The 144,179-nt window shown below is 40.7% G+C and overlaps 1 protein-coding gene across 3 annotated transcripts; it reads left to right on the forward strand.

Annotated features, from left to right (window-relative positions):
• Nucleotides 1-7,690: 7,690 nt before the first annotated feature.
• Nucleotides 7,691-83,009, forward strand: PIK3R1 (phosphoinositide-3-kinase regulatory subunit 1). 3 transcript variants are annotated; one of them, XM_034774808.1, is made up of 16 exons: nucleotides 7,691-7,805; nucleotides 12,592-13,489; nucleotides 52,080-52,172; nucleotides 54,724-54,798; nucleotides 58,054-58,185; nucleotides 59,053-59,254; nucleotides 59,426-59,505; nucleotides 70,683-70,785; nucleotides 71,469-71,567; nucleotides 71,692-71,872; nucleotides 72,354-72,479; nucleotides 73,915-74,057; nucleotides 74,303-74,479; nucleotides 74,577-74,645; nucleotides 77,809-77,979; nucleotides 78,490-83,009. In XM_034774808.1, exons 2-16 carry the CDS (start codon nucleotides 13,156-13,158, stop codon nucleotides 78,677-78,679), a joined length of 2,175 nt encoding a protein of 724 aa, XP_034630699.1. In that variant the 5' UTR covers nucleotides 7,691-7,805; nucleotides 12,592-13,155; the 3' UTR covers nucleotides 78,680-83,009. The 3 variants fall into 3 exon arrangements, with proteins under 3 accessions (XP_034630699.1, XP_034630702.1, XP_034630701.1); XM_034774811.1 differs by lacking the exons at nucleotides 7,691-7,805; nucleotides 12,592-13,489; nucleotides 52,080-52,172; ... (2 more) ...; nucleotides 59,053-59,254; nucleotides 59,426-59,505 and adding an exon at nucleotides 66,637-67,188; XM_034774810.1 differs by lacking the exons at nucleotides 7,691-7,805; nucleotides 12,592-13,489; nucleotides 52,080-52,172; ... (2 more) ...; nucleotides 59,053-59,254; nucleotides 59,426-59,505 and adding an exon at nucleotides 68,824-69,302.
• Nucleotides 83,010-144,179: the final 61,170 nt, after the last annotated feature.

The raw sequence follows: 144,179 nt of genomic DNA on the forward strand, positions 1-144,179 counted from the left end.
ACACTCTTCCACTCCCTTACATCCATTACTATCTCAGTTTTATGAAACAACCCTAATGTTGTCAAAAAAAAAAAAAAAAAAGGTAACAGCAAAGAATCATTCTTGTCTGGTGCTTCAGCACAGGATATTTCCCCAGCCCAAGCAGCAGAATGAAACTGATTAGATTCTGCATTCTTCCTGAACCTTAAACTCCCACTGATTTCACAGGATGGGGCCCTAATTTCATGTTAGCTTCAAGCTACTGATATCTCTCTAGGAGGCATTTTATGCATGAACATTTTATGTACATATTACTGTCATGCAGAATTTGGATCATTCATATTTATATTGAAATATCTTCACCCCCCTCCAAAAATAATTCTGTTTAAATTGAAAGATCAACCTACCCCAAAACTTTCAACATCAAGCTGAAAATATTGCACGGTAGGGCATTGTGCCTTGCATGCTTTGAAGACATGAAGGTGCTGCCTATCTGCTAGGTGTATCACTATTTAAAGTGATCACTGACTGCTATGAATAATTGTTTTACGGGGAACTGGGTGCCTCAGATGACTGGAGTCCATAGAATAAACTGGAGAGCCTTTACCATATGAGAGTTTACACAAAATGAGTTGTAGTTCATTTAAATCTAACTGGCAAGGTGGCATCCCAGAGCACAACCTCTCATGGACCAATGTGATCCTGCAGGCACCTGTCCTCTTTTCCCTCCTGGTTCTCCGAGTAACTTATTCATAGTCCTGAGTACTTCAAGTGACCCCTTTTGGGGTTATGATGTCTTTACAAAAATCAGTTTCCTTTGGCCCTTTCAGGCCCAACCCTTCCCTCTTGTTGTTCCATATCACCCTTATTCCAAGGCTTCAAGTTCCCAGTTCTGATGCAGTTCATCCTGAGTCAGGGAGCTCTGCCAGTCTCACTGCAGCCTCTGGCCTCTCTAGAGCATCTTTTCCACAGATCTCCTCCTGCCCTGGTCTCAGTTGGTCCTTCCCATTGGTTCAGGGGCCCCGCAGCTCTTCTTCTTGGGGCTGTCCTGTGATTCAAGATGACTTCCCCAGGTCATCAGTCTCTCTTCTGGTTCCCATCCCAGGGAACTTTCTCTCCTGACTCAATATGCCCTGCAATTCTCTTCTCCAGGCTGTCTGCCCTCTCTCCCCTTCTGAGAGTCACTTAGCCGCTGGGTTTTATCATATTCAGGAGATGGCTACCTGATTAAGACCTGGTCCCCATCCCCTATCTTGTCTGCTGCTCCCTTGAACACCTGTTTCCTTAAAGGGGACACGTCATGGAACTGGGGTTGGCTGTTCTTCTCCCCCACTACTTCTTAAAGGGGACACACCACCACCCTGTTATGCAAATCTATCTGTTTCTTGCATAGTGCCCATCATCATGGAATTTGAATCCCCCCAAGGTCAGCTGTCTGTATTAAAACCCATCTCACAACTGTCACCTCTATTAACAGTCTCAAAAGAAAAGATATAAATTTGATGGCTATAGAAATTTAATTACATTTTCTAATTCCTAGGGGAGTCCCTCTAAGACAGTGTTGACTTACATTGGGTGTATCAGTTATATGGTAGTTGTAAAAACTTGTAAGACTCCTACTCTTGATGTATTTGCTGTCTACACAGAACACTTTAGTCTGCAGAGCTATCTAACCTATACCTTTCATGAACATGAAATAATCTGTACAGGACAGTGGGAGGTGTTGTAATGGAACTTCAGCAACAGAAAAAGAATTACTCATATTTAATAAGAGGCAGAATCTATGTTTATATCATTTTACTTGGCTGAAAAATAAACACAGATGTCACAGTTGCAGATATGTTGTTTGTAATACATTATTTTACCACTTTCTGCGATGTCGCAGCTAAGAGAACCATTAAATATCTCTCTCAGTGCGTTGTAGTGCTGGTCAAAAACATTCCACTGACGTTTTGTTTTTAACAGAAAATAGCTTTTTGAGAAAATGAATTTTTTGCGAAAAATGTTTTTGTTGAAAATTTCTAGGGTTTTGTAGAAAAAATAAAAAATTCAGTGTTCAGTGGCTGAGAAATGAAAAACCCCCACAATGTTTGGGTTTTGACATAAAACCTAAAAAATTTCAAAGAATTTTGTTGACAAGAACAAAACAATTAATTTCAATTGACATTTTTTGCAGGAACAAAATAGTTTCCCAGCCCATTCTAGTGTTTCGTAAGTTTGCTCATCACCATAATATTGGAACACCTTCTAGTTAATAGATTAGCCTATCAAGGTCCCTAGTGAATGTAAAAAATTCTTTGGCTTTTCTCCTTTTACTGATTGTAAAAAACTGCTCATGGGGTAAGGGTTTTTTTGGGTGTATTGAACTTGGGTAATTGCTCTAAGAGTCATTCTGAATTATTCTAATTATTGCGGAAAAGTTTAACCAAAAAGGAAAGTCTAGCAGTATGACTGGTCAGGATTTTTGGCTCCTTCAGATGAGTGATATTCATGTGCTTTTTCTATGTGCCTGGTCAGGTTGGGGTTATCTTGGTGGATTGAGGAAAAATCTTGGGAGCTTCGGAGATATTGTCATCACAGCCATATTCTGTCGACTGCAGAACAAAAGTCTCATACTTACCTCTCTAAACATTCTTGCTTTTAATCAAACAAAGCAAGTAGGTACTGCAAAAGCTCTCCATTTGCAATATGTAGGGACTATAAGTACATATGACTTTGTTATCTTACATGGAATTGTAAAGATATACAACTAGCAGCTAGCCTTTGCTCTCTTTAATATCAGTATGAGTCATAAAACTAGTCCATTCTTCACCTCTTTTACTTGCAGCATGACTGTTACTCATGTGCCAGTTCAGCTTCTTTACAGTCTATTTAATATGTATTTGGCTGGGTTTGCTTCCATGCATCTCAATATGATAGCAAGCTTCGGCTTTTTCTTTTATACATTCCTGTGTAATTTTTAGCATCCCCTTCATCTCCGTAGGTCATGGGTGGCAATGTATTGGTGTTAAAAACACTTTTAAGCAAAGAAGCAGCTTGCTTTTCATGTTGCTGTTTTGCCTTCCAAAGGCTGTCCATTAAGCTTGATTCTTTGGAATATTATATGCCCTTTGTCCGAGCTCTGACAGGAATACATCACAGTTCACAGCCTTTAATTCCTTCTCTTCATTGTGATTTTTTCTCCCTTCTTTCATGTTTGCAATGAACTTGGCTTGGTTTTCTGTGTTTATCCTGACTCCACATACTTCTCCTTAATCTTTTACATAAGTAACTTAGCAAAGACAATGTGAACTGTGCTGGTACAGCCACAGACTTGCTATATACACCTCTACCCCGATATAACATGACCTGATATAACACAAATTCAGATATAACGCGGTAAAGCAGTGCTCCGGGGGGTTGAGGGGGGGCTGCGCACTCCAGCAGATCAAAGCAAGTTCAATATAACATGGTTTCACCTATAATGCGGTAAGGTTTTTTGGCTCCCTAGGACAGCATTATATTGGGGTAGAGGTGTATATATATGTACACACACACACATACATATATATATGGAACAATGAATAAACAGTCTCTTTTACAGTTCATACACGGACTCACTTTCAACCAGCACTTCTCAACTGCATTTAAATCTGCTGGTTGAAATCTATTCCAGAATAATATGATATCATCTCAAGTGTCCACAGGACTCAGTCAGTTGATGACAAGTGATGCAGACACTTCACTCCTCCCAAAGCACTTTCCAGCAGAACTTCCCTACACACAGACACCCCTTACAATCTGCCCCCATGGGCCAAATTCATCCCCACTGCAAATCCACTGAAGTCAATGGAATTACCCGGAGATGAATCTGACTTAAAATATAAAAGATTTTAAAAGCAGAAGAATTTTGAAACTTCCCTGCCCCCCAAAAGTAATCGGACAGTGAATACACAAAAGGGATTTCTCAGGGGAAATTGAAGTGAGGGACTTGATGCTGTGGGAGCTCTGGCTTCCCCATGAATCCTGTTTGGTAGATGCTACTCCCCTCATCTCAGATCTTTTAAACAAATACAACTCTGGTTTCCTTTCTCTCACCTCAGTTTTTGTTTTTTTGAATTTCCAACTTGAGATCAGGCTGAACCTCTTTGCTACAAGGAAATATGCTCCCTGGGCTAATTTCAATCAAGTACTGCATAGGCAGGGCTTTTGTAAGCAGAAAGTCTACCCAAAGGTGTAACGGCTCAACTCAGCTAGTTGCTAACAGACAGCAAGCACAAACCTCAAAGTAATCAGCACCAGCTCTAGAGAATGGTATGCTTACGGTAGATGGAAATTCTGCTGATTTATTGCACCCCCTTAGGCAGCCTTTGCCAACAGTCCTTCTGTGGAGCCCCTGATGAATGAAGATTAAAGATGTCCTTTACAGCAAACACCTCTTGTGAATGTGGCTTGCACCTTGCTAATCCAGTTTTGGTGAATTGAGTTCTCTTTTATTTCACCCTTCCCCCACTTCTGTCTTGACTTCTTTTCCCCAATCGCCTGGTTTGACAATTTTCCTTGCTTGTTATGTTACATTGTGGCTTTGCCTTTCAGTTGGTTAATGAATTTTTTCAGGAGAAACTTTGGGCCTTATCAAGCAAGTCCTCCACAAATGTAACTCCCACTGAAATTCATGCAAGCTTTACATGCAGAGGGCTTGCAGGACTGGGTCATGTATTTCTTTCCAAGCAGCTGTTCAGAGGAGAAGCACCCACAAATAGAATTTTCCCCACCTCTGCGCTCACATTTCAAGGCCCCAAACTGCAGAGGCTTTTGACGTCTCTTTAAATCCTTAATTAACTGACCAATGCCTGGAATTGGCTTTCCAACCAGCCTTCTAACCCTCTTCAAAATTCATGTGGTTTCTGCCCTCGGCTACAGAAAATGCCAGAGGTAGCAGTCTGGACAGAAGAGATGTACCTTTCTTTTCTTTCTTTACTCTACCTTTGCCTTTAATGCTGCACTTTTAAGCCCTCAACAAATGTATGATGGATAGGCCTGGCAGTTCCTTCAATATCCCTCAATTTATTGTATTTCATATATAAATTACAGTAATGTTCAGGCAGGTCCCTATTAGGATTGGAGCCCTGCTGTGCTTGTTGATGTACACAGAAGCAGAAAGCACCAGTGCTGAGATAAGTCAGCCTAAAGAACTGATGAAGTGGTGCTAATGGTGTTCAAAGGGAGTCCATTCAGTTATCCTTGGATGCAAAGGCAGAGGTTGCAATGAGGTTGGGGATTCAGAGAGGAGGAAAAAATTTTAAATAATCCACAGAACCCTAGAATGAAATCATGGGAAAACTTGTCTCAGGAGAACATCTTTGAAAAAAAAATAGTTTGATTTTATGTTCTAATTAGAAACGTGTGGTGTCAGATTAGTGAAAAAATGCTCCTGCTACAAAATACACCCCAGCCTAAAGATCATTTGTTTAATACTGGGCCTACATAACAGTAGTAACTAATTTAACATACCAAAGAGAAATGTAACATTTAATAATAAAGTTCAGGATTTTCCAGAGTTTTATGATTAAAAATTCCTTGATTAAAAAGAAAAATATAGGGTCAAAAGTAAGCCAGAACTCAAAAAATATTTAGTTTCCTCATGTCCACTAACCTTTTAGAAAGAGTGAAAACTAATTAGATTGTACTGAAGTGAATCTGTTTTGCTTCCTACCAAAAGTGGCTACAATCAGTCGATGAACAGATTAATTTTTTAAGGAATGAACCACTAAAAACAGGGCAGTTTCCTATAAAAATGTACTTTTGTTTTAATCATCAGGCTCCACACCATATACCTTTTTGGGCATCTGCATCACTTTATCAGTTTTAGTCTTGCTGTTTCTTCTACCACATTTCAAAGATCTGACCTTTTCCCTCTGTCCAGATAGGCAAAACTCTTATCCAGGCCCTTATGTCCTGTCTTGATTACTGCAACTGCTTTTTCTCTGACCTCCTCCACACTCACATCACTTTCTTCAATCCATACAAAGCACAGCTGCTAAAATCATCTTCTTAGCGAGTCAACCTGACAATATCCCGCCCTTCTGAATCCTTCCACTGGCTCTCCCTGTTCCACCACATCAAGCTTATATTTCTTGTCCTTGCTTTCAAGATTCTGCATAACTCCACCCATGCCTACACATCCAGCCTAGTCGCTTATCTCATGACTGTGTCCACTCATACCCTCCTCCCTCCCCCCATGACATGGCCTTGATTACCTGTTTGCTTTTTGCATGGCTGTCTCTGTATGATTTTCCATGCTGCTGGTCTCTATGCATTACCTGTCCTCCCAGAACTGACCTGCCAAGCCACTCTCTCACTGAAATCTCTCAAGACCCACTTTCACACTGATACCCACAAGTGAATCATAACATTTGTATACCTATTTATTATTTACAATCAACTACCTGTTCTAGCATGATGTGTACATGCCTTAACTGCATGATCCTGTTGCCGCAACCCATGTGCTTGTTGTCACATACAATTTAGAGTGTAAATTCTTTCAGAGCAGGGACTACGTCTTTTTAATCTGTACTGGGTGGAGCCTAGCATACTTTGGCACTGTAAAATTATAATTAATTATACCTGCCTAGTATTTTGGCTCCTACTGCTTCCCATTTTACTGTGCTTCTTGCTTTATCCTCCTCTTACCCCATGCCAGGGCTGTTCATAGTAGTGACACTTAGGTCCCTCGCAGCTCTGGGTTCATTACAGCTTAAAGTATGTACCACGGGATGGAGGTGAGCAGTGCACAAGGGTTCATTATCATCTGTCCCAGATTTTGCAGGCTAACCTTGTTTTTTTAAATTGGACTGTCCCATAGTCAAGTTTGAGAACTTGGGAAATTTCATCACATTGTGACAGGATGATGTTTTGACACAACACCATGCTGTTGGTGCAGTCACCAATGAAGAAGCACTGCGTTGCAGTGGGTACCCATAATACACACGGGTACAGCCAGGCCTGTCTTCTGGACACTCTCAACCCGACCCTCATATATTACATTATAAAAAAACACATCCAAAGAGGATCAGGATGCTGAGAGGACGGTGATCTCTCACTGTCCCAACTCTCGTCCCCCGTTATCCTTCCTCCTCCTTTGTGCCTTGGCGTCCTTTGCTGCGCTGAGTCGGCTTCACACTGCCACTGGCTTGCCTTGGGGGCCGCGGCTGTGTGTACAGCGCCACGCACACTGCGGGGCGGCAGGCACAACAGTCACAACTAGGCTGCCCCGCCAGCCCCCCGCACCCTAACCTGCTTTGTCCCTACGGACAGGAAAAGCCAACGGGCCCCGGGGTCCCTGCGGGGTAACCGAGTGGCAGCTGCGGGCCTTGATTTCCTTCTGCTGACTTGCCGGGGGCGGGGGCAAAGGAGGGCCCCAATTTCCGCCCTCTCGGGGCTGCAGAGGGTCTCTGGGCAGGCGGGGAGAGCGGTTCCGGGGGGGCGGCCTCCCGCTGAAAGCGGCGCCCGGCCGGCCGGGAGAAGCCGCCGGGTGGAAGCGCGGCGGCGGAAGGACCTGTGCCGGACTAAGCGGGCGCCCAGGGCGGCGGCCAGCGCAGAGGCTGCCCGCCGCATGACAGCGCGGCCGGGTGGGCGGTGCCCGGCCCTCGCAGCCGCAGCGGGTTGGTCGGGCGTGGGGAGGCGGGGCGCACGCCGGGCCGGGAGGGGGCAGCGAGCGGAGGGGCGCTGGGGCGGCGAGTGGAGCTGCAGGAGCCGAGCGGGACGCGACGGCTGTGCCGGGTGCAGGGGCTAGAGCGGGCTCCCGGCCGCAGGGAGCGAGGGACGGCGCGGAGCCGCTGCGGACGGTAAGGGCTGTACGCGCCCGGCCCCGCCTGCCAGCCGCAGCCCCGGGAAAGAGCGAGCCGGGCGCTGGGCTCCTTCCTGCACGGCCGGGGCCTCTCAGAGCGGGGCAGGAGCTGAGCCCCGCGACCCCGGGGTGGTGTCAGACAGGGCAGGAAGCGCTGCCCCGTGCAGCGCGGTGGGACTGTGCTGCAGGCGGCCTGTGTCCCCGCAGCGAGGGGCGTTGGGCTGTTAAAACCTGGCTTAGCCCTTAGCCCTGCCCGTGGCCGAGATGGCGAGAGAGCGCTCCGGGTTTGCCCTGTGCAGTCAGCCTGGCTCTTTGTGTGCAGCGGCTTGTGCAGTTGCTGGGGGAGCCTGCTCCCCTGTTAGACCGTGCCGCGACCTGCCCCGGAGCTTGGGGACGGGAGAGGGGATCGCAGGACGCTCCCAACTTTTAAACTTCTAAGTTTATTAACTTGGAACCAAAGCAGGCATGATGTCCCCAAACTGTACTAGTGATTCTTTTTCAATAAAGGAATTGGCTGATTTAGCAAACCAAAGAGTGGACGACACTTCCTATTTCAATGTTACAGTGTATGGTGTATGAGCATAGCAAGATGTTAAATTTTTATATTGTTGAAAAGATTTTATGGCATTGCAACTTTAGATTTAAATGTCAGTATTCAATCTCTTATTCGTGGCCAATATGAGCAATCCCTACAACTTCACATGAAATACTGCCCCGTTTCTTCTCATTAGAGCTCTGGGGTATATGTACATAATGCATTTATTCCTGTTTTTTTTTTTAAATGAACTGTGTTTAGAAACTTTTTAAAAAGAAATTAATATTTACTTGCATTTATGTTGAGAGATTTATGGTAAGAACTATGCTTTGCCTTTCTTTCCCTGTGATCTCTCAAAACTTTCCCCTTATATTTAAAAAACAAAACACAAAACCCTTTCAGAGTTACTTAGTAATATAACTAATGTCCTCAATTTAGCAGGTTTATTTACAGATTTCTACAACAAACTTCTTTCACTGGAGACATTTAGCAGCTTGGTATGGGAATATTTTATACTACTTTGAGAAACTGCATTGCTTTCTGAATCTTAATGAATCTTATTTGAAGAAAGAATAGCTTTTGTTAAGTGTATTGCGACTTTCCTGTCTGGTTTGTAGAAACAATCTTATGGTTCAAGGATTCTGGTCCATAAGTGGGAGGAAAAAGTACACTTGGTTGCCAAATCCCTGCCTCCAAGCAATGGCTGTACTTGCAGTATGTTGTGCTGACAGTTATTAGTTTGTCTCCCAATCCTACACCTGTAGGGACAGAATTCTGTCCCTCTGGCTGATGGAAAGCTGATTTCCTTGCAGAAGTGATTTCAGTCTATGGGTGACCTCTTAACTGCCTGTCAGAGGAGGATTCTAGAGGGGATTACTTATCCTTCCTCTTAATAGGATGGAAAGACACTTAGGTCTGGCTGCATTATAAGTTGGTAAAAATACAAAAAAAAAAAATTCATTAAAAAATCCAAGACGCTGTCATTTATCTCCAGCATGGCCTTGCAGTCAGTGTATATATAATATTTGATGGAATGTCTGCTTAAATTTCAGAATGGCATTCCTTGCTGGAATCTGGGATTGATCAACGTAGTTTGTCTGTGTAGAAATATTTGAATTAATTCAGTGCAGGAAACCACAGATGCTTAAACTGCTTCATCTAAGGATAAGGCATTATAAATGGTGTGATAAATCATACACAATACATTTTATGATACTTCATTGGTTTATTATATTAACTTTACTTTCTTTAGCGAAATAACATCCAAACAAGCTACTTATCTTGCTTATTTTTATTTAGAGAATGGTAGCATCACACTCTCATGGTAGAGATAACTGAAATTTGAATTGTACCTTGTAGACACCTAGTGGGGAGAAGTTAGTCAAGCAAATATCCATTGTTAAACTTCTATTTCAGTTCTTTCAGTGCATTGCACTGCCTCTCTACATTTGTTGATCTGGTCTGTTGACAAAGCTCATGTGATAATTAAAGAAGGAAAGTTTTTATGCTAGGCAGATTTTTTTTCTAGGAATTTTCTTTTTCCCCACAGTAGATTAGGGAATCTTTGGAAAGAAATGTCAGATGAATGTATGTATGATAGGAACAATTGTATCGTGTGTGTAGTCTATCGGGTCAGGGAGGGGATGGATTTTTGTTACCCTGATGATATAGAAGTATTTTGTGGATACATGTGAACATGACCAAATTGAAGCAAGTCTCCCTCCAGCGTGGCAAAGATTGAAAGCAGCATTTATTCATGGGGGTGGAAGGCAGATACATTTTCTTTTTAGTTAGTCAACAGAGGAATGCTGCTGTGGGAGGAAATGCTTTGGTACCACAGGTGTGAGTGCCAGAACATTATTTTTTGGATATGGGGAAAAATAGTTAAAAATCTGAGTGGAGGATGATGTGTAGGAACCTCTAGCAATCTAGAGTTGAATTTTAAGTAAGTGTTGTTAGCACAACACAAGGCATATCATAGAGTGAGTGGAATTCTGCCCAGAATTAGGAATACTTGTAACCCTTATCAATCCCTATCTCCTCAGGATCAAGCCCTTAGGCTGCAAATAGAACAAATTAGCATTTGGTATGTTTACAATCCTTCTACCCCATCGCACCCTACTCCACTCCGTCTGCCACCTGACTATTCATTCATATTTCCTCCCTAAATACAACAATGTTTCTTGCCAATGGTATGTCTTTTTTTCTCCTTTAAAACTCCCCTTGCTGAATAATAATTAAGGCAGTCTCTTAGCTATTTATTTTTAACTCAAATGTCTGAAGATAGAGACAATGTAACTCCATTTGGAATAAAGATAGTCTATTTATGTAACATCTTAACAGGACAAAATAAAGAACTAGTGACACCGTTGATTTTTCTAAAGAAAGTGTTGCTGTACAGCATTGAAGATTCATTTATTGCTGTTTTTTTAAACTCTTTAACCACATTTGCACATCAGTGTATAAAGACTGACTGGGCTTTATGTGAGGAACTTTGGTAGCGGGACAAAATGGCTGCTGTCCCCCCATCCAAAATTGACTGATGTTGTGGTCTAACCTTGCGGAAACCGTTATTCCTGGCAGACGCCACTTCTACTCCAGCATGCTATCTGCAACTTCTGTGTCATTGTTTGGGCTACTAGTTATGTGCAAGTGTGGCTTCAATAACTCCTTCCCGGTCCAACTGCAACGGTGTGCTAGTCTCCAGGTGCCATTATAGCAGCCAGAAATTACCAGGAGCAAGGATTTTATGTTCCCCCTCCCTTGGTAAGTGGGATGGAGGGTGATGCAGCAGCCACTATGACAGTTCTGTGTTTCTTGAGAATTCTACTATACAGGATGAATCCAGCAGTGCCCAGTTAAATTGGGTTTAGGGCAACCTGAGCAGGGCAAAATTTTTCTAACATAACAGTGAATTGGGCCCTTTGTTCTGTTATAGGACTATTCAGTCTTGATTTTTTTTCTACTACATTAAACTGGTTTATAACCATTTCTTATACTTGCACAGCACTTCAATATACAGTAAAACTATTGCCTACTCATATTACATAATTCTTAAGACTTTTTTCTGCTGCGTTCTAAAAGTTTTTCATTGCGACACTGAATAGTTTGCACTCTTTGTTATCCTAACACAGCCGTTCAAATTACGATTGGACGTAAGTAGATGCAAAGGAATAACAGTTGAAATAATAAAGTTTAAAAGGATTCTGTTCTGTCTTCTTATTGTATATTAAAAGGTTATTTTTCAACAGTGTTTTTTACTCATTGCTTTCTAGTTAGACTTGATTGAACTTTCAGACCTGGAGTTTCTTGTATTAAGTAATTTAAGCACCCAACCTCTCAACGCTGCTCAACTGCTCCTTCTTAGGTGGTCTGTGTGTGTCATTTTCAGTTGCTGAGTAACATACTTTACCACTGGAAAAACAAATTAAAAATTGAGGAGGAAGACCCTCACCTAACCAAAAACACAAAGTAGCATAATTTAAGAAAAATTGAGAGAGGGAAGGATTACTTCTGACTTCTATTGCACAGAGCATGAAAATTAAAGGAAATGGTGCTAAAAGGGCCCAAACAATTTGTTGGAGGGAGGGAATCTTAGCCAAAGTAGCATCATTCGTCACCTCCCCCTTCCTCCCCTGGCTGTTTCTCAAACAGCAAGTAAGCTCCTCTATGCAAGCATGCATGGAGGTCCCTGCGGTTACAGGAAAACAATTCTGCACATCCTCATTTTCTATTAAAACCTCGGGGGAATACCCTGGACATGAATTCTGACCATGTCATCACTAATTCTAGTGGGTTACCATTCTGTCCTGGCATATCTCCTGTGAAAGGTTGGGGCCATGTGCTAGCAGAAAGGCATTAGATGGAGTCCTGCTGCCAGGTTAGACAGTGTGCTGAGGGAAGAAGCGTGGAGCAGCTAGCCCTCTAGATGTGCCCCAATATCCATAGTGTATGCCATGTGTCTTGAGACATGGAGGTTCAGAGGGACATACCTCCTATTTGACTGAAGGATTTAAATTGGTCTCTTCTGACCAGGTAAGACTTTGGAAAATTAGCATGTGTAAATGGCCATAGTTTTGGTGTGACTTTAACCCTCTTTTTGGCCTTTCCATGGGAATGTATGACCTATCCCATGTTTTGAGAAGTATGTCTTGCATATAACTTAAATGTAACATAGTTGAATTCTTGCAAAGTTAATGAAGTCTGAAACAATGTCATTAATCTTGTGGTTTTTTTTTTCTTTTTATAGGTACAGCATGTGTGCAGAGCTCAATAACGGATGTTAAATATATGGAGATATACCTATCTCATAAAACTGGAAGGGACCTTGAAAGGTCATCAAGTCCAATCCGCTGCCTTCACTAGGAGGATCAAGTACTGATTTTTGCTCTAGATCCCTAAATGGCCCCTTCAAGGATTGAACTCACAACCTGGGTTTAACAGGCCAATGCTCAAACCACTGAGCTATTCCTCCCCCATGTTCTATGGCAAGTACATCAGAAGAAGGTGTAACAGGCTGTAAAATTCAGCTAAACTTGAATTCTTGGTCCCAGGAGTGCCAGGAAACTCAGAAAAGGAATTAATTGGAAGAATATTGATCTAGACTTGAAGAAGTGGAACACATCAGCAACATAATACCAAATCCTGGTGCTTTTTGAATCTTTGGAGGATTGTATTCTTTAGGAATTCCTATTGACATTTTAACTATCCCATTTAGTACATTTTTAATCTGTTTGTACATAAAGATTAATCTGGACAACTTGAGTTTTGTTATTGTTTAATTACGTTATTGAATGTTAAAATATTTGCCAAGATGAGTGCAGAAGGATACCAGTACAGAGCTTTATATGACTACAAAAAAGAGCGAGAAGAAGACATTGACTTGCACTTAGGGGATATATTAACTGTGAATAAAGGTACCTTAGTAGCACTTGGATTTAACGAAGGGGAAGAAGCGAAGCCTGAGGAAATTGGTTGGTTGAACGGCTGTAATGAAACCACAGGGGAGAGGGGGGATTTTCCAGGAACTTACGTAGAATATATTGGAAGAAAAAAAATATCTCCCCCGACTCCAAAGCCTCGTCCTCCTCGACCCCTTCCTGTAGCACCAAGTTCTGCAAAAGTTGAAGCAGACAGTGAGCAGCAAGGTTAGTGCTGTTAGCTCAATAATTGTTTTTCTTGTGAGTTTTTTCTCTTATCAGATTTCTCTCTATTCCATAGTTTTCATTTAAATATAAGTTTGTGTATAGGACAACCTGGCAAATGTACTGTAGTCAGCAATTTATAGAAATCCTATAAAGATTTCATATAGAGAATGAGCAGATATTGTTTAAGTTTTAAAAAGCTGAAGGCAGTTTTTCCATTTTTGGTGCATCCAATTCACTAGCAGGAGTTCTCTGCAAATATTGCATTCCCACTGTAAAATTATTTTGTTAATGGCTTAAAAAGACAGATATAACCCTGGGTGAAAATATTTCTAACATTTTCTCTTACAGTAAGATCAGATATTTATAAAATAAGTAATAGAATGATCATAGAAGAAACTCCAGTTATTTTACCGTGTCCCCTGTCCAGAAAGCATCTAGTTTAGTTCTGTATAAAGCAGAAAGAACTTCCTTCGTTTAAGCACATACTTCCCTAAGTTCTGCAATATGGTGGTCAGAATGAAAGTAGGATTTGGCCTATGGTCTGTAGCTGACATTGGAAGGAGTTTTAATTGAAAATTGTAAGTAAATATCTGTGTCAGGGTGATTTTGTCTAATCTACCTACTAAGATTCAGACTTTTAGGCTATGTTTACACTAACGCTTTTGTCGGCAAAACCTTTTTGTTGGTCAGGGATGTGGAAAAAAAACACCCCTTACCAAGAAAAGACTCACCCATAAAAGCATCGGTGTCAACAGTGCTATGTTGGCGGGAGAGTGTCTCTTGCCTACATAGCAACCATCGCTCATTGGGGGTGGCTTAATTATGCAGGCAGGAGAGCTCTTAGATATTTGCCTTAAACCAAAAGAAACCAGGCAAGCCCAGCAGACAGTATTTTGATATTTAAATTGAAGGACACTTTTGCATTAGTCCTTATTTCAAATACAGAACAATTACTTAAGTGGATTTTTTTTGTTTGTTTTAAAGCATTTCTGCAACAGTTTCCTTTTATTCTATTTTATTTGTTTTTACCAGTAATTAACTACATGTAGTAGCATTTTTGTTTAGATCACCATGATTTGTATGGTGGCACAATCCTCCTATACAATGACATCACATTGTGCTACCATGGACGTGGTGGTGGCAGTGTTACTCGGAATCGTGACCTCAGTTAATCAGATGGAGTGGGGATGGAAGCTGGTTATGAGAGGTTCTGTTTATACGTAGCTGCTTTGATAATCTACAATGACCAGAAAGGGAATTCAGAAAATCGTATACAACTAAATTGGAATTTCTAAAACACACTCTTAAAATGTGGTGGAGGCTTAATAAAGAACTCACGTGACTTATTCTTCACAGTACCTCATCCTCAAATATTTATGAATTACTTGTAACTCTTAGTGTTTTGATCATAGGTACTTAGACCCCAGGTAAAAATTTTAAAAGCATCTATATCCCACTTTTAAATTCTGGCCCGAAGTGCCTAAATCACTCAAAGTATTTAGTCGCCTAGTGGGATTTTCAAAAGCACCCAGGCCCAAGTCTTTAAAACTACTTATGCTTTGCTCTGCTCATTGTTGTAATGCCTAATTCCTAGGTGGCCTGCCCCAGACTAGGCACCCAGCTTCCCGTACAATACGTGTAGAGAATTTAGGCACCTAGAAAGGGATTTTCAGAACCTGACCAACTGGGCATGAACTTTCCTAAACTATTCAGAAGTGAAGTGGTGGGAACGAGGGCTTAGGCATCTAAGTGGCTGACCTGGGGCACATGGCTGATAGGCCAGAGATAGTCACCTCTCCACTCAAGATCATCAGCTGTGACTCTTCTGGAGTTAGGTACCTAAGCCACGTCAGCTTTTAGGTAGCCCATGCCCTAGCATCCAGAACTGTATCTCCTGCTTATGCTTGAAGCCTGTCTTATGCTTGCCATGTGCACTCGTTGCCTTTTCTGCATGTGCTTTGCTGCCCCTGCACCTATTGGTAGTCTGCCTCTGACCCTCCTGATGCAGGGGTTGACGGGTAACAGGTATTAGACTCTGAGCATACCTACAGGATTGGGCCCCACTGGTGAGATAAGTGTTCCCCTGCCTACTTTAAGAATCCTATTTTGGTGTCTCCGGGGCTTAGAGCTATGGCTCCAAGCCCCTCTTTGGCTATAGAACAGCATCAGCGCTCAGGTGGCTTTACAGAGGTTGACTTAGGTGCCTTGGGAACTTAGATGCTGGTGCCTATGAAAATGTCAGTGGTGCCTAAATGGTGAATGTGGGCACCTAAGAGGCAGATAAATGCCAACGTATCTTTAAGGATTTGCGCCCTAACTCCCATTGATTTCAATGGGAGTTGGGTGTCTAAACACTTTTGAAAATCCCATTAGGCACCATATCTGTATCTTTATTTAATATTTAATCTGCTCCAGCCTCCTAAATCCCATTGGCTTTCAATGGGATTTAAGCTCCTGACTCAACTAGGTACTTTTCAAAGTCCCAACCTTTCATTGTCTTTTTGGCAACTAGAACATGCTGATTTTGATGCGACTACCAAGTCTGGTAAAGATTGGTTATTTCTGCTCTAAACTTGTTACCTGCAGAATAACTTACTTGGGTTGGTAGTAAAAACAAGAAGCGAGCACTCGGAACACAGGTAGCAGGCAGTGTTCGTTTGAAAATACAGCAGGCTAGGAGTGGAATACATTTATTGCCTTAAGTGCTGAGGCAGTCACCATTAACGGGCAGTGATTGCTGAGTCAGAAATTTAGGTGGTGCGCAGTAACTTGCCTGAGCTCCACACGTCTCCTCCCCATTTACTTTAGAGCAATTTAGAAAGCTACCCTCAGAGCTGTATAGTGACTGTCAAACTTTTCAGAGAAGTCACACAGCTAATGTTGATGCTTTGGAGCCCCATATGGAATGTGCTCATTATGGGCACTTCTGCAAGCTATGACTCTGGCTCTTCAGTGAAATTCTGCCATTGCCTTAGAGCCCATTGTTGGCTTGAATATGAGTGCATTGTGCTGGTAAAAATCCCAGACAAAAATAAGTATCTCCCTTTTGAGTAGGACAGTGCCCAGAGCTCCAGTGGCAGAATCTCCCCTAGCTCTTGCCTCAATCCAGAGTATTAATTAAATGTGAGATTAGCCTTCTTTGATTACGTTGGAGCTCTGGTGACTTAGAACTGCCAAATTTAACAGAGAATTTAATAATTTGAAAGGAGATTGGCCAACAGCCAGAGTGAGTTTTTGCAGAAACTTTTAAAAATCATTTTTGCAGTCCTAGACCTGTAACTTCCTGGTAAAAATCCTTTATTTCTCTAAGACTTCTTTGAATTCAGGGGTTTCTGTGTATCTTGTAACAGTTGACTATACAGTTAGCACGTAAAGATGAGTGAATGGTGTTCTCTGCACAGTTGTGAGGGAAACACAAAACTTTGAACTCCAAGTGGCAGTGTGAAGAGTTAAGTTTGTATGTTCACTTGAGAAAAATTTGAAAAAAGTAAAGATTGAAAAGGGATCTGTTTTTTTTGTTAAATAAAATACACCATACAAACTTCTTAAAGAAGTAAGGTATGAGTATGTGCACCAAATACTGGAGACAAAAGAGGATGGGTTGAGGGGAAGGGGGAAATCAAACTGAACGGAGGGGATAGAAACCAATGTTAAATATAAACACAAGAAAAAAGTCATTTGGACCCACCCCCCCCAAAAAAAAGGGGGCCAAAGGGTGTCACTGGAATGAGACCTGTAGGTGAAAGGGGAGATACAGTCTAGTTACAGTAACAGACGAAAATAAGAGTAGTTAAAAATGCATGTGATTTTCAGATGGCTAGTTCTGGTTTAAAAATTGCTGCAGGGAATGGAATAGTTAGTATTGTCTACAAGCCAAACTAACATGGCAGCAAGCCAATGAGATTCTTCCCAGGATGATAAAGTATTGCTCTGCACACCCCTAAATGCATTTTGAATATATTAATGCTTGCTGAGAAACTTGCTTGACTGTATTTGGTCAAGTTTATATTTTCATCGCTTAACAATTTGAAACTGCTGTAAATCAAAGCGACAGACTGGTGGGGGAATTGGAAATAATGACATCTTTCTTTACTGCAATAGTCTGTCTATAGTTTGTGTGCTTTTTATTTGTTCTGTAATTTGAGCCAACTGTGTGTGTATATCGACACAATGATAGTCGTTTTAGTGAGCTTATCAGAAAGACAGTTCTTTATACCATACCAGTTCCTTAAAATTAATTTTAATATGTCAGTGTCTAAAGTTGGGAGAATTTTTAATAATCTAATGTTTGACTATTAACATTTTATGTTTTTTTGTTGTTTTTGTATTTTTCTCATTTTAGTCAACTTCACTTTCAGGTTTCCATGCACTAGACCGGGGGTAGACAACCTGTGGCATGCGTGCCAAAGGCGGCACGCGAGCTGATTTTTCAGTGACACTCACACTGCCCGGGTCCTGGCCACCGGTCCAGGGGGCTCTGCATTTTAATTTAATTTTAAATGAAACTTCTTAAACATTTTCTATAAGTCTATAATGAAACTATTGTTGTCTGTAAAGCAAATAAGGTTTTTAAAGAGACCTTCTAAAAACGTTAAAATGTATTACTGGCACACGAAACTTTAAATTAGAGTGAATAAATGAAGACTCGGCACACCATTTGTGAAAGGCTGCCGACCCCTGAACTAGACCATAGCCACCATTTTTGGCCCAGATGAATAACTGCACATGTTAGTAGTCCTATTAAATTTAATGGCACGAGTAAAATTAAAATTATTCCTAACATTTGCAGTATCAAAGCCTTTGTTTATAAACTGCATAGAAATCTTTATTTTTCAAAATTATAAGCTATTAGAGTATTTGTCAATCTTAAATTCTGTAAAAGCAGTTTTTACTAAACTTAAACTATAATTTTGGGCACCGTTTGAACTGACTGTCCCATTTAAGTTATTTATAGGAGAATGGGGAGGGCTGGAATTCTGGTTAGTTACATGAAATTTTACGACTTTTTTTCATTTTGCGTATCTTCTCTCCTCCTTCCAGTTTCTCTGAATTCAGAACATGTTTGGTTTGCATGGGGTTGATTTTTCTACTGCATCTGGGTGGGATCATGGTTTGGGGGAGGGTGGGAGGAGGAGCTACAGGGCACTGATTTCAGTGCTGGTCAGGGCTATGCTGCACAGAGCCAACCTTACCTTATGTCACTGGTACAAAGTTCCTGCCCTGACATGCACCTGGTGTACGAAGGAAAAAGGGAAGCATAGGGATGCTGGCACTGTAGATAGCAGAGCCACTTCCACCAGGGGAGCATTCCCCAGCACAGTGTGGATTCTCTCTCAGCCTTCTGTAGCCTCTTGAAGTTTACACATTGCAATATAGCCTTATCAGGCAGGAGAATCCATCCCTATGACTTCAATGGAAATAATAAGTTCATGTTTTACAGTTTAGGTGAGCGATTCCCTTCCTCTGCCCTACAAATCCTTCTCTAATTCCAAAATTAACAGGTTACTTGTAGCCCTATTAGGTTCCCTGGTTTTTTGACTCAGCTATCTCATCTGACCAAATGTATTCATAGAATATAATTTAGGCATATCTGAATCAGTTTGCTGAAAGTGGATCTTAGACTCTGGGGTCTGAAGTTTCATTAAATTATAGAAATGTTTTTCAGATTGCATTTTATATGCTAAGTTGTTTTCATTTTTTAAAATTGCCCACCTTATTCTGCAAACTCAATCAGACCAGAATTTCACCTTAGCCATTTGTTTCACTTTTACTATTCTAGAAAGCTTGGTTACTTCCTGTTCAATTTAAAATGGTCACATCTGTTAACAATGAACTCGCTCAAAGGGTATGCAAAGCATTAATAATCACGAGAGGCCATTCAGCGTCATCACAGAAATTCAGCATAATTTTTTAAACCCTTCGTTCTCTATCCTGCTATATAGATAAAAATCAGCAAGTCAAACACGATGGCTGTGATGGGGTACACTCATTATAGGGGGCACCTCCTTGTGCCTTCCTCTGGAGACCAGCTCCTGCGTGATGTGGTGCCCTCTTCCATTGGCTATTCAGGCTGTGACCCTTCTCTCTCTTCGATTCAGGGTGCTCCCTCTTTGTGACTCAGTCATCCGGCCAGGACATTATATAGTCCTCCCAGGATAACAAAGTGCCTCCAGACTAGCTGGCATCTCCAACAATTCTTTGCCATTTCCCAGGAGCTGGTAGGGGAACCCAAGCCTGCTCTCTACACAGGGTCCCTGGGCTGGAACCCAATAATGAGCAGCCAAGATCTGCTCAGTTGTACTCCTTTTTTCTGTTTACCTAGACTCTTCCTACTCAGCCCTCTCAGGCATTCTTTCCCCACAATTCCTCTGGGATTGACCTTTCTTCCAGGGCTAGGATCCCAGGGCTTATTCTCCCTCTAGGTTTTCTCCTCCCCTCTCTCTGGTCCCAGAGAGTGACGGCACACTCCCTCTTTGCAGCCGCCTTCTGCTCTCAAGTTCCTGACTTTAAGCTAACCGGCCTGCTCCTGCCTACCTGGGCTTCATGTTCAGTTAAGCCTGGTATTCCCTCCAGGTGCAGCCAGATACTATAATTGGCCTCTCAAGCACACATTAAGCCCTTCAGGGCCTGAGTTAAAGTTTGCGCATGGCACAAAGTGTTAGGACTCCCTTTCCCCATACTCCTTAACCTGTCGATGACCAATTGTGGGATGCAGTGTGTGGCAAAGACTGAAATGCAGGGAGACTAAAAACTTTATTTATGCCTGAAAGTTAAAATGCTGTAGGATTCATTCCTTTATTGTAATTAACCTCAATGCAATTATTTCTTTCCAATGTAAATAATGTTCAATAATAGCAATGAGGGAGACACTTTGTGTGGAATATAGGTAATTTGGGGACTAAAATGAGTAATGTCCTTCAAAGTAAGGGGCATTTGAGAAGTATGCCTGGAGCACCACTTCCTAGAGAAGTGATGGCTATCTGATGACCTGCAAGCTCAGGTATACAGATCTTAATGTTGTATGAGCTGTAAGACTGCATAGTTCTAAGGTTCCTCTATCCAGAAATAATGTTGATTTGGTGCTCCACTCGCGTTGCTGCACTGGAAAGCTGAGGGGAACACTACATCAGCACTTTCTGCTGGCAGATAAACCCTAGTGGTATGGGGAGAGGAGATGCCAAGGGCTCATTATTTCCTTCCTTCCTTTTTCCCTACACAAACACACTCTTTGAGGATGAGTCTCCATCCTCCTCTGCAAGGTGTGGAGGAAATAGATCATGTTCCTCCCAACCCATCATGGGTTGCCAACTTTCTGGCTGAACAAAACCGAAAACCCTTGCCCCTCCCCTTCTCCGAGGCCCCGCCTTGCTCACTTCATCCCCACTCCCTCCATTGGTTGCTCTCCCCCATCCTCACTCACTCGCTCATTTTCACCGGGGTAAGGAGGGATCCTTTTCGACCGAGTGTTTGGTTGAAAACTGGACACCTAGCAGCCCTACCATGCGGGTGGAAAAGAAAGGAAGTTGTCAGGAGAAGGGAAGAGTCTTTATCTCATTCAGTTAAAGTATTTGAAGGCTTCTAGGAAGTTGTCAGGCTTGCTCCTAGTGCCTTAATACTGGTCATAACAACCTTAGAGTTGTGAACTTCATTTTTGAAATGTTTACTCATGGGGGAATTCTGCACCACTGCGCAATGCACAATTTGCGCAGAAATTAATGTTAGGTGCAGAATTTCCTTTTCTTCCCACAAAAATGGGCTGCAGAGTTGTTGGCCACCGCTATGGGGCGCTGGACCTGACAGAGCCTAGCTCACAAATAGAAGACACTGCCTAGGGGAGGGGGAAGAAGCTGGACGGTTCCCAGCAGCTACAGTACCCAGCCTGCCCTGAAGGAAGGAGGCGGCATGCTGGAAACTCCATACAAAACTAGGACCCAGCATCAGGCTGTTTCTCCTTCTGGATCCTGGGGGATGTGTGTGTGTGTGTGTGTGTGTGTGTGTGTGTGTGTGTGGCAGGGTGGGAGGAGGGGGGGGTGAGTCAGGGCTGGGGAGGCACAGCTAGGCTCTGGGAGATAGGGGGTATGTGCAAGTGTCTGGGCTGGGGGGGGCCTACAGCTGGGTTCTTGGAGAAGGGGGTGTGGGTGTCTGGCTCCCCTGCTGGGCTGGGGGGGCGGGACAGAGAAGCAGACACTGGGTTGTCATAGGGATTTCCTTAGCGCTCTACTGCTGAGGGAATTTTTTTGTCTGTATTGTTATAGACACAGTTGTTAAGTATTTTGAAATAAATTACAAAATAATTGAAACTGGCCTGATTATATAGGGTTATTTTGACAAAGTTTGCAGAACTTTAAAATATTGTGTCTAGACTTTAATTTTTTAGTGCAGAATTCCCCCAGGACTAAATGTTTCACCTACCGTACTGCTGTAAACAAAAACATGACAGTAAAACGATAATGTGGTAGTGCATTGGTGACTTCATTAATTTACAAATCTAAATATTTTCTAACTGTCAGATCAGCCAATGTATCTGAAAATCAAGTTCACTACCTGTTACATCATGAACAGGAATGAAAGTTCTCCAGTCTACTGCCACCTAGCGGAGGCAGAACAGAACACGGCTTACTTTCACAGCTATAGTGGCTCTACGGTGCTAACTGTAGTTAAAACAGGAAATGGCTGGCTCAGTAGGAAGGTGTCACTTTATTGACCATGGCTTTTGACTATTAACACACATTTAGATTTGGTTAGTTGTAATTTAATGTTTTCTAAAACTGCATTTAATAGTTGAAGAAAGTTGCCTTGCCAAGTGCCTAGTTTCTGAACTATTAAATTATATGGGCCCTTGAAACTTCATAGCAGTGAATCTTTTATATCTTCTTGCTTTTCTTTGCTTCTTCCTCCGTTTAAAAAAAAATGTGAAAATATCCCCTCCATTACATTAGAAAATTATTAAGAGGGGAGCTCTATCTGCAGATGGTACCTGTTGTGAGATACACTTGTTGGGCTATTGATTTTTAGATGGAGTTGCTAAAAACAAAATGTACAAAATATGCAAACTGAGTATGCAAAATAGCTATATATTTTGCAGAACAGATCTACTCTGAAAATTGTGAGAGGCTTCTCTTAGGTGCTTTATATTTGGTCAGGATCATCTGCAAGTTAGAAAGGCTAGTGTAGTTGTCAGGTCCTTGCAGCATAGCAACAAGGCCAAGCAGTTGGCCGTTATGGTAAAGATTAAAAAAGATCAGCATCAAAGTTGAACTTCTGAAAAGCCCACTTTTCATATTGGATTGCTGGCTTCTGGTCTCAAAAAAAGCTTTTCACGGGTGTTTGTGTGTGTGTTTTCCCCACCTCCAAGTCTGAAGTGCTCTTGTGAATCTTGTTTGTTTGTTCCTCAAAAATGTGTTGCCTTACTATACAAAATGTTTTAAAACAACAAATACTGGGGGAAATGTCAGGTTTTTCCATAGTTATGGGCATTTTTGTGAGCCTTTTTCTCCATAGGATCAAGGCATTTGGCCTACATGATGATGATAAATGATCTCTTGTGCCAAATTCTGCCTTGGCTTACACTCTGTGTGCAATCAGTTTCATTGGGTGTAAGTCACTAAAGTCAAGGCAGATTTTTCTTCTTTATGACTTTCTTTGTGGATACTGTTGAATAATTGCCCTCTATTTCACATGCCATGAGCTCTGTAATGTAATAAAAACCATAAAGACAAATGTCTAGCATGAGGGAAGCTAGTCTGTCTGTCTGACCTATTCTTGCAGTTAATGTGAAATGCTGAACAGATAGTTGTCAAAGGACATTGTCTTCAAGTGCCCTTTTTAATTAGCTCAAAGAGTAATCATGCTTCACTTTTCACAAACAGCCTAGATATTTTTTAAAAGAATATGGAAATTGTATCCTTAGTAGACTTGTAAGGATAAAAAATCCTAACCATGTTCTTGTTTTATTCAAAACAAGAAAAATGACTCCTTAAATCCAGTAATCTATACATTTTTATGTTTGTGCATGCCAGTGCAGCTCGTAATTGTTCAATGATCAGAGATTTTATACTGAACTGGTTAGTTTTCAAGTTGTATTTGCATTGCACAAAGTATAGTGGTATATCTGTAAAATTTAGCTTAAATTGTATGTTAAACACTAAGACATGAGGAGGTGCATGATTGTTGCCTGACCCCACTGGCTGGTAGAGGGAAGTAAACATGCTAGTATTGCAAAAACGCAGATTGACAAAGAAACTACCTGTTTTACGCTGTAAGGAATACTCACCTGTTAGTTTGGTTCTGCAGTTATTTTAATGATGCTATTTTAGTCAAATCTGTTATTTAGCTCATTATATTTGTGTTTTAAAAGTACAAAACAATCATTTTGACTAATCTTTAAGTGACTTTGTCTTTTATACTACATATTCTCCACTTTTAATAGCTCCATATGTTACACATGCACAGCAGATTTAAACTTTGGCAAATACCAAGTGGCCTCCACATCTTAATCAGGATCATCGTAATCTGTTCTAGCATCTATAACTCATGGCTGTCTGAAACAGACACTAGACTAGTAAATGCTTTTCATTTAGGCTGTACATGAGAAAATTAAAACTTTGAGATTCTGCAACACATGGTGTCTTACAGCTGTTGAGTACTTGCCAAGAAAGAATAATTCTGTACCACCAGCAAATGACCATACCCTCTTAAATAGTTGCATGGTGCCAATTACACATCCGCATTTTCTTGTGTGAAAGAACACAGATGTTAGCAATACAGCTGGCCATCAAATCCTTCACATGTATATCTTTCTTCCAAGCTGGTTTCCATGATAAACTACCATGAAATCAGCCTAAAGGCTGAAATCTGATGAATTACATTATTTTAATAGCTAGGACAATTGCATGATAAGTACTTAAGAATAATGAGGCCTTATGTATTCAGAGCACTTGCAATACTTCGGACATTAGATTGAAATCACCCTAAACTTGAGAACTTAGTTACATTATTTTAACACCAAAGGGAAGAAAAAAATGTAATCTTAGATTTTATTTAGTAATGTAATTGAAATCAATATCCCACTGTTTGGTTAGTAAGACTGATTTCTGTTTGCACATTTTACTTTAAAAAGAACTATTAAAACTCTGTCATAACTTACAAAATGCTTTAACTGTAACTTCATATGTACCTATTAAATTTGTCTTCCTATATAATTGCTGTTTGTTTTCAAAGTTAAAATACTTTTTTCACCTTAATTGACGTAGTTAAGGAAAGGTGCTATGTCTATAACTTATCACCTGAAGTCTTGTGATGAATTACAAGGAGGTACAACTGCTTGTACCAACTCAACTTCCCTTTGTCACAACTGATGTTTAGATTCCATAGTGCAGTCTGGAGTAAGAGCACCGATATGTTAGTCTGCAGTTTCATAGTTTGACCATTATTACAAAATCATTTACAATTGGATGGTATCAGAAGTTATTAATTATGATGGTAATAAGTGTTTAATATAAGTAGGAGCACAGGCTTGATATAAGTATTTAAACTCTTGAATAGTTAAACTGAAATGCAAGCTTCACTGGAGATTTAAACCTTTATTTTGTTTTTAAAAAAATCTAAAATGGCAAAAACCAAGACATAAAAATGTAAACTTTGAATGAACAGAAGCTTGATGAAAAATTAAGTGAGGGAGAATGAGTTTAAAAATCACCCTCTTTGGCAGTCTTTTTATTGGATTATTTTTTATCCCTTTTACAAGAAATCTCAAACACTCTGGGATCTATCATTTGTCTCCATTGTTGCTCCTTCTGTTTTCGATTATGTCAATATCAGTTACACGGTATGGACAAGTGCTACATTTATTATCTCTATTTTTTGGGAGGGGGTTAATAATGACAAATGGGAGCACTAAGACAAACCAATGTATTTGATGAGGGTACCGTCACTGACTCACTTTAGCGGGAGGGAAAAAGACCAAACTCCTACCTCTATAGCCTAGGAGAACGTTCCTGCGCTAGGAATGGTGAGTCCTGGGGTTCAAATCTCATCTCTTCTAGCTACTGTTGATATTTCCATGCACTTTACTTCCCTTACCGTTGACTAAAGCCATGAATTCCAACCCTGGAAAGTGCTGGCGAAGAGCTGCTGAATCTCTGCTAACATTTAAAAAAATGAAGGTAAAGAGCTTATGTTAAGTCATTTCATGCAGTCAGGAATAGAACCCAGGCAGGTGTCTAATGTGACAAACCTCAATCTTATTCTCTGCACTATATTAGCTGTCAGTATGATTATACCAATTTTGGACAGCCTATCTCTAAGCACAGTCCTCTCCCGGAAACAAGGGTGGAATCCAGGATTCTTGATCACCAGTATTCTACTGCTGACTAGTAATAGTTGTGTAACCCCTTGGAAAGTGTGTGTGAAGTCCAGCTCCAGGGGATGGTAATGAATACTGTAACTCAAGTAGTTAGGTTCTAAACTAGAGAGCTAAAGGTAAGGGTGTTCAAAACCTATTGCTGACCTACTGTGGGGGATGATTTGACTGCATGTGATTCACACAGTTGGAGAACCTCTCTAAAACATATTTGGTACATTAAAAACTAATCTGTAAACTATTGTGTGAATCACCAAAATGTGTTTCACATTTCAGTAATTTGTCAAGCATTCTACTTGTGTAATTGACCGTCATTGTGTGTTATGCCTCCTTTTTGGGACCCATTTGATCCAAAGAGGATATGAGTTTGTGGCAGCTCCTTAATGTGAGAGCTCTGGGGCTCCCTGGTTCAGTCGCTGAGGGTGGCCGTCACACGTGACGTGTTGAGGGGTATGCTTCATAGGGGCAGGGACAGGAGCCTTCCTGCAGTGGTTAGAGCTGCTGCTGGGATGCAGCTGCTTCTGGCTGCATCCGGGATTCAGAAGTCTGATTGGCCATGGAGTGATGACTTGGGATGGTTGAAAAATTTCTATCAAAAATGTGTTTTGACATCAAATTGGGTTTTTGACCTAAAAAAATTATCATGGAAAGTTTTTTGCCCTCCGAGGAAAATTCTAATAATTTTGCCATAAAACTTTGTGGTTGACAACCAGTGCAGTGCCTCATAGGACTTGTAATTTTGATGGCTTATGTGACCTTTCTCCTCTATGGGCCAGCTTTTCTGGCCAGGCTACATCTGCTATGATGCGGCACAACCAGGGACTCCTATGAGACACACCTCACCACGAAGGGAGAAGGTGGTAAATCACAGGATTTATAGTTCAGCTGGAGAGCATGGCCCATAGAGGAGAATGGAAGCAAAAAATGCCCCCAAACTACATCACCCATGCCATGAGACACCCTTGCCCACTTTCAGTGGAAATACTTAATTTTTTTAATATTTTGGTAAAAACTCAAAATTTTCAGGGGGAAAATGGACTTTTTTTTTTTAACTTAAGTTCTCGTGATGATATGAACTCCTTCAGAGGTTCCCCTCAGCTAACAGGTTATGTCATTGGTGCTAAATAGGGAGGGTTGCTCTTGATGCACTTACTTCCAGTAACTTTTAAATGGATAAAATGTTAGACCTACAGACCTTACTGCAGCGTGTCACAGCCTGATATCTTCTGTCACTGGGTTTTTGGTTAGGCCAGTGAACACAGAGCTCTACTCCCTCACACTAGGGAGCTGTCCCCTGGAGGTTCACCAAACTTGTATAAAAATACTAGTAAATTAACAAAGTAAAACTACATATAGTGACAGTTAAGGTTGCATCACATGACAATACCCCAAAAACCTTAAAAACTCTGAAATAAGAATCTAAGGTGAAAGATTCTTGCAGACTTTTCCACTTTCATATTGCCTACAGCACTGTCAATAGTGCATCCCAATGCTCCATTGCTAGGTTTTGGTTTCTGTTGCTACCTGATGGTGTTAGATGGAGGAGTAAAAATGTCTACATTATTTAAAGAGTTAGGCCCAGATTGCCTCCAGCTTGGGAATGGTTGTCGGAGAGTGCATTATCACTCCCTGATTCTCTGAACTGGTTGGTGCTGGCCCTCCAGGCTTCAGTGCCAGCTAATGTGGGTTGGAGGTCTCCCAGGTACTGTAAACTGTCTGGGGAGGGGCAGAGTGCACTGTGTTGCAGCCATGTCCTCTCCCTGTCCCAACCAGCCCCATATGCAAGCCAGATATAGGGGGTGATGCAAGGGTCAGCTATGTTGACTTTGCAGCAATTGAGAGCTCCACCACACTGGGGGAATTCTTAGCTAGCCAGATGTGGTTGCTTTTCAGCCCCGTTGTGCCTCTCATAGCAGTACAAGCAAGATCTGGCCATTCCTTTTTCACTTCATGTTTATTTTACTTCTTTGCAGTGTACTTTTTCCCTGGAGAGAAACTTCAGAAAATGTCATCTCTTGACATTTTTGAGGCAAGTTATTTTGAGTAGTTTGGAGTGGATTCTGTACAATGGTTTGAATTTAATTTAAACTATGTTCCTGCCAATCCAAATCTAGTCAATTGTTCTAAAGCCAGAATAACATAGTTACTCATTAGCCTACATAAGCAATTTTCTTATGAAAAGCAAGCCTTAGCGAGGGTTTTTTCCAGTATAAGCCTGTTCTGAAACTTAAATTCTCTTTGTGGTCTTCACTTTCTGGCCTGTTAGCAAGAGAAAGTGTTGAGGAATACATATTCAGTTACACAATGGTAAGTAGCAAAAGCTTGCTTTGTATCAAATATCTGGAAATAAAGGACCTCTGTTCATTTAGTAAGGGGTCCTCGAGGGCACTGGGAGTTGTGCTGAATTCTTTTTGCTCTGCTGTATTTGTAATTTATTACCATTAGTTGAAGGATTAGCCTGCATTCCCTATTGCTTTTATGTGTTTCTAACTTCCTCTTGGGTTCAAATTTAGGGCTGACATCTACTAACCCCGTTGTTGTTTAATCTGTGTAACTTGCAGTCCCAAATTTAAACTGCTACATTTTCCTAATCTTATTCTTAGCAGGATACTTTCTTTTTGGTATAGTAAATCACTGGGTTAATAGCATTTACCACAGAACGTTTTAAGATCCCCGGCTTCTTTTGAGCTGGTTATTGGCTGACTGTAGAATTCTGTTGCTCTGCAGAGCTAAAGGAACATTTTGCACCCATCTGTTGTATAGAATATTAATTATTGTCCTGGACTATGCTAGTTTAACAATCAGATCTGCAAATACCAGATGTGTTTTTCAAACTCATGTTAAATCTCACAGTGAAAAACAAATTGATATCTCGATGATGACTGAAGATAAGAAACTTTGACTAGCTTTTATAGCTTAGTGAAAAGGGGAAGACCGTTATAGGCTGGTATGGTTTTTCTCCAGATGTTTCCTCCAAGACAAATATCTAGGGTTTTATTATGACACGGTAAGGGCGCACCAACCAAATAATGGAAAGCAAAGAAGATTCTTATCTTACTGTTGTAAATATCCAATCAGTCAAACACAGTGGTAAACAATGTATGTCAAAACATTCAGATGGAACATACATGTGCTTGTTAAAAAGATGTGAGCAGTTCTCTTCTAAATGAAGAAATAAAATATTTTATTCAAAAGCCTATCAGATGCAATGAGAAGTTCTTTTTAGTACTAGAGTGCTTGTAAATGTTGCACATAAGTTGGGGGTGGGGTTCTTTGCTTGTTTAAAGGAATAGTAATATAAGATAGAGGAGGCCCTGATCCTACTCCTGCCTAGATCAGCGGCAAAACCTCCTTTCATTTCATTGGGACTAGCACCCAATTTATAGTCAAGGATTAGCAGCACTGGGACACATCCTGCAGTCCTTTAATTTGGTCAATGGACATTTTGCCTGAGAAGTACTATGGGATTTGGACCACCAAAGACATAATTATGCCAGCTCTGTGGTGTAGAACCACCATATTTACAGTACACCAAATTAGTGAATAATACACTATATACAATAATTTAAAAGAAAACAATTATTCTTTGTCCTTTCTGAGACTTTAAAACCATTATGGGACCATTATGATCATAGCAGAGGGCACAGAATTTCACCCAATAATTCCTGTATCAAGCCCATAACTTCTGGTTGAGATAGTCAGTCTCTCTCTCTCTCTGTCTCAGGGTATGTGTACATTGCAATTAGACACCCGTGCCTGGCCTGTGCCAGCTGATTTGGGCTCAGACTAAGAGGCTATTTAATTGTGGTGTAGATGTTTGGACTTGGACCTCAGCCTGAGCTCTGGTCCCTCCCACCTTGCAGGGTCCTGGAGCCCGGACTCCAGGCAAGCCTGAATGTCTACACTGCAGTGAAGCAGCCCTTAGCCCACGTCCTGTGAGTCCAAGTCAGCTGGCATAGGTTTTTATTTGCAGTGTACACATACCCGTAGTCACCCCTGTCCCCTCTTGCTGGTACACATTTAATGAAGTTGGTTTAACTTTTTCACCATGCATATTTCCTGTACAAATAAAGATTTACTGGAGTCATGGTACTATTGCCACCAATTATGGTCCACAAACTTAACTTAATTGCAGCTGGAGCTTAAAACATGGCACTTTATAAGTAGATGCTGTTTAGCCAAATTGCTGTCTCTTTGTATTCCAATATCTTCACTAACTAATGTAAATAAGAGAGATCCATAAAACTAGATAATCTGGCAAGCACACTTGGTTTCTTAGGTTACAATTGAGTAACTAGTATGGCAGTAACTATGGTTTCTCATAAGTGAGGAAATGAAATGGCCACAGTTTAAATTTAATACTCTGTAGCAATAACATTACTGTACTAGAGTAAACATGGAGTTTTACAATTTTGATGTAGGTGCGTACTGTACATAGAATGTATTACACACAGACAACTATGTTTAAAAGAACATTAAGGTTGAAAAGTCAAGAAATGCCAGAACTAAGGTTGCCTGCAATCTTAATTTAGCCCTGTTGAGTGTATGCATTGCGATTGGGCTTGGTAGGATTCGGTATTAATTGATAACTGTTGGTAAACGTCGATTTCAGCTGACACTAAAATCAATGGAGAAAAAATATTAGTTGGTAACAGTTGTCGTGCCTGCAGAGACTGGGTGTCACCACCCCTGTGGTAGTGCAGGGAGCCTTCTGCAGCCCTGCTGTCACAGGAGTGAGGGAGCAGATCTGTCACAGTGGAGCTGCAGAGGGCTCCATGAACTGCTTCAGGGTAAGAGACACCCGATCCCTGCGGACGCAAGGTGTGGGGTGGAGGGAGGGAGGCTGTGGTTCTCGCAGGCCAGAGCAAAGACCCTTGGCCAGGACTGCAAGGAGGAGGAAAACGAGCCCCTGGCCATGGGGGAGGCCACCCCACTGCCTATGGTGTAGGTGCAGTGAGCTCTTTGCAACCCTGCTGTCACAGACCCTCTCTCACTCACTACATGGGAGTGCTAGGGGTCTCTGCTCTGCCGCACTAGGAATACAACTGTCCCTGCACTTTATGCCAGCAGTGTGGCTGTGCACCAAGCCCTGTTCTACAGTCCCAGTGTAGCAGGAGTGTGGGAGCAGGGCTGTGACAGCGGAGCTGCAGAGGGCTCCCTCACAGCCAAAGGACAGGTGACACCCGTTCGGGTGTGGGGAGGCTTCAGTCAGGCTGGCCCGGCAGAGCAGAGACACCACCTCCCCCACCTCCCTGCCAGGATTGAAAGGGGGAGGACAAGTCTCTGGCTGCGGGGGAGGTCACCCTGCTGCTGAACAGTTCCTGCCTGGGATGGCTCCCACACTCCTGGCAGTTGAGTGAGTGGGGCTGGTGACACATGATCTCTGCAAGCACAAGGTGCAGGGAAGTACTGTGTGCATGTTCTCTTTCTGAGATTGTTTGCACAATCCTCCTAGTTGTCATTCCTTTGACGTCTCATGTTTTGCTGGATCTTTGGCATGTAAAGAAAGAGTGCGTGCAAATGAAAATGTCTGTGGGGAGGGGTGGCGCGGGCACAGGACTTACGAAGAACCACAATATTTCCATTTTTGAAAACCAAGGGTGAATGAATATACGTCCTTATGAGAAACCCAAATTACAGGAATCGTTGTGTTAGGCTGTAAAGGCATCTGACAGATTACGTGCGAGTACATACATGTGTGTTTCATTATTTGATTGCCGTAGGAGACTGGTGTTTAAATTGGCAGATCTACTTATTAAAAGCAAAGCTTGTCTGCTGGCAAGATTACAGAATGCCAAAAGAAAAATAAATGGACCAAATAATGCCAAGGAAGGAGGAAGAGTATGTAGTGTGTTTAAAGCATGGGGAAGCTATAAAGTGAACAGGAAAAAGTATAATTAAATGTGGTTTCAGTCTGTTCTACTGTGTTCAAGATGATAGCAGTTCAGCAGTAAATGATGAAACTTTCTTATTTCAAGATCAAGTTAATATACTGGAAAATCTAGAACTCTCTATTCTATTAACTGTTAGTGTGATTTAACTTCTCGTTTGAGGCTGCAAAGAAGGCTGTGTTGTCTTCTCTCAAATAAGAGTAGGAAACTCACTTTGGGCCTGATCCAGACCCACTGCAGTCAGTGGAAAGGCTGTCATTGACTTAAATGGACTTTGGAACAGTCCCTTAAGTTTTTGTTCTGATTCTATTTTACTGGTTTGTAAGAAGTGATGATATCAACTCCCAATATGTCTTAAATATATACAGGTAAATTGGTCCCTATTCAATCACACCAGTTTAGAACAGGATTGGTCCCCTTTAAAGCTGACATGGAGACAGAAGCCAAACAGGTTGAATTTTTACGTCTCCACCTTTTACCACATTTTCTCATTCTGGTCTATTGCTGGAAAACTTTGCACAGCAACTTCAGGCAGCATAGGTAAGAAGCATCATATTCCCTTTCACTATTTTCTCTTAACTGGATGTCATCAACACAGCCATCATTTACCCACTTCTGTGCATTGGACCAAGTACAAACCCTAGGCTGTGATGTTAAGGTTGCAGGTTTATATAACAAACAGTCCTGCATACCTGCCTTAGGCTTTGTCTCCCAAGTGTCCTCTGATTTAAGCATTGGTGGAGATGAAGTGCAAAGCTGACTAAAGTGCGATGAAAAGAAGCAAAAGAACTGGATGACTCCTCTGAGAAACAATCTAATTCTTGGTTTAAGAAATCCAGTGTTTCGGTTTAAAACAAGGCTGTAGTCTTAAGTGAGTTCCGTTTAGTGTCTCTTCATTGAGACAGTCAATAGTGTAGTATGAAATACAACAACAAAAAACCCATTTTTGTACTATGTTACAAAAAATGACTGAATCCTGAAAGAACCACAGTTCTGGTGGTGGTGATATGTGGATAAGGTAGTTTATATAAGCATCTGCAGTATCAACAGTTTTTAAAGTAGCTCAACTTCATACAACTTTATAGAAATCCCTACAAATGAAAGGGTACAAGTTAGTTCCAGCTGCATGTTCACGTTCAATAAGGTAAAACTAAATGGATATGGATACAAAGATTAGAGTGTTCTGGAGCTGCATGGGGACATCTGCAATATCCTTAGGAATAAGGGATCATTAGCCCATTAAAGAAAAATGAAGTCTACTTAAAAGACAGGTTCTTCCTCTTCTTTGGGCAGGGTACAGTTTTTTGCAATGAATTAATTTTGGCAAGCAGGAAGGAAGTTCTGTTCCTGCCTCAGCAGGGTCCAAATAAGCAGCTCCCTTTATTCCTCCTTGTAAGTAGGGAAAATAAAGGGGGGGAGGTCCCCTTTTAGCAGGGTCAAAGAAAGTCACTGGTTCTGTCTTTTGGCAAGAAGAAAGCCAAGGGATTTCCTCTTGGGCACAAAAGCAAAAACAAAGTTCCGTTTTTCACAGGGTAGCAAAAAACAAGTAGAAAGTGTCTGGCCTCTTAACATAAGAGCAGCCAGAGAGCCAAATCCTCACTAGCCAGCATGGAAGAAGGCAAGCTCTCTCCAGCCAGAAGCCTCTCAACTCAGCAAACCTCCACCCGTTTTATAGCTGCGTCTTGTTGAGTCATAGCTGGAAGACCTTTTCGTGTACATTTTTATCATAGCTTGTGCAACTGTGGATATTTTACTAGTCATTAATTATATATTTGAAGAAGCAGCTAGAATATTTTGCCCTTCCTCTATTTATTAATTATAGAGTATTTTTTAATTATGTTTGAAGAGGTGAGTGGGCTGGTCAAGGTAGTGGATAACATAAGTGGGGAGGCAGCTGTCAGACTTTCCACCGTGATCTGTGGAGATGGGGAAGGAATCTGCCTTATGCTTGCAACACTTTAAACAAATGTATGGCAGATTTGTATTTTTTGGCACTCTGAGTTGTACGCTTAGTGCTCCCGTAGGCTCAGATGGAGCCAGTTGACTCAAGCTCCTATCCTGCTCCTCTGAGGTTCTCTCAGTCTGGTAGGGAAGCACCGGAGCCACCACAGCTACTCCCTCTGCCATCCCCTGCAATATGCTAGCAGAGGAGCTGCTGATCAGCTACAGCAGATGCTCAGAGTGCTCCCCTATCCCACTAACACCTGCCCTGGCAATGCAGGAGTAGCAGTGAGAAGCAGTGCCCCCTACCTCCTCCCTGTAGCAACGAGGCTGATTCAAACACTTGAAATCAACTTAGCAGGGAACACCTCTTCAGTTCCTAATCAAATACAGGTGGCGGTGTGTTTGTTTGTTTGTTTTTTAATCACAACCACCCTCAAGCACTCCAGTTCAGCACCGCCAGGGTCCTTCATGTGATCTTTGGTTACTTCATGTGATAAGTGGTTGAAATGAAAATGAAATATTCTGTCCCCGCAATTGAACCTTGCTGCTTTTGTTTAACATGTTATGTTTGATCTATAATCTGACCCTTTAAAAATATTACATTACTTATAGAGGGCCAAATTCTATCTTAATTTATATCCTAGGGAAGCCCATTGAGCCCATCGGGGTTGCATGGAGTGGAAGTCAAGCCTTTTCCCAGAAGCTCAATTGTTTAAAATTTGGATTTCCTTAAAGAGAAAGCATCTTCATGGTATTCCCATTGTCACCTCAACTTAGCAGCACCAAAACATACAGGGTGAAATCCTGGCCCCGTTAAAATCAATTGGAAAATTCAGGAGGGTCAGGATTTCACCTGTGGGCACAGACATACACTAATATCTGCTAAAGTATGAAACTTCGAGCTTTTCAGTAGCTCCAACCTAGCTATTCTTTCCCGTTCTCCATCTTTTCTCTCTTACCAAAAATAAACTTTGTGTTGTTTGTGTCTAAACTGAGCACTACTCTGCAATATATAGAGAAAGACAAGTTGTTGTCCCAGTTTAGATTAAAGGGACAGTACAATTCAGAGACTTACTGCTTTGAATTAATCCAATTGCTAACTTAGCAAATAAGCCTGAATAAAATAAGTCAAGCTTCTAGCAGTCATTCAGACAGTAAGGTTTGAACAAATTTACAATGGATTATGAAGGCGCTAGAATAGATTACTTTGAACTCCTGTGCAATACATGCCAGTACTTCATATTCTTCAGAAGGATATTTGGACAGCACCCGGTATGGTATGTGAGGAACATGAAGCATATTAAAATGAGAAATCAAATACATGTCTACACTGTAATTAAAAACCCATGGCTGGCCTGTGCCAGCTGATTCTGGCTCAGGCTAAGGGGCTGTTTAATTGTAGTGTAGACATTCTAGCTCTGAGCTCTAGGACCCTAACAACTTACAGCCTGAGCCTACATGTCAATTAAACAGCCCAAGCCCCGCAAGCCTGAGTCAGCTGGTACAGGCCAGCCACAGGTTCTTAATTCCAGCGTAGACATACCCTGATACTGGTGCATAAAGGAATCTAGGTGGCTGGGTGGCAGGATTCAAGGATCTTCTTATATCCAGACTAAGAATCATCATCTTCTTTATCTTATGATAATTATAATATTTTATTTTATTAGATTTGCCATTGCTGTTCTACAGGACCAGTTTGTGAATTAAGAGGCAATCTGAGTTTTGGAAGTCTCCTGATACTGACTTTTATTGTTCCTTACCAGTAATATATTCATGTGAGGTCAGGCTGTAGTTTAATGGCTCTAAGGTACAATTAGCCCATATTTAGTTTATGGTGAGTTCACCACAGCATGAATTAATAAAAATTTATTTCACATTTAACTGATTTACCATCATACTTCTAGCATTGCTCTGCTCTTTCAAATTCTTAGAATAAGAGATGCATTTCCCCTTTTCTTTCAGGGTAAAGTACAGAAAGAGACCTGAGTTGAAACATGTTGACTTACAGAATGAAAAAAGCCATCCTAATGCTGGGATTTTTTTTTGATGGGTGACTGCTGTACACTCATTATTTTTAACTTTCTCATTTCTCTGGAAGGATACTTATAAATGCTTTCCATCATTCCCAAGATGAAGTAGTTGTTTTGGCTTTTGTCTGTCATCAGCTTTTGCCAGGATTTTTATGTAAATCTTCCAAATCTAAACAATTTAACTTCTCAAACGCAATTGCACACAGTATTTTTCTATTGCAAAGGCGAAGATTTTGTTCTACTTCTCTAAATCGCCTGGCTGGATACTGTGAGAGTGACTTGATTTTTCCTTCACTTCCACATTCATGTACAGTCACTTGATAAAACAGAATTTCATTTTATCTGCACAAAACATCTTATTACCTCAAAGTTGCATATTTTCACTCAAATTATTGAATAAACAGAATCCTTTAAAAGACGTCTCTAGAGCAGAACACTAGCACAAGCTGGTGGTCCTTCCTGGCCTTAAACTCAGTGACTCTGATGAGGACCTAGTAACTAATGATTAGCTCACCAGCAATATTAGTTGGTGCATATTCAGTTTGATACAATACCGAAACAAGCCAAAATAGCATATTCACAACACTCGTAGTAAGGCAAATCCTGCGGTGAGTGTGAGATAAATTGAGGTTTGTGTTGTTAAAGTAGTAGTCCATTTTAAAATTTTTCCCCAGCAAAAATAATTATGGAGGAATTTGTATGTGATCTAGACTTCTACTATGAAAAATGGTACATAGTAGCAAATAAAGAAAGAGTAGGAAAGAAGTTGTGGCTCCTGTTTCTCTACTATATAAAATTATTTATATTTTCTCTAGTTTAATTTTGTTAAGGTTCTCTGAGATTTGAACCCTTTCTCTCCAGCCCTTGTGAGCCTGTTTGCCCTTCAGCGGCACATCATGGCCTAAGAGACACTTACTATGACCTTGTGTCTGATTCAGCAAAACACTTCAGCATGAACTTAAGTCCCACTTAGGTGACTAGGAATTCAGATGTGTTTAAGTTAAGCCTGTGATTAAACTCTTCGCATCTGATAGATGCTTTGCTGAAGTGGGGCCTTAAATTGTTAATCAAAAACTATGGCTACACTATGAGCTAGGGCTGTGATTCCCAGCTTGTGTAGACACACTCATGGTAGCTCTCCTCTGAGCTAGCATGCTAAGTATAGGTAGTAGCGATGATAGCACAGGCAGCAGCAGGGATGGCCCAGGCCAGCTGCACCAGTATGTGCCCTCGGGGTTCCGGGTGGGTTTGTACTGGGGTCGGCTAGCCCCTCGTGCCACTGCCTGTGCTACTGTGGCTGCACTACTATTTTTAGTGCGCAAACTCAAATGAGAGCTAGCACAAGTATGTCTACGTGAGCTGGGATTCACACCCCTAAGTTGTAGTGTTAGCATAGCCTAAGAAGTTAAATATGCAAAATATTTATTAGATTATCAGCAATACCAGCTCCAAACATTGAAAAATCATGAGTCAGAACCCCCTCTCCCCCCCCAAAAAAAATTAGTTTTAAAATCTTTTTTGGAGGGATCTGCTTTTGGGTTTTTCTGCACATTTTGAGAATGATGGTACCCCAAACTTGTCTCAGGGACAAAATGTGCACATGCGCAAATTTAGAACCCCTTGTTCACAGTTTGTGACTTAGGGGCCACCATTGTCCCTAATGGCTGCCTGACTTCAGCCCCACTGGAAACAATAGGAGATGGTGGTCATCCTCTTTGCTGGGGCATTGTCATTTTCAGAGAGTAAAGATAAGGTAGTTATCTTGCTGAGGACTGCCTGCAGAGCAGCCCCGTTCACTCCTGTGAGGGTCTACAGGTGAGTCAGCAATGTCTTGTGATCAGTGGTATTGAAGGTTGCTAATAGATCTAATAATACCAGCCTGGACACCCAGTCTTCATCCATTGCCAGGAGGAGATTGTCAACCAGTGTGGTTTCTATGCCATAGCCAGGTCTATACCCAGACTGAGAAGGGCCAAGGAGACTGAAGGTCTCTAGTTATGTGAAAGCTGACCTATCACTTTCTCCACAATCTTACCCAAGCAGGGAAGGTGTGATACTGGTCAGTAATTAGCAAGTTTGTCAACTCCAAGAAATGCTTTCTTGAACAAAGGCTCCACTATTGCTTCCTTCTGAAAAGTAGGCAGCCTGCCCTCTCTTAGAAAGGCATTAGCAGTCTCTGCAAACAAGTGACCCAGTGCTTCCTCACTCGCCGGGATATGGCTAAGAATATGGATCCAAAACACAAGTTGTATGACAAAATTCTCCCAACACCTCCAGGGTGAAGAGCTGGGTGGAGGAAAGTGAGGACTAGCATAGGGACAAGCTTGAAGGGGAACAGGGGCAGAACGGTCTATGCCCACTAGAGGATACTCCCATTCCAGAACCTGAATGGAACCCAAGAAAACAGTCTCTTCTGCTTCTTAACCCCAAGTAATCCCTAGAGCACTCTCCTTTCTGTGCACTGAAGGAATCAGGGATCCTGTGGGGGAAAAATAGTCTATGTAATTAAAGACTTACCATAATGCATATGCACAAGGTGGGCAAATTAAGATTTCACAGGCAACCTTAATTCTGTCATTTCCTCATTTCTGAGTGCTTGGCTTGGCAATCTTAATATTCTTTTATGGTAGGGTATTTTTGTGTGTGTGAGTAATTTGTATTTATTGTATCCCTTGTAGTGTACCACAAGTCAGCCGGAGGGAGCCCTGCTCCTCCTAACACTCCCCTCAATATGTTCACAGTAAGTGAAATCCTGTGTAAATAGCTAAAATGATATTCTCTCCCTACATCTGGTATGTTTAAAATAAAGTGTGTTCTTATTGAAGTTGGACAGTGTATTTTTAAATGGGACTACGGAATGCAGAAGTAGTGTTAGAAATAACTGCATGGTTTTAAATGTAAGGAACGTTAACATTCTGACAAGTCACATGCTTAACTGAAAGGTCATTGGGGCAAGGACTGTGTTTGGACTGTGCCTTCTACAATGGTGCTTTGACTAGGGATTTCTGCAATATAAAGTTATGCAAGGATCCGGTAGGTCACCAGACGTTGTCCTCAATACAACACACTGGTAGCGCTCACAGCCTATCCAGGATACACGTTAATATTCAGTGGAGCACCTTCTCTCAGCGTCCTCGCCCCACCCCCACACACCTTCTTTTAGCTATAAAACCACTGCCACAAGCTGTAACATTGTTATAGCCACTCTGTGGCAGCAAAGTTCTTAATCACAGCGTTTGCTGTGAGGGAAGCTGGATAGGATTCACACTTAGGAGCACGGCACTGCTGTAATTCTGGAGCTGCCGTCCTGAACAAGAAAGAGAAGGGGAGAGTGTGCCTCAGAACATGCGCATGACAACAGAAAATGAAGAGCGCAGCTTCTGTGTACAAAATAAAATAACAAAACCAAAGGACTGGGGTGGTCAGGAAACATTCCTCCACCAAATATGTCATAAATTTTCACCCTGATGATCACGTAGGCTGCTTCAGCTCAGAGAGCAGTTTTCCTGATTAATCATTTAAATAAATGATTGACTTGGGGAAGCCTTGGTATATACTGTGCTCCTGTAGTCACTCAGATATTTAGGGTGAGGGGCATAGTATACAAACCTAGATGGAAATATGTATTGGCTCATACTGGCATATCGGTTAGAAAAGCGTGGGAACTACTGAACAACCAGTTTTATACATACATACTATTAACAATTGGGAATGAAAGAATAAGACCCACCTTTGGTCCAGACAGGCAGTAGTACAAATCTGTAGCCCAATTCTGCTCCCATTGCAGGGTTGAAAATGTCCTGTTAGAGAGTGCGCCTGTTCTTGCCAGCTCTTCCTGCTGGGTTCATTCCCATCCTTGGAGCAGACAGGTAGCTTGAAAACCAGAATGAGGTAAAAGCAGGAATTACTTTTTATTTTAGTGTTTCTACTTGTCACACCTTTTGCTTGACAACTATTTCTTTTTTTTCTACCTCCTCCACTCATTTTGAATCTTTTTACAACAGATTAAAATTCATACAAACAAGGCATGTAGCTTTGTGACGGAATATATGTTGTATAGATCTGGTAACTTTCTTGTTAGCCTTCCATGGGTGATTGTGGTTGTTTTTTTTTTTTTTTTTTTCCCCCAGAGTGCAACTTCTTATCTCTTTTCTTTAATTATATGATGTGCATATATTTCTGTAGAAAGTGCTGATTAGTAATGTAATGCAGTGATTTCAATAACTAAATGAAATTAGAGAGACAAGGTGGATGAGGCAGTATCTTTTATTGACCAACTTCTGTTGGTGAGAGAGATCTACATGGCTAAAACAACGCTGCTTCCATAAATGCAATTAGACCTTTAAGGGGTACTGCAAAAACTGACCCACAGGGGGAAGCAGAATACAATCGTTACAACATGCTCTTAACTTCAGGCTGCTGCTTTTTTAAAATTATCTATGCTCCAATTGAAGCCAACAAAAAACATCTGTTGGATTATTTATAGCTCCTATTTCTAAGAAGTATATAGCAGATGAAAAAAATGGATGACAGCTCATAATTCATAAAGTTACTGAGGCCTAATCTGATAGAACATTATGTACACGACTCCTCCCCACCATAGACAATATCACTTCCTTTTCAACAGAAGATAGAAACAAGGCTTTATGAGACATTAAATTAATAGGTGCAGGACCTAACTTGCAGCAGTTAAGTATTACATCTTAATGAAGAAAAATAGTATCCCAAAATATCACCAGTTGGCTTTAAGCCAATGGCACAGTGTCACTAAGATTTATTTTGTTTGCGCATCACACCAATCTTTTCCAGTCAGATGCTTTTTTTCTAAAGTTTGTTGTGGAGGGATTTTTCCATTATTAATGCTGGAGCTCTAGCATGCTCTGTTGTGTCTGTGTCAAAAATTTGTTTGTGGGAACACAGATAAATAGTCCCCCTCCTTTGGTGGGGCAGAAGATGAATATATAGGAATGTATGACTTGCCATACCAGATCAGAACATTGGCCTGTCCATCATCTAGGAGTGACTACTACATTAGTTTTTATAGCAAGCTAATTTTCATCCATGCATTCTCCCCTGATTTCTGCAACCACCTCTTGCTACCCGCTCCCTCTCCCCCCAAAAATTGCCCCAAGTCTCATTCAGTGTTGTACATGCTGACTGGGGCAGGGATTGTTTTCTGCTTTTCTCTCTTCATCTCACCCCATCCCCTCCACCCCATCACATGAAGCTTGACACTTGCTTAACCAGATCTTTGCTTGTATAGCTATACTGGTATGTCCTGAAAATATCCAGGCAAAGTATTTGACTCAGCTCACTTATAGCATTAATTTCTAGAAGCGACTGTATGACTTGTAGCAAACTTATTTCCCTTTATAATGAGTAGGCAGGGTAAAAAAGAGGGTACATTCAGTTTTCACTATGTCCTTTATATATTGTGTTGATAAGATGGATGGTCCAATTGGATTGTAGTTTTATTGTACTTTTATTTGCCCACTTGAAAATCAGTTGTATTGTTGTGGGTTTATTCTATGAAATATTGGGTGTTATTTTCTCTCCACAGCTATACAAAAATATTTTTACACCTTCCCTTGAACATTTTTGTCATAAGTACCTACCTCATTTACGGGATTCTACATTTGTTCACTAAACATTCTGAGCAATATTATGGGTTGATTGAATTTCAGAAGTTCAAGTTAATAAGGGTGCCCCTCCCCTTGACTTCACAGTCCCTCTTAGGAAAAAGCATTATTTTTTCCTTGAAAGCATTCTTACCATTATTCTATGCACTGGTATAGGACCGAAAGAGGTTTTTTGTTTGCCTTTTTTCTTAAAAAACAAAAAGGCACTTAGCAGAGTGCTCTGTAGGATATGAGAGGTCATTGGCATTGTTGAGAGAGATGTCATAGGAAAGGTACTGCTGGGTCATTCAGCTCTCTCCATGCCAACTGGGGAAGGAGAGGACAGGCTGTTGCGGTAAATTCTCCTGCCAATAAAAATCCTCCCTCTCTGATTGTGGCTAAAATATTCTGCAGTAGCATTAAAAAGGAACATCTAAATGGAGTTGTCATTCTCATCCTCCAAATCATATCACAACCTACTGTTTTGGTTGCAGTAAGGGGACAACTTTGGAGAAAATCTCATTTGCAGCATATTGTGAAGAAATTTCTGATGTGGCTCTAGGCACAACTCCATTGCTCCCAGGTTTCCCAGTTGTACTTTACTTCACCCCAGGTGAATGGCAGTGGTTCTTTCTCCCACTCCTTTTCCTGTCAGAATTGTTTGTGCCTTTCATATCGTTCACAGCCCAATAAATCTTGACTTGCAAACCTCTCTCTGTTCAGACAAAAAGGGGTCGTTAGTCCAAAAGGCTTTTAGCCCAGGTAGGCCAAATTGCTTCTGTATCTAGCTCAGCGACATTCTGCATTTCTCCCTTACTGCCAAGGCTTTCCTGGTGACCTGAATCTGCACCGTCTGCCAGGTTGACAACATCAGATAAAAATAAAAAGCCAAATTTAGTAAACAGGCCTATTAAGCCACCAGTAATCACACATGTCAAGATTAGAGATGTTTGAGCCCTCTCCTTTTTCCCAGGAACTATGTTGACTTTTAAAATATCTTCTTAATGAGGTGCTGGATAGCTCTGTCCTAATAGTCTCCAGAGCCCTGAACAGATCTCTCTCCCATGCTGAGTGGCACTTTCATTCTTCATATAGCCAACCCAGCCTCCTTGGTTAATGAGGGCCTTAAGAAAGAGCCTGCTTCTTCCCTCCCAACAGCTTGACTTTCTACTCTCAATTATAGTCTGTCATAAATTAGTCAAGTACTGTGCATTGTTACTTAACCTCTCTCTCTTTCTTTACCCACAACTTTCTTCTTTATATACATAATGCAGTTAAAGCCTTGGTTAACAGAACCTGGCTTGCTTGCTCCTTTAGCTAATACCATTAAACTCTTTACCATTACTATCCCAAAGCTAAATTGTGATCATAGGTTCCAAGGCCAGAAGGGAGCCTTATGATCATGTAGTCTGACCTCACATATAACAAAGGGCATAGAACATTCCTAAAATAATTACTAGAACATAACTTTTAGAAAACCATCCAATCTTGATTTAAAAATTGTCAGTGATAGAGAATCTACCACAATCTTTGGTTAAATTGTTCCAATGATTGATTAATTCTCTCAGTTAAAAATTGTATCAGAAACCACATAACCTTCTTAGCAGTATAACAACGAGGGGTACAGAACTCCGTAGCAGACAGTCTCAGCAGACATTTGTCCCAGACCATGAATGCGAAATTTATTATTCTGTTCTGAACCAAATCTTCAACAGTGGGAAACACCACCCTGGGATCTCTTTGCCTCACAAGGAAACAAGAAACTACCCCAATACTGCTCCAGGGAAGCTCTGGGCCATGGCTCAAAGGACAATACCTTGCTGCTACCCTGGACGGATCACCTCAGATATGCCTTCCCTCCAATCTCACTAATACCACAAGTCTTGCAAAAAATCTGTCATGACAGGGCTTGGGACATCCTGATGCCCAACTGACTGACAAAGTTCTGAATCTCAGAACTCCTGAGGATTTGAACCCATCTGACCATTTCCAGATCTGCTGATGGTACAGTGAGGCATGCCAACCAAGGACAGCTACAACTCAAGGCCTGATATCTGGATCAGCATCAGATGTAGAGCCCTCATGTTCAGTGGGAGTTCTCCAACCAAAGCAGGAGATGCTGTTTGGGCCCATGGAAGTGCTTCTCCTCTTAGCTGGCATTCTTGTGACCATCTCCAGAATCCACTAGGATCCCTATTGTTCTAGAATACCTACTTACCCCTGAGATATCAAGCCTCTCGTCAGTTCCCTGCAGGTCTATCTTGCAACAGTTCCCCTAACTAATGACCATACCATTCTTATTCATCCCACAATGACTAGATTTCTGATGGGACTTATTAGAAGTTTTCCACCAATGGCGAAGCCAGCACCTCAGTGGGACATCAACCTTGTACTTTCAGTTCTCACCAAACCTCCTTTTGAACCATTAGCCCATTTCTCAATAAAAGTTGCCTTGCTAGTTGCCATCACATCAGCTAGGATCATGAGCAAGTTGGGAGCACTTATGACATATCCATCATATACCATCTGTCATAAAAAGAAGGTCTCTCTTTGCCCCCACCTGAAATTCATCTCTAAAGTAATTTTGGAATTTCACATGAATTAAACCATCCACTTACTGGTATTTTTTCCAAAATCGCTTGCCTCTGATGAGGAGAGAAGGCTTCATTTTCTAGACGTCTGATGGGCACTGGCCTTTTATCGACAGAGAACAAAAGCAATTAGAAAAACCCCCAAACTTTTTATCACAATAATGGAGCAATCAAATGGTCAAGTTCTATCTGTGCAGAGACTTTCTAAGTGGATTTCAAGCTGCATCCTCCTTTGTTACCAAGAGAGCCCATTCCACCAGAGTTTAAGTAGCCCCTATGGCATCTCTGTAAGATATACCTTCACTAGATATATGTAGGCCGGTGACCTGGAGCTCCATACACATATTTACGAGACGTTACTCATTGGTCCAGACTTCTACCAAAGATGCAGCTATGGACACAGCAGTAATATGGATAGCTATACTATCTACATCCTTGCATCTGCCTCCTGTTTGACTACTGCTTACTAATCTCCCACATGTTGAATGAACATAAGGGAACATGCTTCATTTCTTCTTTGAGTGTACTCATCTATAACTGGAGGGTCTTCTAAATGTATGGTCCATATGTGTATTCCACTACCCAACCTCTGTCCCCTCTACTGTGGATCATGACCATATTCATGGTAAGAATAGGAACTGGAGAGGGGTCTGTCCGCACTGCCCTTTATACGGTTGGTTCAGAGCACAATGAGATCTATTGTGCATGTGCACACCAATGGACACTGCTTAGTAAAAATTTCTAGACTCAGGCGCATGGTGCACATATATACCCACATATGTAATACAGAAAGGGACCAACATCTTGAAGAACCCACAGTTACAGGTAAGTAACCTCCATATTTTGTATTGATAAGCAGTTATTTGCACTAATGAAGAGTTTTAAAGCCTCCAAGGGTATTTGCCCAAAATTGGTGAAAGCCAGTATTAAGGTAGCAACTAGGATACATTTAATGGCAACTGCCAACTGATGGTTAGTGAGAAGGGAAGCCTTCATGATAAGACTAAGAGTTACTCTGCGCTTCCACACCAGGCTTTGTGGAACTGTACCTTTGTATCAGTAGAGAGAGTATAGTGCTTCTGCCTTCTTGAATCCCACCTTCTCTGTATTTTGGAGTCTGGATTTGTGTACAAGTCTGGAGATAAACAAGTCCACACAATCAAAGTAATGTGTTGGTGGGGTTGTTTGTTTGTTTTTGTTTGTCTGTGGTTGGGTTGTGGTGTTTGTTTTGTAAACTGTCAAGCAGTCTATTTTGCTGCCTTTGACAGTCAGGTGTGCAAAGATTGCGTCATCTTTAATTTGTACCTTCATTTAACTTTTAAATAATATACTGCACAAGCATTTGCACTCAATCATTATGAATTCTTAATTTAAATTTAGAAGCTACTTGGGGAATATGGATGGTAAAATGAATTTTTTTTTCATTTTTCCCCCTACCAGGTATTGTACATATCTGTTTATTTCCTGGATTTAACTATATGTGAAGCAGCTAAGAAAGATCATTTATTTCCCATCAATTTTCAATACTTGAAATACTTAGTATGTGTGCTAAATTATCTGGAGGTTCTTCTAATGTCATAAATTATACTGAGGGCATCAATTTAATTTGAGGATATTGTTTGAAAATATGTTGAGTGGCTCCTGACATCCACTATTTCCTAATCATTTGCCTAGCTAATCATGTTGAAAGCATTACCCAATTTGCTTGATAACTCCGTTTACTGTTATATATTTAAGTTTAGTATTCATCAGGATCTCCTTCTAACTAGGCAGACTTTTTCTTGCTCAAATGTGAAGAGTTTGATTTTCAAAACTGGTGTGTGTGGGTGATAGACATATGGAGAATGATACAGTTAAGTGGACAAAATGGACATCTTTGCTCACACAACTAGCTATGAACATAATAGGACCTATATACTTTCATATACCAGACTTGCATGCACCACTCTGATATTTGCATGTGTAGTTTGTGTTCACAATTGCACATACCCATGTCTAAAAATCTCAAAAAATTGCGTGGAATCATTTTGGTTCCGATCCAAATTCAATTGTTTATGTATGGTCTCCTCTATAAAAGACTTGTAAATGAACCTTTTTTCCATAGTGTATCTTATTACATTTTAAAGGGCAGGCTTTAATTTTTTCTATCCACTTTCATGCTTCTTCCAGCAATAATGAAAGATTTGGCTCAGAGACTTGTGGATCCAATATTCCACCTTTAAATTTCCATTTGGCTTTGCCAGGTACTAACTCTAAAATATCTCTTTTTACTGAGAACTCCTCCAAAAGGTGCAGCTGTGTGCTGGTTTCATCTTGCACTTTGCAGCTATGTTGGCAGCGCTTAAATGTAAGGTATGCTATCGTCTCCCTCCCATTGCTTTTGCCTTAGAGCTGTTCAGGCCTGCCTGTATTGGTGAGAGAGAGAAGAGCTCTCAGATTGGAGGGAATCCTGACTTCTGTTTCATCTGATTGGTTATCACTATGGCAAGGTAAAAATAGAACTAGTGGAAAATTCAGCATTTATGATGTGTCATCAGAAGGCTTACTACTATCTGAGATACGTACTACTCCCCAGACTTAATGGCTAGCAAAGAAGGCAGTAGTAGTTTATAACGACTTGTGAGAATCTTGATATTTTGGAGACAGTGGGATTTTTAAAAAAAAGTTACGGAATTTGTTTTGTGAAAAGCAAAATGATTACTTTAAGTGAAAAACTGATATTGGATTGTAGCAAAGGAATCTACAAAGTTGCTCAGGTTCTTAAGAGTGGATTTGGTTCTCCAAACCTCTGTGCTGTGCTACAGCATGCTTCAAAACAAAAGATAATTTTAAAATCAGGTACTAAATGCAGGTTGCATGAGGGTTTGATTCTTTGTACTTTCACTGAAAATGGCATGCTTAAAAGGGTTTTTCCCTCCCACAGTAAATTTCCTGATGTGTACTGTGTTTTGCTCTAGAACATCTAATCCATGTTCAGGACGTCCTTTAATGATAACTTGTTTTATGGCTTCAGAAGTTGAAGCAGAGACTTTTTTTCCAGAGTTGGTCATATTTTTTCCAATTCAATTACTGCCATTTCCTTTCAGTATTTTAAAAGAGAAGGGCACTGTGCATACATTTGGCTTTCTTCTGTGTAAATGTTATGAACTGGCATTTAGTTCTGAGAGTGGTGTAAAGTCTCTATTCTGGCAGACATATGTTTTCTGAGGTCTTTCATCTTGAAATGACTATAATTTTCTGTCTTGTGCCAAACGTAGAAAGACTAAATTACCAGTGACAATATAATGCTATGGGAATTTTATAAAGGAAATACATTGAATAGCATATGTAGCAGCAGAGAATAGAAAATTGTAGAATTGTTTAAAAAAAAATTTTTTTTTAAATGGTATCTCTTAAACTTTTATATTGTGACATTTTGTCAATGTTGATGACTTGTGCGTCTATGTTGTTCAGTTAAATTTCCCTTTTATCAGCGTATTAAAAGACAACTTCACATTTTAAAAAACTTCCTTTATATTTATAGCCTTTTGTTATAAACTCCTTATTTCTGTTGTGTATTATTATTGAAATAGGGATTTGTAGCCCAAATAGTCACGAATTCAAAAATATTTGATCATTTATGCAATTATGAAACAGTATTATTGTGGTTTCAAAAATATTCTAAGTATTTGCAAAATTATCAGTTTCTCCAATGTAATAGTTATCTGTAGCTGTGGGAAAAAATGAAACCAAAATCCTCCAAGCTCTCTATATTTTATTATATTATGTTTTTTTCTCTTTAAAACAAACATTTTCATTTGAGAAGGAGTATGGGGGGAGGGGTGTTAATTTTCAAAAAGATTAAAGTTGCTCTAAATGTGTATATTATATATGTAAATATGTACGGTGTTTCCTTTTCAATCCAATACTGATGTATCAAAAGAGGATTTGAGCACAGGTCAAATAGCTTGTAAATTAGGCATGTGCTTCAGATACTGCGTGTGTGTTGAAAGGCCATCATCAGCACTTTTACATGGGCACTGGAAAATCCATGACCTGATTTTCAGAGGTGCTAAGCACCAGCACCTCCCCCTGATTGAGAACATCACCAGTAGCTAAGATCTGTGGGAAAAAATTAAGCTACTTAAGTGCCTTAAGATGGATTTAGGTGACCAACCCAAGAATTTGGGTGGAATTTTCAAAAGTGTCTAAATGAATTGGGAGCACAAGTCCCATTGAAAAATCAGCTCTGTTGTAGCAGGGCAGATTTCAAGATCAAAAGATGGGGCGAGGGGGTAGTGTTTCTTTTGTTTTGGAGGAGAATGGTTTTATGTCTCAGACAGGTTTTTACATCATTGATATAAAGCCTTTAGCATTTCAGGGTATTTTTGGAAATGGGTAGTAGACCTAATGTCTGCTTCTGTTTCCAGAAGAATGACATGACAGAGGACTCTGTTTACATTTTGCTGTCACCTCATGGATGCTTACATATGTTGCCATAAGTCACCTGCTTAAAATGTAAGTGAAAAGCAAAGGAAGTAAGATAGGGTCTGGAGAAGCTTTCAGTTTTGGAGTAGGTTGGAGGCTGTGTCCCTCCATCTTTGCCCTTTTGAAAAGAAACCATGTTTTCTGAGAGAGTTCTCTGCCTTCCCAGTGGCTTCCTCCCATGACATGAAGCCTTCAGGGGACACCAGAAGCATAGGTTTTCATTTTTGGTCTGCCTAAACTACACCTTTAACTTTCAGAAACAAAAATCAAGTTAGAAATTAGTTGAAAGGGTGTTCCTTTTCCTAAAGACAACTTAATTTTTCTAAATAGGCATTTGTAATGTGCCTGTTATCATAGTCTCTAGGCACTGCTCGCTTAATTTGACGTAGTGTAGCACTCTGGTTCATACAACAGAAGGAATTAAAGAGTATATTGTGGGTTAAGATCTGTAACTGGGCCCTCCCTGCCCTAATTTCTCCTCAAGCCTTTCATCCTGGATGTCATTTACCCCTACCATCCACTTTTTCCTCTCCCCTTCCTTTCAGTTTTGTGTAATAGCTCTGCATCTTGCCTTCAGTTAGAAGAATGAGGTGAGCATCTCTGCTCCGAGCTCATGCCATTTCATGACTTGGCAGAAGGGAGGTGGGAGAGTAGTAATTAATGCAACTAACTGCCTAAGGGGGCAAAAGGTTATTTTCATCATGGAAAAAATGTAATCTCTATTTTTAAAACACATTCTCACCTTGATATTGGGAGGGATTTTATGCCTTTGACTTTCCAAACATCAGAATGAGACTTATTAATAGTAGTAGTAGTAGTAGTGTTAGATTATATCTTGCAATTGGTATTTTGTAATTTGAGGATTTTCTTGGCAGAGCCTTTGATTTGACACTGTCATATTCTTTGAATAAATGTACATTTATTATAGCAGATTCATAAATTCTAAGGCCAGAAGTGACCATTAGATCATCTAGTCTGACCTCTGCTATATACAGACCATTACATTTCACCCACTTACTCCTGCACTGAGCCCTGCACTTTTAGTTGTCTGGCTAAATCATATCTTCCCAAAAGACGTAAATTTTATTTGAAGACATCAAGAAATGGAGAATCCGCCACTTCCTTTGGTAGTTTGTTCCAGTGATTAACTACCCTCGCTGTTAAAAGTTGTGCCTAGTTTCTAATTTGGTTCTTCATATGCCTTTTTCCACTACATCAAACAGCATTTTAGTAACTGGTATTTTCTCCCCGTGAAGGTACTTACACACTGCAATCAAGCCACCTCTCAATCTTCTTTTTGATAAGCTAAACAGAGGAAGCTCTTTAAGTCTCATTGTAAGTCATTTTCTCCAGCCTTCAAATAATTCTTGGGACTCTTTTTTTCACTCTTTCCAATTTTTCAACATCCTTTTTAAAATGTGGACACTAGAACTGTATGCAGTATTGGTCTAACCAATGCTGTATACAGAGGTAAATCATCTCCCTCTACTCACTACTCCCCTGTTTATATATCCAAGGACTGTGTTGGCCCTTTATGCCACAGCATCACAATGGAAGCTCATGTTCAGTTGCTTGTCCACTATGAGCCCTACATCTTTTTCCGAGTCACTGCTTTCAAGGATCCAGTCCCCCATTCTGTAAATATGATTGGCATTCTTTGTTGCTAGATATAAAACTTTGCATTTGGCTACATTAAAATGCATTTTGCTTGAATGGGCCCAGCTTACCAAGTGAACCAGATCACTCTGTTTGGCTGCTTTATCCTTGTTATTATTTACCCCTTGGCCAGTCTATGTATTAGCTGCAAATTTTTATCAACAGTGATTTTATATTTACTTTCAGGTCACTGATGAAAGTGTTGAATAGTGTCAGGCCTGGTGCTGTTCCCTGTGGAACTCCACTAGAAACACCCCCGTTTGATAATGATTTCCCATTGAAAACTACTTTTCATAGGTGCTAGAACTAAGAATGTGAAGGGTGCTACCGCACCCCCTGGCTTGAAGTGGCTTCCATTATATACAAGGTTTACAGTTTGGTTCAATGGCTTTCAGCACCCCCATGATACAAATTGTTCCACCACCCTTCTATTTTTGAGCTCTGTCAGCCAGTTCTTAATCCATTTAATGTATGCTTCTCTTATCAATATTCTATACTTCATAATGTCTAAATTCTATCAATTGGTATCTGTTTTCCCTGTTTTTTCCATTTGTTATATATTACTCATTTATTTCTAATTTCTGTATTCACTTCACCACTGAACCAGGATGAACTTTTAGCCAAAATAGTCCTTTCTGTAGATTGTGGAATCATGGCTTTTTAGCCATCTAATAAACTCTTCTGAAATAATTCTCAATTTTCATTCACATTTTTCTGTCTTAATTTTTCTTCCCAATAAATTTTGTTCATAATATTTTTCAGCATTTGAAATTAACCCCTTTTAAAGCATAAGATATGTATATTACTGCTTGGGACTGTCCTCTGTTTGCCCATATTGAATTTAATCAGGTCATGATCACTGGTCCCTAGGCAACCACCAATTTCTAATCCAGTGATTAATTCATCTTTATCCATCAAAATCTGTCATAATCTGTTGCTGGCAGCTGTTTAATAAGAATATCTTTCTGTAAACGTCCTAGCTTTCCAAAAATTAAACACAACTGCTTTTAAACTTTTAAACTTTGCATTTATCACAGAGCGAGAACGTTCTTTTATTCAGTTTGTTCTTTCAGTAAAGAAACTGCATTGTGTGTGAACTGACTTTGGATAAAATCAGTATGCAGCTTTGTTTCAGTTTGCAAAAGATTCATTTTAGAATATCTTATTTTTATTCTTTATTGATCATTGTACAAAACAGGAGGCTCTCTCTACACCACGGGGCATATATTGTCAATATTGTGAACCTATAAAAATTAAAACAAACTGCAACTGTTATTGAGCTTTCGCATTAATATGACATGTTGGTTGTTCCTGCAGAGAGTTCATACCAATAGAAATGTGTTTCATTCAGTAGATTAGCAGTTGCAAGGAGATATGTATATAGCTCCCTCATCTGGTGCACCATAGGAGAACTGTTCTTTTTTTATCCACCTTTAAGAATTTTATATGGATTCTATATGGCTTCTGTGTGGATTCTACACTTTTTACTTTTTTTACTTACCTTCCTCACAGCAGTAGTGAAAATTTATTAGTGATTTATAACGCATTTTTTATATTCTCTGAATGAAGGTGTCATAAAAATGCATTTTCCTTATTGTTATTGTTTATCATCACTATTCAGTCTTGGAGAATGGATTTGTGTAAATACAAAAGGTGAGGGGTTGGAATATTGGAGGTACAAAATGTCATGAAGTGGACGTCTTTGCTTAATTAAAAAAGAAAAAAATAAGATAAACAAATTAGGGAACAATTACTAGGATTTTGCTAATTATGTACTGGATGTTTGTCTTTAGTGTAAATATAACAGTGATATTTAGCATGTGAGGGTTGTTTTTTTTAAAATTACTGGTAAGTAATTATGTAGTGTTCTAATTTGCATGCAGAACAGACGAGCAAAATGTCTACATGGACTTTCACAGCTGATAAAATGAATTTGTTCAGTGTTTAAAAATTAACCAGTTGCATTATATCTCATGACTTTCATAAACTGAAATTGCATCTAATTGTAGCTTAACTGATTTTTTTTTAACAGCTTTTACACTTCCAGATCTTACAGAGCAATTTTTGCCTCCTGACGTCGCTCCACCAATTCTTATCAAGATAGTGGAGGCTATTGAAAAGAAAGGTATGCTGATGAACAGTCTGCCAGTGTTTTAGTGATGTTTGTGAATGGGGACTGCAGGATCAGGCCCAGAGTTTGTACATTTCCTACCAAGGGTTTGTAATGTATCACATTGCTCAATTGGTATTCAAGCAAATCTAGTCAGAGCCTTATCTTGTTGGTATGTGCTCAACAGAGGTTACTTGAGTTATAGAGGTAATAACATAGCTTATACCACCTGACACCTGGTAACCTGCTACAGAGCAAAAAGAGAGATTTTTGAGGTTTTGAATAATATAATACAAATATCAACTGGCAGCAAGAGTAATTGCAGAAACACATTGCCATGAGATAGCAGGGGAAAATATCTCAAAATGCTAAGTTTGGGGAGGTATTTTTTGCCCTCCAAAAGGCAGTCCTTTATTGCTACTGTCTGTTCAATCAGTCCGTATTTGTTGTATGCCCTTTGACTTTTCTCCCTTCCCATACTTCCAGCTGTCCCTCTCCGTCCTGTTCCCTTCCTCCCTATCCCTGCTGGCCTTCTCAGTCCTTTGCTTCTCTTCCCTCCTGTTTAAATAACCTATTCTCCGTCCATCTCTTGCTTCCTAATCCCCTTGTCTCTTTCCCCAGCTTCTGATGCTGATGTCACCTTCATCAACCTTATGTGGCCAGGAGATGCCCCCTGTTCCCTGCTCTCCTAATGGCCATTTAGCTGGGAGTGGGAGGGCAAGACAGGATTTGTGGCCTGGTTACTACCAGTGTCAACACTTTGAGGGTTGGGAAGACACAAACGTTTGATGGGTGGATCAGGGGCTGCTGATGCCAGTACTGAGAGCCAGAGTTTAATGGCAACCAGCATAGTCAGTCACTGTTTCTAGGAGACCATACTGAATGTTATTAAATCATAAATGACCTATATCCCTGGGCATGCTCTTTAATATAAAATATAGAGCAAAAAATTGTACATTTATTATGGTGGCTTTTATTTGGAAGGATGTCTGCGCTTTACAGAGTATACCTAGGAATCCCTCCCTCCACCACTGAAATGGTGCTAATACAGGGCAACTGTTTAACATATCTGCAGCAACACCACCCAGTACTGACAGCTTACATACTGTGTGTGCTCTGTATGTCTGAAGTCAATAAAATAAATATGCAGAAAACCAGATACCGATTGGCTTTAGGGTAAGAACAGTAAAGTATCCCCCCAAAAAGAAAAATAGCCCTTTGGCTCTGGATTACACACACTATCACAGTGTAAGGAATTATTTATTCTCGAGCAGTTTTTCAACTGTTCTTTTCCCCTTGAGGCAGGCTGTGTTTGTTGTCTCTGCTCAAGTTGTATTGCTGGGGTGGCAGGCCCTGAGTGTCTCTCCGCTTTTGGTAGGACAACTCCACTTCATTTTCTCGGTCTCCTCCCTGCATCCCATCTCTTCTCGCCTTATGAAGGCACTTGGGAGAGATGGGGCAATAGAACATGCACAAGGGAGCAGTAGTTCCTAGAGGGTTTAGGGCCAGCTGTTCCTTAGCTGGAAAGGTACGTAGAGTGGCAGGGAAGGGCTGGGTGTTTCCTACTGAACTGCACTCTGCTCCACTGCAGGCAAACCTTTACCTTGGCTAGCGCACACTTCTCCTTCTGCTGGTGTTGGTCTCCTAAAGCCAGCGCACAGCGATTTGTTTGAGTGGCTGAGGGGGAGTGGGGGAAATGAGGGTTGACTGTATTTCTACTGGTTTCAGAGTAACAGCCGTGTTAGTCTGTATCCGCAAAAAGAAGAACAGGAGTACTTGTGGCACCTTAGAGACTAACAAATTTATTAGAGCATAAGCTTTCGTGGACTACAGCCCACTTCTTCGGATGCATGGGCTGTAGTCCACGAAAGCTTATGCTCTAATAAATTTGNTTCCAGACCTTAAAAACACAATAGATTGGATACATGAACTTAATATCCCTTGTGCCTTTATATAGGAAACAACATATTTCTATTGTCCTCAAATAATCATTTACAGTATAAGTTAGTATCATTCTTATACATCATGACAAAATACTGTATGCTATTGATTTTATAGGGCAACAATATAGCACACAGGAAAATATACCATGCCTGCAAACTGCTGGGGCAGCAGAAGCTGCCAGCCAAGAAACAGTAGAAATACAAAAAGAAGAACAGGAGTACTTGTGGCACCTTAGAGACTAACAAATTTATTAGAGCATAAGCTTTCGTGGACTACAGCCCATGCATCCGAAGAAGTGGGCTGTAGTCCACGAAAGCTTATGCTCTAATAAATTTGTTAGTCTCTAAGGTGCCACAAGTACTCCTGTTCTTCTTTTTGTATTTCTACTGTTTCTTGGCTGGCAGCTTCTGCTGCCCCAGCAGTTTGCAGGCATGGTATATTTTCCTGTGTGCTATATTGTTGCCCTATAAAATCAATAGCATACAGTATTTTGTCATGATGTATAAGAATGATACTAACTTATACTGTAAATGATTATTTGAGGACAATAGAAATATGTTGTTTCCTATATAAAGGCACAAGGGATATTAAGTTCATGTATCCAATCTATTGTGTTTTTAAGGTCTGGAATGTTCAACTTTGTACAGAACACAAGGGTCAAGCAGTATTGCAGAACTAAGACAAATTTTTGAGTGTGGTAGGTACAACTGTTCTTAAAGTACAAAATAGTTTTTGTATTAAGATTGAACAGGTTTTTTTTTTTATGCTCCCTATTCAAACTATATAATTTGATGCTTAGTTGATATTAGTTTTTATTCCATTGCATTTGCCGTAATATTAACCTTTCCACTTTCATGGAATAAATATTTTTCTCCAAGTCCCCATTATACTGATATTTTGTCCAAGAATAATCAGTTTAATGTTGATTAGTAATTTAACTGTTGAGGACAAAAAAAGCAGGGCTTTGGGAGAGGAAAGGAGTCTCATTCAGAAGCAAGATAAAGATGCACTGTCCCAATAATGCTGTGGGCTAAATTTTATTTATGCATGTACAGCTGCACACAATGTTGTGCATATATTAATACATTCAGCCTTCTGCTTCCTTTGGCCCAATAGAAGGAGTTGGAGGGAAGCCTACTGGCTCTGCTGCATGTTCCCTGCCTGGTTCTGTGGTGATGGGAGGGAGGGATAGCTCAGTGGTTTGAGCATTGGCCTGCTAAACCCAGGGTTGGGAGTTCAATCCTTGAGGGGGCCACTTAGGAATCTGGGGCAAAATCAGTACTTGGTCCTGCTAGTGAAAGCAGGGGGCTGGACTCAATGACTTTTCAAGGTCCCTTCCAGTTCTAGGAGATGGGATATCGATATTTTAAGATGCTGGAGAGTGAGGGAAGAGAACCTACCTGACAATGCTACTCTGTGCAGGGATCTAGGTATCAGCGCAGAAGAATTCCTCCATTTCCCCTTCAAGTACAACATGCTTCCCCAACTCCTATCTCTCTCTTCTCCTCCCCTGTGCCAGAGTCCTGGGGTTTCAGACATTCATCTGGCTTCTCCCTTCTCTGGCCCCTGCGGTAGCCTAGTGGGGTGGGGAGATACCCACCTGGGTACTTGTCCTCTCGCCTCAAGACATACATGGAACTAGGGGTTTAGCAGCACCCCCTGGCTTGAAGTGGTTTCCATTATATACACGTTTTACAGTTTGGTTCAATGGCTCTCAACACCCCCATTATACTAATTGTCTCAGCACCCTTGCCTCCAGTCTCCTTTAGCACAGATAAATTGTGATTCTTAAAAATTTAATAAAACCTAACCATCTAAATGAGAAATAGTTCCAGAGCAACAGCCAGTCAAACTGTGGAAGAGCAGGAGCTCTACTGTTGTGGCGGGAGTGTTACCCAAGCTTCTGCAAGCCGTATGAACTTCCCCTTTCAGAGCAGTGCATGAGGGTACAAGGGCATCATACCACTGCATGAGGCTCGGAAGTGAAACTGATTACACGCCGTGTTATCAAAGGCACAAAATATGCAAACTCTAAAAAAGGAAGTAATTTTTCTACTCTTTCAATTTTAGTAATTAAAAGTAATTAAAGATTAAAATTGAGGAGGAAATGATTTTTGAGATCACTATGTTTTAAATCTAGCTGGCATTATGATCTCAAATGATGGTAGAGAAAGGTATGGAATTGTGGGGTTAGCAACAGAAGCTTTATTCTTAATATTTTTGTTTTCAGCACTGACTTTCCAAACCACAAATACCTGAATTTCTTAATTTATTCAAAATCCATATAGAATCTCATATCTGCAAGATCTACCTGTATCCTGAGACCACTGTAAAACTGGGGTTTGCCTGTATTCTTCTTCAAAATTTAATTTGGTTGGAAAACAGGAAAATAAGGCTTTAGCCTTTGAGGAACTGACTGTCCTTCATTCCTGTTGAGCAGAGCTCATAATCTTCCAGGATCAAGCCAGTAAAGGTGATCAAAAATAGAAAGGTCACAACAACAGCAACAACAAATAGCTTGCTGTATAGCAAATAGGTCCAGCTCTCACTAAAGCTCTCGTTCCAGTAATTTGAGATATTTCTTACAGACACTGGACCAGTGGAACCCAGACTTGATCCAGCATAGAGAATAAAAGCCACAGTGACTAATGTAGTTTGAGTTCTTGCTCCGATAGACTGGGCTTTTTAAAAAATTATTTTCCTTTTTTCCCCTATTCCCCACCCCAAATTATTGGGCCCTTTGGAACTTCCTGGATTTGGGAGCATTTGGGAACTTTTGTGAGAGCTTCATGTCTGACAGGAAACCTGTCTGGCTTGTAATAAACACTTCTAAAATTTTGTTTTTTATTTTCACTTCTTGCATCACTAAACCAGTGTTAACAGACAATCCTATAAGTGATAAAGTTCAATAGAATATTCTATCCCAAGTCGTAATTACACTAGCAGGCCAGGAGTCATTACAAGTGTGTAAATTCTAACTGCTATTTAAGAAATCAAGGACCCAATTCTGCAAATATATCTACATGTGCTTCAGTTTATTCACATAAATGTTTCCAGGTTCAGGGCCTGAATTGCTAATCAGCTATCAATAGAAATACTGCATTTGTACCCAGCCCTAAGTGTGGATTGCTCCTTACTATAGTAGTGTTTACACAAAATATTTACAAGTAAAACATAAACCTGTTAAAAATATCCAGGTGTCTCGTAACCTTGCAGCCTTATAACAATATTACAAATATTGCCACAAGCATAATTTGTAACTTTATAGTAACATTTGAAAAGTATGCAGAATCCAGGGTCTTCCTTATATAATTTACAAGGTTGGTATATAAAGAAAGCAAGGTGTTTTTAACCATTGGTCACTTCAAAAATAATACCAGTGAAGGTATAACAACCTTCACTATGGGCCATCTACAGAGTTTGAACGTAGGACCTTCGTCACCAATATATAAACCACCACTACTATAGCTATAATAGTAATTTTATCAAGTGACAGCTATAGTATGCTGTTAGTCTGTATGTAGATTAGCCACTAGAAGGGACATGAGACAATTTTCAAGCATGTTATAAAGCCATTTCTTGGGTAATAGAATTTGTGTTACTTATAACATTTTAACATAAATATTTTCCTGGATTGGATATTGACTCCCATGCATAATTTACATCTTATCATTTATTAGTCAGAATCTCTTAATGATTGAAGAAGGCTCTGACCCCTTAACTTTACAGTGTATTGCTGAACAATTTTGGTATCTACTGTGGGAATTCACTGCACATTGTAAATAATACATTTTAGCAAAGACTTGTTTAGATGTTTTCAGAGATTTCTTACAAATTGTTCTTCATATGTCAGATTTGGGTTATCTGTTCTGGTTTGGTATGAAATGACAATTTTAAGGTCCTCAGAAATTTTTAAATTGCATATGTCTGGGTTTTTTTTTTTTTTTTTCAGATGCCTCATCAGTGGATTTTGAGCCAATTGATGTGCAGATCTTATCAGATGCTCTCAAGAGGTATCTCCTGGACCTGCCAAATTCTGTCATTCCAGCATCTGTTTACAGTGAAATGACTTCAGGAGCTCAAGGTATGAATGTGAAAGTATTTCCACTCACAGGGGGAGGGGGAGGAAGGTTTATTAGGATTGTCAGTACCCAGCATGAAGGGGCTGATACTGTCTCAGCCTACATAAAATGTGCGGGAAGATTTTTGCACACCACAACAGGTGGTGCTCATAAAACAAAAATAAGTCTTTTCCTCACTTATTATACCTTAGCTGGTTTTGATAAAAGCTGCTGAAATTACCTGACAATATAAGTATAAATGAAAATTGTAAGATATTACACCGCTTGATGCATTTAGTAAGTACGAATAACTGTGCATGTACTGGTTAAAAAAAATCAAGGACTTATCTGTGTGCAGAAAGAGCTAATCGTTAACCTTTTATCAGTGCTGACAAAGTAAATGTATTAGAGAACACAGTGTTCTGAGGTCCATTGGCAGTTATGGAATACAAAGTAATAATTACATGAATATAAGGTATATCTTTGGCAGTGGTCATTTCAGACAGTACAGTTGACAACTTTCAGTATGTGGGCCTAGTACTGTTGCATGTTCTACAGGCAGGACATTGTGGTTGGTAACCTTCAAAGTTAGAAAAGCACCTGTGATTCTTATCTACTGCATCTCAGAATTACCCAATCATGTGTGACGCTAAACACAAGACAGACTTCTACCAGTACGCACTGCACATACTGTGGTTTTTACCAAACGAATGTTCTGTTTCCATTTTACATTTATTCAGTTGTTTTCTTCTGTCACTTGAGTTTTTCACTTTTGAAAAAGAAGAAACAAGAATCTGGGTTCTACTGAAGGACAGAATATTTTTTCTGTAAAATTGATACTTACCAGGGAACCATTTAATGGTTTCGTTTTACTTTCTATTTGCTTGCAGAAGTTCAGAGCTCGGACGAATATGCTCAGTTGCTGAAGAAACTCATCAGGTCTCCAAATATACCTCACCAGTATTGGCTCACTCTCCAATATTTGCTTAGACATTTCTTCAGACTTTGTCAAACCTCCAGCAAAAATCTCTTGAATGCAAGATCCTTAGCTGAAATTTTCAGCCCTCTGCTTTTCAAATTCCAGTTAGGAAGGTATGTGAGACATCTTAATTATCTAGTATATTGTAACCATGATATGTGGCTTTGTTATACAAAATAGTTAATAAATTCATGTATAGGAATCATGCTCATGCTGTTATCTTTGCATTACTTTTCTAAAGGCATTTATGTAAGCCTTTACATTTTTTCCATTACATTTTACAGTTCTGATAATGCTGAACACCTCGTAAAAATCCTAGAAGTTTTAATCACAAGTGAATGGAATGAGAGACAGCCTGTACCAGGTAAAAACAGTTTGGATTTAAAAAGTAATTGGTTATGGATGATTTTTAAATAGTTCAAAAATCAGTTTGATGGCCGTTAAATGTCCATTATTATTATTTTTTTCAAATTAAGTAAGCTCACTGAACAAATGTATTAAAGTAATAAAATTATGGAAGTAAGTAGATATGCAGAAGAAGTTAATTTTTGTTTTCAAGGAACTATCCTTTACTCTGAAATCATTTTGCATTGAATAATTTGTGCAGATTTTTTCATAGCCTTAGAATTTGTATTACCTCTTAGTGAACACTGTATGAAAAATCAAGAATGTGAGATACTTGAGAAGCAGTATATATTTACTTTTGCATTCCTTACTATTAAAAGCGGGCAAATTCTGAAGTCCTTTCTCAGCTCTCACTCAAGCCTTTCTAGGCGTATTTCCTCAAAAGAACTGTGCCCAATGAGGACTGATTAAAGACCTCAAATTTGGACCTCTGTTTAGCTTTGTGCATTTTTCAGCCGGGTACATGGAAAGATTTGTCTGTTAAAATCCACATTCTTATTAGTGCAGGCAGAATCAAAACTGGTTCAGGATAGCTAGTTGACACTTTTTCACTGTCTGTGCTAGCACTCAGTTCAAACAACCAAGAGCAAAGGTTAGCAAACTTTATGCAACAGATTGTATTTGAAATCAAGTGTTCCTCCTTTTCCTAGTATGGGCGAGGCAGTGTTGCTAGACTTGTGCAAAGGAAATTGTGCTGCTGTGCAGCGCGACTTTCTCAGTTAAGCAAAGCAAGCACGTGTTGATATAGAGAAGCTGAAAGCCTTGGCTTACAGTAATATTAGCAAAGGGTACTTTAAAAAAGAAATTACCACAATGAACAGAACATTTTTTAGTGTTCCTCCTTCTCTGCTTCCAAAGTACAGTAAAGAGATCACAGCAGTAAGGTTTTGCAGGATTGGGTAAGAACTGGAAGAGCTGGTACAGACTTCTCCGAGTGTTGGAACAAGGAATCTTCCAACCCCACCGTACATTGATTTGAGCGAGTGATGTTGCAACCTGACATGCAGGGTTGCAGCACCTTTATGCTGCAGGGGCACCTAGGCCAAACCAGACCCACGCTGTGACAAGAGCGGGGAGACAGGCCCAGCCCCAAGCTGCAGGGTGACTGCGCGGTGGGCTTGCTTTCCAACTTCCTCCCTGTGCCTCCCCTCAACACTGGGCCAGGATTAGGGTTGCCGTGTCAGGGCAAAGGGTGCTCTACAAGTGGTCTGTGTCCCCTCGGTAGGGCAAAGAGAAGCAGGTGAAGGATTATGGCCTATGATTTTTGGTCTCCCCATGAATATGGGCCCTAGGCACATGCCTAATTGGCCTCTCCATTAATCCAGCCCTGGCTACTAGGTTTTAACTCTGCATTTTGATAGGATTTGTTATAACAACTTCCATTCTTATCTTTATATTTCAAAGTCCATACTTGGCAAAAGGACAATCTGTGTAGTAATTGCCATACTGTACATTATTCTTCTGTTAAATATAATATCTGCCCATTCATTAATATGTAGCCAAAAGGTTTAGGCCAAAATTTTCAAACTTGGCAGTCTCTGGTTAGTTCCTTTCAATCCTGCTCCTGAAAACACTCTCTCTTGTGCTTAACTTTGCATGCCTGAATATTTTTCAGAAGCATATGAGTAAATCTTTGCAGGTCTAGGATCCAAATCTCTGCTTGGGCTCCTGAAAAATCGAGTCATCTGTTTAGAAGTGCAGAGTCCCCACAGCTCACATTGAAGATTTAGGGACAGATTTTCAAAAGTGCCCAACCCCCAGCAGTTCCTTATTGTTCTCAGTTGACGCTGCATTTAAGTTCCTACATGGGAGCTGAGCGCTTATGAAAATTTGGCCCTTCATATAACTTAGGCAGCTAAAGTAGAGAATTTTGACTTGAATTGCTTTACAAACATCTTGACACTAGCTGAATTATAATGGTTATACGTGGGGAAGGGGAATTTGCAATTTACCAAGGTAGGGGTTTACTGTTGACATCTTTATTTGACAATGCTGGCTCCCAATGCCCTATAAACCCTAAACAATGTAAATGTTCTACCAGACAAAAGTACAATAAACTGGGGTTTATATGTGTTATATTTTGAGATGACACTTATAAAAATGCATCCATGTGCTTCTGACTGTCTCTAAGAAAGTATCTCCTTCTCTTGTATATCTTTAATTTGCTGGACATTTTTCCTCCTGGATGGAAAAGCTGTCATTTCTAGATAGTTATGATGCATTGCATCATAACTGAAGTCTAAAAATTGAACACCTTAAGCGTATGTAAAAATATGCAAAACCCACTGTCAAAGTTCATTTCTAATATCTGGTATGTTGCAGAATATTCATGTGCAATATAGTTATGAATCGGGCCTTTTAACATCTCTGGCTTGAGCTTCAACCAGGGATGTTGCAAGATGTTAAAATAAAGAAAGATTCCTAAAAAAGTGAAAGGCAACTTTCAGCAATCTTTTCCTGGTCATGAGCAGTTTGTGCCAACACCTAGTGAAAAGAATTTCAAAGATGAGAAATGGAAGGACTTTTTAAAAAAAAATCTTACTTTTAAAAAAGATTAAGACTTCTTCATAAAGTGATTTGGTTTTGCCTTTCTGTTTGTCTTTCTTTCCTGTTGCCCTTTAACCTGGCAAGAGATACGTCCGTCTAAAATGAGTTGTGTGTGAATTTTAGTTGTGTCATGTACACGATGCAGATGTTTTAATTCAGGGGTGGGCAAACTTTTTGTCCCAAGGGCCACATTGGGGTTGCAAAACTGTATGGAGGGCTGGATAGGGAAGGCTGTGCCTCCCACAAACAGCCTGGACCCCGCCCCCTATCTGCCTCCTCCCACTTCCCGCCCCCTAACTGCCCCCCTCAGAACCTCACCCATCCAACCCCCCCTGCTCTTTGTCCCCTAACCACCCCCTCCCGGGACCCCCCGCCTCTAAACGCCCCCCAGGACCCTACCCCCTATCCAAGCCCCTTGCTCCCAGTCCCCTGACTGCCCCGACCCCTATCCACCCCCCCCACCCCCTGAGAGGCCCCCCAGGACTCCCACGCTTATGCAACCCCCCCGTTCCCTGTCCCCTGACCACCACCCCCACCCTAACCTCTGCCTCATCAAACCTCCCCCTGCTCCCCTGACTGCCCTCTGGGACCCCCCGTCCCTTATCCAACCCCCCAGCCCCCTTACCATGCCACTCAGAGCAGCATGTCTGGCAGCCGTGCTGCCCCACCAGAGCTAGACACGCTGCTGCTCAGCTCTGCAGGAGCGCGCCACTCTGCCGCCCAGAGCGCTGCTCGCGCGGCGGTATATCTGCAGGGGAGAGGGAACAGCAGGGGAGGGGCCGGGAGCTAGCCTCCCTGGCCAGGAGCTCAAGGGCCAAGCAGGACAGTCCTGCAGGCAGGATGTGGCCCGCAGGCAGTAGTTTGCCCACCTCTGTTTTAATTGCTTGGTTTTTTTTAAATACAAACTTTCTTTCTCTCCATGCAGCCTGAGAAGTACGAAAAATAGGACTTGTATATTAAATTGAGCCATGTGCAGCTTTTCATCTGTAGTTATGATGATGAGTATCCTAAGGCAAAAACATGATTTCTCCCTAGGCCCATTTTTGATATTTTTTTAACACAATCACATAACCTTACCCTGCCAATATGCCCAGCCCAATGTCTGGTGGCTGAAATAATTATTAACCAGTTCCATTTTCTGTATTACATTGTCCCTTTCTAGTTCTGTTTAGCTATTCAGTCTTTTGACTAGAATTACCAGATTTTTTCAATCTTTTTTTACATCCAAATTTGATCAACTAAACAAAAATATAAAGGTGGTGGGGGGAGAGGGAGAGATTGCTTCTACTCTTGATTAAGGCACTGGGAATTTTGACATTGAATTGACAGTTATAGCATCATGAAAAAGGTGTGTGTTCCTTACATGTGCCATATGAAACAACAGTGCTAGGAGAGAAGCATTTTAACTATAGTGCAGTTTAAAAAATATCAAGGAGCGTGTCCTTTTACATGTACATATTTAAAGAGAGTATTTGGGAGTTGGGGCTATAAGTTCCTACAAGTATAAGAAGCCAGCTGATTTTTCAGGTCATGAAAGATGTTAGCAGTGTAGTTGTGGCTGTGTTGGTCCCAGGATATTAGAAAGACAAGGTGGGTGAGGTAATATTTATTATGGACCAAATTCTGTTGGAGAGAGAGACAAGCTTTCAAGCTACACAGCTGAAGAGCTCTGGGTAAGCTGGAAATTTTGCCTCTGAAGTTGGTCCAATAAAAGATATTACCTCACCCACCTTGTCCCCCATCAGTGACATTGGCTTTTCTATCTAGGCTATTATCCCAGTTTATTCCAGGCTTGCAAACATTTGTGAAAGATGCCTCCTGTGACAAATGTTACAAACTTTGGTGTGAAATGTCAGATTTTACTGTTTTTATAGGGTCCAAGGTAAAAGAACATATGAGGTAATGAGACTCTCTCACAATTCTGGTTTATACACAAATTGTCACTTGCTGAAATGTTCGTTCGTGGTGTGGTCATAAATGTCAATGGCAAAGCTGAAAGACAAATTCTCTGATTTTATAGCTGTAAATGCATTAGAGAGATTTCCAGCTTAAATGTTATGAAATATACAGACGCTGTAACTGATGCTAGTTGTTTCAGGTGAGTTTAGTACAATAATAAACAGAGCAGGAAAATATATGGCTCACTCCTGTTCCCATTGAAATCAGTATCAAAGCTTCCACTGACTTCACTGGTGCAGAATCTGCCCCCTAGTTCATAACTGTATTGTAGTGTGTTGTGGTACCAAAAAAAAAAAAAAAAAAAAATGCAAGACTGTTATCAGTTGTCAGCACTTTACATGCAGTGTCATAGATTTAGTCTATATGTTTCTTGTAATTCAACATTATTTTGGAAATGTTAATAGTCCTGTGAATATTGTGGCCTATGCTAAGAATGTTTTGACTTTTCACAATTATAGCTGTTGTACATTCTCTTTTTCATCCAGCAGAGGGCTCCCCTCCTAAGCTAATAAAAATCATGCGGTTTACACCTAATTTAACAAAGTCAAAATACATTGTTAACTAATCTCCAGCCTTGGCAACACAAGGTTGTTCTATTTAAATGTTGACAATATGTAGAGCTTAGGTTTCTCAATGCCTTGTAATTATTGTAAAACCACATGTACTTTATTATAACAAGTATATACCAATTAACTGTACACAACTCATCCCCATGCCCAACTATCAGTCCTGCTTCTTACATTGTATGTCTTGCATGCAAACCACTTTAAGTAGCAGCAATCGTGTAATAAGAATTAGTATGAAATCTGATCTTTCAGCAGTTGTAAAAGCTATAAACTGCACACCAGTTGAGGTGATGTAACTTGTAAAGATAAGTAAAGTCTCAGATTCAGCTGTAGTGTGAAAATGCATGTGTGTTCATATATTCATGTGGAGACACACACCTGAATCGCATGTGTGGGGATGAGTGGGAATTCATTTTTGCATGGGTCATTGGAGCCTAAACAAAAATTAGACTTAGTACCGCTTTTCCACAGTGAAATTTCAACAGTTGTGCCTTGTTTGTGTGCTAATTACAGTGCTGGTTTGGCTGCTGTTCCTCCCCCTCAGATCTCCTGAGGGAATACCATAGTGTACTGTGGCTGGTTGATGGAGGTTGTGTGATGCATGCTGTACTCCCACCTCCTTGAAAAGGGAAAGTGGCATCTCCAGCAGGTGAACGGTCTGTGCCAGCTCTAAGATCAGGACTTCTCTGATGGCTCCAAAACTCTGAGCCTTCCACAGCACTGTTTAATAAATCATACTGGCTAGATATTTTTTAAAAAATCCTATAGTAGAGTGCATATCAATTACTACCAAATGTTAGGTTTTTCTGTTCTCTCATGGTTTGATCATTAGTACAGAAAGACAGATTACCATCCAAATGAAATATGCCATGTTATTTCCAGACAAGACTGCTTCAAGGGGCAAGTAAAAATGGCTATCCTTTAGTAGGCAAAGGGAAAAAAACAACAAAAGCAAAGAACTGTTGTAGGTGAAACCACTTAATTGGAAAATTGATGTATAGGTTTTTTTCTGTGTAGTTTGGGTGTATGTGTGTATTTTTGTTTTGGGGGACAGGAGTTGGTGTTGCAGTAGCATTTTTGACAAATGTAGAGGAGCCCAAATTGATCCCAAGGAATACAGCTAATTAGGAGAAATACTAGTTATGGTGTGGTAAAGGAAACAGGAAGTCTTAAGCCCCAGCCCTTTGGAGGCCTGTTTCTCCTTTCACTAACTCCTGATCTCCTTCGGTGTAACAATTGAAGTGGTTACTTAACTGTCTTCACTACTGAAGATAAAGGAGTGAAGCCATGTAAGTGAAGGGGGAAACTGACCCTTTAATTCCCTCTCCCCTCCCTCATCAAGCATGCATACTTTACCTGACACTAAAACTTGGAAGCTTGGTTTGTCCCAGTCACCTTTCTGCACCACATGCCCATGAAGCCACCTTTGTCTCACCAAGTAATGAAGAGAACATGTATCTGGTATTGGAAACCACCATGGACATAGACATGTGTCTGTCTAGTGGTTAAACTAATATTAATCTGACTGCAGTGTTGTTGTAGCCATGTTGATCCCAGGATATTAGAGAGGCAAGGTGGCTGAGGTAATGTCTTTTATTGGACCAACTTCTGTTGGTGAGAGAGACAAGCTTTCGAGCTTACACAGAGCTCTTCTTCGGGTCTGTATAAGCCTGAAAGCTTGTCTCTCTCAGCAACAGAATTTGGTCCAATAAAAGATATTACCTCCCCCACCTTGTCTTTCTGTTATTCTGACTAAACAGTTTAGAACTTCATTCTAAGGGTCTTCAATCAACACCTGTAGTTGTGGTCCTGTGAGTATGTGGGAGGTGGTGCAGGGCATGCAAACGAGCTACTTTTGCACTGGGCTGTTCTGAGAGGTACAGAACTTTACAAGGAAGCCTTTGATTCTATTTTTTTCTGAACTAACTCAGCCACTTCCTGTATTTGGCTGCTCATAGTGCTTTTCTTGACACTCGGTTACTTTAATACTGCATTGAGCAGCCTGTTACAGAGACTATTTTAAATTCACTTACAATGGTCTTCTCATTTACTTGGCGAAATGAGAAAGTTACTCCTGCATTGGCCATTTGTTAGCTGATGACAACTTTTACTTTGACTCTAGCTCCCCCCTCCCCCATCTGAAATCCCTGGCTCAGCAAATATTTGAACCTGCCCAAGTTAATCATGAAACTGAGATCTTTATCTGAGGGAGCCGGGCAAGCTACTGAGGTTTTTTCTACAGTACTAAAATCCTGTTCACTTTTTAATGATGAACCAGAAATGTGTGGATACCCGTTGCACAGCACAGAAGTTTAATTTGTTTAGAATAGAAGAGGGGGCTTGGATTTTCTGACTTCATGTTACAGCTCTTTCGAGTGGATTTTATGGAGTGTTAATTGGAAAGCACAGAGCGTCTTTTCAGAACTGTTCACCTAATTCATTCAGAGAAGTGTCCTAACAAAGGAATTTTTTGAAAAGACTTTTCTATGTGAAAGAATTGCTATCTGAACTTTTCAGGTTGTTGGATACAAGTATTACAAGGGGGAGCATTGCAATGCATAATTTACAAAGTAAGTGGTTTTGAATGTGTATGCATTTCCCCCCCAAGTCCTTATAGAAATACGGGTGTATATATTTTCAGTACTTTATTATAATTGATCACCAGTCATAACATGCCAGGTTAAGCTGGGACAGTGGAAAATCACCTGTCTGTCTGTATCCTGCCTGTTCTGGTTTGCCATATGGTGCCACAGCAAGCTAGACTAGTTTGGGCTGAGCAGTAACCTGATTTTACAAGTGTGGCTCTCTAAAATTTGGCCAATGGTAAAAGAAAAGTGGGCAGAATTTTTTTTTCCTGATAGCAGTTTTTGATGGAAGTTTAAATAAAAATCATACTAACCTCCTATTAGACTAAATGTAGCAATATATTCTTTGTAGGAAATCTCTCATAACCTACTTTAAGTAATGTACTGTGGCAACTCAACTGCTTGAGGAGTAGGTGGGCTGGCTAAACCCTCAAGTTCAATGTTTGGACTTGTGTCTGGGAGCATCTTACGTATCCTGTTACCCTCTGCAAATAGAACAAATCTTTGGTGCTTGTCTACCTAAATGGGGAAGAGAGGGAGGCTACTTCAAGAGGAGCTTAAGCATGATCATGTGTAGGCAAACCAGCATGTACAAGTATTGATTATGTTGGTACTGTATCCATCTTTTTGCATGCTAGTACTTGTCTAAAAGGATAAAACTACAATGGGATAGTTAGGGTCGGGATGTGGGTGCAATATTGAGGAGATGCAAATAATTTTGTTCATTTTAAAGTATATAACAAGTATTAGTATAATAAGTGCAGATTTTAGCTATACACCGGTCAAAAGGATTTCTTAAGATGACTGAATTGCTTCAGTTACTTATATTTTTGGTATCTAGTTTTCTGCCTAGATAGAGGATAGTGAATATTAAAGCATTCATAAGTGCTATGCATAGTAGCCCACTGCTGCGTTAATAGTATTCTTTAGAGGAGGCTCAGAGAGTAATAGTCAAAAAATCTTTTTTCATATTCAGTATGGTTGAGAAGAAATACTTTTCAATAGCAGGAGGCTCCTGCTGATACAAAGTCGGATGTATAAATAAGAAAGTGACAATGGCTCCTGCTTTCAGAAAATAACTAGCATGGTAAATAATGAGAGCGGGCCAGAGAAACAATGGGAAAAGGCAGACTAAATCATGTATTCTGACTGACAGGCTCTGTATGTTCAGAAGAGTCATTTTTCAAGATTTTGCTTAGTTTGGTTCACTGCCCTGGTTTAAAAAAAAATCATTAACATCTTTAGTATGAGATTGCAATATTTTATTTCTAGCTTTCAAAATTAAAGTGAGAATGTTTAACAATTGTATTGCACTACAGAATGATAAGGAAACAAGACACTTGATATTATATAGAATGTATCAGGGCACTGGGACCATTTAAAAGTTGAAAACTCGGCACTGCTTAGAAGTGCAATTTCTGTTTATTACATATTTGGAGCGCATGATTCCCCCCCCTTTTTTAATATATAAAGTAGGTACAAAAGGCTTAAAAAGGATCTTGAATGGTCATCTTTAGGTAACTTAGTGGGCTATTGAAACTGAGAAGTTACCTGCCTATCTGTAAACACAGATCCACTATATGTATTTAAAAAAAAAAAAAAAAAAAAGCTACGTGCTGCAGCATATCAGCCTTTGTCAACCTGCCAGCAGTGGAATGTACCATGCTGCAAAGAGTCAGAAAAATAAAATGGAAAAATCAGCATAAGGAGAACATACTCAGTCTGTTTGTCTATAACATCGTTCATATATTGCAATTCTGTTTAAATGTAGAGTCTTTCTGAAACTGAAATTGTTTTAAGATTAGTGTAGAACAAAATGATGAAACAGGAGTGGTCTGGTGACATTATTTTGACATGATTGGCTGAGGATTATGATGTAATAGGTTACAGTGCAGCCCCTTATAGGTTTTAAAATGAATTCCAAGACACCATTACAAAGAGAGCCTGATTCTTTTTTCTTATAACTGAGCTTTACTCAGTGAAACTCATACAAATGTACAACACTGTTTGGAATATGGAAGAACTGGATATAGAATATCCCAAGACAGATATAAATTGTGGCACAGACTTGATGTTTTACATAGAAATGGATCCACCAGGTAATACTGCAGTCTTATTGTAAAAGCCTAGTTCATTTTGGTCTTTATGATAGCTGCTGCAAAATCCTCATTAGATGTTTAGGATTTACTTACTTTGTCATTGATGCAAATTATTTTATTTTTTTCATAAATTGGAATTCAAATGTGGTTTTAATGAATAGAAGTAGCAATTAGAATCATAGCCTGTAGTAAAGAATTGAATTGAATTCAGGTGTTTCAGTTTTGATTGTATTTTCTCATATGTAGTCTTAGTTCTGTTTAATATATACTAAAAATGTTGCATCATTTTTATTTTTATTTTTGCTATTTCTGCTCTATATTATGACTGACAAGAGATCTTATAAATACACTTATATTTCCTGATACAGTGATTACACATCAGTATGCAGGATTGTCTTGGGGAAAACATTTTAAAATCTAACAATAACTTAATTCCTCACTTCGTATCATTTAGTCATTTGATATTGGAATTGTTATACTATCCTGACCCACTTTTTATTATTATAAAAACATTGTCTTTTGCAGTCAAGCATATTATACAAACAATCATATACATAATGTAAAATTTACTATAGAACTCAAAACCTTGTTTCATTTTTAATGCTGATTCCAATGTTGTCCTCCTAGCTAGTAAGACAGAAATGCTGCAGTATCTTTTTTGGCACCCAGTGGTGTACGTATGCAGCTTTGACATTGAGAAAAGGGGATGTGGTTTTTAATCAGACTTGGCATTTGGAACACAATTTATCCTGTCAAATACTAAGATTAACACTAGGGATATTTGGGTCACAGATGGGTTCCTGAAAGTGGTTTTTAGCAGATCATTGTATAAAATGCTGAGGATCAGAGAAACTCAATTCCTCCCCCCCTAAAACATACAATATTGCTGTGGTTTTGCTGTTTTTATTACCCACAGCAGCTCTTGTACAAGAAAGGAGCAAAATTCCTCTTGGATAATTAAATGGGAGGAAAAATAAAAATGAAGCTTGACATGTTTTATTATTTGTAATGATCTCAAGCTAGACATTTGTTGTAGGAGGTGGACTAAGGTGAAAACAAACTTCAGTTTAAACATTTTGCCCAAAAATGCTTTTTTGGGGGTTGTGTTTTGCTTGAAATTTATTCTTCAGTAACTAACATACATCTTTTGGTATAGTACATCCTTATGGTGTAATTACGTTTGTTGCCAGTAAAATATCTTGATTTATTTGGTATCTTTCAAAGATTGCCAATAACAGAAACAGTGTGTTTTGCAATCATTTTAGCTTTGCTTTGACATAACGATTGTTGTAAATCATAGCACAAATTAAAATTTTGAGGCATGTACTATTTAATTTGCAGCTAGGCTACAAACAACTTTTTTTCCCCCCTCCTCTGCAGCACTGCCTCCTAAACCACCAAAACCTAATACTGTAATTAACAACGGTATGAATAACAACATGTCTTTACAAGATGCTGAATGGTATTGGGGAGATATCTCAAGGTAAGAGAGAAAAAGGCATGTATGTATTTGCTATATTCTCTTTGTATTCTACTTAACTACAGAAGAATGATTGTAGTATTAAGAACCGTTTTCAGAACATTTTCCAATACAAACATACCATAGATGGTTTTGTTGCAAAGATGACTAAAAAGTGACTGACAGTCAGTTAGAATGCAATATGTCCAAAAATATAATTCTTTGTAAGTTCTATTATTTTAAGACCTCTATATGAAACACTAGCATGAAAGGACAACCCTGAGAACCATCATTTTCCCCCCTTCTTGCATCCAAGACCAGAACTCTGAGGCACAATACTGTTGTGTTAATAAACCAGACTAAAAAATGTTGTATATAAGCAACATTTTTAACCTTACTATATATAGGTACAGTAGGGTGTCACTGGATGCTCCAATTGTGCAGGCTTGTATGAACAAGTAGGAAGAACTTTGCATAAATATAAATCTGTTCCAGCAGTGGGAGGGTATTGGGTACAGCATTTTTATATTCCATTTTTTCACCAGTAGAACTATTAAATGAATGTAATGTTCTTAGGGAGATAGAGAAGGCTGATGGAAAAAGGCAAAGATGTATTTCTGTTTTAAGAAAGATAGAGGGAGAAATGACAGATTACATTGAGGAAATGAGTAAGAGGTAGTCATTGGTTACTTTTGCTTTCATTTTAGGGAAGAAGTAAATGAGAAGCTTCGTGACACTGCTGATGGTACCTTTTTGGTACGAGATGCTTCTACCAAAATGCATGGAGACTACACACTTACACTAAGGTAAAATACTCAGCTAGATTCTGATATTGGAATATATTTTTACAGAGCTGCATTTAAAAATGCTACTTTCTTTTGGCAAGAGCATCTGAAGTATGGCTGACTGTTTTCCAAACTTTATTTACAGGAAAGGGGGAAATAACAAATTAATCAAAATATTTCACCGAGATGGGAAGTACGGCTTTTCCGACCCATTAACTTTCAACTCTGTGGTTGAGCTAATAAACCACTACCGGAATGAGTCTCTAGCCCAGTATAATCCTAAACTGGATGTAAAATTACTTTATCCAGTATCCAAGTACCAGCAGGTAACATTTTTTATTCTCTTTTTATTCTGCTTATGTACCAAAAAGTTATTAGCATGTAGAGCCATTCAATATGGAGAAACTCACTTCAATTAATATTTGAGATAAGAATAAACTGGATCTAAGACTTAAAAAAAAAAAAAGCAACTTTACATATTGTACATCAGATAATACAAACTTTAAATACTGTAGGTAGCTCAGTAAGAAATAAACTTACCAGGTTAAATATGATAATTTTAATGATGAAATATATCATTTTCAGCATCATGCTGACAGTGCAAAATCGTCTTTTTTGCTTAATTCCATTTCAAATGTGCATATTATATGCATTCAGTACATCTCTTCTCCATATTGTAAGAGAAATGTCAAGTTATATTGTATTTCTTTTCAATGGTCACTTTTTTCGTAACCAATTTTATTATGAAAATTTGTACTGTGTAACTGTTTTTTTACTGGATATAGTTTCTTCTGCTTATCCTCCCAGGATCAAGTTGTGAAAGAGGACAGTATTGAAGCAGTGGGAAAGAAATTACATGAATATAACACTCAGTTCCAAGAAAAGAGTCGAGAATATGACAGACTCTATGAAGATTACACCAGAACATCTCAGGTGAGTTATCTTTGAAGCAGGACTAGTAGAGTGCAGGACTTCTTGTTTGGTTTTAAGAGGACACTGATATAAATCGCTAATGTTAACTTTGAGATACTTTTTTTCTTTTCTTCTTTTAAAAGACAAAAGTTGCTTGATGTGAGAGTTCAGTAAGTTGGAATCGTTTACTCATGTTTGAGCCGTTACCCTCTGCACAATATAACCATAGGTTGGTACCCATTCTTGCAAACACACAGTATGAGGAACTCCTACTGGTTTGGCAGCAGCTCTGCATACTGACCATTTGTAGGGTCTGGATCCCCATGCCTTGAAGGCACAAATTAAAACTACCACAATACCTTAGAATTTCTTTCGAGAGAAAAGTATCATGTGCAAAATGTATGGAGCATGGGTGTGACAACTAGACACAGTGCAGGAATGAATAGCAACCCACCTCTCTCATATTTACTAGTAATTTACAGAGCCTGGGAATGCCAGGGGAGTGGCACTATTTTATAGTTGCAGAATGAATACTGTGCCTTCTGGAATCTGCAAGAAACATACCTAAAAGATGGTAATTTTGAAGCATACTGGAGGTGTGGGTGAAACCCCAAGAAATCACTCAGATCAGCTGAGTATTTCAAGAGTCCCAACTATATCTGTAGGGGTACAAAGGGTGAAGTGAGGGCAGTGTTGAAAGGCTCCCATTGCAAAAATAAAACTAATATATAAAACAAATGTAGTAGATAATTCTATGTATGGTCATTGCCTTTCTTGGAAAGCAGCATCCCTGTAGATGACAGAACAAGGAGTAACGGTCTCAAGTTCCAGTGGGGGAGGTTTAGGTTGGATATTAGGAAAAACTTTTTCACTAGGAGGGTGGTGAAGCACTGGAATGGGTTACCTAGGGAGGTGGTGGAATCTCCTTCCTTAGAGGTTTTTAAGGCCAGGCTTGTCAAAGCCCTGTCTGGGATGATTTAGTTGGGAATTGGTCCTGCTTTGAGCAGGAGGTTGGACTAGATGACCTCCTGAGGTCCCTTCCAACCTTGATATTTGGGGAGAGGGATAGCTCAGTGGTTTGAGCATTGGCCTGCTAAACCCAGGGTTGTGAGTTCAATCCTTGAGGGGGCCACTTAGGGATCTAGGGCAAAATCAGTACTTGGTCCTGCTCGTGAAGGCAGGGGGCTGGACTCAATGACCTTTCAAGGTCCCTTCCAGTTCTAGGAGATGGGATATCTCCATTAATTTATTTATAATTTATATTCTATGATTCTAAGTTGTACAAGGCTTGCTTTTCAGATATTGGATGGGTCCACAAACAATACACATGTTACTTCAGGGATATTAAAGTACAATCATTTTGCTACAAGATAGCTTAAACCTTTCCAGAGATATAGGCCAATAAATCATCCCTTCAATTTTATAGGGACTATAATGATGATTACTTTATTTTCAGGAAATTCAAATGAAAAGAACGGCTATTGAAGCGTTTAATGAAACAATAAAAATATTTGAAGAGCAGTGCCAGACACAAGAAAGATACAGCAAAGAGTATATTGAAAAGTTTAAACGGGAAGGAAATGAAAAAGAAATACAAAGGTTGGTACCAATGCTTATCTATTTAAAATGTGTGTGATTTAGACAAAGTAAAAAAAATACAAAGTCCATACATGAGAAGGAACATCAAGGGAATAAATCTGAAATGCAGTGGGTGACAGCTTGCAAATTTTGCAACTGAATCTTGAAAAATAAATCTGGTCTTAGCTGTTAACAAGTGAAAATAGGAAACCTGGATTATGTACCAGGATCTAACAAAGTATAACAAACCTAATTCTTCTTTTCAGAATAATGCACAACTATGAGAAGTTGAAGTCTCGTATAAGTGAAATTGTGGACAGCAGACGTAGACTAGAAGAGGATTTAAAGAAGCAAGCAGCTGAATATAGAGAGATTGACAAACGTATGAACAGCATTAAACCAGACCTTATACAGCTGAGAAAGACAAGAGACCAGTACTTGATGTAAGTACATGTATGAATTATGAAGAATTGTTTTCCCATAATGTCCAAATTTTGCCAATTAAAAAAATGTATAAACCTGTTTTTAATTATTTTCCAGGTGGTTGACTCAAAAAGGTGTTCGGCAAAAGAAGTTAAATGAATGGCTGGGCAATGAAAATACAGACGAGTAAGTATTTAAGGAATTGAATATTCCTGAAATCAAATAATTCTACACAGTAATGAGTTTAAGCATGTTTAGTTCAATGACTGTAGGAAGACACACTGCTATGCCACAGAATCTGAGCATATCTGATACTGGTTTGGACCTGACAATCTGTTTTACTGAGAATATTAGCAAGGGTACCAGTCTTATCCTTTGTTCTTCTATAAATACCTAAGAGACGTGTCTGATCAGGTGACTATAATGAGGAATTGGAATCTAGGATTCTGGATTTGGCTCTTGACTCCATCACTGACCTCTTAAGAGACTTGAATGTAAACTCTAACCTTGCTGCTCCTGTCAGTAAAATGGGGATCATATGATATAAATACCTCAGAGGGGTATTATGTAGCTGAATTAATATTTATAAAACACTCTCTGAGAAATTCTGATGACAGACTCTTTACAAGTGCAAAATATTGGTGGTGGTATAGTATCACCCATCACCAGAAATGGACAGAATGGAATAGCTCATCCAGAGCGTGGATCTGCTCTGCCTTTATATTCCATTTTATGACTTTTCTGAGTGGAGGCAGGTATTGTTCTGTCATTAAAGCAAATGAGTTGGGTACAGGTTTTTAACTTGCTTTGGCCACTGGATCATCACCACACATAGATCATGGGTGAAAAGTGCTGATCATGTAACTGTTGAGTATTCCAGGCTATGTGAAGTGGCTATAGTGATGGATTTTAGTTTCCCTTTAAAACTAAATCTAACCAACAGAAGAATGCAAAAAGTAACTTCATGAATCAATAGTTTTTAAAAAAAAAAAAATAAAACCTGAATGTGAGAAGGGGTGTCAGTGGAATACATATCATGTTAACATTATCACCCTGTGTTGCTTCCTGTCCTTAACTTCTACACTGCCTTTCTTGGTCAAAGGTAGCAACAGCATGGTCAGTGGTATGTTTTTCTATGGTTCCACTCTAGTTTTGTCCAAAATAGTGGTTTGGCTTTTCTTAGTTGTCTTCTATTGCTATAGAACTGGTGCAGCTCCACTAGGATTGGCAGTCATAGAAGTATTGGATAGACAGGGCACAGACATTTTTACAACCATGTTGTTTAACCTTTCGGAGCACAGGTAGAAGATAAGGTGGTAAAAATGTAGGCAGCCAGTCTCCATTGGCCCTCCCATCATTGTTATGACAAGAATTCTGTCATACCATACACCAAAGTGCACATAAATAATTGGTTAAACAACCACAAACAAAGTAACTATGAATGGAATGGTGTCGGATTGAAAGGAGATCTCAAGTGGGTTTCCACGGGGATCTGTTCTGGGTGTTTTTTAACATCTTTATTAATGACCTGGATGTAGGGATAGAGAGCAAAATGAAATTCAACAAAGACAATAAGGTGCTACAAATCACTGGAGGCGATAGTACCACTCTACTTAGTGCTGGTTAGGCTCAGTTGGAGTACTGTGTCCAATTTTGGTCACTGCTGTATAGAAGGGGTGTGGCGAAACTGGGAAGGATCCAGAGACAAGCAACAAAGATGATCAGAGGGATGGAATGCAAGCCATATGAGCAAAGGCTGAAGGAACTGGATATGTTCAGTTTGGAAAAGAGGAGATTAAGGGGGGGAATATATTAGAGGTCTTCAAATACTTGAAAGGCTGCCATAAAAAAAAATAGAGACAAATTTTGCTCTCTTGCCACAGAGGGGAGGACAAGAGACAATGGTCTCAAACTACAGCATAGCAGATTTAGATGAAATCTCAGGAAATACTTCCTAACTGTAAGAAGAGTAGGACAATGGAACAAGCTGCCTAGGGTAATTGTGGAAGCTCCATCACTGGAGGTTTTCAAGGACAGACTGGATAGCCATCTGTCTTGGATGATTTAGACGCAACTAGTCCTGCATCTTGGCAGGGGGGTTAGACTAGATGACCCTTGCAGTTCCTTCTAATCCTGTGGTTCTATGATTTTATTCTTAACGCTAGAACCAATTGGAGATTTCTCCAAAATAAGGCTAGTGCAGACAAGGCCACAGTTTGGGAACATAGGATCCAAATATGAAATGAAACATTGAAAAAATAGCTTTTTTTAATTTTGTTTCTTTCCTTGTTAATGAGCCATCTGATTTCTGCCTAAATTTATGCTGACACCATTCAGATTGTTTTCTGAAGTTATAATATCGCCAAAATAAACATTGAAAATGAGCATAAACAGACAACTGGGATCCCTGTCTAGGAGATGGCTGGAGTTAGAGTGGTAGAAATACAAATAAGGACAATGGGGTGTGGCAGGATAAGGAAGGTAGATGGTGTTCATTAGTGAGAGAAACCAGAATCTTCCAAAGAAACTGAATTCCAACAGTGGACACTGATGTTTGTAGCACAGATTGAGGCTAACTAGAATCAAGGAATTGGGGATGAATGAGAAGCCGTATTTATTCAGTGCTTGAAGGCATGGGGAGGGAAGAGATTCTATTCTGTACCTTTCTTAGAACCCCCCATTTGCAGCAGAGAGGAGAGAGAAGTCTATTATTCTGCCCTTTCCATACACCTTTTATATTTTTTGGGTCTCTTTCCCAAAATGAATAATTCAGTTGCCTGTCTCTGCTGTTGCACTTAACTTTCCCAAACAGCAGCATGAAATTGACATGATTCCTGACCATTTCACTGCTGACCACAGAGTTCTGACCATCAGCAATGAAATTGACCCAGAGTGCTGTTCAGTTTGCTGGGCCTGCTGTTTGCCAAAATTAGGAGCAGCAGCAGAAGCACTGAAGCACTGTCTGAAGACTCAGGAAGATAACACTGCCTCCATTTATATTTCTTTCATATTTACAAGGGTATCTGCACAGTAGTGCTAGAAATAATGTTTTTATTTTTACATGAAAACTTAAAGTCAGAAGAATTATATGGCTTGGGCCCCTGTACTCACCTTCCTGCTAGTGGGTTTTTCAAGTCTTGCTGCCTGTACCTAGTTTCTTCACTGTAACACTACTGAATGTGGCTTGCTGGTGTAGGCATATGATTCTTGCTTTGGGTGTGAGAGATCCTGAGTTCAAAAAATCTTGGACAAGCCCTTGTAAAGTCTGCGTTTGAAGGCTGGACTTGATGACTTCTTGAGGTCCTGCGAGTGTTACATTTCTATGATTATTCTTTTCATATTTGTACAGCCAATACTCTATGGTGGAAGATGATGAGGATTTGCCCCATCATGATGAGCGAACGTGGAATGTGGGAAATATCAACAGAAGCCAAGCTGAAAATCTGCTGCGGGGAAAACGGGATGGAACGTTCCTTGTTCGGGAGAGCAGCAAACAGGGCTGCTATGCCTGCTCTGTTGTGTATGTATCCTGATTTTTTGCATTGTTTGTAAAGCATAGGGGTGACAATGAGGTCAAAAAAAATTGTTGCTAGTAAGTTTACCTGGCTGATGAGCAGATATCCTGTTAGGGCCTGATCCCATTGACTTCAGCAGGCTTGGGACTGGGCTGTTAGGCATAGGATCATCTACCCTCATTGCTGCTCCTCTCCCTCCAGCAAAGTTCAGCCCTGGGAAGTTCCCACAGATGGACCTTAGAGCGAAGGGGGAGAATGACAGCATAGAACTACTGGCTGTCAATCCACTAAGTTCTTTGTACCTTCTGCCTATCAAAACAGTGTGTAAAGCATGACGCACTGAGAATTTGGTTAGATTTAAGATGAATGGAATTATTCCAATGTAGCATACTGTCATTTTGTATATTTACCAACATTTATATGTTCACTGTCAATTCACTATTCTCTAGCCTGCTTTTTAAAATGTAAACTGCTTTCTTGACCAATTAAAAACCTTTCTATTTTTTTCCCTTTAGGGTGGATGGAGAAGTAAAGCACTGTGTCATAAACAAAACCCCTACTGGGTATGGATTTGCAGAGCCATATAACTTGTACAGCTCTCTTAAAGAACTGGTGCTACATTACCAACACACATCACTCGTGCAGCACAATGACTCTCTCAATGTCACACTAGCCTACCCAGTATATGCACAGCAGAGGCGATGAAGATCTTAATACTCTGTTTTAAAACAAAAAAATCAACAACACTGAGGCCTCTGGAGAGAGAAGGTTCCTTTCAGCCTGATTTGTGAATTTCAGCTGCAGTATCAAAGCTGTCTGTCTTCAGATGGGACTAGAGCTTTCTTGACAACTGCAGTGGGAGAAATCACAGTATTAAGCTGTGAATGTATGTTTCTAATCTAAAGTGCTTTTTTATTGAGAAAAGAAAAACACAACAAGAGAGGGAAATGCTATACCTATCTCCCTGCAGGAACATAGAGGCCTTTAACCATGGTGCTTGTTTACGATCTCTTTGAAGCTTTACCAGCTAGAATGTGGGATTCTGCAGACCCAAGGGGCAACAGGTCTGTGTAATTCTGTTAATGGAATTTCTCAGTCATGGCGAGGTTCAGATTTGGTGTTGCTGTACTCAGTGGATCCGGGCACAGAGCATTGTGGATTTTCGTTTCCTGATGAATGATATGTAGCAGAATGGCACTTTCACTTATAAGGGACACTTTAAAAAGACTTCGGTTACAGTATGTTGTTCAGAGGAAATGATGTAGTAGCAAAGTGCCAGGAAGTGTTTTGTTTAGATGTTTAAAATCCCGTGTTAAGAACATATTTAAGACTGAAGAGAATGGGACTTTCAATGGCATATGGTATATAAAAATGTACATAGTGGATGACTAACTATCATCAATGGAAACTATCAATACCAAACTGCTTCTATTTTCTCTTTTCTGTTTGCTGAAAGCTGAATCCTTAGACAGTGCTATGCAATATTGAGTTTTCTTTTGGTTATATTTCTTTTTCAAGTATACCTACAGGATAAGCTTTTTTTCTGTTTTTTGTTGCCTGAAAATGTTTTTCCTGAGTATTATTTTTTGTTAATATTCATTTTATTGTTCGGGATTTTTTGTTTTGTTGTGTTTTTTTAAGAAATGTACAGGATGCCAGTAAAAGTTGGCTTCAGAATTAAAACTATGAATATTTTACAGTTTTCCTTGTATAGAAAGTTAAAAAGGTTGGTTTTTTTATTTTTTTTATTTTATTTTTTTTTTTTTTGACTAAATATTTTGTTGGGCAGTGCCTGATAAGCTTCAAAGCTGCTTTATTCAATAAAAATATATGAGCATTACAAAGTATCACTGAGTCTAACAATATTGTTTCAAGGATACCTTTAGAATACGGTACCACGCTATATTTGCTTCTTAAAGCCTTTTGAACTTCTGTCCCGATTGTCTTTGTATTTGGAAGAAAAAAATGTGCATCCTCTTCTGAGTGTTACTATGGAAGAACAAATGAAAAACTGGGTACTATAGTAGTCAGTTTGGATTTCAAGCTCAATCCACATAGTAAATCCATCATAAAAAGTAAATCCAGCATCTTGACCTACCATAGTAGACTTTGTCAGCATGTCAAGATACCTTTCATTTCATATGAAGGAACAGAGGGGTAGCCATGTTAGTCTGGATCTGTAAAAAGCAACTAAGAGTCCTGTGGCACCTTTTAGACTAACAGACGTATTGGATATGTCTGTTAGTCTATAAGATGCCACACGACTCTTTGTTGCATATGAAGGAAGATTCTCTAAAATGTTTGTTTTTTGTATTAGTAGAAAAAGACCCCCAAGTTTGTTCTGAACAATAGAGTACAAGATAAAGTAAATTCAGATGGGAAAACCTTGCTTTTTTAACATTACGATTTTTTGTTATTTTCACAAACTTATTTACTGAAAGGTAATGTCATCTAAAACAACAAATTTAAAATTCCAGGTACCAAAGAGTTACAGGATTTCTATTAGTTAAAGAAACAAAGGATGTCAGTGTCCCACTTACCAAAATTGTAAAGGGTTATTCACTGTGGGTTTCTGACATGGTTATCCACTCACAACATTGGATAAATTCATGCTGCTACTTTGCTTTTTATGGATTAATAGGGCAATGATGTCTGAGAGGAATCTTGAAGATTTTTAGTCCAGGTGAGATATTAATTTGTTTTTCTTTGAACTACAAGTGGAACACCCTTTATTGTTAAAGGGAGTTAGTTGCATGCACAATGGTGGAAATAAATCCCATTGAGTTCTCTGATTATTGCCCCCCTTTCAAGAATGTACATCTCTTAAAATGAAGTATTAAGTACTTATTTAGAAATCTTTACCTTTTAGAAATACTGTTAGGCAATTAGTTTGTCACCTGTGGTTTATTTCTACATTACCTCTTCATTTCTGATGTTGTGAGGTTTTTGTTTTTATTTGGTTTTTGTTTTTTTAACCTGTTGACTTTGCTTTTCTGTGGAATGTATTTTATCTTACCAGAACCTAATCTTTCACATATCAGGGAGCAAAGCTCAACCATCATTAATGTCTCAGGACAATTAAAATTTCAAAATCATTCTGAACTTTTTTCCAGTTATACAAGCCTACAGTTCATCTCTCCTTCCCAGGCAGACTTCTCAGAGTGAGACAATCTGAATTTGTTTTTTGTAATGCCTTTCCTTTACTTCACCAATTATTCTGCTTTAAATGTCATTCAACAGAGCTCAAAATTCAAATCCATCCAGTATACAGCAGTTAAGCAACCTTCATAGTATGTCAAAATATCCTTGTAAGGATAAACAAAAATTAAAAATGTTAAACATGTTGGAGGGAAAGTATTGCATTTATTTTCTTTAGGCAAAATTTATATAGCCTGGATTGATGTGTCCCTTAAAACACTTTTCAGGAAAGGAGGTAGTGATTAGACATTTGGGACCTGACTTTCCTCTCATGTCCACAGAAGTCAGTGGGCCTAGTTCTCAGCTGGGATACATTGGGTTGGTCCATTGCCTTCAGTGGTGCTAGGCCGATTTACACTACCTGAGGATCTGTTCTTACGGTGGAGAAAAACTAGTATATGTGAGAATCAGGCCCAGTCTTCTCTTGCACAAACAAGGACAAACAAGCACAAAGCTGAGAAGATTTTTTCATTAAGGCATCTTAAGGTGAAATTTAGCCTGCACAAGGTCTATGCACTACTTAAGGATCATTTAAACCCTCAAAATAGGGCTTTAGTTGGTTTGATGTGGTGCCTAGTCCATGTGTGGACTCTGCAAAGTGAGGTGTACAGTACTGCAGCTTTGCCAAACACCTTTTTTAATTGTTGAGGTTTATGTCCTTCATATATTGTATGATCCACTCACTTTGGTTGAACTAAACCAGCTTTAATATACCTGGAAACTCAAACTTCATATGAACATGAAACAAAGATATGTTGATATAACAGAAGAAACATGGTGCTTTTAATGTCATTTCAGCGGTAATTTTCCCATCTAATATGATTAAAGTTTTTGAATACTTAAGTCTCTGAGTTGCCGCAGTACTTTTTACAAGGCTGCTGAAAGGTAGATGTACATGTGACCACAAGAAAAGTGAGAGAAAGCAAATTATTGTTTCTTTAAACTGAAGCTTGGATTTGGGGGGCGGGTGTGTGTGAATGGATCATAATCTAGGTGCATCTTTCACCAAACACAGTCATTTTGCTCAGTCAAACACATGCTGTCACTCATTCCTTTGTTTAAAAATACACACATACACACACAACTTTTTAGGTGAAAGTTGTTTCCAAATAAAGTGAGAAGATTGTGTAGTTCTGTTTTTAAAAACAACTCATCCGGATGGTTCACTTATCTATCAAAAAATCTGTAAAGCCAAATCTTCTGTTTAATGCCAGCTGTTCTGTAGAAAAGGAGTGACTTTGTCTTGTAATTGGCAATGAACCATAATGCTTGGGAAATCCTTCTGATGCTTCTGGTTGGGAAAACTTCTGCCGGTTATAACACAGTGCTTTTGCTATGCATGGTATTCAGTTGGGAAAGTGAATCCTGATATTATTTTTCTTCAGGATCACTTTAGAAATGGGCAGCTCAACGCACAATGCCTCCCATGGGACAAGATTCCAAAATGCAACATTCTGTACAAAAAAAAATATGAAATATTACTATCATAGAAGGCTAAACTGGACTGGTGTGTGAGTTGATAGTTACATTGCACTTGTCCCTATGAGACTGCATTAGCTGCCCAAGATGCTGCTATTTTTTGTATTCTTGTTTTAAAAAATAAAGCTCTGTTCTGTTAAATGTCTTTAAAACATTAAAATTACTTTGTTAAAAAATGGTCTTGGAGGAGATGGAAGGTAGGATGGGTTGTAAATTGCCTTTACAAGGCAATAATAAAAATGTGCCTCCTTGAAATTTTGTTCAAGCTATAGATTTGATGGAGCTGTGTCTTGTTTTTAAGTTGCTTTAAAAATTGTACTAGGTCTTCAAACAGAATAAAGATTGTTTTGAAACTGCATTTTATTTGTCGAGGCCTCACTAAGGAATTTTTGAGAAGTTAATTCAACAAGTTACATCACTGACTCCTACAGTGTGCTTGTTCCCCACTTTATAGAGGAGAGTTGAAGGTGCATATTGGTGAAGGAAGCTAGTTAGCTTATGATTTATACTTATTCTTAGTTATTTTTCTAACATAGTGAAGTGACAATAGCCACTGAAGAGCTCTGAAGTAGTATCGTGCATATAATGACACCAAAAATTGTAGTTATCTTAGATCAGTGACACTGCAAAATCAATGTAAGGTTCATGAGTTATAAGCCTGTTCCCTATACCTTCAGTGTAATCCTGGCTCCACTGACGTCAATGAGGGTTTTGTCATTGACTTCAGTGGGGCCAGTATTTCATCCCCTGTATCCAAATTTAACCTAGCAGCATGAACACAATCATCTACAAAAAAACAATGAGAAGAAAAGGAGGGAAAAAGTCACTCAATGTTGTTTTCTTCCAGACTTTGCTAGTGGGAAATGTCTAATTGTCTCTACTTTGTAAAAGAGGGTGGACTTGGGAAAAACAATCAAGATTTCCTTTCCATCTCAAAACAAACAAAAAAAACAAAAACAAAAATCCAGACGTCTGAAGGCTTATAACCTTATCTGGGGAGGTCAGATGACAGTTCTATCGATAGTAAATGTTCCATTCTAGAATTTGCACAAATAGTGCAAATTATATTTGCATACTGGGGCCTCCAGAAATCACAGCATGCAAATAATAAGTTATGAATGTTTTCACAGCCCTAGTAGAGCTCCCATTACTGGACCCTCACCAGGGTCCCATGATGCTGGACCCATGTTCTCATAACCGTCCCTTAATCCTGGAGCCTACCCAAACCATCTCTTTCTTTGGCTTCTCTGGACTATTGCCTGGGCATAAACACTGACTGTTATTCCTCCTCAGAAGTCAGACCTCGCTATCCAGTTGCCCATGGCACCTAGGTGACTTGTGGTGATCCCCCAAAACACTCCAGTAGCTTAAGCAGAACTCGAACCTTGTGGGCACTCTGGTTTACAGCTTCTCTCGCCAGAGACACGTGCTAGTTGAAGCACATAACAGGCTTTGTAAAGGGTTTCTAACACACTTTACGTTAGCACAAGCGATATACAGATCTAGACAAAAACACCTGTATGTCATTCCCTGCCCCAATTACCTCCCCACTTTTGAAGGTTGTTTGGGATTTGATCAGAGTCCTATAGAGTATTCAGGATCCCACATCCTGCACATTGTTTCTCCTCTGAATGAGAGAGTCTCTCTCTCATTGTCCTACTTCAGCTGATCTTACCATCAAAAAGGACAAAAGCATGCCCGTCTATTCATCTCCCTTGCCCCAAGCCTGCTTATTCTTTTTAAACCTCTGCTTTGTCACCTCTTTCCTTTTATTCCCCTGTTTGGGGATTTTCTTTGAAGTAGTCAGTGATGCGGCAATGTCATAAAATCAACCAGAATTCAGAAGCTGTATATAGATAGACTCCCCAAATCATCGCAAACATGTATTGGAGATTATTATTTAAAATATTTACTATGGGCTACTCTTAAATTTTTATTCCACTCAATATCAAGTCTGGTTGGGTTTTTAAACTGATCACACACACTGCAGTTGCCTTCTGCTAAAACTAGAAACATAGCAAACTTCTCTCATTTCTTCTACCAGAACACGTTAACACAAGCTTCTCTTCTAAACAATGAACTTCCACAAGATCCAACTTCAGGATATAAACTTATATGCTGTTATCTTGAACCACAGAATATTTTATTGTCAACTATTGGAATGATTTTGGTTAAGCATATTGCTGAACTGTGTAGATGTGGTCCTTGGCAGACATTGGAAATTTGCAAAGATGTTGCCTTTCCTTTTTGATCTCTCTCTCTCTCGTGGAATGCCAACCTCCCCTCCCCCACAAAATGTCTAATTTGTGCAACATAAGGTACATGAGAGAGTCCTCCACACTAGTCCCTTTTCCATGAGTTTATGGACCCAGAAAAGGAAGAAATGGTAAACCCTTCATTTGTTGCCACCTTCAGATTAAAAGATTATACACAGTGTGATTTCTGGAAGTTGCACATGCTCAATAAAGCACCCTGAAGGATGATACTGTGTGATACCCTCCCCCTTAACCCTCCTTCCTGTCCATTTTTCCTTCCCTAAAGCTAACCTGCGTATGCCCCTGGTTCAAACACTGATGCAATTAAGTGAATTTTCTTTCCTATACAATAGAACCCCTATATAGGAACTAATTGGGGATTGAGGACTTCATAAAATCAAAAAGTTCATAAAATTGAACAGCTCAAAATTACAGTAGATCGATGCATCCATTAATAAATTGTTCAATGGAAGTGTACATAAAGAATGGTAACAAAGGTCTACAGTCTGCCTGATTTTTCTTTGAGAGAACTGCATCTTTTCTTTGCTATCAAATCTCTCTTTTCAAACCTGTACAACTGCTTGAACATTGGCTGAAGGATTGAAGTCACATTCCGGGGAAGAAAGATGACTTTGGTGGCAGGAAAATGGCTCATGTAACTAGTCGTCATAAGATCGATGTTCATAAAACCAGAGGACTACAGTACATTGCTCTAAGTCAATAAATCAGAGGCCCAGCAACTCAAGTGCCAACATTAATCAACTGGGCATTAAGCAGCAGTGCTAGTGGTAGGCATAGTGCAAGTTATGCCAACTAGGCAAGGAGCAGATAAATGGCAACACTCCACACTAAACTATAGGAGCCAAAGGACCAAAAACAGGTAGAGACTATGTGAGAAAGCATGGGGGGAGTGGTGTACTGCATGTGCACAACAGCAAAGTTAGACCTTAACCACCTTTCCTTTTCCCCAAACACATTTCAAGTACAGTAATCACCAGTCAATCTGACCTTTGACTTGCAGTCAGCCAGCCACTGGACTGAAGGTACATATGACTCATCCTCATGCTGCTGCCAATTGGTGTTGTGAAATCAATGGCTAGGAAGCAATAAAAGATAGCAGCAGTGGCAGCTTGTGTTTTATGCTATTGCTCTACTTTTTGAGCGGTTTTAAACACTTGTCAAGACACAGTTCACTAAAATGAGGTGGAATGAGGTCCCCATCCCAGCATCCTCCTTGCCCATTAGAAGAGTCCTCTCCTCCGAGTCCCGCAGCAGCTTCATTCTCTTTGTGGCCAATCTGCACCCTTCCTTCTAGCTCCCTGATTGTTTGGTTCTTCGAGTAACAGCTGGTAAATTAAACCTGTTTTGGGGCCCACAGCCTGAGCTGCCTGATTCTAAACTGCCCAACCCTGAGGAAGCTCTACTACAGCCCCTACTTGTGGGCCCTACCATACAACTGCAGCCGCCTGATAGGTGCCTCAGCCGGAGACACTACTTTACTTTTGCTCTTCTGCCCTGGATCCTCTCCTTTGTGAGGATGAGGAATGCTTTTGGTGTACTGCAGGGGTTCCCTTTAAAGGATTCATAGATGTTATGATAGTATAGTACAATACGCTAGTACATCCTCAGGATGATATACTACTCCAAAACTCAGGAGCGCCACCAGCTTTTCTGCCTCCCTAGGCGGCGGAAGGTCCCACCCCGAAATGCTGCCCCCCACAGAGGCGGTGGAAGGTCCCACCGCCGAAATACCGCCACGGTCGCCACCCCCCAAATTGTAGCACCCTAGGCAACTGCCTAGGTCGCCTAATGGGTTGCGCCGGCCCTGCCGAAACTTTACATTTAGAGCCCTCCAACTGCTTTACTGAACAGAGGGAATTAAAGTCCACTATAACCCCTAGATCCCTTTCTGCCGTATTCCTTCCTAGACAGTCTCTTCCTATTCTGTATGTGTGAAACTGATTTTTCCTTCCTAAGTGGAGCACTTTGCATTTGTCTTTATTAAACTTCATCCTGTTTACCTCAGACCATTTCTCCAATTTGTCCAGATCATTTTGAATTTTGACCCTGTCCTCCAAAGCAGTTGCAATCCCTCCCAGTTTGGTATCATCTGCAAACTTAATAAGCGTACTTTCTATGCCAATATCTAAGTCATTGATGAAGATATTGAACAGAGCCGGTCCCAAAACAGATCCCTGCGGAACCCCACTTGTTATGCCTTTCCAGCAGGGATTGGGAACCATTAATAACAACTCTCTGAGTACAGTTATCCAGCCAGTTATGCACCCACGTTATAGTAGCTTCATCTAAATGGTATTTGCCTAGTTTATCAATAAGAATATCATGCGAGACTGTATCAAATGCCTTACTAAAGTCTAGGTATACCACATCCACAGCTTCTCCCTTATCCACAAGACTCATTATCCTATCAAAGAAAGCTATCAGATTGGTTTGACACGATTTGTTCTTTACAAATCCATGCATTTCATCCTAGAATACTCAGGGAGCTAATAGAGGAGGTATCTGAGCCTCTAGCTATTATCTTTGGAAAATCATGGGAGACGGGAGAGATTCCAGAAGATTGGAAAAGGGCAAATATCGTGCCTATCTATAAAAAGGGAAATAAAAACACCCCAGGAAACTACAGACCAGTTAGTTTAACTTCTGTGCCAGGGAAGATAATGGAGCAAGTCATTAAGGAAATCATCTGCAAACACTTGGAAGGTGGTAAGGTGATAGGGAATAGCCAGCATGGATTTGTAAAGAGACTGTCTAGGAAGGAGCACAGCAGAAAGGGATCTAGGGGTTATAGTGGACCACAAGCTAAATATGAGTCAACAGTGTGATGCTGTTGCAAAAAAAGCAAACGTGATTCTGGGATGTATTAACAGGTGTGTTGTGAGCAAGACACGAGAAGTCATTCTTCTGCTCTACTCTGCACTGGTTAGGCCTCAACTGGAGTAGTGTATCCAGTTCTGGGCACCGCATTTCAAGAAAGATGTGCAGAAATTGGAGAGGGTCCAGAGAAGAGCAACAAGAATGATTAAAGGTCTTGAGAACATGATCTATGAAGGAAGGTTGAAAGAATTGGGTTTGTTTAGTTTGAAAAAGGGAAGACAGAGGGGACATGATAGCAGTTTTCAGGTATCTAAAAGGGTGTCATAAGGAGGAGGGAGAAAACTTGTTCATCTTAGTCTCTAAGGATAGAACAAGAAGCAATGTGCTTAAACTGCAGCAAGGGAGGTCTAGGTTGGACATTAGGAAAAAGTTCCTGTCAGGGTGGTTAAACACTGGAATAAATTGCCTAGGGAGGTTGTGGAATCTCCATCTCTGGAGATATTTAAGAGTAGGTTAGATAAATGTCTATCAGGGATGGTCTAGACATTATTTGGTCCTGCCATGAGGGCAGGGGACTGGACTCGATGACCTCTCGAGGTCCCTTCCAGTCCTAGAATCTATGAAAGTCTCTGAAGTCTATGAGGCTGGACGCCTTGCCCAAGGCCAGAGGGGATGTCAGTGTCACAGCCAGGACTAGAACCTGATGGCCTGACTCTCAGTGCTCTGTTGTAGCCACTGGCCCATCCACGTATGAGGCTTATTTAGAATCTAAGATACTAGAAAAGGAAATCAGTAAATACAGGAAGATGCTGTCAGCTTCTCTGGCTAAAAGTAGGACAATAAATATTCATCCCTTCCCTCTGGTCAAGGAGAGTGGGCTTAAACATGGCCCCAATCAGACTTTAATCACACCAGCAACAGAAGGTCTGTATTAATGATATTGACACAACAAAAAAAATTCATTAATTGAGTCCTGATGAGGACAAAATTCTTGTACAGAACAGTCCTGAATCTTGATCTTTCAAAGGACCTATGCCCTCAGATACATGGACTGCCAAAAATAGAAGCTGTGGAGGGGCACTTCTTACAGTATGTAAACAGCTGTACTGATTGATCAGCCACTATTCAAACTTTGGACGATCTTTGTGGAGACTAGCACTTTAACCTCCTACTGGATACTGATGTCGTCAACCCACTGATCAGAAAGGCACTGAGGTTTCCTTGAAAAATTAGGAATATTAACTATGCGCATGCCCAGCCATGTCTATTGCCAGAACAATATTATGAGAACCTTCCACTTCTTACCACTCATTCCTTATATTTTGGAGAGATGACATTTGTCCTATTATTAAAGATGGAATTTAGGCCACTGATTTAAGCACATGCAAATAGTTACAGAAGAAAGACCTGATGGCTAACGCACAGCAGCACACTAAAACCTCCCATCCTTAGTCATTTGAACACATAGTAACTGGCTAGTGACAATAATACTGGACACAGGTTTAATTAGAATATGTATCTTTTCCTAATCATTAATTTTAGTCTGAAGCTGCAGAATAATGGAAAAAACAGGTAATGTGTTCAGAACTGGCAAAATGCTTATTGTTTTATCCTTTGAAATGCAAAAAAACTGGCATCCCCACCCCCCACAAGGCAAACCCGCCATAACCCCAACCACAAGGCAACTCTGCAACTCCCCCACTTCAACAGCCACTTATCATATCTAGTGAGAAAACACATACAGATAAGATTGGTAACATCAAAGAACTCCTCACTCTCACATGACTCAAAGCCTCACACACACACATGGCCGGTGCGCTTGGGTGTTGGGGGGCAGACAGCTGCTGTATATTCAACTATTTTGATCTGTTATCACTTAAACTGTGGACATGGGAACACTGCAGCATCTTTCACTGGACACAGAAACTTTTCACACTAGATATCCCAGTGTATTGTGATGATAATGAAAATCTTTAGACCCACATAAAAAAAACCCAGGCAGATTAAATTATTTTTCTGGCAACTGGCAAATCCATTAAAAAAAACTGTCCAGGCTGGTCAAATACTAGCCAGGTGATCACCCTATTTTAGCCAGACACTTTCCTTTTCCTCAGCACTCTGTTCTCACTATGAAATCTATGCTCTAGCTAGGCTGCTAGTTCGGGGGGCAGTTCCAAGACCCAGTGGATCTCAGACCCAGGCTTACAGAGCGAGCAGGCAGCAAACACCTGCACACTACTCTCTCTGGCAGCTCTAACCAGCTCCCTCTCCACTACTCACTGACCCACTGCACACAGAGACCACAGGAAGTCCCACCTCAAGGGGTCTGACAGGCAGCAGCCTCATGGCTCCTCGCCCTATATGAATCCCAGGGGTGTGCAGGCAACACTGTGGATCTCCTATACCAGCTGTGACTATTCCTGCACTTAAACTCCTCACTTGGACTTTGCATCCTGATCTGAACCCTGAAACCTGATTTGAACTCTGATCCAGGGTATCAACTCCAGCCTGGAACTTGACTACGAACTCCTCTGCTACTCTCAGCCTCTGTTTGACTCTGCTCTTTGGTCCTGACTGCCCTTGTCAGGATCCTGACAGTTTGCCTAGCATATGGTGAAGGCCTACCTTGGGGCACCAGGCAGGCAGTGGGTCACTCCCTGTCCAGCATATCCCGGAGGGTACTGGAGATAATGGGCTGCCCGCTCCCAGGAAGATTGCTCAGGGTCCATGCTTACCCACAAATTGATTGTCAATGCAAATGAGCGAATTGAGTGTTAGAAAATATTCGCACTGCTTCATGAATTTCCATCAAGACAACTGGTCAAGCCTCCTACCCCGCACAGAGTTTGCTTATTACAGTGCTGATCACGTCTCCACCAGGCAGAGTCTGTTCTATGCAAACTGTGACTTCCACCCCCATCTCCAGTTGGCTGTACCTGTGAACTCCACCAATCCTGCAGCCACCGACTGGGTGCGCCTGATCCACGAGATCCAAGACGAACTCAAGGCACATCTGGACAGGCCAAAGAAGATTTCAAGCAGCACATTGACTGCTGACACTGGGAAGGCCTGGCATTCACCATTGGGCAAAGTGGGCTCTCAGTCAAACACCCCTGCATCGACTGGCTATGTTGTAAACTGGATTACCAATACCATATTCCATCATCCAGGTAATCAACACACTGACCATAAGACTTCAATGACCCAGATCCCTCAAAATCCACCTAGTGTTCCACATACCCTTGCTAAAACCTTTCATTGAGAAACTTCACTCACTGGGCCCAACCACTGCCCCCTCCAATGTGGGTCCAAGGACATGACAATTATGAGGTCCACAAGATGCTGGACTCAAAAATCAAATGCAGCTCCCTCTGGTACCTTGTAGGCGAGGAGGGCTGTGGGCCAGGAGAGTGATCCTGGAAGCCAGAGTTCCAAGACTATGGCCTTGACCTCATGACAGCCTAGACAAGCCCAGACCAGCAACCGGTGCTCAGGGAAGGAGAGTACCCATAAGGGCCAGGGGGTCTCAAACATGGGCCTGTAGAGCAACTAGGCAGCAAACAGCTGCGTGCTGCTACCCAAAGGTAGCTGTAATTAGCTTTTGCTCCACTTTCCATGACTTGCTGCAAACACAAATCACAGAATGTCCCTCCTCAAGGGGTGTGCCAGGCAGCAGCGTCATGACTTCTGATTGGCTCCCTGCCCTTCATAAATCCAAAGGGTGATCCAGGACGTTTCTAGTCAGCAGTATGGATCTTCTGTAGCTGCCACATTCATTTCTGCTCTTGAATGCCTGGCTTTCACCTTGCCTTAATTTGGACCTCATCTCCTGTTCTGGCCCCTGATGCCTGACTCAGACTTGGATCCGTGGTATCAACCCCAGCCTGGAGCTTGACTATGAAATCCTATGCTACTCTTAGCCTTATGTTTGACCCTGCTCTGACCCTTAGTCCTGACGACCCTTCTCATGATCCTGACAGCAGTAAACTTTGTGTTCATCACATCTATCAAGATAGTTTTGCATTACAAGTCCCCCAATATCTTTTGCAGATGTGGTCACATGGAAATAGTGCAGCTCAATCATCTAAGTGTCATATGTTTCAGTGACATGCCTGAAGGGAGTGTCATTTAGCAGTCAAAGTAGGGGATGAGAAATCAGGCCTTCTGAGAGTCTGTGCCTGACTAATACTGAGTTGCTGTGTGATCTTGGACATGTCACTTATCAGAGGTGGATAAGGCCTCGCTATTACTCAGCTAAATAATGCATATAGCAACACTCACATACTTCACTAGCATGTTGTGAGGCTTAATGGTTGTAAAGAACTTATAGATCCTCAGAGGAAAGATATTCTGGAAATTCAAAGTAAGATAGTTTAGTAATGGTTTCTTCTTAATGCCAAATGGAGTTGCACTTGCTTACATAAGGTCTGAATTTAATCCAATCCTGTATATTTGATCTTCTACAAATTTCTCCCCCTCTCTTGTTTCGATAAGACAGTAAATTTGGATAACTTCAGGGACATGTGGCGGTGGATAGGAAACTAACTTCTCTTTAACCCTGTCAAATGTTGTGTGATATCATTATAATGAAGAATATAGCATAAGACATGATTAGTTTGTGACATGAAGGTCAGCCCGTTTCATGTCACAGTGTTTCTTGTATTCATTTTTCACTGATGAAGGAGGTTATGTTTGAAACTTTCAAGATCATATTTTCCTCATAGTTATATCACTGTGACTCCATTAAAGTTAATGGAGATAAATAGTGTAAGGGGAGAATTTGCTGCTCTGTTTCTATTCTTGATTCCAAAACAAGACATGGAATTATCGTGGGCATGTCTGATCAGGGCTTTGGACTGTACATTTTTAGGGGCAGGGATTCTATCATTGTCTGTTGTGTAATGTACATGCACATCTGTGGTGCTCTATAAGTAGGCTTGGCAGAATTCAATTGTATTTTTATAACTGACAGATAACATCTGTTTATTTTTAAGCATTTTTTATTTTTATTGTTTTAAATTTTCATAGTTGTGGGATATTATTGTGGGAGGAGATAATGTGGGGAGTTCGACAATTATTTATAACAGTAGACCCTGAGATTCAAAAAGTTAAAGCTTTATAACTGCTAAAACACAAATTGTCAACATCACATGTCAAAATATCCCAAGGAAATAGCCTTAAATCAAACTAAGTTCTCAAGCAACATTTTTCTTGCTTTGTGTATCTGTAAATTTCAGTTATTAGCAATGGAAATATTGAACCACTGATCTAGACCATCTCTGACAGGTTTTTTGTCCAACCTATTCTTAAAACCTCCATTGACAGAGCTTCCACAACCTCCCTAGATAATTTGTTCCAGTGCTTAACTAACCCTACCGTTAAGAAGTTTTTTGCTAATGCCTACCCTAAATCTCCCTTTCTGCAATTTAACCCCATTACTTCTTGTCCTGTCCTGTGGGGAAAACCCATAAGAGCGTTCGTACAAGATCAAATAATATTAAAATACTTATGATCTAAAATCTATGATAGCTATAGAGGACAATTTTCCAGGTGAAGTTTGCAAATAACCAATTTGCCTATAATTTATTCTTCACTCCTTTGGACCTCCCACAACTTCATGAATTCAAAAAGAATTTTCCTTTATAAGCCAGGCATCACTATCAGATGTTATATACAGGAAGAAAGAAGACCCATCTTGTCAAAACTAATAGTGTCAAGAGATAGTACAAGTGTATTCCAGATGCCCCTTGCCCTTTTCAGGTTGGCTTGAGAGTTGATTATTCTCCAGCATGATCACATTCACACCGTATACCCCAAAGTAAAGAACAAATGTAGGTCTGCTTCTTGTAGTGGGCTCCATTATAAACGGACTCCTCCTGTAACTCTGAAGAACCACATTGGCACTGATGCTCATGCTGAGCTCATTTCAGGAGTGCAACTTTAGGAATGATCCAGCACTTTCTAAGCTGGAAACATTGCATTTGAAGTAAGGGGGAGTGTTGCCTGAATCAGGAGCATGGGTCTGGGCACATAAAGGTAGAGCTGGCGTTAAGTTCCCCAGATGAATATGCCCCATAACAAGTTTTAAATTTCTTCCACCACTTCTTTTTAAATTACTTTGTCTCTTAAAGTAGCTGAACATTAATGAAGAAAACTGATGATCCCAGCGCCTTCTAATCCTAAGAACTGCAGGGCACTTAAAGAGTGATTAAGCTACATGTGCAAAATAGGCAATCGCGGGCCTGTTCAGCAGCACAGTGCATCTACGCACTTGTGGCCATTTTAGTTGGAGTGACTTTAAAGTACAGTTCCGGTCTGAAACAGCATGTCTGGATTCGATGTGTATGGTGTGCCTATGACTTCCACTTCAGATTCTTCTCAGTTTACTGCCAGCTGCACAAATTCAGTCTGGGATCTAAAAGTCAAACTGTTCTCTTTGACTCGTGCCTCACCATCAGTAATGTTCTGCAGGCCACATTGTGCCCTCTGTTCCCCCTATCCAACCACATCATCTTTCCACCAGTGATGGGCAGATTCAGGCTGGGTTTTCAAAGAATGCTAAGGGAGCTAGGCACCAACTCCCATTGAATTTCATTGGGAGTTGAGCACCTAACTTCCTCAGGCACCTTTGAAAATTCCAGCCCTAATCTCTAGTCACTGGAAATTGCTGAATCAGCATATCCCTTGGCCATCTACTTTTGGGACTGAACTGGCCATTTGTGGGCTCCCCAGCAGAGGAAAGATTGTAAGTACCTTACAGATTTTTCAGCCCTACCAGCTCTCCACCAGCTCCCATCTTTCTAGGTTCTAGAGCCTTGAGAAAGCTCCCCCACTGAAATATGAGCTGTTGGAATTCACTCCACTTCCAATTTTTGTTCAAGTCTCCCGTTTCTACACCTCAAAGTACTGTGAGAGCTGCTTGAATGGGAGTACAAAGAATGGAAACTCCACAGGCCAGGCTGCTACTTTTCTGCTCACATCATTTACAAAGACCGAGCTTGAATTTTTTTTTAGTTATCTCAGGCATTACACACACTCCATTAAGGATCCGTTTTACAAACTAGCATCTTTAATCAGTTTACAGTTATAGGTGAATCTGTACATTAGACATTCCTGTAGTCAGATATTTGGCATAATCAGTGACTGGTGGTTGCTGACTTCCTATCCTTTTGTTGTAATACACTTCAGCTCTGATCATGGACACTGGACAATAGAGATGAGATAAATAGAAATGATGTAAAGTTACATATCCTATTACTAAGGCTATGAGTTGGTCATGGAGGTCATGGATTCTGTGATTTTATGTGACCTCCATGACATAAGGCCCAGGCGGCCAGGTTTGGGCTGTCAGCTCCAGGTCGTGTAGCACGGTTCAGGCATCCATGATTTATTGTTTATTGCCCATGACCTGTGACTTTTACTAAAAATCCCTGTGACAAAATTTTACCCTTACTTATTACTAATCTGGGGGTGACAATGCTAGTACCTCTGTTACCCATTGAATGTGCCCTGGGTGGGCCTACTGATTGCAAAACCTAAGCAGGCTCAGTCTGAGATGTATGCTTATGCAGTTAATAAAAGTGTTGCGACTCTCTTCTCCAACCAACTTGACTCCTTGGCTCTTTACATAACGTTACAGCTGAAGATGTATCTACATCTGGATTAGTTTTAGGTTAGCACTGAGGTTCAAGGCCTTTGGAAACACAGACTTTCAAAAAGATTTGGGTGCCATGGTGGATAATCAGCTGACCATGAGTTTGCAATGCAACACTAGAGCCAAAAGGGCTAATGTGATCCTTGGAAATCTTGAGTAGGAATAGTGAGGTTATTTTACCTCTGTATTTGGCACTGGTGTGATCGCGGCAGAACTGTATCCAGTTCTGATGTCCACAATTCAACAAGGATGTTGTTAAATTAGAGAGGGTTCAGGGAAGAGCCATGAGAATGTTTAAAGGATTAGAAAACATGCCTTATAGTGATAGACTCCAGGAGCTCAATCTATCTAGTTCAACAGAAAGACGGTTAAGGGGTGACTTGTTCAGTCTACAGCACGTATATGGTGAACAAATATTTGATAATGGGCTCTTCAGTCTAGTAGGCAAAGATATAACATGAGCCAGTGGCTAGAAGTTGAAGCTGGACAAACTGAGACCTTAAATAAGGTGTAATTTTTTTAACAGTGAGTTTAGTTAATCATTGGAACAATTTATCAAGAGTTGTGTGGGATTCTCCATCACTGGAAATGTTTTAATCAAAATTGGATGTCTTTCTAAAAGATATGGTCTAGTTCAAAGGAATTATTTTGGGGAAGTTCTGTGGCCTGTTTTATACAGGAGATCAGACTAGATTATCGCAATGGTCCCTTCTCGCTCTGGCATCTCTGAATCTAATTTAATTAGGGCTCAGTTTTGAGTTCAGGTTTGAATTCTAAAGTACCATAACCTTGTCAGTTTCTCTCATGAGATTTTGACATAAGATGGCAGAAATCATGTGATTTCACTGGAGAATTCAGCTGCATCCAACCCAGAACAGGAAAATAAGCCCTTCCAGACTGGAATCTAATTCAGAACCCAAACTAGAATGGAGTACTTATACTTGGGGCTTTGAATCTTGACCCAACCAAAATTCAAGGTTCTGGTTTTGGCTTATATTTGCCAAAAAGTAGCAGCTGAATATCTAGAGCTCTTGGATCAGAAATAAAAAGCAGGTGAATTCAGCAGTAACAAACAGGCCACTGAATGCATGGTCCTCTTACATGGCCCTTCTCTCTCTACCTCCTGAGCATCTCACAACCCGTAATGGATTTATCCTCCAAACAACCCTGTGAGATAGGGCAATGCTATTATCTCATTGTACAAATGGGGAACGGAAGCATGGAGAGCTTAAGTGACTTGCCCTAGGTCACATGGAAAGTTTGTACGAGAGCAGGCAACTGAACCTAGACTTCACAAGTCCCAGGCTCTGGACCATCCTGCCTTTTTCAGTGGCTCCAGGAATCGTGGATTTTGTGGTGTCGAACACTGGTTGTGGTAAACCGATTTAAAGATGCCAGATCTGAAAACAAAGGTCCTTAATGATGTTAGTTGGAATACAGTACTCAAAATGCCAGATTCCTATGGTCCCATCATATATGTTCTGGTATGAACACATGCTCTGGAAATGATTAATATGCATTATAAGTGGGGTGGGGGGGCTAAGAGAGAGAGAGAGACAGGAATTTCTCTGGGATTACTGCATCTACCTAGATCCCTGCATCACAATCTAATAAGAATCATTTTCAGTCCCTATAGTCAGAGCTCGATGTCAGCCAGGTTTCAAAAGGTTTTTATTATTGTTAAATTAAAATGATTTATCTACCTGTCTACATGCTGGGTAAATATATTTACAGTTTCTGTTTTTTTGCTTGGCATTTGCAATTTTTAATTGTTAAGTAATAGAAACCACCGATTTTCCTTCTAGGCTTAAAGAAACATGCAATATGTTAAAGGCTCAATCTGACTCCCATTTGTTTGAATGGGAGCTCTAAATGCAGAAACCTATGTTGATGGTAGAATTGTTTTGAAGAGTATTCGTCGGATAAAGTGCTTGATGGATGAATTTTTTGATTAATACTTTATTCAATTAATACTCTTTTTGGTATATTTGAACAACAGCTGTTCAAACACTATTCAACCAATAGAGTATTTGCCAAGTAACAGTAATATTAATTCTACTGACATGTTTTCTGTATTATAGAGCCAAGGTGGGTGAGGTAATATCTTTTATTGGACCAACTTCTGTTGGTGAGAGAGACAATCTTTCAAGTGTTTCTGTACTTCAACTAGCTCTGGCTAATGTATTGATACTGTATGTTTGAAGTTTTACATGAATGAAAGTAAGGAAACCTAAGTTATGGGTCTCATTCAAATGTTATTAGTGCTTCTTGCTCACATGCAAAATTCTGTATTAGTGTAACGTATGTTTTTAACTTATGTGCCCTAGTACCACGTGACCAAATTACATTTTCCCCAACCGAGTCAAGGTTGGTTGACATTTCTTACAGCTGAAGGTTATCTCTTTCTCAAGAGTCTTCTTGCGGAGCTAGGTGGGTGGAGGAAGTGGTTTGTTGATGGTCGGGGCAGAGGGAGGTCTCCATTTCCTCTAGTAAAAAGGAACAAATTGTAGATTCTTACATGTAGATAGGGTGTATTTTATAATTCAGTACATAACTGAAATTCATGCAGCTGCACACCTATTTTGTACAGATCTAAATTTTTTGGAAATATCTAAAAATTGCATACTTACTGCTTCACAGCCTCCAAGGATCTGAAAAGCAGGCCCACTGGTTCTGGAGCTTCAGACGAGTGTGTTGTCTTATCAAACATAAAACCTGTGGGAAGCCCCAGATTGTGTGCATATAGGTATTACCCACATTGGTTCAGAAATTCGAGATTTTTCAGGTGTTTCAAACATCTTCAAATATAGCTAAGGCATTTGTGCTCATTGAGAGCTAAGTCCATGGCTAATTTAAAAATAAAACTGGTGGCAACTAGGAAAATAAGAACGGCCATATTGGGTCAGACCATTGGGTCCATCTACTCCAGTATCCTGTCTTCTGACAGTGGCCAATGCCAGGTGCTTCAGAGGGAATGAACAGAACAGGTAATCATCGAGTGATCCATCCCCTGCTGTCTACTTCCAGCTTCTGGCAAACTAGAGATGAGTCTAAGCTACTAAATTCACACCTGGATTCTGAACTCCTCCTGAGTCCAGGGGATTTTGGTTCAGTCCATTAGAACATAAGAACGGCCATACTGGGTCATACCAAAGGTCCATCCAGCCCAGTATCCTGTCTATGGACAGTGGCCAATGCCAGGTACCCCAGAGGGAGTGAACCTAACAGGCAATGATCAAGTGATCTCTCTCCTGCTGTCCATCTCCATCCTCTGACAAACAGAGGCTAGGGACACCATTCCACTGTGTGTCTAGGGACAGCTGCAAAATTCAGATTCATGGCCTTGTTTAGACTTTGAATCCTCCAAATTTTGGGGTTCTGTTTTCTTTTAGGATTTTGGTTCAAATCCATCACTAAACAAATAAGTAAATAAATAAAATTACACACTTTTTTCCTGTTTGGCAAAATTCCATCTCTGGCTCATGAGAAATTTCAATCTCACACATAATTTTTTCCTGAAAGATACAAGTTCTTGACTGTAAGGGCAGACAATAAAAGTACCAGCTCAACCATAGCTACAAGTGCTAGGATTGCACTATTTGTCAACACAAACAGATAAGGGTGTGTTTTTACTGAGTTGCAGTGACCTTTTGCTTCAAAGGTAAATGCAAGCTTAATTTCTAGTATTTCTCAGCTTTTGCAGCTACATTCTAAGAGGCTCAGTTTTAAACAAGATTAAACATGTTCACAGCTGAAATCTAAATGGGTTCTGCATAAATGTTGAAACGGTGTGCTTAAATGCTTGATCCCTAATGCAGCCTACACACTACCCACAGCAAATGTTCCTCCCAGCTGCTGTTCTTCCCATTAACAGAATGGGGGAGAAGAATTAAGATATTGCTTTATCTAAACAATCTGAAGCCAAGAGTTCAGTAGCTGTCATCCAGTCTGTGGAAGCCTATAATAGATGAGTAATTGCCTACCCATGTATGCAAGGCTCAAACTGAAAGGAAATAACATTCTCTATTAAAATTATTATGGCCTTGAGCCTGCAGTCCTTAAAACTCCAGTGACTTCAAGAGGATTTTCCCCTTAATTTTAGAAAGAGCCCAAATTACTATCTGGAGGGGACAGAAAAGAGGGTGGTGTTCCTCTTACAAAGTGACTAGCATTGAAGGAAGTTTAATCTTGTGGCTAGAACACTGGATGCAGACAGAGCTCAGTTCTGTCACAAATTTCCTGTCTGAGTTTAGGGGACAAATCGCTTAATCTCCCTGTACCTCATTTCCTCATCTGCAAACTATAGGTGCTTATTTTCTCCCATCCTTCTTCTAGCTTGTCTGTTTAGATTTTAAGCTCTCTGGAGCCTGGCCTGTGTCTTACTAGGCATACAGCACCTCGCATAGTGGGGCCCAAGCTCTGCTCTACCCTGCACTAGCCTGCTATGGGCCAGCTGTCCAGGTGCACCTTGCTGACATGCATTAACTGTTTGTTAGTTTGCTTTGATCTAGTCCCATTTCAAAGCAGGGTGGCTGACAATTAAATGTTTGTGTGGACAAGGCCTAAGTCAAATATTTCAGTGCCCACTTAATAGTGAATGGGGAGAGCAACTAATTCAAGCTATAATTGAGGATCTATCACAAAAGGGAGTGTTTCAACTTAATTTCATTTGATAAACTCCAGGTTCCACTCTGTTACCTGAATTTCATTTGACAGCCTCAAATAATTTTGGTGTGTGTGTGTGTGTGTGTGTGTGTGTGTGTGTGTGTGTGTGTGTGAAAGAGAGAGAGAAAACAGTAGATGTAATGACTCAAGAGCGATTATTAATGAGAAGGCACAGCCGTTTTGTTAAACCATGTGAGAACTGAGATCAGAACACTCTTCATGTATTTCTAGAAAACACCGTTTACACAGGGCATGCTCAGGTGCTTAATATAATCATTAGAATAGTCACTTACAGATTGGTAAAAAGGGACTTAGGACCTACAACTCACATCGGCACAAATCTTGGAACAAATTCACTACTGGCATAATTGGACGCAATTCAGTTGAAGAATGCAGTTATCCCTGCTTACAGGAGTGGTGAGTTTGGCCTATTTTTGTTTGTTGTGTAAAAACTTGGGGATATTAAAAGGTTTTTCTGTCCCTGGAATTTTTCTGTGGGTTCAAGCACAGTGTCTGGCTGCAATAGCTGATTAGTGCTGTGGGCAGGGAATTCAGCTGACTACTTGATAAGTTACCCAGTGCAAGCTTGTCACTGCAATTGGTCACATGCCTTCTTTTTTGCTGTCTCAGCAAAGTCTTATCTCCTCAGCTCACTGCCACAGGCTGATTTGAGGAGGGAAATGCTCAGTCTGTACATAATGGGAAATTACAAATGAGAAAGTTAATGGGAGCAGTTCCCACCGACTCCAGTACTTCCAAAATATCAGCTACAGCTAGAGGGGTCCCCGGTGTCAGGAGGGGCATGCCAAGCACTTGTAGAAGAACAGCGTAGCATCAGCCCTGACCTCAAAGCTCAGCAAACCCATGATACTACCAAACCCCACCACAACCAGGGATGATGATCCCTTCCTTTGCCTTGACTGAAGGAACCATTAAAAGACAGAGCAAAGGCTATCCCCACGGCATAATGATAGTGTACTGTAATACCATGTGGAGACCTGGGGTTGAATCCTAGTCCCAGTCCCTCATTCCCTGGGCTAATGTGAACTGAGAATATATGGCAGCAACACATTCAGCCCGAGACAGGGGATGCCTGCTTTTCCCTCAGTAGTTACCTTACTGGTGAGCTCTGGAATCAAATGAAAACCAAGTACTGTTGTAAAGCTGACAATGAAACCACATGAAGCAGGTTTCACATGTGGAATCACTTAGCAATATGGCACAATTTATGCATGTCTAATTTGAGTCAAAGCAATCCCCTGCCCCATTAAGAGGAACGGTTGAGACCCTCAAAAGCTCAGAACTGGAAGGGAGGGACTGAGAGCTCTGGGCCCAGAACTGATCCCATAGGCTTGGTCTACACTACCCCCCTAATTCGAACTAAGGTACGCAACTTCAGCTACGTGAATAACGTAGCTGAAGTTCGAAGTACCTTAGTTCGAATTAGTTCGAACTTACCTTGGTCCACACGCGGCAGGCAGGCTCCCCCGTCGACTCCGCGGTACTCCTCTCGCCGAGCTGGAGTACCGCAGTCGACGGCGAGCACTTCCGGGTTCGACTTATCGCGTCCAGACTAGACGCGATAAGTCGAACCCAGAAGTTCGATTTCCAGCCGTCGAACTACCGGGTAAGTGTAGCCAAGGCCATAGAGGAGAATTTGTTACAAATCAGCTTAGCTAAGAAACAATTTTGTAAGGATTACTGAAAGAAAGCCAGCAGAAGCATAATTTTGATTAGAAACATGGAATTATGAGATGGACTGGCTTGAAATAAATTGTTCGGCTTTTTAAAAAAAATTAGTGCTATGGTAGAAGTGGGGAATGTAGAGGATGTTCAGTAGTTAAATTTTCATACAGCATTTGGTAAGATTCCTCATTGCCAGGGGTAGCACCGCATAGTACAGGGGTATAATAGATAGGGACAGACAACAGGCTCAAAAGGAGGAAGCAGTGAGTGTCAACAAATGGTAACATCTCTAGCTGGAAAGGGGACATCACTAGGTGGAACTTGGATCTCTCCTGTTTCCATAAGACATTATTTGAATCAATGTAAAAGCCCCATCGTCACTGATGTACATTGCAGTTTGCTGCAGATGGAAATTGAACCACAAGCCGGGGGGAGGGGGAAAGCACGGAATCCTCTCCCCTCCCTGAGAGATTGAGGAAGCAAAAAACCTCATCCTGCTTTGGCCTTGGGAATAGAGATGGACTGGCATCACAATCAATATCTAAATACAGTACACTTGTACTTCAAGGAAGCCTGGATCTGAATTAGAAAGTTGCTATATGTGAACCCTATCCACTGAAAATCTGAAGTAGATCTGGATCAGTACTTAGCACCTTGAATCTTGTGATAGAATATCTGGGAGCTAAGACCTCTAGTGGGCTTCCTAGTCTTCAGAAGGCACCAGAACCCTGCTAGAGCAGCCATGTCTATATGGAGCTAGGCCTTGTATATTATATATAGCTTGTGAACATGGTTATTTGGACCTCAACTAAGTCTGTGTGGTTTCCTTATATATTAATGTTGTGTAGAGAGCAAAGACACATTTCAAGGAGTGTTAAATGGTGGTGTTGAAACCTAGACTTCCCACTAGGTGAAAACACAGCCAGCCAGCTAACACCCCTTTGAACAGGTTAGCCTGCCTGCATCTTGATTGTGGGCTTTTCAGTCATGCTAAGCTAATTCACTTGAGCCAACATGACTGAAACACACATTCTTTGTCTGTTAAGACAGGGCCTCTGAGGCAGAGGTAATGAGGGTCAGGGACAGAGGGGTGCTGCAGGGAAAATCTCTACACACAGCCAGGAATAAGCTGAGGATTGTTTTGTGGTGTTATTTAAGAAAACCATTCTGGCAAATCTCTGGATTTAATCATACATGGGCAATATTTACTGTGTTAGGAACCAGCTGTGAATGCTACCTGCTTACATTCTCCTTTCTAGTTCTGAGGGTGTATATCCTAACCCTCTGCCTCATACTCTCAAAAAACAAAGTGAAACACTTTTTTTTTTTTAAATATAGCTTTATAACCATTCAGGTAGATAAAATGAGAAGCCACTCTATTTTGCAAGTGATATTGTAGGCTTCAGTTTCAAGGTTTCCACTGCAGTCAGTGGGAGTCATATGGATGGCTCCCTGTGCAGTTCTTTGGTAAGTTATGCCAAACAGCTTGAGGACTTGGTCTTACAAGGTGCCAAACAACTTCTGAGGAATGCTGAGTAGCTTTCAGACCCCATTGGCTTCAGTGGGAATTGAGTGCTCATCACCTTTCAGGAGATGCTCAGCATCTGGCAGGATCAGTCCTTACGAGAGGAAATTCTGAATATGGTATATTTCTTCAGTTATATCTCTGCTAGTAGCTAACTCAAGTGTTGGTCCAAGCACTGGCATGCTATACAATTAGTATCTCACAACTGCGGGTAGTTTTCAGTAACCCTTCAGTATGCAATTCCCAGTACTCTGCGTCTTCCCTGTGCTCAGAGTGCATCATCTGCAGAAAAGATGGCACTTCCACTTTACATTTCATCTAAAAGAAGGAAAAACTTCACATTCTAAATTATCTGACACTTCAGTACAGTAACTTCTTGGGACTGCTCCGTTACATCTGCAATAAATGTAACTTGAAAAAAAGAAAATGAAACTTGCTTCTGTGCAGTACCCATTTCACCTCACCCATTGCTCTTTTTGCCTTCTTAGATATTAAATGATTGGGACCAGGGACCATATTCACCTATATGTCTTCACAGCACCAAATCCAATGGTTCTCAAACATCTTAATGCCTTATAAGATACTTCCTCTCCCACACACAACCATGGAGACAACTCAACTTGTGTTCTCAACTTCAAGGGCCACCTCCACTTCTATACATGATCCCATAACATCCCGGTTGCAATGACTACACTTGCTCATACGGAAAAGTAAGATTAGGAAATGTATTTTAACCATCTTTAATGTGAGAGATGATTTATGCTTTCTGAGGGAGGGAGGGGGAATTAATCCCACTGTTGTGCTTTCTTTCATTTAATCTCCCCCCTTCTCTCTGGAGCACCATGCCTCATTTGTCCTGCCTGCCTCTGAATACTATTACGTGATCTGTGGAACAGCAGCAGTCCACAGAGCACCATTCATAGACCACCAACATCCTCACAGATTTTTGGATGCATTTGCAAAAAGAATAATCTGATCATTCATATTCAGCCATTTACTTAATACAAGATACAGTTATTGCCTCATAAACAGGAAGGACCTTCAAGTTATCATCTAAATGAAACTAGTGTTTGAAGTTCCTTTACCCATCACTTCACTCTTATCTTCCCAAGCTGTAAGAACACATGAGAGGTGGGCACTTCAGTTGTTGGGATAAGAACATAAGAATGGCCATAGTGGGTCAGATGAATGGTCCCACTACCCCAGTATACATGCCAGCGGCCAGTGCCAGATTTTTCAGAGGGAATGAACAGAACGGGACAATTATTGAGTGATTCCTATCCTCTATCATCCAGTCCCAACTTCTGGCAGTCAGAAGTTTAGGGACACCCAAAGTATGGGGTTGCATCCCTAACCATCTTGGCTAATAACCATTGATGGGCTATCCTCCATGAACATATCTAATTTTTTAACCCAGTTATGCTTTTGGCCTTCACAACATCTCCTGGCAACAAGTTCCACTTGACTGAGATGTGTGAAGAAATACTTCCTAATGTCAATTTTAAACTTGCTGCCTATTAATGTCATTGGGTGACCCCTGATTCTTGTGTTATGTGAAGGGGTAAATAACACTTCCTCATTCACCTTCTCCACACCATTCATGATTTTATAGAGCTCTATCATATCGCTCTTAAGGCGTCTCTTTTCTAAGATGAACAGTCCTAGTCTTCTTAATCTCTCCTCATACGGAAGCTCTTCCACACCCATATAATTATTGTTGCCCTTCTCTGTACTTTTTCTAATTTTAATATATCTTGAGATGAGGCGACCAGAACTGCATGCAGTATTCAAGGTGTGGACACACCATTTATTTATATAGTGGCATTATGATGCAAGCACTTATTAAATGTGTCAATATCTAGTTGTCTGCCTTCATGTGATGTGATTGAATGGGATACTCTTTCATTTGACTGTTTCTCTTCAGTTCCTACCCGTACTTTATCGACTTCTATGGTTGTCTCTGTCCAAACTGTGTGCTCCTCTGCACCTGTCGGCTTTCCCCAGCCCTTCATTTAAAAAATCTTCTACAACCTTTTTTAATTTTACATGCTAGCGATCTGGTTCCATTTTGATTTAAGTGGAGTCCTTCTTTCCTGTATTGGCTTTTCCTTTCCCAGAAGGTTCCCCATTTCTTAATAAACCTAGATCCCACCTCTGAACACCATTGTCTCTTCCACACATTGAGACCCCACAGTTCTGTCTTTCTAACCCTGTGTGGAACTGGAAGCATTTCAGAGAATGCTACTATGGAGGTCTTGGACTTTAATATCATACCTAGAAACCTAAATTTGGCCTCCAGGACCTCTCTCCTACCTTTCCCTATGTCATTGGTATCTACACGTGCTACAACCACTGGCTCCTCCCCAGCACTGCACATAAGTCTATCTAGATGTCTTGAGAGGTCTGCGACCTTCGCTCCCAGCAGGCAATTCACCATGTGGTTCTCTGTCATCACAAACCCAACCATCTATCTTTCTAATAACCCAATCCCCCATTGCTATTACCTGTCTCTTCCGAATAACAGGGGTCCCCTCCCCCTCCTTACTTAGTGCAAGAGAATATCATGACATCATCTGAATAATCACAATTTATCACATTTAGACTAAGTTCTTTGGAGCAGGGACTTGTGACTTGTATGGGACATGGTTGGATCTGAACATTCCTCACTTCCCTATTATGTTTTCTTTATAGTACTGTACATGGTTGCATGTATCAGGTATTCATTATCCAATCTCTTGTATTCAAAAAGGGGTTGTGATATTTCAATGAGGTCATTTTTGATGTTTTAGGATTAGGGATAAGCAAACTTTTAGATGTTTGCTTTGGTTCTCTGAAATTTTCGAGGTATCCTTCTCCACACAGTCTTCTGACAGTGCCCAGGTCTCTCCCTCCATCCAACAACCTTTTCTAATGGGCTCTGGGCTACCACAACCTCTTATCATTGGATTGTTCCATTTTCCAGGAGTGGTAGATTCTTAGGGATCTATGTGGTCCTGTTTCCCAGTCCCTGGAGGCAGCTCATTGGCTGTGGAATCCAGTAGGCTTTCTGCTGGGCCTACCTACTGTGCTGTTTAAATCTTGCACCACTCTGAGAACTGAGACATTGCTAGTAGTTCCTACAGTGAGTGACTGGAGCCCCAGAGCTCATGAACCATAAGTAATTCTGGGGTTGTACTGTGCCTATGTAACCCATGCCTGCTTGGTGGCAGCTAGACTAGCTAGAGATTGATGAGCCTGCTACAGCCTTGGCTAAGAGAGAGCTGTCCTTTAGCTCACACAATTACAGCTCATGTATTAAGCTCCAGAGGTTCCAGGTTTGATCTCGGCACTGATGTCGGCGTCACACCCACATTTTATAAAGAAATCCCCAATCCTGCAGCTATTTGTGCACATGCCTAACTACCTCTGAGGAGTCCCATGGAACTCCTTATTGACCATGTTTAAGTGTTTGAAGGATTGGGGCTTAATATATGTACTGTGATACATTTGTCATTGACACAACACCACCACCACTGATCATTTCAGTTGAATGCAGCCTCAGTCTATTCAAAGTGGCACAATCTGTGCTGCTCCTCACAGGAACCACAAACTATTTCTATCATGTCTGAAGTTATGTGCCAGCACCACACCATCCAGTTGTAGTGCCCTTCCTACATAGACACCCTGTATGGAGCTGTTTCTTTTGGGCTTCACTCAGGAAGAGCCTCTTTCATCGACTGTGTCCATGTCAGCGTATCAGACTACTGCTTAGGTGAAAGATGAGAGTTCATAGATCAAATGGAAAAACCCTTAACAGGGAAGTCAGAAGTCAAGGGAAAGACTAAGGCTACGTCTTCACTACCTGCCTGAATCGGTGTTTAGAAATCGATCTTTCGGGGATCGAATTATCATGTCTTGTTGGGACGTGACAATCGATCCCTGAATCGATGCTTGTACTCCACCAGTGCAGGTAGGAGTAAGCGCCATCGATGGGGGAGCCGCAGAGGTCGATTTGCCGCCATCCTCACAGCGGGGTAAATCGGCTCGGATACGTCGAATTCAGATACGCAAATTCAGCTACGCGAATAGTGTATCTTAAATCAACCCCCTTCCCCCAGTGAAGACGTAGCCTAAATGTACATAACTACAAAATTGTCCACACACCACACAGGCCACACACCAATATGTCCTAACACTGAAATACATTCTTCCTGTTTAGACTGTATAGCAATACCACTCAAAGCAAATGACCATTTATCTTTTCAGGCAGATAAGATAATGCTCCTGTGGGACCTACTGTCAGCAGGGATTTTGGGCGCACACAGCTATTCTGAGTACAGGTATTCCTCTTCCTAAAAACTCTCAGGGATTCAAATTCCACTAACCTTGTCGGGAGAACTCAGAGATTCATTGACCTTTCTTGTTCTGTAAAAAGGAACCTGGAAAGAAGTTGGTCTCATTCATATTTGGGGATTAGGTTTTTATCTGGCAGATCTCTGACACTGCAGGGCCGGCTCCGGCTTTTTTGCCGCCCCAAGCGGCAAAGCAAAAAAAAAAAAAAGGCTGTGATCGGCGGCAGCTCAATCGTGCTGCTCCATTCTTTGACAGCAATTTGGCGACGGGTCCTTCAATCCCTCTCTTCGGTGGCACTTTGGCGGCAGCTCAAAGAGGAAGAGAGGGACTGAGGGACCCGCCGCCGAAGACCCGGACGTGCCGCCCCTTTCCATTGGCCGCCCCAGGCACCTGCTTCCTTCGCTGGTGCCTGGAGCTGGCCCTGGAACTGCCCATATTTTAGGGGTTTCATGATTGCACATAGATCAGCAGGGCACCAAACCTATGAGGTGGTGACCTGCAGATAAGGATCTCGATCCCACTAGAATTCCACCTCAGCCCATCTTGTAAGAGAGGATTGGGCATTGATTTTTTTCAAAGGTATTTTCTATTTTAGTTGATTTTTTTTGGTGCCTGTGTAGGACCAAACTTCCCTCCCTGCCGATTTTCCTATGATACTGGGAGCTGTTCTGTTTTATGTTGCAGATTAACCATCTATAACATCCCAAGCACCTTAGTAGGCACTATAGTGCTTTTAATGTTATTATTGTTCTTTGTTTTTCAATAACACCTAAAGCCTCCAAATGAGATCAGGGTCTCCTTACACTAGACACCACACAAGTGCACAGTGTGAGATGGTCTTTCTCCTGAAGCGCTTACAGTCTAAATAGACAAGACAGACTATAGATGGGAGGGGGAAAAGAAGCAGAGAGGCCGGGTGACTTGCTCAAGGTCACATAGCACATCAACATCAGAGGCCAGAACAGAATCCAGGTCTCCTGGTCCAGCACCCTACCCACTGGACCATGCTACCCCCCCAAATGAAAATACTGTTATTATTTGAGAATGAAACCAGACCAGATGTGGATGGCAAGAGAGTCCTTTTCTTGTGTGTGCGCTCTCTCTTCAATTCAATTCACCTTCAGCAAGTCTGGAAGACTTTCCACAAAGACAGCTTAATAGAAATGTTGCTGCTAGTCCTTGCCGTTCCACTCCATACGGTACATGAGCTAGTTATCTAGTCCTAGGTCTGCTTTCCCCTTCACCCCCCTTAACTGAGCAATTCTTTAAATGTCATTTAGATAGCAAGATTGCAGCCACAATAAGGCCCACGTCATTCACAGATGGTTTTGTCACCCATTTTCTCAAACAGCTCTAAGCTTTTACAGTAGCTGGTTTTACTTACGTAGTAAAAACTAAAATAAAAGAGTACATTTACAGCTTATTGCACTACCGATCACAGCGGTAGACCCCATTAACAGCCACATTGTTCAGCTAAAGCAGTAGTAGGACAGTGCATCTCATGGTATATAAAAGGATTTGACATTGCCGAGGTCACTACTCCGTGTCTTTTTTTGAAAGATATCAATCTAGTTGTCAAATATAAAAGGCAGGAAGGGTCAGGTGTGCCAGTTTAGAAAATGGCCAGACTGGAGAGGGAGGAGAAAAGGTAATGATTTAAATGCATGTTTCTTTGATTATGATTTTACATATGTTATCCTGGTATTAATTCACATAGACTCATAGACTCTAAGGTCAGAAGGGACCATTATGATCATCTAGTCTGACCTCCCGCATGATACGGGCCACAAAAGCTGACCCACCCACTCCTGGAAGAATTCTCTCCCTTGACTCAGCTGTTGAAGTCCCCAAATCATGATTTAAAGACTTCAAATCGCTGAGAATCCTCCAGCAAGCGACCCCTGCCCCATGCTGCGGAGGAAGGCGAAAAACCTCCAGGGCCTCTGCCAATCTACCCTGGAGGAAAATTCCTTCCTGACCCTAAATATGGTGATCAGCTGAACCCCGAGCATTCGGGCAAGATTCTCTAGTCAGACCCTCTGGAAAAAGTTCTCTGTAGTAACTTTTAATATCCCATCATTCACCATTGTTACTAATTTCCAGCGATGGCACGTTATTGACCTATTGACTAAAATCACTTTATCCCATCAAACCATCCCCTCCATAAACTTATCAAACTTAATCTTAAAACCAGAGAGGTCTTTCGCCCCCACTGTTTCCCTCGGAAGGCTGTTCCAAAACTTCACCCCTCTGATGGTTAGAAACCTTCGTCTAATTTCAAGCCTAAACTTCCCGATGGCTAGTTTATATCCATTTGTTCTCATGTCCACATTAGTACTGAGCTGAAATAATTCCTCTCCCTCCCTGGTATTTATCGCTGTGATATATTTAAAGAGAGCAATCATATCCCCCCCTCAGCCTTCTTTTGGTTAAGGTAAACAAACCGAGCTCCTCAAGTCTCCTTTCATACGACAGATTTTCCATTCCTCGGATCATCCTAGTGGCCCTTCTTTGTACCCGTTCCAGTTTGATTTCATCCTTTTTAAACATGGGAGACCAGAACTGCACACAGTACTCCAAATGAGGTCTCACCAGTGCCTTGTATAACGGAACCAGCACCTCCTTATCCCTACTAGAAATACCTTGCCTAATGCATCCCAAGACCACATTAGCTTTTTTCACGGCCACGTCACATTGCCGACTCATAGTCATCCTGCGATCAACCAGGACTCCGAGGTCCTTCTCCTCTTCCGTTACTTCCAGCTGATGCATCCCCAGCTTATAACTAAAATTCTTGTTAGTCATCCCTAAATGCATAACCTTACACTTCTCACTATTAAATTTCATCCTATTACTATTACTCCAGTTTACAAGGTCATCCAAATCCCCCTGCAGGATATCCCAATCCTTCTCCGAATTGGCAATACCTCCCAACTTTGTGTCATCCGCAAACTTTATCAGCCCACTCCTACATTTGGTTCCGAGGTCAGTAATGAATAGATTAAATAAAATCTGACCCAAAACCGAACCTTGAGGAACTCCACTGGTAACCTCCCTCCAACCTGACAGTTCACCTTTCAGTACAACCTGCTGCAGTCTCCCCTTTAACCAGTTCTTTATTCACCTCTGGATTTTCACATGGATCCCCATCTTTTCCAATTTAGCCAATAATTCCTCATGTGGTACCGTATCAAATGCTTTACTGAAATCGAGGTATATTAGATCCACCGCATTTCCTTTATCTAAAAAATCTGTTACTTTCTCAAAGAAGGAGATCAGGTTGGTTTGGCACGATCTACCTTTCGTAAAACCGTGTTGTAATTTGTCCCAATTGGCATTGACCTCAAGTTCCTTAACTACTTTCCCCTTCAAAATTTTTTCCAAGACCTTGCATATTACAGATGTTAAACTAACAGGCCTGTAGTTACCCGGGTCACTTTTTTTCCCCTTCTTGAAAATAGGAACCACATTAGCTATTCTCCAGTCAAACGGTACCACCCCTGAGTTTACAGATTCATTAAAAATTATCTCTAACGGTCTTGTAATTTCTCGCACCAGTTCGTTTAATATTCTCGGATGAAGATCATCCGGTCCGCCCGATTTAGTCCCATTAAGCTGTTAGAGTTTGGCTTCTACCTCGGATACGGTAACGTCAACCCCCACTCCTTTATTCCCATCCGTCTCACTTCCACTATTCCTCAGCCCTTCATTAGCCTCATTGAATACCGATGCAAAATATTCATTTAGATCTTGTGCCATGCCTAGATTATCCTTAATCTCCACTCCATCTTTTAATTCCCCTTGCAAGGTCCAACTCTACACGGCTTTTGGCTTTTTTCATTCCATTTCTACATGCTCTGACCTCAATAAGGTAGGTTTCTTTGCTGATCCCTCCCATCTTCCATTCCCTGTACGCTTTCTGTTTTTTCTTAATGACCCCTCTGAGACGTTTGCTCATCCAGCTTGCTCTAAATCTCCTGCTTATGAACCGTTTTCCCTTTCTCGGGATACAGGCCTCCGACAGCTCCTGCAACTTCAACTTGAAATAATCCCAGGCACCTTCCGCCTTTAGATCCCTAAATATGTTAGTCCAATCCACTTCCCTAACTAGTCCCCTTAATTTATTAAAGTTAGCCCTTTTGAAATCGTAAACCTCAGTCTCCGATTTAATTCTGTTAATCTTTCCATTTAGTTTAAACCGAATTAGCTCATGATCACTCGAGTCAAGGTTGTCCCCTACAACCATTTCCTCAACGAGGTCCTCACTACTCACCAAAACCAAATCTAAAATGGCATCCCCCTGTTTGGTTCAGCAACTGCTTGATGAAGGAATTCATCAGCTCTCACGTCTAGGAAAATCTGAGCCCTATTATTGTTACTAGCATTTGTTCCCCAATCTATATCCGGGAAGTTAAAGTCTCCCATGATTACACAGTTCCTATTAGTATTACTTCCCTAAAAACGTTAAAGAGTTCTCTGTCCATATCCAGGCTAGATCCCGGCACACCCCAAGCACTATCCCAGGGGAGGCTCTAGTAGTTCTTTTACCCAATGTGAGTATTGCCCAGACAGACTCTGTCTTATACATTCCATCACTTATTTCTTTACAGTTTACCTCATTATTGACATACAATGCTACTCCCCCACCTTTACCTTCGATCCGGTCTTTCCTAAACAGCACATACCCTTCCATACCTGTACTCCAGTCATGACTACCATTCCACCACGTTTCAGTTATTCCTACGATGTCCGGTTTCATTTCTCAGACCAGGAGCTCCAATTCTTCCATTTTGTTACCTAGGCTTCTCGCATTGGTGTATAAACATCTTAATTTATGCCGTCTGGCCTCTCTCACATTTGTTATCCCATTTGGTATGGACACCGTACTGCTAGTATGACCTATTAGTCTAGTATCCATCCCCCACCCCCTTATGTCCAATCTCTTCCCCCGGCTATATCTGTTCTTATCTCATCGTCCTCCCTCTCCATGTTATAATCTGGTGTGGAGATTAACTGGACATCTCCCAGCCGTCTCCCCCAAATTCCTAGTTTAAAGCTCTTTTGATGAGATGAGCAAGCCTCCCTCCCAGAAGTCTATTTCCTTCCCTACTCAGGTGAAGTCCGTCCCGTGAGAACAGTTTTCTGTCCCCGAAAGCCTCCCAGTGGCCATACATCCCAAAGCCCTCTTTATAGCACCACGCCCTTAGCCAACTATTTATCATCACATTACTAATGAGAAAAGGGGCACCTGCTCATTTCTCACCCGTAAATGGTATTGCTTTTTCATTTAATCAAAGAATGGTGAGCTGTCTTGGGTCTTCCTTGTCCAAGAGGTGAGATGCTGCATGCTATATCAGATGCAGTTTCTGTATGGTCTTCACAGTCATCCCCATGCTAAGTGAGTTTCAATAAACTGATCTTCAGGTGGTGAACATATGGATCAGTGTGGATAGAACCCAGGAAGAAACTTCTGGAAGCAGTGAGAAAGTCCTAAGCTCTGCGGGTACTCAGCTGTGGAAATTCTTCGCATTAGTAGCTCTAGTTAAAACCTATAGGGGAGCCTGGGTTTGAACTTGAGCAATGTTCCTTTGGTAAAGGCCAAGTTGCTGTCTCTTCACTGCTATTTTAATTAGCCCAAATAATAAAGCACATTTTTGCAGTGTAGACCTACCCTGAACCTGGTCATCTTCACAGCACAATGCAAGAGACAATTTTTATGCAAGTCTTACTGTAAAAATACTCAGAACACCAGCCAGATTTTTCGTGGACTAATAACAACTTCAGAAATATAGTAACACCAGGTAAGACAAGAATGCTACTATGGAATCATATGTTCTTTTCCTATGTAGTCCACCCTCATTTGTAAAATAGCCTGTCTGCCAGTGATTTAGTTTGAGACAGCTGCTGCTATGCGGGGAGTCTCACACACGGTGCTCTCTCATACAAGCTTTGCATGTATTCTTTTCTTTGATTCCTTTCATCTGACAACTTATTCAGCCAGTAATGACATGTTTGCTCTGTCTATGAAAACACATGACCAGAAATAGCAGACTGTAATTGCATCTGTGGGTAACCGATGCAATTTTTCATGTTGAACTTCATTGCTAACTTCCATGCAATGGTGAATGCATTAGAAGTGCATAGATTAATTAAATTGTTTACATTTCCTGCTGGGCATCAGGATCATGGTGGCATCAGTATCTAAAATTGCCTTATGTCACCTCCAGCTTGCTAGCATGCATTGGTCACCTCCAGACTGGATTACTGTAATTCACTGTACCTGACGGTGATGTACAGGCTCCAGCTAGTACAGAATGCAGCTGCCTGTCTTCTCCATGGTTTAGGCTGTCTCGAGCACCTCAGCCCTTTCTCAAGTACTTCCATCTGCTCCCAGTCAGCTTCCAAAGCCATTTAAGTCTTTGATTCTAATCTTCAAAGCAATTACTGGATCAAGCCCTATTTACATTAAAGATAGAACTTCGAACCACCATGACAGATGTGCTCCTCTGATACAGTGCATGTGAGAGCCAAGTTCAAAGCACTCTCCATCAAGGAGCCATGCAACAATCTTCCAGAGGAGATCAGGTGAATGCAGTCTGACCATCTGTAGGAAACACTCCAAAACCTCTCTCTTTGAAAAAGGACTTTCCACCATACAAATGACACTCAACTCTTACACCTCTTCTGTCCAAAAAGACACAACTAACCAGAAATTCCCTGAAACAAATCAACCAAAAACCAAAGTAAATTAATAAAACCTAAAAAAAAAAAAAAAAATCAGATCAACAAATTCTCCCTTTTCAGGGTTAAGCTTGGCTTGGGAGAGAAATGCCAGAGACTTTAAATCCATGGGGGACTGTGCTAGCTTTTATTGACTTTTTTTTTTAAATGTGGAAGGCACTCAGATATGCTCGTAACGGGTGGCAGTATAAACCTCTAAAATAGATAGAGACCTCTATGGATTAGAGAAATGTTGGATATGGTCCCCTATAAACTTGTCACTCAGCAAAAAGTTGTGAAAGTTTTATTTGCTCTGGGCCCTGTATGATGATTATCCAAATCCACAACTCCTAACCATGAAACTGTTCTAAACTGTAAACATCAGTAGCACAGCATCTCCTTGGAGCATGGCCTTGAACTCAAAATGTTATTGTTGTATACCAGATCTGGAGTTGGGGCCCTTACCCCTTTCCTTCAACAGATCTACAGACTATTCTAGGTACAAAATACTTATACTAAAATGAGATTAAGTATTCCAAGCATCAACATATAGTCAAAGTATTTTTCTCTTACAATATTAATAGCAGCATGTAGCAAGAAAAGGTATTGTTTCAGCAACATCTTGTTCTAAACGGATACAAAAAAATAACTGAAAATCATCCCTTAATGGCTGATAAATACAGAACTGCAATTTATGCTCCCAAATACTATCTTTATCTTAAGGAGCATTTTCAGTAATAATGGCTGATTTAGATGGATTCCCAGGGTGCTGGATCATTGCCGATGACATTAATGGTTTAAGGCTCCCTGAATTTTGATTGATTGCTGTAATCTGCAGAAACTATTTCAGGACATAGATTTATTATTATTAAGCCTATAAAATGGTGTCAGGGTCAAAGCAAGCTGATGATTTGTGTTGTGATGCAAACATTACACAGGAGAAGATGAAATCTTTTAATAAATGTGAAATGCAGGCGAGAACAGTGTTCCATCTTCTTTCACTGAAGAATCTGTGGCCAACAAATACAGATTACAACAGCAGGGAGAGTGTATTTAGGTTAAGATTGTACTGAAAAAATAACCTTCAAAACCACACTGAGCACACTGATGATATTCCCCTCCGTGACTGAAATCTTTCAAGGTGTCTCACACTGTTAACATGGTTACCAGCCCTTCTCCATACTATATCTAGCAGTCTAATCTAATCTCTTGATTTTATAAAACCTACATGTTGGACCTAAATCTACTTGATAGCAACCTGACTTTCAAAGGTAATTTTCCTGATGGTCCCCTGCACCTTCACCTCTTAGTCTTCCTATTTAGAGGCAAGAAGGCCATGTTTCCTACCTCATTGTTACAATGTAAAAGCTGATGATTCCTATGAGAAGAGAGAGGTTACATGGGCCAGAATCAAATCTTGAGTTTTTTTTTCTAATTTTTATTTTTATTACTGATCATAAGCACAAACTGAATAGCTGGCATCCTTAATGCTGTACAGGGGACATTGGATTTTAGAGAAAGCACATCACAGTATTTCATAAAGGGGATACAAAAATATCTTTGTTCCCTTCTTCTCTTATGAACACGTGAGCATGTGTTTTCAGGGCTTGCATTAGTGGCAGTGGGCGATATGCATGTTCTCAAATAGTCAGTGGACATTTGTGTGCCAACCAAGCCTGGCAGGTCTTTTACGTACTTCTGGCAAAAATAGATTTGCTCCATTTGAAAGGACCACTGCTGAGGCACTGAAAAGCATACAGACTGTGATAATTCAGTCATTGTAGTTGTTGTAATCAACTAACGACTTGGATACAAAACTACCAGAGAGTTCCAAAATCATGACAGTTTGTTTTGTTCATGGCAGCGTGACTTGATTTTCTTGTGACATGTTAGATCCAAAACCACGGTCATCATCATTACTGTTCATTATTACTATTCTTATGGTAGTGCCAACAATCTATTAGACACTGTGAAAACCTAAAAGGACATACAGTTCTGGCTAAAAAGACAAGGGCGGAGGGCAGAGGAATGGGTGTGTGTGTGTGTGTGTGTGTGTGTAAGTAAAAATTAAGCGGTTAGGCTTTCCAGTGGCCACATCATATTAGTTCAATGCTAAGTTGTGCTCTTTGTGTATCTATACACTGGGTATATTTATATTTTAAGAATGTTTCAAGGGGTACTCATTGGAGTAGAAATGAGAGAGTGGAAGATAGAAAGGAGAGCAGGCAGGAGGGTAATAAGCAGGGCAGGGAGCACATTTTGGCAGGGATTCTAAGGTGGGCAGCTGCAGTAAAAGATGGGCAGAACCAACAACTAATGGCTGCAGAGCAACTAAAAAAAGAACACCCAGAGTCCAAGGTGCAGAGTTTAGTGAATCATGATGTCAGAAGGCTGTGAAGACTCCTGCCAGCTGCTCCTGCTGGTGAGATCGGATGCTGCTGGGCAAGTGCCCTGGAAAAATTCCACTGTGTATGGTGGGGGAGGCTGAAATTACCTTATCCTTGCGTCCATAGTACTTTTGGTAGGGAGCCCCCAGGGTCAGGGAATTTCCACCATGTGACTAAGATAACCTATCAAAAATGGCAATGAATACCACCAAATCCCAATCAACAACTAATGTTGTCCAAAACTGGTAAATTTTGAGAAAATTACAATGTTTTCATGACTATTTTCATCTTTATAATAGGCCATTTTTTCAATGAAATATCTTTACTTCATAACATTTTGACAGGCTGTGTTGGCTAGGTTTATCACTCTTTGCTTCACTCAATGCATTATCTTTAGCACGACATTTAGAGGCCAGCATTTAATCCCACAGATGCAATCCAAATTAACTTGTCTTGCCACTAGGTTGTAGATATCATTAGTAATGAGGGCTTTCTTAAGGCCATTTCCTATTATATGAAGATTGCCTTTGGCTCTCACCCATTTCACTTGAAGCCAGGGCACCGAGAAACATACAGGAGGTGCACAGTCCATCAAAGGATTGTGCTCAGGGTTATCTTGACACCTGAAATATCTTAGATTCTAGGAATGTGACACTGGGTTACTGGCCACATGTCAAAGCCCTGACCATATGATCTGCTTTACCTATGGATGGAGAATCAATGCTGCTGGAATTACTGCTAGTAACAGTGCTGCTTGGATGTCCTTTCAACTCAGTTGCCACTGCTGAGGATGCCTGGACAAGAGTTTCTTCTGGTATGTAATTGGAAGCATTTGGGAAAACTTTTTTCACTTATTTTCCAGGGATTGTGAAGCAGGACTTCTGAGGGGAAAATAATTAGGCAACTGCAGTACTTTTTGTGCACCTACTCAACCCTATTTCCAAAGACACTATAATATACATTAAAATCATCCCCTGTAGGCCAATGCCCTCTATATCTACCTTCAATATATTTTAATGCTTTATACTCTGTGATGCCTAGCAATATGTTCCACAGTTCTTTTTTAGGAATGGGCACCCTTAGCCTCTACTTCCTCCATTTACATATAGATGATAATTCAAAGAATACTCCAGCCACTGTGTTTATTGAGAAGGGAGGTACATAATGTGCCAAAGCCTCTGCAGAATTAGTGGATGTAAAAGCAGCTTGATAGGTTTCCCTTTCTCTCTCTGTTTCTCTGTCTCTCTAGATTACCCTTAATGTTTCTAACCTCTCTAATTTACCTTGATCAATCTGAACTCACAGTTCAATAGCGAGCATCTGGGGAAAGCTAAGGCAGTATTTATTTGAAGTTTTCAGCATAATAATCTTTCCCCACAACAACTGTGGGTCTGGGAAGATGGATGGAAGGGAAGGTTTGTTAAGGAAAAGTTCAAGTACAGGGCTGTCTCAGTGTACAGGCTGAGAAAGTGTTTATTTGGAGTTAGTAACAAACAACCTCTCACCCTCCCTCCACTCATCACTCAACTATCAATTTGCACGCCCCATTCCAGGTCACCTGACCTTAGCCTTATGCAGCAAGTGCAGCATCACTTAAAGCATTCATTGAGCACCAAGATGCAAGTAAGGAAAAATTGATCAAAGACATCAGTACCCTGGCTTTGGGACCGTGAGATCTCCTGCACAGCTCTTGTACAAAATGTTGCCAACAGGTATTGAAAAATGGTGCAGCAAATGGTATGTGAGTCTTAAAAACACAGTAAATAATCTGGGGAAATTAGTTCATATTAGCTGGTAGAACAGCAAATAAACCGATCAATAATGGCCTAGTGAGGGTGGCTGAAAAAAAAATGAATATTTATTAAAGTGGCATAAATAAAAGGGGAGTAGAGGCAATTTCTTAAAAAAACTCCAGGTTTGACTTTTATTTTACTATGATCTTGAATGGTATTGCCTGCAAGAAAAGACTCATTTAACAATCCATTGCACTGCAGTCCATTGCAGTAAATAGTGCAATGTATCAGTGGGTATTTGGGAATGTTCTTATAACACTTTTGAAAGAAAGCGTAGAGTCAAATGAAGTAAAAATCTTAAATGAACCAAACTGTACAATAAAATCTCTATGGATATTCATGCTTGAATAATAAAAATATAGCAGTAGGGAAATACTACCAACCACCTGACCAGGATGGTGATAGTGACTGTGAAGGGATATTAGGGAGGTTATAAAAATAGAAAACTCAGTAATAATGGGGGTTTCAACTATCCCCATATTGACTGAGTACGTCACCTCAGGACAGGATGCAGATAAAGTTTCTTAACACCTTAAATGACTGCTTCTTGGAACAGTCAGCCCTGGAACCCACAAGAGAAGAGACAATTCTTGATTTAGTTCAAAGTGGAGCACAGGATCTGGTCCAGGAGGTGAATATAGCTGAACTGCTTGGTAATACTGACCATAACATAATAAAATTTAACATCCCAATGAGGGAGGGGGGGACATCAAAACAGCCCACCATGGTAGCATTTAATTTCAGAAAGGGGAACTACACAAAAATGAGAAAGTTATTTAAACAAATTAAAAGGTACAGGGCCAAAAGTGAAATCCCTGCACACTGCATGGAAACTTTTTAAAGACACCATAATAGAGATTCAATTTAAATGTATACCCCAAATTAAAAAAACATAGTAAGAGGACCAAAAAAAGTGTCACTGTGGATAAACAAACTAAAAGAAGCAGTTAGTTGCAAAAAGGAATCCTTTAAAAAGTGGAAGTTCAATCCTAGTGAGGAAAATAGAAAGGAGCATAAACTCTGGCAAGTGAAGTGTAAAAATATAATTAGGAGGGCCAAAAAAGAATTTGAAAAACAACTAACCAAAGACTCAAAAAGTAACAGCAAAACAATTAAGTACATCAGAAGCAGGAAGCCTGCTAAGCAACCAGTAGGGCCACTAGACGATGGAGATGCTCAAGGAGCACTCAAGGAAGATAAGGCCATTGTGGAGAAACTAAATTAATTCCTTGCATCGGTCTTCATGGTTGAGGATGTGAGGGAGATTCCCAAACCTGAGCCATTCTTTTTAGGTGACAAATCTGAAGAGCTGTCCCAAATTGAGGTGTCAAAAGAAAAGGTTTTGGAACAAATTGATAAATTAAACAGTAATAAGTCACCAGAACTAGATGGTATTCACCCAAGAGTTCTGAAGGAACTCAAATGTGAAATTGCAGAACTACTAATTGTGGTATGTTACCTATCATTTAGATCAGCTTCTGTACCAGATGATTTGAGGATAGCTAATGTGATGCCAATTTTTAAAAAATCCTCCAGAGGCAATCCCGTCAATTACAGGCCAGTAAGCCTAACTCAGTATCAGACAAATTGGTTGAAACTATAGTAAAGAACAAAATTATCAGATACATAGATGAACACAATTTGTTGGGGGAAGATTCAACGTGATTTTGTAAAAGGAAATAATGCCTCACCAATCTACTAGAATTCCTGTGGGGGGGGGGGGAGGGTCAACAAACATGTGGACAAGGGAGATCCAGTGGATATACTATACCTACATTTTTAGAAAGCCTGTGACAAGGTCCCTCACCAAAGGTTTTCATGGGAGAAGAGGGAAGGTCCTCTCATGGATCAGTAACTGGTTAAAAGATAGGAAACAAAGGGTAGGAATAAGTGGTCAGTTTTCAGAATTGAAAGAAGTAAATGGGCGTGTCCCCCAAGGATCTGTACTGAGACCACTACTGTTCAACATGTTCATAGATGATCTGGAAAAAGGGGCAAACAGTCAGGTGGCAAAATTTGCAGATGATACAAAACTACTCAAGATAGTTAAGTCCCAGGCAGACTGCAAAGAGTTACAAAGGGATCTCACAAAACTGAGGGACTGGGCAACAAAATGGCAGATGACATTTAATGTTGATTAATGCAAAGTAATGCGCATTGGAAAACATAATCCCAACTATACATATAAAATGATGGGGTCTAAATTAGCTGTTACCACTCAAGAAAGAGATCTTGGAGTCATTGTGGATGCGCAGTGGCCATCAAAAAAGCTAACAGAATGTTGGGAATCATTAAGAAAGGGATAGATAATAAGACAGAAAATATCTCATTACCTCTATATAAATCCATGGTATGCCCACATCTTGAATACTGCGTGCAGATTTGGTCGCCCCCATCTCAAGAAAGATATATTAGAAGTGGAAAAGATACAGAAAAGGACAACAAAAATGATTAGGGATATGGAACATAATTCCATATGAGGAGAAATTAATAAGACAGGAGCTTTCAGCTTGGAAAAGAGATGACTAAGGGGGGATATGATAGAGGTCTATAAAATCATGACTGGTGTAGAGAAAGTAAATAAGAAAGTGTTATTCACTCCTTCTCATAACACAAGAAACAGGGGCCACCAAATGAAATTAATAGGCAGCAGGTTTAAAAAACAAACAAAAGGAAGTATTTCCTCACACAATGCACAGTCAACCTGTGGCACTCCTTGGATGTTGTGAAGGGCAAGACTATAACAGGGTTCAAAAAAGAACTAGATAAGTTTATGGAGGATAGGTCCATCAATGTCTATTAGCCAGGATGGGCAAAGATGCAAAACCATGCTCTGAAGTGTCCCTAGCCTCTGTTTGCCAGAAGCTGGGAATGGGCAACAGGGGATGGATCACATGATGATTACCTGTTCTGTTCATTCTCTCTGAAGTACCTGGCACTGGCCACTGTCGGAAGACAGGTCACTGGGCTAAATGGACCTTTTGTCTGACCCAGTATGGACGTTCTTATGTTTATTTTTGTATTATGGAATTGGCTGTTGCCTGAATGATAGGAGGCATTAGGACTATAGATTTCATTTAAATGTCATTAGATGCCATGGTGATTGGGTCCAACAAACATTCCTAGAGAATGAAATAACTATATGAGCGCAGAGCTTGGGGGAGAGGAAGCCTCTCACAATTTTCCCGCTTGTATAACAGGACACATTAGCACAATAGACTGAGCTTGTTAATGTTGGAAGTAGGCCTATAGTCAGAAGGTCCAGAGTAGGAGGAACTCTCTGCTCACACTGTTGGTGGAAATGTAAAAGAACAGCTGTAGAGAGCCTCATTTACATATGTTACATACCCACAATTCCAGCTACACTTGGAAATCTCCCTAACTGACCCATACTTAGAATGTGGTAGGGAGATGTTTGAGCTCTGTGAAAAAAAGGCAAAGGACTCTCTTCTTATGGTGAGAAGCTCATCTTTAAGTAGCAAGGACTCTGCTCCAGGGTCCTAAATGTTTTTGGCTTCCCTATATTGAGGGAGAAGAGACCAGCAAGGCAGTAACAAATCTGAGATTTCAGTGAGGACCCTACTACCCCACATTGAAACTTTGAGTGTCACAAGTTACAGGGCTACCTATACCGCTGTCCCCTTTCTGGTCTCTCTGAGCGCACCTCTTCAGGTCTTAGGCCTCATGCCTTTACCTTTCACAGGGCAGCATATCACAATTCTCCCACTCTTAGTCCCTGGGCTACAGTACCCCGTGTAACAACCATTCTTATGCTGCCGGTCCAACTGAGTTCATGCACCTGTGGACCGTCCCTTCACGAGTCTGTCACACAATCTTCTTAAAACCACAATATTGTTTAACAGTAGGAACAAAGCATTTAGGGGGAAAGGATTTTAAAACAAACAGTTTACACTCATGCCTGTCTCATCTAAAGCCCCATTATGGTAACGTAGACAGGCCTAGTTACTCTAACTACCGCAATAGGTTCCTGTGTCTCAATTTGGTTCCCCTGAAGAACTTCTGCCTGTCTCTTGAGAGAAGGTTCCTTCAGAATCGTACCAGAATTATTTTATTCTACTGTGTCCCTTGCCTGGTAGAAACCAGTTTTGTAGGCTAACTGAAGATAGAGGCAAAACCATCACAGCTAATAGTTCTGGAATTGTCCCTTAACATCTCTCAAGTGTTTGCTGAGAGATGGCTAACTTGAGCCATTCTTTTCCTTCCTGCCTGTTTTTTCAGACAGCCCCCATTGAACTAAAGCAATATAGTCATACACTAAACAATCCCAACATCCAAATCAACATACAGTATTAATCAATTATGACAAGGCAGCTAAAAATCTGTCACACTGAGTTTTCCCAGCTTCTATGTCTCTGTTTCCCAAAATACAGATTCCCTCTATTTGTGTGTGTTTGGGGAGATGGTGGTGTGACAATGGGTGGCCTGCCTGCTAAGGGCAAACAGAGAAGGATTGATTTATGCTTCCCAGAATTCTGGGTGGGCTTTAAGCTGGTTTTGTTAGTTTTCAAGAGGGACTTATTAGTTCTTATTGCTGTTTTTTAGCCACCTGACAAAAGTTTACATATCTGTGGTAGGTAGGTAGATAATTTATGCAATAGCTATATCTATCTAATAACAAAATGAGTGTTAAAAGGGCTCTGGACTGATAAATGCCAAAATGTTTCCAGAGACACTAACCTCCCTCCCACCCCCATTTGTCGAGGAAATACCAACATGTTTCTAATTAGTAGGGCTGTCAAGCGATTAAAAAAATTAATTGCGATTAATCGCACTGTTAAACAATAATAGAATACAATTTATGTAAATATTTGTGGATATTTTCTACATTTTCAACTGTATAATTTCAATTACAAACACAGACTACAACATCTACACTGCTCACTTTATATTATTATTTTTTATTACAAATATTTGCACAGTAAAACACCAAAATAAATAGTATTTTTCAATTTACCTAATAAGTACTCTAATGCAATCTCTTTATCATGAAAGTTGAACTTACATATGTAGAATTATGTACAAAAAAAACCTGCACTCAAAAATAAAACCTAAAACTGTAGCGCCTACAAGTCCACTCAGTCCTACTTCTTGTTCAGCCAATCACTCAGACAAACAAGTTTGTTTATATTTGCAGGAGATAATACTGCCCACTTCTTGTTTACAATGTCACTTGAAAGCAAGAACAGGCATTCGCATGGTACTTTTGTAGCTGGCATTGCAAGGTATTTACATGCCAGGTATGCTAAACATTCATATATCCCTTCACGCTTTAACCATCATTCCAGAGGACATGCATCCATGCAATGTTTTACATTGTTTTGTTTTTGAGTGCAGTTATGTAACAAAAAAAAAAAATCTACATTTCTAAGTTTCACTTTCATGATAAAGCGATTGCACTAAAATATTAGTATGAAGTGAATTGAAACATACTATTTCTTTGGTTTATCATTTTGCAGTGCAAATATTTGGACTAAAATAATATAAAGTGAGCACTGTACACTTTATATTCTGTTGTAATTGAAATCAATATATTTGAAAATGTAGAAAAATATCAAAAAATATTTAATAAATTTCAATTTGTATTCTATTGTTTAACAGTGCAATTAAAAGTATGATTAATCACAATTAATTTTTTTAATTGCGATTAATTTTTTGAGTTAATCATGTGAGTTAACTGCGATTAATTGACAGCTCTAATTAGTCTATAGGTGTGCAGACCTGGTCAGAGTTTTCCACAGGCTCCCTTCCACCTCCAAATACATGACTCCCATCACCATTGTATCTGAGCAACTTAAATATGAATTAATTTATCCTCACAACAGCCTTATTTAATATTTTACAGATGGGGAAATGGAACACAAAGAGACTGGGGTATGTCGGGTGCTGCAGGGCTAAAAATAGAATGTTCACAATTGTGACTGGTTGGATCACAGAAACCCCCTTGGGAGCTGTCACCCGATGTGCAAAAGACTACCTCTGCTCCTGTTTTCCCTGCCAGCTCAGGACTCCAGCACCCTGTCTTGCTGAGCCAGACACTCCCGTCTGGCTCCAGACACAGACCCAGGGTCTCAATCACTTGTCCCAAAGCTGCAAGTTTACCTGAAAACAGCTCCCAGAAGTGTGCTTGTCTTTAGCACTCAGATGCCCAACTCCCAATGGGGTCTAAACTCAAATAAATCCCTTATACCCTGCATAAAGCTTATGCGGGGTAAACCCAGAAATTGTTCACCCTCTATAACACTGACAGAGAGATATGCACAGTTGTTTGCTCCCCCAGGTATTAATACATACTCTGAGTAAATTGCTAAATAAAAAGTGATTTTATTAAATACAGAAAATAGGATTTAAGTGGTTCCAAGTAGTAACAGACAGAACAAAGTAAATCACCAAGCAAAATAAAATAAAATGCGCAAATCTATGCCTAATCAAACTGAATACAGATAATCTCACCCTCAGAGATGCTTCAGTAAGTTTTTTCTCAGACTGGACATCTTCCAGGCCTGGGCACAATTCTTTCCCCTGGTACAGCTCTTGTTGCAGCTCAGGTGATAGCTAGGGATTCTTCGTGATGGCTCCTCTCTCTCTCTGTTCTCTTCCACCCCTTTATATATCTTTTGCATAAGGCGGGAACCCTTTGTCCCTCTGGGTTTCCACCCCCCAACCCCCACTGGAAAAGCACCAGGTTAAAGATGGATTCCAGTTCAGGTGACATGATCACATGTCACTGCAAGACTTCATTACTCACTTGCCAGCACACAAATATACAGGAAGACTCACAGGTAAATACAGCCATCTGCAGACAACGGGAGTCATCAAGATTCCAAACCATCCTTAATGGCCCACACTTTACATAATTACAATAGGCCCTCAGAGTTATGTTTTATATTTCTAGTTTTAGATACAAGAGTGGTACATTTCTACAAATAGGATGATCACACTCAGTAAATTATGAGCTTTGTAATGATACCTTACAAGAGACCTTTTGCATGAAGCTTATCCCAGTTACATTATATTCACTTATATTTTTATAAAACCATATAGACTGCACAATGTCACAATCTGTAATAGCAACAATTTGATTTAGAGCTTGAGGGTATGCCCAAAACTCAGTTTTTGTCTAGAAACTCCATTGTGCCAACTGGTGTCTGCCACCTGTGGCACCTAAAATTGCCTGTACTGCAATGCCCCAAATATTTAAATGGCACAATATACAACTGCTTCCTTATAAGCCAAGGAGAATTAGAGCTGCAGGATTGTATGTTTCAGATTTCTGGGAACCTTGCATTAAGTCACTAATTCTGTAAACGAGAGGAAGTAAATTTGGACTGTCTTTTTGTTCTGTTTTTGTACAGCACCAAACACAAAGGAGTTCTGGTCCATGACTAGAGATCCTAGGCACTATGGCAATACAAATAATAATATTAAATACAATCCATCTGGGTTCACATATACAACAGTAACTACAGTTCCTGAAGTCTGGTCCCAGAATGCACTAGGTCTTCTGTGAAATGTGGGAAGGATTTCTTGAAGCTTCAGATTTTTTTTGGCTTTGGTTTATCCAGTGTCCTGATATGGCACATGAAAGGAATCTTTCTAATACATTGTCCCAAAAATCAAACAGATTCCAACAAACTATGCATGGGGAAAAAAAACTGTCTTCCTGATCTAGTACATCATTGCTAAGTGCCACTTCTTTACCAGGAATGAGCTTAAATATATTAGTTACAGGCCATGAAAGAAAGCCAGAGCTTTAGGGTAGAGACTCCCCTAGTAAAGGGTTCTGCTTCTTTCTAGATTCCAAGAGTGTATGTAAAGCATAACTACAGTCTGACTTCATGGGAAAGTACCAGCCTCATTCTTAGAACAGGAGTCTCATTGGAAACCCCCCTTCCGAGATTAGGCCTTTCTGTCGCTTCTGAGTAGTATATAGCAAACCCCTCACATTCCAGTAATACTAAATCAGAATAGTCATGAGAGTTCAAGTCTGAAGGAAAATAATTCACCTGTGAGTAAGAAAGGGATTCAAGAGGTCTTCAGGGCAAAGACTATATCTACCTCTTTTTTCATACGGTACCTAGCACAACAGGGCCCTGATCCTGATGGGGGGGGGAGACTCTGGGTACCATGATAATAAATAATAATAATCATAAAGAACCAGGGATGTAAATATAATGGAAACAGAGATAGAGAAGCAAGGAGGCAGGAGTTTAGAGAATAGAGAAGTCATTGGCAGTCATCTTCATCCTTCATATGTCATGTACCTTTGGTATGGTGCTAAATAATTTGATAACCAGATCAGAAATCTTACTGGGGCTGAGACTGATACATGCCAAAAGAGCCAGGGAACTGAAGAAATGTGACTGGGGACCAGGAAAATAAGACTAGCATACTAACCAACAGTAGTTATGGTGGAGGGAGGACAAATGAGAAATGCACAGGATGGGAATGAGCACTGACAGTCCTGGTCTGCTGGACAACAGTACCTTCAGCGTAGGAAGAAACACACAATTCCAGAAGGAATCAAGCTGTACAGTAATTTGGAAGGGGAGTGCAAATTCTTTGCCAATTTTCAGAAAAATCCTTTCCTCCAAAGACTTCAGCTACTATTCCTTATTTCTAAATAACCTCTGAAGTGATGGTTCTCTAAGGAAAGGATTGGACCTTATGAAATTTGTTCTATAGCAAAAGAGTAGACTGTCCAGACTTGAGGGTAGGCCTGGTTTTGTGCATTTCTTTCATCAAGTTGGAACAGGAGTTTGGATCAATATTGAGAACATAGTCCGAAGAGGTGAGGTTTAAGGAGGGATTTGAAGGAGAAGAAGGATGTTGTATTGCATACAGGTTCAGTGAGGTCTTGCCCTGCATAGGAGCAGATGACAGCATGGGAGAAAGAGACAAAGGTGTTTGTGGGAGGATACAGAAGAAGTATGAAGGAAATTGGCCAGCTGTAGGGTAGAAGATGAGGGATGAAATGTAAATGGGCAGAGCTGTGTAGAGCCTTCATTGTAAGGAGGAGGAGTTAGAATTTGATGTAGCACATGTCAGGTGCCAGTGCAAGGACTCAGGAGGTTGAGTGGAGGAGGTGGGAGCACACAGGTTGCTCATCAACTACATATTGATGAAATGTAAGAGGTTTGCTTCAGGAAAACATTTAAAATATTGGGATGCTTTTCTGATCCTCCTGATGCCTCTGTTTGCCTTTCCTCCTGTTTCTCTCAGCCCAGCCAGATCATTCTTTCTTCTTCGTTTTCTCTTTATCTAATCACCTAAACTCTTTCATCCTGACTCCTAACAAGCTTTCTTTCTCCCCCAACTTCTATTTTCAATGATTCTTCTGAGACTCAGCTACCTCTGCCTGACATAGCACCCCATCACCACCACCCTGTAGCTTCTCCCTGATCACGATTCCCTTTTCCCCTTTCCCCAACAGGCTCTCCCACTTCACTGAACTCTCTTTCCATGCCCCAAAATGGCTCCCTCTCTTTGTGGATATGCCTCCATGGGTGTTGAGTGAGAGGTCAGATCTAGCACTCTCTCTGCTGGCTGCGGCTGGCTAATTTACTTAAATTCCCTGAGATCTGGGATTTCTGGGTCTGAGGGCCTAGAATGCATTGCTCCCGCATAGGAGAATGGACAGATGAGAAGCCTTACTGTGATCCCAAGCTGGCTTTCAGTAGCGGGTTGGTAAGAGGCTACACAGAGTCAGAAAGAAAAGATGACAATTCTAAACTTTTCAAAGCTAGAACAAATTGGGATTTTAGTTTGAGATTCAAACTGAATTTTGGTTCTTGTTTTTCCTGAACCAGTTTGCCTGGCTTATTCCTATCCTTAATCCAGATCAGGGCCCGCACCAAAGAGGCACTGCACAATTTGTAATGATGTCCAGATGCATCACTTTTCTTTCCTCACCATATCTTTATGAAATATTTTTAACCAGTGAGAGAGGCACCTAGTGCTGTCCATCTCCAGAGTGACAGTACAGTAAAAGTGCCACGGCATGTGTGACTGCAACTCAAAGGCAAAACTTTGTGTCTCTGCAGGTGTTACTTTTTTACTTGTTTTAAATGCTGTGCCTTCTGCAAACAGTTCAAGGAGAATACATCAGCTTTCTTCATGCCAAAATGAAATGCATGCTTTTCATTTACATGTGTAAACAATTAACAAGGATACTAAGTAGCAAAGGCTGAGTTCTAAACCATGCTGTTGTTGCAGAGCCATATCTGAATTGTGTCTTTGTGTAATGTAATCTCTGTAAAGTGCCCTTGGGCAGGGAGCCATTGTAAGCAAACTGAGTAGTTCACCTCGTGCTTTTATGGAAAAGGCTTAACCTAACACAATATCCTGCATCTACCTGACCGCTCTGTAAAGAAATACAAAATAGACTAACAGAATAAACCATGCTGCTAAATCCTAGAGCCGAGTGAATAATGCACAGTGAATAATTTACCCAATTCATTTAGCCTATTCATCTGTTTACAGAATATCCACATGTGGACCATGATTCCCTCTCATTTATTCTTTATTTGAATTTACTGAGCAAGTATTTTGCAAGTCTGATTTTCATCTATGACTCACTCCCCCCACTGAACAGCACTCCCTTTGTCCATTCCCCTTTCACCCTCCTCACAGACCCCCCGCCCCCATTCTCAGGGACATAATCTTATTCGTTGCCACCCCTCAGCCTCCTTGCCTGTGCTTCCATTGGATATTCAAAATGTGATCTATGCTGGTTAGTTGCAATTGGCCATGTGCTATTATTTCTGTTCTCTGATTGGATGAGCATAATCCATACTTATCAGGAGGGAGTTTGAAGAAGCTTTGACTTTCTCAGGAAGGAGGGAACAGTAGTAGATAAAGAGGATTATTAAATTTGACGTTTTTTCCCCTTGTGGGCCACAAAGTCCCCTCAGCTAAGGATTCATTCCAAGAAATTTAAGATGTAGTCAGATCTATTAGCTTTGTGAAGAGTTTAAATGTAATTTTCTCTCATTCTGTGTACATCAGAGAACTTGCCTGTGAACTACAGTCCTAACTGCAAATGGTGCAGTGAGAAGATTCTTCATGGTTTCATGAAGGCCCCAATCCTGCAAAATAATGTACATTTATCCCTGCAGATCTCCACTGGCTACAGTAAGGCTCCCCACGGACACACGAGTCCCCCCCATGCACATTAATTTGCAGGATTAGGGCCTTAATTGTTTCTGTGACAGAACTCTGGAAAAGAATTTTGGAAACTTGTTCCCTTCTTTTTGCTAAAGACAATCCCATCCCATATAAAAATATTCAAATTGCCAATTATTCACTGACTGGTAATTTTCTGTCATCACCACAGTCATGGACATAGTCACTGACTCCATGGTTGCTCCGGGGCTGGAGCACCCAAGGAGAAAAAATAGTGCATGCTGAGCATCCACCGGCAGCTCCCCATCAGCTCCCCCCCACCCCACAGTGTTTGTCACCCATCGGCGGCCCTGCTGATCAGCACCGCCCTTTCCCTCCCCACGCCTCCCGCCCACCGAGATTAGCTGTTTCGCAGTGTGCAGGAGGCTTTGGGAGGAAGAGGGAGGAGCAAGAGTGTGGCACACGGGGGAGAGGGAGCAGAAAGGGGCAGAAGAAGCAGAATGGGGGCAGGAGGGGGCCTTGGAGGAAGGGGTGGAGTGGAGTCGGAGTCTGGGGCCGACCCAGGGTTCAAGTACTCCCCGGCACATTGGAAAGTTGGAGCCTATGCTCATGGATACAGACAAATGGGTGTGCATGCACAGCCCTCACTGCGAAGGGTCATAACATTGGCTGGCTCAGTTAATCACTTCTTCACCAAAGTTCTGAAGAGGCGAAGAAGTTGGGAGCCCTGCCTCTCTGCTACGTGAACCAATGTTGCACCACTGATGAGATATACCACTTTGAGTGTGAATGTTGATGTATATAAATTTAAAACCTGTGATGTCAGACTTTGCTTCCTTCAAGCATTTGTGTGAATAAGACTCGGTTGTATTTGAAGGAAAACAAGGACATAAACCTGGCTAAAGCAAATGCCTGTAGAAAAACATTGTGGTGCTTCTCCAGTAGTGAGTGCCATTTTTTTATTAAGCCAGTGGTACAACTGAAAAAACAAAGAACATGGTATTTCCCCTACCACATAAAACTAGATGCTGGCTAAATCAAATTTTGCCTACTGAAAAGATAAAAATATCTGTGGAATTCTGTGGAGATATTTGTCTGAGCCCTTGGTGTTCTTATATACCTGCTCCACTGTATTTGTTATGTAGGATGACAAGAAAATTGGATCCACTTTGGTTTCACCAAGGACCTACTTGTACAAGCCTGTCAGTTCAATAAAGTTTTATTATAACATGGACATTATAAAATGAGGGATCTGATTGGCTGTGAAGGTTCTGATTGGGTAGCTATCTGGTATAAGCATACAGGTCAGTACTAGCTAGTTAGCCTGCCCTCTAGAAATTCATTGTACACATTGTGACAGAGTTCCTCCCCTATCTTGGTGGGTCCTGCACTTATTGGCGGATTTTCTTGCCTCAGAGATTTACCATGTGGGTTGGGGAACAGCCCAGAGATCTTCCCCTCTAGAAGGGCCCACAGTCCAGGTCAATTGGGAGATTTGGGGGGGAACCCAGGCCCACCCTCTACTCCGGGTTCTAGCCCAGGGCCCTGTGGACTGCAGCTGTCTATAGTGCCTCCTGTAACAGCTGTATGACAGCTACAACTCCCTAGGCTACTTCCCCATGGTCTCCTCCAAACACCTTCCTTATTCTCACCACAGGACGTTCCTCCTGGTGTCTGATAACCTTGTGCTCCTCAGTCCTCCAGCAGCACACCTTCTCAGCTCCTTGCACCTCTTGCTCCCAGCTCCTCACACTCCCACCACAAACTGGGGTGAGCTCCTTTTTAAAACCCAGGTGCCCTGATTAGCCTGCCTTAATTGATTCTAGCAACTTCTTCTTAATTGGCTCCAGGTGTCCTAATTAGCCTGGCTGCCTTAACTGGTTCTAGCAGGTTCCTGATTACTCTAGTGCAGCCCGTGCTCTGGTCACTCAGGGAACAGAAAACTACTCACCCAGTGACCAGTATATTTGCCCTCTACCAGACTCCTGTACCCCACTGGTCCGGGTCTGTCACAACATCCAAAGGAACAAATAGTAGGGAAAATATAGTTATCCTGTTTTCCCTAAGCTTTTTGGTTTTGCTCCTGATCTGAATAAGAGGATTTTAAAATCCACACAACCTGAAGCTAACTCTACTAGTGAGCATTGTACATCATATTTGCAGCTACCCACTCTCTCAGTCTACTGTAAGTTTTTTCCCCCCCTAATCTATTTCTATGGAAATGGGAGCGAGAAGGGCAAATATATAGCAAGGGTAATTATTTTTAAAGGTATTGTTAAGCCTTTATTTATTGTTCCTCATCTGATATGCATTCCAGGAAAGTGAAGGTGAGAAATGGAAGTCAGAAGTTGATTTTTTTTTTTCTAAATTCAGATAGTAGTGTTCAGTCTGCTTCTGTTCCACGGAAAGCTGGAAACAGATATTGCACCCAGAAAGAGGGATGGTCTTCTGGTCAAGAGAGGCAATTAGGAGTTGAGATTTATGTTCTGTTTCTAATACTACGATTAAATATTTATACTATGGTAGCACCCAAAGGCTGCCCAGTTAGAATTGAGCTGTGCTGATCTCTGTACAAACCTATAACAGAGACAATCCCCATCCTGAAGGGATCTATAGATTGCCTTCATCCTATGGCAAGTCACTTTGCTCTCTTAGTTTCCTTATCTGTAAAATGGGAATAAATATTTACCCTACTTCATAAGGATGTTCTGAGGCTAAATTAATTCAGGTTGGTAAAGCACTTTGAGATCCACCTATGGAAGGAGCTATAGAAATGCAAAGTATTTGTCTTATTGCTCAGCAAAAATAAGATAAAGATAGTATTTTACTATCTTTTAAAAAGACTTATAGTCACTCCACTAGTTTCCATTTCCATGGAAACAGGACTGTAAGGGCTGTTAGGAGCTGTGTGCTACCTATAGTTGAGAATTACATGTATAAACCTTAGCTGCTGGATATCAGCCGCTTGCTACAAAAATCAAGTCAAAATTTAAAAGGAATGATAAAGGGAATGCAGAGTGTGAGAGAGGAAATGCTCATGGACTTCAAGGCAGTGAGTATTCATCCTTCCTATTAAAATTTATAGGCATTCCTCACTTGTCTATTAATACCTTATCCTTATCCTTCTTATCCTTTCAAGGCCCTACATCATGCAACCACTACCTACATCTCTGGCCTGGCATCCTTTTTATTATATGTTAGTATAACTATTATTTGGCTTACCATAGCACCTAGCAGTTCCAACCAAGATGGAGGCTCCATTGTGCTCGGGACTGTGCAAACAGAGCAAGAGACAGTGCTTGCACTCTAAATAGACAAGACAGATAGAGGTAGGAAGGAAAACAAAAGCAGGGTGAAGTAAAGTGACTTGGCCAAAGTGTCACAGCAGGTCAGTGGCAAAGCCAGGGGTGGAGTCTAATCTAGTGCTCTTTCCACATGACCTCTCTCCTTTCGCTATCCTCCCCTGCGCCAAACATGCCCAGCCAGATGCACCTTTCATCTCCTTTCACAGATATCTCTGCAACTTCTTCCATGCTCCCCCTACCCATGGAATTCCCTTCCAAAATCTACTCCCAGGCCTTTATCCTCCCTTCCTTCAAGTTACTCTCTGAAAAACCCGCAGCTGTAGCACCAACTAAAAAAATTAAAGATGTTTGCCACATTTATCCTCCATCAAAAAACTTGAGAACAGAACATTGCAACTGTGAAGACTCTTGCATGCCTAAAATCAGTCACTATTCAATTATATTTCTGTAACTCACCTCTGTCCTTTTCTCTGCTTCCTGGTATATGTTATATCTTCACTAGTCTCTCAAGGCCATCATTTAGATTGTAAATTTTTCAGGGTAGTGTTTTTCTGGGATGCTTCTAGAATAGAATCATTGGACTAGAAGGGACTTTGAGAGGTCATCTAGTCCAGACCCCTACACTCAAGGCAGAACTAATATTATCTCCATCCCTAACAGGTGTTGTCTAATATTTTCATTGGGTGACCCCTGATTCTTGTGTTATGTGAAGGGATAAATAATAGAATTGTAGGATTGGAAAGGACCTCAAGGTCTTCTAATCCAGTCCCCGGCACTCAAGGCAGGACTAAGTATTACCTAGGCCATCCCTGACAGATATCTGTCTAACCTGCTCTTAAAAATCTCCAATGATGGAGATTCCAAAACTTCCCTAGGCAATTTATTCCAGTGCTTAACCACCCTGACAGTTAGGAAGTTTTTCCTAACGTCCAACCTAAAACACCCTTGCTGCAATTTAAGCCCATTGCTTCTTGTCCTACCCTCATGGGTTAATGACAACAATTTTTCTCCCTCCTCCTTGTAATAACCTTTTAAGTACTTGAAAATGGTTATCATGTCCTCCCTCAGTCTTCTCTTCTCCAGACTAAACAAACCCAATTTTTTCAATCTTCCCTCATCGGTGACGTTTTCTAGACCTTTTAATCATTTCGATTGTTCTTCTCTGGACTTCCTCCAATTTGTCCACATCTTTCCTGAAATGTAGCACCCAGAACTAGACACAATACTCCAGCTGAGGCCTAATCAGCATGAAGTGGAAGAATTACTTCTTTTGTCTTGCTTACAACACTCCTGCTAATACATTCCAGAATGTTGTTTGCTTTTTTTGAAACAGTGTTACACACTGTTGACTTGTATTTAGCTTGTGATTCACTATGACCCCCTAGATCCCTTTCTGTAGTACTCCTTCCTAGGTAGTCATTTCCGTGTGTGTGTGTGTGCGCGCAAAGTACCTTCCTAACTGGCGTACTTTGCATTTGTCCTTATTGAATTTCATCCTATTTACTTCAGACCATTTCTCCAGTTTGTCCAGATCATTTTGAATTTTAAGCCTATCCTCCAAAGCACTTGTAACTCTCCTACCTTGGCATCATCTTCAAACTTTATAAGTGCACTCTCTATGACATTATCTAAAGCATTGATGAAGATATCGAACATAACCAGCCCCAGAACTGATACCTACAGGACACCACTCGTTATGCCCTTGAACTTTTGAACATGACCGTGAACCACTGATAACTACTCTTCCAACCACTTGTGACCCATCTTATAGTAGCTCAATATAGGTTTTATTTCCCTATTTTGTTTATGAGAAGGTATTTTGAAACAGTTTCAAAAGCCTTACTAAAGTCAAGTTATACCACGTTTACTGCTTCCACCCATCCACAAGGCTTGTTACCCTGTCAAAGACAGCTAAAGTAGCTTGGTTTGACATGATGTGTTCTTGACAAATCCATGCTGACTGTTACTTATCACCTTATTATCTTTGAGATATTTCCAAATTCATTGCTCAGTTATTTGTTCCATTATATTTCCAGGTACTGAAATTAAGCTGACTGGTCTGTAATTCCCTGAATTGTCTTTATTCGCCTTTTTATTGATTGGCACAATCTTTTCCAGTCCTCTGGAATCTCTCCCATCTTCCATAACTTTTCTAAGATAATCATTAATGTCTCATCTATTCAGTCATCTCCTTGAGTATTCTAGGATGTATTTAATGGTCCTGGTGACTTGAAGACATTTATCTTGTCTGAGTAATTTTTAACTTGTTTTTTCCCTATTTTAGCCTCTGATCTTACCTTATTTTCACTGACATTCACTATGTTAGACATCCAATCACTACTAAACTTTTGGTGAAAACTGAAACAAAAAAGTCATTTAGCACTTCTGCCATTTCCACATTTTCTGTTATTGTTTTCCCCCACTCACTGAGTAATGGGTCACCCTTATTTTTTACCCCTTTTTTCCTTACCCAGAGACTTTCAAGAAGTCTGTCTCCTGTTTCAACCTCAACCTCAGTCCAAGTGTATACATTTTTGATATATAAGGCTAACACCTCCTCCCTTTTTTCCCTGCCTGTCCTTCCTGAGCCAGCTGTACCCTTCTATACCAATATTCCAGTCATTGTGTATTATCCCACCAAGTCTCTGTGATGCCAGCTATGTCCTAGTTGTGTTTATTAACTAGCATTTCTAGTTCTTCCTGCTTATTTCCCCAGACTTCTCACATTAGTATACAGACATCTAAGATACTGATTTGATTTCCCCCATGTTCTCTCTTGTCTCTCCCCTATCCCTCCTATAATGGCCCATGCTCCCCCCAGATTCTAACCCTTCTCCCAGGACTTTATGCTTTTGACTTACCTGTGGCCTTTTGTCTTCTACCCCCATTGAACCTAGTTTAAAACCCTCCTCACTAGGTTAGCCAGTCTGTATCAAAATATGTTCTTCCCTTTCCTTGATAGGTGGACTCCATCTCTGCTTAGCGGAATAACATCCTATGGTCAAGGAAGCTGAAGTCCTCCTGGCAACACCATCCTATTGTACTTGTGGCTGCTATAAAACAATGCATAATAGTTATATTACAGCAATTCCCTCTGTGACATGCCCAAGGTAAGATCCAGACTAATGAGTAGTCGTGTCCCACTGCCCTCCAACATGGGGTGCCTTTTTCATTGCTTTGCTGCTCTAGCCACTCCTTGTCTACTCACAAACAGCCCCAGGCATGTGAGTGACTCCCAGCTATGCCTGTGTGAGTGGCATCTTACCAGTATCACATTGACTTTTTTGTTGCAGGATGACCCTAGTCCCACATTTCTCCCCAGAAATGTATAATATGTACTGCCCAGCCCTTTCCTGAACAATACAAGCTTACGTGAAAGTCGTCATTTAATTAATAAAAATTATATACACACTCTTGCTGTCCCAAATGGAGTTTCTAAAACACTTCAATTCAAACACACTGGCTTACACAAAACAATAAAAACAAGTTTATTAACGACAAGAGAGAGATTTTAAGTGAACAAAAGAAATGAGACATAAAAGTCAAAACTGGTTAACAGGTCGGCTGGCGGAGAGGCACAGCCAGCAGGAAGGCTGGTGGAGAGGTGCAGCAAGCGGCCAGCAGGGGGCTAGCAGAGAGGTGAAGCAAGCGGCCAGCAGGGGGGCTAGCAGAGAGGCGCAGCCAGCAGTGGGGCTGGTGGAGAGGCGTGGCAAGTTGCGGTGTTTTTCTAAATTAATTGTGAGTTACTTCACGCCCTTTATTAAAAGTTCTGTTACACTCAGACTCTGCTTGCGAGAAGGGAAGGATTGTCTCTTAGAGGTGCCCAGTGGGTGGTGTGTAATTGTCCCAGGTAACTGGGTGGGGACTCGAGCCAGTTTTGTGTTGTATTATTGAAAAGGAACCCCTAAATACTGAACCCGGCCCTTGTTGCTGCTGGCACCCCCTGGTAGTATTGTTTGGCTGGGGATTGCTTAGTGGTTTACAAATAGTAATTAATTTAGCCTTACAACTAGAGCTGGGTGACTTTTTTTCAGCAACTAGTGAATTTGCCAAAAATACATTTTTGGGGCACCAAAACTCTTTGGGGCAAATGCAGTGACTAGATTTGTCCCATCCTCTCTCCCCCTCTCCAAAATCAAAGAAATCAAACAGTTCAATTTGGCCATTTCAAAATGAAATATTTCAAATCTTTTTGTTTTGAAGTGTTTCATTTTGACCATTTTGAAACAAAATATTTTTACCTTTTTTTCCCCCCCAAACAGCCTTTTAGTTTGCAGCTTAGCTACATTTTAAAAGAAACAAAATGTGAAAAACACCTGAAAACAACCTAATGTGGGGGGGGGGAAAGGGTCAAACAAAATGTTAGTTTCACCCCAAATGAAATCTTTTCAGGTGTTGTAGTTGTTCTGGTGAGGACAAACTGAAAAATTCTGTTTCAGTTTGAACTAAATCAATAATTCACTCAGCTCTGTTTATAACCCTCTTATGTAGTTGGTAAGTAGAACATGCAAGGCAGGTATACCAGTCTTTCACCTACTTTGAAGAGGGCGCAAATGCTTTCCTTAGTCACAAGGAAATATTACTTAATGGTTCAAGTCCAACACTAGGGCCACATCTACACTAGCACTTATGTGGGCAAAACTTTGTCGTTCAGGGATGTGAAAAAAACACCCCTGAGCAACATAAGTTTTGTTGGCATAAGCGCAGGTGTGCACAGCGCTATGTTGATGGGAGACCCTCTCCTGCTGACATAATAAAACCAGCTCAACGAGTGGCAATGGCTAAGTTGACGGGAGAGCTCTCTCCTGCCAGCATAATGCAGCTACATGAGCACTCGTACAGCAGCAAAGCTGTATCAGTACAGCTGTGTCACTCTAACCTTGTAAGTGTAGACATGGCCTATAAATCAGGTGATTTGTGTTCTATTTCCAATGCTGCATGACTGGACAAATCATTCCCCTTCTCTGTGGCTGTTTCCCCATTTGTAGAAAGGGGAGAATTCCTGATTTACGGGAGGTGTGGTACAGTCACATGCACGTTTGCATAGCACTTTAAGAACTTCAGAAGAATGTACTTCTAAAGTGTAGCACCTAAGTGTCATTATTATTAATTATTATAAGAACAGCCATACTGGGTCAGACCAAAGGTCCATCTAGCCCAGTATCCTGTCTTCTGACAGTGGCCAATGCCAGGTGCTTCAAAGGGAATGCACAGAACAGGTAATCAACAAGTGATCCATCCCCTGTCACCCATTCCCAGCTTCTGGCAAATCCACTGTGCCAGTTAACTTACCAGGTCTCTCACTCTAACCAATGGAGTTGCACAGGTTATTTCCAAAAAGGTGAAGACTTTAAAATAAAAAGTTGGTGCTGTTAAAAATAAAAGCATCCTTCACTGTATTACCTAGACCACAACTTGTTACAATTTTCCCCCTTTGGCCTTTTTATTTTATTTTATTTTTTAAAAGAAAAAGGTAAACTGTCCAGTTTTGTGTTACTTACATTGTAATCCATTGGAAGTTAGAAATATTCCAGAAAAAACTCACATCTTCCACAGCAGATGCTTAAATGCTCACGGTTTACAAAGCAGATGTAGCTGTAAATAATGCAGCTCAATTTTAGGAGTTGCTGGTTAATTTTATGACCAATAATATTTACAGTTATGCATGAATTTAAAAGTAAGTCAAATCTTATGCTTCATGGCAAAAGATTACCCTGGTAGGGTACAGGAAGGAAATAATTCACACTGAGCCAGGTAGCCTGCATGCTGGCTTTTTAAAGGATGCCCATTGACAGGCTACCCAGTTGGGCAGTTAGTTGAAGCCAAGTCTCTCAGCCAGTGGTTGGGTGAGCCAAAGAACGTGGGTTAACAGGATGTTGCCATTTTGTTAGAATTACTCTTGCCACCCAACAACCCAGGTCATTGTGTAAGGGCAAGACTTAATGATGACACTGATATTAGTGGCTCCAATTATGGGAGCTTGGGGGAGAAAACTCCCCCTGCCCCAAGGTTTTTGAACTTTGTCAAAGTTCCATAGGCCACGAAGCCAGAGGGGCCATAGCCTGACCACTTTTAAGCAGTGGCACTGAACTAAATCAGTATGGCTTGTGCAGTCCAGAGCATCAGTCTGGCTGCATGGTAGCAATGCTGCTGAAATTTGCCCTGGCTGCCCTTCCATCCTGGTGGCACAGGCAGTGTGTGAGAGGTCATGCTGCACAGAGGACACCATTTTGCAGAGAACCACTCTACTCCCACCAGCATGACCTCGCATGCACCATGTCTGCAAGATCATGCTGGTGGGGATGGGGTCACCCACACAGGGGCAGCCCAGGCTGTTCTGGAAGTACCGGAATGTCTGGTATTCTGGGGATGTGTCAGTGGCCACCCTAGGCTTTCATCCACGGGCCCTGACTACCAGTACTCATCACCCTCACAGACACATCAAACATGGAGTACAAACACAGTGAGCTGGCTGTCCATTTTTTCATGAAACCTGAAAGCAGATGAAACAAGAATAGTTTTTGAGTTCATAACAAACCTGGATTTTGGGTCAGCTTTACTGAATTTTGAGAGCGCTTAGAGTTTCAAGCCAACAAAAATGAGCTGACAAAGGTATAACACAATTCAATGGCTGCAACCTGGACAAATTCAGACTGAAAATAATATGTAAAATTTTCAAAGTGAGGGTAATTAATCACTGGAACAATTTACCAAGAGTTGTGGTGAATTCGACAATTTGTTAATCAAAATTGGATGTCTTTCTAAAAAGTATGCCCTAGGAACTATTTTAGGGAAGTTCTGTGGCCTGTGTTATACAGGAAGCCTGACTAGGTGATCACAATAGTCCCTCCTAGCCTTGGAATTTATGAAACCTGGACTGAATTACGGCTTCATCTTGTCAATGCAAGACTTGGCAGTTCTGGCTGGATTCACCTCAGATTTTGTTAATTTGAAACTCTAAGTGATACTCTGGGGCAGTGCCCATGTGATTGAAAAACAACTCTCACAAACCCTTGCAGAATGGAAGCACCAGGTTTCATGCAGTCAGTCAATAAGATGACCAAACTGCTCCTCCCTCACTTTTACTTTCTCTTTTCTTCCTTTTTGCTCTTCTTTATTAGGGTCTGATGGTGATGCCCTTACTTGCAGCGGGTAGCACCTTACCCCGTGTGCACGCCCAAGTAAGTCAACTGGCCCACCTGCAGAGTTAAGTGCCAGCCTCTGTATGCAAGGGCATCACAATCAGGTTCTTAATGTTTATATTTCAACTTACCCTTTTGTGATTTCATTCAGCTAATCAACAACTACATTTTATTTTGCAACTGGTGGGTTAGTTTGTGATCTAAGTTACATCATGCTCCATGGTAACCTTGTTAATTTCAAAGAAGTTGCAATGGCATAACAGAGGTGTCTGGCCCAATGTGATTTTTTTTTTCTTGCTTGATGAGGGATGTGTGCTTTGTCATATGGAGGGGAATGGAATCTGCAATTACAGCTGCCCTATTTAGTGTGTGGTTGTTGGTTTTTTGTCCTTTTGCTGTAGTTCAGTTTTGCTCTTTAAAACAAAAAAATTTCCATGGCCCATAAACCCAAACCCAAACTAACTCTTGCTCAAACACATCAATCTCCATCATTAGCATTTCCTTCTGCTTAGCTTCTGTTGTGAACATATACTGAGTATATCTGGTATAGCTCAATAACACTATAGCTCTGTAGTACTTTCACATAATGCTGATACACAGCTTTATATTGGTCCCCTCTCTGCCACCAAACACACGGGGGATTCTTCTTTCACAGATGGATAGTTATGTAATGGCTTTACTGCAATGTACAGTATGATTACTATTCTTGAGACACTAAAACAAAAATCAGATAATACTACTTAGTCCTAAGCAGTTATCAAGCCCTGCTTCAATACGCTGGAAATCCCTTACATAGCGGAAGCCCGGGACACATGTAAATATAATTTAGACAGTGTCTAAGATAAAAAATGGTACAAGAAATCTGCTCATATGGGGAATGAGTCACCGGATTTACAGATAACCCCTAGAAACTTTTTAAAGGCACAAATCATGTCCCCAGATCCCTTGAACAGGCAAGCAAGGTTCCAAAAAGCAGCAACGCCACCATGGATTTCTGTTTGGCTTAGAAAAGAGATGAATAAGGGGGGATATGATAGAGAGATCTATAAAATCATGAATGTTGTGGAGAAAGTAAATGAGGAAGTGTTATTTCATCCCAACCCTTGTGCATAAGGGCGAAGCGGTAGATGTGGTATATCTTGACTTTAGTAAGACTTGTGTTACTTTCTTGCATGACCTTCTCATAGCAGTGACAATTGGGTCGTACACTGGTGGAGATTTGTAAAATTTAAGGATATTAAACAACACGCAGAGAATTGTCTCTTTATATAGGACGAAATTCAGCCCTAGTTCAATTCCATTGAAGTCAGTGTTGGTGTGTGTGTTTAGCTGGGGATGAACTCAATTTGTACTATATTGTTTGTGCCATCAGTGTGCTTGGTGCTGTACAAAACTAAAGATAATCTCTGCCTCAAAAAGCTTGCAGTGTTGGAGGCATCTCTGCTAAAGTGTTTACTGACTTAGAGCATATGTAAGAAAAGCTGAATACCACAGCCACTTCAGCATAGTGGATACCATAACTATTAAGGCTGCAAGACAGTTTGGCTTGTATTTTTACATTTCACAACTTTCCAAAACATTCACTTTTGGAACTGAAAATATTTGTTTGTTTTCTGCTGAAAGGTGAATTATTCTGGAATTCTTCAGCTAAATCCCTTCAGTTGTTTCTGAGTTATGGAAAATATACTTTTCCTACTGTAAAATAAAACTCTAACAGAGTTTTGCATTTAACCAAGCGACAGCCAAAACGCCGAGCTCTGAGAAATGACATATGAAAAGGCAAAACACTTAAGCACATGCGTATGGCAATCCTTACTCAACAAAGCACTTTAGCATGTGCATCGCCTTGAGCATGTGCTTGCCCCACTAAAGTCAGTGCTAATGCTAAAGTTAAGCAACTGCTTACATACTTTGAGTATGGATGGTAATTGTGACCTAGGTCCTTATCTCCGCTTGGAGAAAAGGGAGATTGAACAGAGATATAGTACAATCATTTCAAAATTGCATTTGGGTATGCAAGATAGGCTATGTAAGTCCAGTGGCACACAAATATTCATGCACATGCAGCTAGTTATGCATGTACATGCTGGTTCAGGGAGATTAAATTAACAGATTTTGAAAAAAAAAACCGTAAATGGTAAAACCTGTGTTAGTGCAATGTTGATCATGCTGCATTAGTATCTTCTGTTCCTATTGTTCGAGCTGAATGTATATACCATCACACATGTGGGATAAGCAATGGGACTGACTTAACATTGCTACTGGAACCTTAACTTTTGCATTTCCTGACATTTTGTGATTGGAAAAAAAGAACAAATCTCTCTCCTACTTCCAAGGCTGGGGAGGGCCCCTTGGCAGCCAAAGCACTGCTGCTCACTTGTGGAAAAAAGGATCCCAGGCATTGGTGAGGAGGCAGATGCACACACTGTACAGTGCAGAGTCCTGGTTTGTGGAGATTCCTTGCACAGGGGGTGGGGCTGGAGCCTGGGAAGGCTAGGTCAGGAGTCCTGTTGTTGAGAGGACTCTGTCCTAGCTAGGCTTGTCAGAATTCAGTTTTCATTTTGTTATAATTATAATTTTGTTATAATTTTGACAGATATCAATGTTTATTTTTAAGCATATTTTTCTATGTGTATCAATTAAATTTTCACAGATGTGCAAAATTGTGGGTTTAAAGCTTTTTGTTTGTCTCTTTGCATCTACTTACATTTTCACAATTGCAGGAATTTATGGAAGGATCAGACAATGGGCAGAGTCAGACCATTTAATGACTATAGACATTGAGATTCAAAAAAGTTAAAGCTTTATAACTGTTAGAACACAAATTGTCAACATATGTCAAAATATACAGAGTAAGTAGTCTTAAATCAAATTCTAATAATAGCATGACCTAGGGATCTTGAACCCAAGTCTGGAGAGGTCTTGGGAGTCACTATGCTCCAAACCTCCACTCAGTGGCTTACTGACATCAGCTAGAACCAGGATGCCTTGCAGCCCAGTGCAGATAGAAAGCTCCACCACTGAGCCCTAATTGGTGGAACATCAAAGATCCCGCTTCCCCTTTCTGAGCTAGAAGTACACCTCTACCTCGATATAACGCTGTCCTCGGGAGCCAAAAAAAAAAATCTTACCGCGTTATAGATGAAACAGCATTATATCGAACTTGCTTTGATCCACTGGAGTGCGCAGCCCCCTCCTCTCCCCCCGAGCACTGCTTTACCGCATTATATCTGACTTTGTGTTATATCGGGTCACGTTATATGGGGTAGAGGTGTAGTAAGAAGTCGTCATCCGTATAGCTGGGCTCGACCCTGCTTCAAACTGCTCACCTAGTGCCACCCCCTCCTCTTCTTTGCTGACCTCCTTGTTTCCTGACTGAGCCTGACTCCTGATATCTGCCTCTAGGTTCTTAACCTCCGCTCCTGACCTACTGATTCTGAACCCTGGCTGGCATGGGGACCCAGCCCCTCTGCCCTGTGCTAACCACTAGGCCTGGCCACCTACATCTCAGCACTTACAAATTCTCAAGCTGCATTTTTCTTTGCCTATCTGTAAATTTCAATTATTGATAGAAATATTTTTCCATCAGTTTGTGTGCATATGGTGAAATCTACTTTTATAGACACTTGTCTTGGAAGGATTAGATTTTTATTAAGTCACACTGGGGAGGGTAACCCAGCCATTGAGCTACAGACCTTCTCCAGAGCCTGAGGAAAGAAGATTCTCACCCCTTGCATCTACTCACTCAGCTCAGCTGGTTCAGCTAGGGATAGTAGGGCTTTGGACTTCTTATTTTTAGCAAAGTTCTCCTTTTACCAAGGATGAGTTTGTATATTCAAGAATATTGTATAATAAAATATCATTAATAATTCCTAAATTCTCATGAAAAGCATTCCATTTGTTTGCATAAATATATCAATCCAGCTAGTATTGTGTGTCCTACTTATATTTCTCTTTTTGATGCTCAGTACTGATAAATAGGACTATTGAGATGACTGCCTCCTTCTATGCTTTTTTAAAAAAACAGATCATATTGACATGCTGGACAAAAACCCTGTAGTGTATGAGCAACATTTTCCAGACG

The sequence above is a fragment of the Trachemys scripta genome, chromosome 6 (assembly GCF_013100865.1).
Source record: "Trachemys scripta elegans isolate TJP31775 chromosome 6, CAS_Tse_1.0, whole genome shotgun sequence".
NCBI lineage: Eukaryota > Metazoa > Chordata > Testudines > Emydidae > Trachemys > Trachemys scripta.

What these genes read in the sequence shown, in the direction of transcription:
- PIK3R1 (XM_034774808.1), top strand. Translation starts at nt 13,156, where the DNA reads ATGAGTGCAGAAGGATACCAGTACAGAGCTTTATATGACTACAAAAAA. An exon ending in TGAGAGACAGCCTGTACCAG is followed by an intron (nt 59,506 to 70,682) that starts GTAAAAACAGTT and finishes CCTCCTCTGCAG; the next exon opens with CACTGCCTCCTAAACCACCA. An exon ending in TATTGGGGAGATATCTCAAG is followed by an intron (nt 70,786 to 71,468) that starts GTAAGAGAGAAA and finishes CTTTCATTTTAG; the next exon opens with GGAAGAAGTAAATGAGAAGC.